Below are 126138 nucleotides of genomic sequence, written 5' to 3' on the forward strand. Positions count from 1 at the left end.
TCCCTGGCTGCTTCTCACCCAGGCACTGACGGGTAACCTGCTGGCAGGGAGCGTCTATGCAGACGTGAGGTTTGACCCAGGAGAGCCCAGCCCAGGAAGGAGAGGCTCCTGGCAGTGGGGTCCCACCCTGCCTGCTCCCCTCCCGGGGAGAGGAAAGGTTTCCCCCAGGCTGCGGTACTAGTAATAGCCCGGGACACGGTTTTCCTTCAACCCACCAACTCCTGCGGGTTCTGCCAGAGCAGCCGTCCACCACCCCTCCCACAGGGCGTGGACTTCCCGTAGAGCCTGTGCACCCGACGGCTTTCAGAAGACCTGGGCATTTGTCCCTAAGCAGATTCGGAAGACTACTTACTATTAGAGTTATTCTGAAAAAGGCAGCTAATTGGGGCGCCAGGGAGCTAGAGTCTTGTATTTGGAGGCCCTGCCACCCGTGTTAGGCTGGGATATGGTTTGGGGAATAGAGGCACGAAGTCTGGGGTTGCTTTTCATTCCACACCCATTAAAATTAAACAGGACATTTATCAAGTATGAGGGGGGCAGGTAAAGGGACCAAATCTGAGGATGGGGGGGACCCACCAGATGACCTACCACCAGTCCACCTCTGCTCACAGATGTCCTAGGTCTGACCAAAGGCACTTCATGCTGGAATGCAAGCGACGGACGGCTGTGAGGAAAAGCAGAGCTGCGGTCCCAGCCAGGACTCGCGGGCAGTTTCCAGGTCATCCTCGGAGCCCCGGGGCACTTTAAGGAAGGGAGGGTCCCCCGGGTGGTGGCGCTGTTCTGTGCCTGGTCCATACACCAGGAATCTCATAAGATGGTTTGAAAAAGATGTATTGGGGAAAAAAAAAAAACAAAAAAAAGGAGTGGAAACCCATTATACAAGTGCTTCGTCTATTACTACTCCTTTTAATAACCTGTTTACTGTTTAAGTTTTAAAAACTAACCTGTTCCGTGCCAGGAAACTTTAAGGACTTAGCTTTGGCGTCTTCCTCTGGCCCCACTCTGCGAAGCTGGCCTCAGTGCAGGCAAGGACCCAACAGGTGTTGACGAGCATGTCCACGTCTCACGTCTCAGGAGTCGCGGGTGGTTTATGGGGACCGTGAAGCCCCCGAGCCCGGGCCTGCCCGGGGCCTCTGCTCCCACCTCCCGCTCCTTCTGTCCTCGGGGAGGGAAGCGACCACGCGCAGGCTGCAAGTGAGTGACAGAGGTGCAGCGCCAACCCCAGGACCACCGATGAGGAGTGGCTGTTCTTTGAACTGGTCAGAAGCAGGAGGGAGGCGCTGGCGGTGGCGGACATGGTCCCCAAGCCACACTTGTGACCAGCGCCGGGAACAGGGGCCACTCTTCCCGCGGGAGGTGTCCGGATGACCCCGTCCGGCCTCACCGGCGTCCGAAGAGAAGCCCCGGGAGGTGCTGAGGCTCCCGGACAGTCGCTGGAGGAAGTCACGGGACTGAGCGCCAACGCTCGAGGAGAAAAAGATGACCAAGGGCTTGAGACGGTAAGAGCTTAAAAACGTCAGTGCCAGAAGGGCAGCCCTCCGGGCGTCAGGAAGACACCGGGAACACCCGTCTGCACAATCATTATAGCTTTTATTTACATATAGAAATTAGTAAAACTTAAAACAAAACCAAATGCGACTTGTACAGAAATCCTTTAATTTTCTTTATTTTCACACATTAAAAAATGAAACACACTATACAAATGGTTTTTCATAGCAGATTACACGTGGGTCTGTTCAGACCTGCTCTCCAGGCGCTGCCGGCCTCCGAGGGGCCGCCCGGCCGGCCGCTGTCGCTCACGTGGCCCATGGGTTGATTCGGATGCAGAAGCATGCAGCCCTCGGGTGGGAGGTCCCCTCCCCTCTGGTCTTAAATTAGGTTAAATGGCGTTGGTGTCCGTATTTACAGACGTGAAGTGTGGCGGTCCTGAGCAGTTCTCACCCCCGCGCCCGCGATGGGAGCCTGGGCCTCGGGCCGAGCAGGAGGTCCGGGTGGCGCCGCCGCCGCCTGGTCCCCATCCTTCTCACGGGGACGAGGGACTGCGCCGCGGCCAGACCCTTCCAGGAGGGTTAAGCCAAGTAACTGTAGGTGTCCTTTTCACCATCCACTCGCTCCAAATATTCTTTCTCGATCAGAATGTCAATGCATTTCTGGGCGTTATTTTTAGAAAAGAGGTAGTGAAAGGGAAAGAAAAACACATTTACGGTCGGCCCCGAGGCGGATTCTCCCCCTTCCATCCCTTGGCCGCGGAGTCTTACTTCCCAGCAGCTGAGACAGCGGCTCCCTGCGTGCAGCCCCTCCAGCCCCACCGAGGGCCGTGAGCACGAGCAGGGGGGCGGGCTCCCCGCCCCCGCCCCGCTGTACCTGCCGCCCCCCGGTCTCGGAAAGCGAAGGAGCTGCCTAGCTTCTGTGTGAACTGACCCAACCGGACACGAGTCGGGGGCCAGCGTCCAGAGGCCGCGGGCCACCCAGGGGACCCGGCGCAGCAAGCCACGTCCACGGGGACGAGCCTCCCGCACGGGCTCGGCAGACGCAGGAGAGCGGGACTCTCAGGCCGTTTTAGGCAGAGTTCGAGGAGGCAAAGTGCTTCACGGTGTCAGACACGTGACTGTGGTGACACGAGAGCGTGGCTACCGGCCAGGAGGGAGGGGACGCGGGGCAGCTGTGTACTTTGTGCAGATCAGCAGGCTGAATGCTGAGTGTTTTGCACTTCTTTGTAAGTTTCAATAAAAAATTTTACAACTCATCCTATTTTCTTTTGCAGAAACCTATTATACGTGACTAAGCCAAGTTCCTTCTTTGTGAACAGGAATCAACTGAGTTTTGGTTACCTCTTCTGTCTTCTAAAATAATAATCTGAACACTTCCGCTATGTAATTCTAGTACCTTAATTACTGGAACCCGAGGCTTGAACCTTGAGGACAGCTGAGTCAGTACTTCTCCAAGTAACTGCTGGTGTTTTAGAACCTTCCTCATTTTCATAATTCTCACAATAGCCGCCTATATGACCAAGGAAAGAAAAACAAATGTGTTTAACAGACAACAACTTACCGGTAATAATTAAGGAGAACTAGCAACAAGGCTGCCAAAGCTCTCCCTCTGCAGGGACCATGATTTCCTAACGTGGGGCAAACACAGCGCAGGTCACAGTGGGCAGGGGGCCAAGTCTATCTACTTAAGTTTTGATGCTGACACAACAAACTAATGTTAAAGTGGTTTGGTCTCACGAGCAGCAGTTTTAGTAATTTAACCCAAGTAGAAAACACTTTTAAAATGAGAAAGAATTCCGTCTTCAAAGCCACAGAAGCCGCCTGACCCTCGATTACACGGCTCTCCTCCTGCCCGTCTTAGTAAATAACTCACCACGTGTATTAGCTCTCATCTACCCCGTGGATTATTTCCTCTACTCCATCCAGAACCAGCCTGGCCCCCACTCCCCAGTCACAGGTGACACAGCCCAGAGGAAGCGCCACCCCCGCTGCGGGCGGCCACCTCCAGCAAGGGGACAGGCCCCCAGGGTCACCTGGATCAGTAGTTTGCGATCTTCCTCGATGTTTTTGTGTGTGGTTTCTTGTTCTTGCTTCTGTTCCGTTTTCATCGGCACATTGATATTAACCCTTAATTTCTTACTGTCAAGAAAATTGAGGAAATCAATCACTATTGTTTCAAAGGACACACAGGAGAGGCTTCTTTCTGTCTGCAATCTTTAAGAAGGGCTCGGCCCCCAGACGGAGGGTGGGGAGTGTGACCGACCACCTCCCGCCTACCCCGCGGCAGCTTCCACGGCGGCTCTGTGAAAGGTGCCCTAGTTCTCTGCGGACCGGCTTCCTACTCTGCCAGCGACAGGACAGCTGTATCACAGGAAATGCAGCACCTTAACCTGCTCTCCCAACTCTGTCAAGTGACATAAAATAAAGACACTGGGACACAGAGGTCCAGGCTTCCTAGGGGAGCCTTTTAAGGAGACTTATTTACCAAATGAAGACACACCCAGAAACTGAAACAGAGTTAAATGGAGACCCGCCCAGGATGGTCAGGGGGACTCAAAGGCCCCCATCGAGGCCTGCTGAGGGCCTGCCGGGCCCAACACTGCGCTCACAGCCCCCACTTGTGCTGACACCAGTGGTGAGTGTGCTGTGGGGTCAGGGGATAGGCTGACAGCCTAGACCATCTACTTATTAGATTTTCCTTACTTTTTATAACCAAGATATAACTTTATTAAGGTATCTGGCTTCAATTCCACCTCATCAACGTTTGCATTTTCGTCTTCCAAGACCTATAAGAAAACAACTGTTACTTCATAACCTCAGGAAAAGACTTTCTTCTAGCTTAACATAAAAAAGTACATAAACATACCAATAACTTCGACTTCAATAAAATCTGTAGGACTTGTGCCAAAATGTCCTGCAATTAAAAAGAAAAAGAGAAAATGCATTTTTCTTTGTAATAAGAACTACAGCCAATCCCATAGTCCATTTTTCCTTGGAAAAATAAGTTGCCCGAGTGGAAGGACATGCCCAGAGAAAAAAGAGCGGTGGCGCCTCTTAGAGGGTCCCCAAAACCTACTCCTCAAAGTGAAATCAACCCCTTCCTGGTCTTGATCACCCAGTATTAAAACTGACAATTCTACTATAAACATTAGGAATCGTGCGTCACTAATTTCTTTGACTACATCTTCTTAGAAGCCTGAGAGTACCTCCTGGACACTGATCACTGCAGAAGGATGAAGAGCGCCTTCTCTTCGTGAACAGGACGGGGACGGCGCCCGCGGCCCTGCTGCCGCCCCGCCTTTGGTGGTGAACCCTGAGCCCGCCATGTGGCCTCTGGGCCACGTCCCCCGCAGAGGCCGGGTGGCCAGTCATTTCTCAGCGTGCCTTTAACTCCGCAGCTTCCCGAGTCCGTGGAATCGCAGTCACAGGGATGCTCACCTGAGCGGCCCCCCTCCCCTGGAGGGACAGAAAGGGCCCGCCCCCCCGCTTAAGAGAAACCCATCCTGGTCAAGGTGAACTGGAGAGGCCTCTAGTGTGGTAACTGGCCCGGAGCCCAGAGCTGGACGAGGACACTGCTGGCCACACCGGGCACAGATGGAGAGGCTGCCTTCATGAGCCAAACGCACTCCCCCGGGGGGGGGGGAGGGGAGCAGCCGCCCCCACGGGGAGTCAGCTCAACACTAAAAACTGGCTGAGGCGCTGGCGGGGAGGCCACTCAGCTCTGAAAACTGGGTGTCCGCGTGCAGAGCCCGCACCACGGTCTTGTGGCAACCCCAGCCTCCACCCTAACTGAAGTCTCCTCCTTCTGGTGAGGAGGGAGGAGTGAAAGAACACTCTTACGTGCAGAGAAGCAAATTCGTTTTGTTATCAGAACCTGAAAATGTATTTTGGACTAACCTGAAGCACGACTCAAAACTCAATGACTTTCCTAATTCACATTCTATGAGGCCAGTATCACCCTGACACCAAAACCAGACAAAACCATCAAAAGAAAATGGCAGACCTATGAATAAAGATGGAACAATCCTCAAGAAAACTCCAGAAAACCAAACCCAGCAGCATACAAAAAGTATTCTATACCATGACCAAGTGATACTTATGCCAAGAATGAAAGGGTGATTCAACATTTAAAAAAAAAAAAAAAAATCAACATCTAACAAGGACTTCCCTAGTAGTGTGGTGGTTGGGAATCCGCCTGTCAACGCAGGGGACATGGGTTTGATCCCTGGCCTGGGAAGATCCCACATGCCGCGGAGCAACTAAGCCCATGCGCCACAACTACTGAGCCTGCGCTCGAGAGCCAGCGAGCCACAACTACTGAAGCCTGTGTGCCTAGACCCCGCTCTCTGCAACTAGAGAAAGCTGGTGTGCAGCAGTGAAGACCCAACGCAGCCAAAAATAATTAATTAAAATAAACAAAACAAACAAAACCACAACAGTGACCACGACAATGTGGTACTGGCATAAGAAAAGATACACAGATCAGTGGAAAACAACTGAGGATCCAGAAAGAAACCCACATCTCTATGGCCAACTGACTTTCCCCAAGGTTGCCAGTACCAATCAATAGGCAAAAAACATGTACAAAAATATCCAGTCACTATGTTGTACACCTGAAGCTAATGTATTCATTTATACTTCAATTACACCAATAAAAAGTCAACTATACTTCAATAAGAAGGAAAAAACAGGGAAAGAATAACCTTTGACCTTGGATTAGGCAATGGTTCCTAAGATATGATACCAAAAGCACAATCAACAGAAGAAAAATAAAGTGGACTTCATCAAAATTAAAAGCATGTGTGTGATAAAGAAAATGAAAACCCACAGAATGAGAGAAAATATTTGTGAATAACGTACCTGCATAGGGTCCACTATACAGAATACATGAGAATTCTTACAACGCAACAAAAAAGACAACCCAATTAAAAGCGGGCATAAACATCATTAGTCGTTAGGGAACCGCAAATAACCACAGTGAGGCACCGCCTCCCGCCCACGAGGATGGGTGTAATACAAGAAGTGGCTACAACAAATGCTGGCGAGGACCTGGAGAACGTGGACCCTCACACTGCTGGGGTGAGGCCACTGTGGAACAGTCCTACAGCCCCTTCAGGAGATATAAAATATGTTATCATGACTCAGTAAGTCCACATCTAGGTGTATACCCAAGAATACAGACTTGTACACACATGTTCACAGTAGTGTCATTCACAATAACCAACAGGTGGCAACAACCCAAATGCCCAACAGCCGATGAATGGACAGACACGAGGCGGTCCATCCACACACTGGAACACACGTCGGCCATAAAAGAGGATGAAATACAGACACCTGCTCCCTCATGGATAAACCCTGGAAACATTATGCCAGTGAAAGAAGGCAGACTTGAGAAGCCATGTGTCATATGATTGCATTTATATGCAATGCCAGATAATGGCAGAGTAGGCAAATCCAGAGAGACAGAAAGTAGATTAATGGCTGCGGGGCTGGTGAGAGGACAGGTAAAGCGTAGGTACTGCTAATGGGTATCAGGTTTCTTCTTAAGATGATGGACACGTTTTGGAATTGGATAGTGGTGGTGGTTGTACAAACCTGTGAAAAACGACTTAACTGTATACTTTAAAATGGTGAATCTTATGTTATGTGAAATATATCTCAATAAAAAATGATTAATAGGAAGAATAACATTAAGTGAAAATTTAAGTTTAGCAAGAAAAAGCTCAGCTGGAAAGAGGGTCAAGAACAAGCTAAGTGAATGAGAGAAGAGCATGTTGTGTGTCCGTGTGTGTGTGTGTGTGTGTGTGTGTGTGTGTGTGTGTGTGTGTGTGTGTGTGTGTGTAGGTATATGTTACATTGAGTTTAAAAATTAATATTAAAAAAAAATCACGTATTGAGGCCTGGAATAAAAGCATATCCATATTTATAAGACAAATATCTATTTCAAATCACAGACCCCACTGCCCCTTCCCCACACCCTCCCACAGCAAAGAGGCTGGAGGCAGGAATACCATTTTGATCTGGGTGCTGTCTGTCAGCTGCTGCACGGCGTACGCGTCCTCCGTGTTGTACTGGAGCAGGATGGCCATCTGGAAGGTTGAGGCCTTCGGGTCCCCATGTGCAGAAAAGAGAAGCAAAATCTAAATGCATGGACAACTCCCCAGACCAGAGCCTTAGGGTGAAGAACTTACTTATGAAACCAATTTTCCAAACAGATGTGAAAAACAAAGCAGATTTTTTTTTTAAGAACTTTTATTGAGATACAGTTAACAGACAATAAAGAGCATATATTTAGAGTGTACAATTTGGTATCCCAATCACCCAATTCATTCCCCCCCAACCCTCCCTGCTTTCCCCACTTGGTGTTCATATGTTTGTTCTCTACATCTCTGTCTCTATTTCCAAAGCAGAGCTTTTTAAAAGGGAATACAAAGGGTCATAATTCCGCCACAACGCCACATTTTCCTCAAAGACGTCATTCCCTCATTCCCCACCTTTTCAAACATGAAAGTAATTTTCAACTTTCTCCCAAACGTTCTATGTAAATACAGGTGACCCTTGAACGACCTGGAGGTGGGGATGGGTCAGGGGAGCCGACCCTCTGAGCCGCTGAACATCCGAGTGTAGCTCCCAGTCGGCCCCGAGGACACGTGCTTCCTCCACACCCGAGGTTTCAGATCCGCGGATCCAGCCAACTGTGGATCCGGACTGTGTGGTGTTTACTACTGAAAAACACCCGCCTGAGAGTGGCCTGTGCAGTTCAAGCTCGTGTTTTTGGAGGGTCAACTGCACACACCATATGTGTGGCCACACTCGTGTGTAAATAAACACATAGACACTCATCCAGTGTAGACAGAAGCGCTGAGCAGCAACCTTTAAATTTGCTTTTGCACAAATACCAGGAAAACTGTCTCTGGTGCATCACTGGCAAGGCAACCTGCACGATGAGCCGTATGACACTTGGGTTTTGTATCCTAAGTGCCTCGCTATGTAAAGTTTAAATGGTTTAAAGCAAACCACAATTGCATGAAGGTACTTTTAGTAAACGGTGTGCCAGGCAGCACATACTGGTCTTAATTCCTCGAGGTGTGCAGGGAACGGACGCCCCCTGAGGGAGGGCGCTCCTCTCCCGGGGGAGTCCCGGGCACCTTCCCACACTCCCCCTGGGAAGCCCTTCTCCCTTCCCCTCTTCCATAACCCACGGCAGCAACTAAAGGACCGTGAGCAGCACTGCTTTCCAGGCAGAACGTTGGTCAATGAGAGGAGAAACAGTAGTGACAGGGTGTGCCTGAGCGAGCACCTCCGGCAGACTTCAAGATGCCAACCAGAAAAATGACCGGGGGGGGGGGGCAGGGGACGAGGGCTGGACTCTTAACAGCTCTGAGGTCTCTCCTGAGATGGGCAGGGGCCTCTCACCTCTCTGACGGCAGTGACCAAAATCAAGACAAATCTCAAAGAAACGTTCCATAGCTTGGTGGTGGCCCCACGGGTGTCTACATTTGCCATAATTCAAACTGTATACTTAGATGGGTATCTTTTTATGTAAATTACCTCAATAAAGTTAATAGAGTGTCCACTGATCAAAAAAGGGGCACTGAAATTTTAGGTACTGACATATGAACTCAACAGATTCCTCTATGTATACTTGGGAATAAAGAAAACAGAATTTCAACCATACAGTTGATCCCTGACACGGGTTTGAACTTGTGCGGGTCCACTTATACCGGGATTCTGTCTTTCAAGAGTAAATAGGATCGTGCTACAGATCCGAGGTTGGTCAAATCCAAAGACGTGGGAGGATCGTGGAGGCGGAGGGCCTGTGTATCGGGGCGCCGCCTCTCCTTTAGTGCAGTTTTCAGCTGCACTGAGGGCCGGTTCCCCTAAGCCCCACGCTGCTCAGGGGTCCCCTGCATAGAAATCCACACTGTCGCTAATACAGACCTCTGGACCTGGTGTAATGGAGTATCAGACACTTTATTTTATCAGAGTAGACTTATTGAAAGTTTAAATTGATGACTAGGTTGAGTCTGCAGAATGCAGTCAGAAGTTTCTTAACACTTAAAAGGAGCCAGAGGAAGCCTCTTAAGTCAGCCTGATCCTCCGTTTCCGGCTACAAATGGAAACCGAACTCACAGCTGTTACTGCGCGGCACTCGGTAAGCGCTGAGGGTGGCTCTTGTCAAAGGAAAAGAGCCATTATCATAACTAAACACGTGAAATGCCAGCTTTTTAAGCTACTATCTGAACACTTAGTGTGTGTCAGGCAGGGGCTGTGCCAAACACGTATTAAATACATGATTTCACTTCTTTTCCACACCACACACGAAGTCGAAGCACTGACACTCCCCCTTGAAAGGAAGAGAAAAGTGAGGCTCACTGTCATTAAGTAACTTCTCCCTCAGCCACAGAGAATCAGAGCTCAGCTCCTCTGACTCCTGAAGTCCAAGCTGTTTAACCATGATATTATTCTGCCAGAAGCTTAACTCCAGATTCTGTTGTGTGAATCACTGAATTTCTGTAACTTGTCTTATACTTTAAAAAAATCCAAAATAAAAAGGTGATCTTACCTGCAAAGTGTATCTGTTTTTGAAGCAGTTTGTTACTAATTCTCCTTTTGACAGCTGATACAACCATGTCAATTTTCTGCCACTGTGACGGCTGGCGTAAAACGCCGTGAAGCGCTGGTAACTCCGTTCCAGCTGGATACAAAGAGGGGAGAGCATTTGTGGAATATATATCTCACCGTATTCTACAGTCAGCATCTCTAAACAAAAAACACTGGTCCAAGTTTATAGGCCAAAATGCTTACATAAAAGTATGATATAAATATCAAGTGTTTACTCTTTTGCAAAAAGCACATTAATTTAAGCATTTCAAGGCACAATCAACAAGTGTCTAGTTCAAGACGAGTAGGTATCATCACGATGTCCATCACAGAACTGTTAGGTTCTACTTCCTGAGAGGAAATCCACATGTACGTAAACAAACCGTGGCACCCGCCTCTGGATCGCCCACCCCGCCCAGCGCGCTCTCGGCTGCCTGGGCACCGCCTGCTTTATTGCCACACCGCCCAGCAGGAAGGCCTTCTGCGGACACCACCTGGGTCGTGGTGGAGACTGCCCCTTTCCACGTCTGCTCAGCACTAAGGGAACAGAAGACAAAGCCATCCTTACCTCCGACGGCAAGGCAAACGTACAAGACTGCTGAAAGGGCCAGGATCCAGAACTCAGAACCTGAATACTGAAATCCACTGGGGGCGTGGGGAAAAATTCAGAGATACATTCAATTAGCCTTATAAACTGAAAAATGCCACCGTTTCAGATAAACATGAACTACTTTTTATTAAAAGCAAACACATTAAATGAAAAATCCTGCTTCAAGATAAAACTAGGGATTGAACACATTTCATTTCAATTAAATTGTTTTATTCAATGAAAACTTAGTAAAGGGAAGAAGAGCCAGAAGTTCTCCCCTCCAAAGAGTGAGCTTTTCATTTCGCCTCTAACTCAGAATTATAACGTCGTGTGCCTGTCTGGCTTTACCGGCCTCCAGGCTGGACGGGATGAGGGCCCCAAACTCAAGACCACGAGAACCCCAAAGTCAACTGACTTCATTATGATTCGTGTAGCACTGACGCCTCCGTGTACAGCACACAGACTACATGTATCTAACACACAATAATCTATACACTATAACAGTAACGCCGTCACCGCAGATGGCATCACCACAAGTCCCCTGGCGCAACTGTCAAGTTTAACAATGGAACAGTGGTTTCAGTTCGGGGAAGTACAATCCTCATTTTTCACTTAAAAAGATAAAATCACCACGTGACGATGCCAGCATCTGTGGCAGCCGCCCCTCAGAGCAGGAGCCCAGCTGGCCGCCTGCGAACGAGCCCGGGCACCAGCCCATCCTGACCCCCAACGGCAGCTGGAAGTCACGTCTGACGGTTACTATAAAGCCAGTTCAGTTTCTTACAACTAAAAAAACTGCTAGAAGGGAATCAAACTAAAGTTAAAAAACATTAATTGAAACTTTAACTGTGCGTGGAGGCCGGAGCTGGCACATGCCCCGTGGTGGGGCGGCCACGTCAGCAAGTACAAGAGGTCAGGGCTCCGGACCTGGACGCCAGCCGCCCCGCTGGCTCGGCCCCTCAGGGAAAGGCCAACACGCTTCCACGGCTGTCACCTCCTGTCATCACACAAGTCATGAGGTGGGCAGCGCGTGTGGGAAGGACTTCCTGTTTGCCTGTCCCTGACTTTCTGATAAAGCAGCCACCATCTCTCTCACTCGCTACAAAGAGCGCCGCCTCCTCCAAGAACCCCGCCTGTGAAGGAAGCTGGGAAACACGGGGATACTCACAGTCCAGCGGCTCTGAATTCGTCAGGTGCTTTTTGAACTGCTCGTTCAAGTCTTTGCTTACACCAATGTCTTGAAACATCCGCTGAAGTTTAGAGGTATACTCGAAACCACAAGCTTGCTGAAACGAACCCAGATAACTGCCTTATTAATTTCTGTAGAGATATGCATGTATACAGGGAATCTGACGGGGATCACAGTGCATGACAGATGCTTAACTGAAGCTAGAAACAGTTAACTGTATCTCAGGGTATAAATATGCACTGATTAAAATCCATATACTATCAAAAATTACACAGCTATAAATGGAAGAGTGAGGTCTTTATACACACAGTAATTATCACACAGGCACAAAGAGCAAGGATTTCTGACTCGGTGGGGGAACACAAAGGTGACGTAATCTGCCTATGGCTCCCACCCACTACCACAGGCTGAACTGTGCCCCCCCAGCCCGATCCTACGTTGATGGTATTTGGAGGTGGGGGTCACAGGGAGACAATTAAGTTTAGAAAAGGTCACGAGGGTGGGCCTTGATGCTGGGATTAGTGCAGTCGTAAGAGGAGACAGAGTTTGCCCCCCACCCCGCTCCCTGTGGTGTGAGGACATGGCCAGTGGCCACAGGCACGTTGGGAAGAGAGCCCTCAGCAGAAACTGAACTGGCTGCGACCTTGCTCTTGGACCTCCCGGCAGCCTCCAGAACTCTGAGAATAAATTTCTCTTGTTTAAGCCACTCAGTCTACGGTATTTGTTACGGAGCCTGGGCTGAATAAGATACCCATGTAACTATGATGGCGGGTCAAAGTGAAATACGCTGTAAAACATCTAACAGCACTTGACAGGCCAGCAAGCACGGACACAAATGCAGACTAAGTGCAGAGGGGCCTGAATAAAGAAAGAAATACGCAACAGCAAACTAACACGGATGCTTTCTGTCCTCCCAGATGCGGGCTTACTAACTGTTAACCAAGCCCACAGGAACACAACACACCCAACCCGCTCAAGACCAACAAAACGTGAGCAGGGGCCAGGCCATGCCACGTGGAGCCATTCTTGGTGGTGGGGGCAGAGCTGAGGCCACAGGTGCAGGAATGGGAGAGGATAGTCAGCAGAGCTGGGCTCCGCTGGCACAGCAGGGCCCCGGGGTGGGGCTCAGGAGAGCACGTCAGCCCCGACGAGGGGAGGCCTGGACCCATCCTGACGGCTGCGCTGGGCTCTCGGCAGTGGAGCAGCAGAGCTCATACTGCATGGACTCCGTGTTACCAGTGACGGATGGCTCTGCCCAACAGATAACCTGCAGAGACCAAGAACTTTAAGGGAACTTCCAGGAAAAGAGCACGCGTACCTTCAGCTTAGAGATCATGCTGGCCTCGGCGTCGTCGCTCGCGCTGTTCTGGTGGACGAGCCTCTTGGCCAGCATCTTTGCGTAGAACTTCTGAAACACGTCTTTGTCCTCTATGTACTTGAAGACCACCATCTAGAGAGCCAGCACAAAGGCACACTTAACGCACCCACAATCTGTCACCAAACACAGGCCAGAGACGAGCATGTGTGCTTTGTCTTGTCCGGCCCCGTGTGCCAACGTTTATAGTGACAAAAACACTGTCCCGTAATCGTTAAAGCAAATCTGTTCATCAACCCCTTAAATCACATTAAGTTAGTCTAGACTTGGTACTAATGAGGAAAATACAAATGCTAAAATTAATGCTTCAACATAGGGAGTAAAATCAGAGATTCAAAATAAAACAAATGATTCTACGACTTTCCACATTCCAGATGCCTCATACAAATAATGTTAAAGCCACCTGTCGGAGGAAAGGTTATATAACGTAATGACCTAACTCTCCCGCTCCTTACCACTTGGTTGAGCGTGTCTTCTAGTTCTGCTTCTTCTGGGTTCTTGGAACTGAAAAATTAAAAAAGGCATAGTGTTTTAAAACAAATCAGCAAACATGTACTAAACAAGCACCACATAGGCAGACTACCATAGCAAGATGTGACTCCGAACAGTCACGTGGCCAGCTCTTTCCAGATTACCATGTGGAAGAGGGAGCGCTGGCTCGTCTTACCTGCGGCCATTTGGCAACCTTACACTTTACTTCATAATCTATTCTTTCATATAATCGCTTAGAATATCCACAATGAAACTGAACGGAAGATACTTGTTAGAAGTTTCTCAAAACATTCTGAACCGAGTTTTCCTTCAAGATAATCCACTTAAATGTAAGGTAATGAACTTCACTTTTCTGGCTGCTTTCCACAGCATGGCTTAACTTAAACCTTAAAAAATAAAAGGCCTTTCAATGGCCTAATAACTGAAGATAGTGAAAGGGTTGTGAAAACTACATCTAAAGTGTTGCCTTTGTCATGACATCTGTGAAACAGATGGCTGTCCTTTAACAGTGGACTCAATTCTATCAGCAAATATTAACTGAAAGGTGATTTCAGGGTAAACACAAATGTAAAGCTTTTACTCCAAGAGTCCTCTATAAACAAGACCCCTACAAAGTCACACAAAATGATCCAACCACCCAACAGGCTCCTATTTAAGAACAGTTGGCTCTGAAGGTCCATTCTCCTCCCTGTTCTTCTCACTGAGAGGTCAGAGCTGCATCTCTCTCCTGAAAGAGGTTAACTTAGGGCCCACTGGAAACTAGTGCACTTTGGGACCATCTGCCATTCTGTCTGCTTCAGCAGGCTTAACTAAAGGACAATCTACCAAGAGACCTGATGAGACCATGTCTGAACAGACAATGGCTGAAAAAGAAGCTACGTGTTCCACCAAAGTGGAGCTCCACGAGAGTACCTACATACTTAAAATACTGGAACCTTTCATTTTATACAGCCTAAAAAATGAAATCAGGTCAGAAAAGGCAATCCAGTTTAAAGTTCATTTTCACTCCTGAAATGTACCTATTAGTGGATCTGACTAGAACTGCTAAATTATATTGATACATTAGACAAGCACTGTGATAAGTAGGAAAAAAAATCAAATACTCAATTTGCACTGGGCCTTGGGCAAATGGCTTTCTGGCAAAGTTAAAAAAGATAGCTATTGACCTTATCGAATGTTTTCCCAAGTCAGTCAAGAAGACCACGTAGCTGTTCATATAGTTCTGGGTTCATAATGTCAGCTACGTCATATTTACTGCTGTTGAGCAATGAAAGCCATCCTATGTTCTGGACAATTATTCTTTAGTTTGCTAACATTTTACTTAAGATTCCCACAATTCTATTCTAAGTGAGACTCGTCTGTAGTCTCTTTCTTGGTAGTGTAGGTGTTCTCAGTCTCTTTTGTAATGGGATTATACGAACCTTAGAGAGCTGCTCTAAATTCAATTTATTAAATATCAACCAATATAACTGGGGGCATGGAAACTGCAACATCTGTTGATGTGATACTTGGAATAGTAAAATGAGTCTCGAGCATTTCTAAACTGAAAGAAGCTATTCCAGTGAAAGAGACACTGAGGAAAACCAAAACACACACACACACAAAATTAAGTGAGAACTTCAAAAAACACAGCAGAGACGAGAACCGTATTAGATTATGTTGCCTCTAGTGCTTAATACACATACATCGATTAGGAAAAATACCAGTCAAGAAATAAGATGGTTAAGATATAGAGACTATGAAACAGAAATCAAACAAACTCATTAAACGAAGACAAATGCTAGAAGTACACAGAATATTGGGAATACTGTCCTATGTGCAGAGTCTTCTGTTTTAAAAAGCAGCCACTGGCAACTACTGCAGATTTTCAACTGGAAAAAAAACTAAGCAAGGCCAGTAGAAAAGAGCAAGTAGGGAGTGAAGACAAACGGTGACTCTGCGGTAACCTCCACCCTTGCCACCACCAGCTGGACCTGCCCAGTGGAGTCTATTCAGCTAAAAGGGTCACGCTCACATTGCCTGCAATTACAGACATGAGTAATGTTAAGAAAAACATGCACTGGGCACGGCACATATAACATGAAGTGCCTTTTAGGAAGACAAAGGGGGTGTACTAGGTTTACAGTATTTTCTCAAAAAGGTACAAAACTTACAACTTAACATACGTAAAATGTAATATAAATTTTAACTCCTCATCCAGAGGCTGAGATTTCAAATGGGTTTACTAAGAAAAGACACAAAGGCACTAGTACCTCTTCTTCAACAAGGAGTCACAGTATCGAGCCAGCAACTCGGGGGATTTACTGGACGACTGAGCCATTTTGGTAACCGCGTTGTTGTTTATGAAGCGACCGCAAGCCTGCGGATCACAGAAAACACAGTCAGAGGCCAGTGCACCATCCAACGTGCCCAGGAGTGCCCCGGCCAGCACACCCACCTTGTCCAGCGCGGCCACGAAGCCCGCGTCGTTGTTGAACGCCGACATCACCAGGGCGTTGTATTTTTTATGAACATCCAACACTGTCTGTACATACATTTTGGGGTCCTTGGGTAGAGGGAAAAACAGACACACAAGTTGGTTCCTGGGGACTAAACTGCATACTAACACGCTACTAGAAAACATTCCAGAAGGTCTGGATACTTCTTCAAAGATGTTAACAAGATCAAGAAAGTTTTCATTCCATCAGCAAACACATATGACATAATGTTTATAAATAAAATATATTCTCTGTACTTTGAAATGAAATACTGATTTCATGCTATATGAAAAATCGTGATTTTTCAAATTATTTGAAAACTCAAAGGGATAACAGGAAACAAACTTGCAAAGTTATAGCTTTGCCAATTTTTGTTGTTAAAAATTCAAATTCTCGCTTTTGTTTTGGCTGGGGAAACCCGTCCATCAGTTACTGAGAACTTAGTTGGGCAGGCAATGCAAGAATAACATAGGTTTTAGGTCCTAGGAAGCGTGGACAAGGGGCAGGGGTGGGTTGGACACGACAGTGAGAGTCTGACTAGTACATCTCAGAAAACCAGAAGACCCACGTGGACAAACAGAGAGAACTGAGACGGGAAAGGCTGGGGCCTGGAGACAGGCAGGGCAGCCCACTGGGAGTCTCTAGACAAATGATGGAAATGAAATGTGAAAGTCCGCTGCAGGAGAGGCTTCTGGAGTGATGCACAAGGAAGACAGGAAGGACCAAGGAAGGACCAAGGCAGTCCCGGAGAACAAGAGGGCAGAGAGGCCAGGGCAGAGAGGCCAGTGCAGAGAGCTCGCTGCACGCCAGGCAGTGCTGGGCCTGCAGGGGACCGTCCCAATCCCGCTGTGGGGCTGCTGCGGTTCACGTTCCAGGCAAACATCCGCCAAGGGCCTAAGCGCAGTAGAGTCAGGCCTGGACCTGGGCAGCCTGACTCCTGAGAGTGTGTGAAAAGGAAAGGGCCCAGGTGAGCGGTTAGAAGACAGGCTGGGCCGGGGGCGGGGCGGGCGGCAGGCTTAAAGGGTTTGCCAACATCTCCAAACTCCTGACACGTGTTTCTCCTCGAGATTCAGGAATGAGAAACCAGAACCCCCCCAATTCTGATTATCCTGCATTTCTGTGACACTTCATTTGTTTTTAAATAATAATAACCATTAAGAGTCAATCATTTTCTGTGACAGGGTTATCACAGAGGTTTTCTGTTAAAGATACAATAAACATGCCAGGCCTATTATTATTATGAACAAATATACTGTGACAAAACTATCATTTCAATGACATGTTAAGTGGCCTCTACCTGATAGACCTGTGATAAAACATTAAAAGGGAACTTAACACAAAATAATTGCCAAATAAAAATCACTTAAAATATTGACAGCTGATGCCACATATATTTAATGTTTAAAAATTATCTATCTTGAAATTTAGAACACACACACACACAGTATTAACTGTCGCATCAGATAATCCCACTCTTAACTTCAGGACAACTATTCCATGGGCAGAATTTCTTGCATTCTGTATTAATGGCCTTATTCACAAGACTGTACCCAAAAGCGTCTCTCAGTTGGCACACATCTTACTTCATATAAGCTCATCTCTCTTTTTTTAAACAATGAAAATATTGTCCACTTGACTTAATTTTGCTTTTGCCGTTGAAATTGACATTGCTTTTGCCAATTCGGGTTTTAGATTGCTTTCTGATTTCATGTCAAATTATTTCACATCATTCACATTATTTTCCTCTCTGCATTTGTTCTTTTAGAGTATTTACAAAGAACTTTAATGTCTAGTGAGTATCCAAACACCTGAAACCGCCAGTAAACATAATCACAGAGTATTCAAATAAGGTAACGTTCAAGGTTAACAGCATTACAAAGAATCACATATCAAAATTGTCAATTTAAGGACTTAATTTGCTTCCAAAACTTGCTATTTCTTGGAACACCACTCACAGGACTGATATAAAGTATATCACATATATAAACAGATTAGTATTTTATTTGCAAGGATGACTCGCCCTTATTAGCAGCAGAGAGGGACACACACACACCTTTGTAACTGGGCATCGCCCACAAGACTGACAGATGAGACGGTGCTGCTCCTGTCGCATCCTGCTTCCCAGGGATGACCTGAAATATGGGCTCCCGGCATCAGTAACCCCGGCTCTTGCCCTGCACCTTCATCAATGGATTTCACTGAACCAGGAAACTATCTTGACCATTATGTTTGCAGCAGAATTACAATGCTTTTCCCTATTTTCTTGGTTTTGACCAATTTTTCTCAGATTCAGGATTTGGAAAAACATAAATGTCCCTAAAAATGCCAGGAAGGAATTCCCCATGGAAAGACAGATCTTCCCTAAAGGAACAGAAGTCTTCAGACTCTAATCCCAGATTCTATCTGCTACTGGAGAAGACCCAGCCAGGAGTCTGGCTGGTGGGAAGCGAGGGTGTGAACGGAACCCACCAAGGGAAGAGTGTGCTAAGGCGCTGAGCCCTGGAGACTTGAATTTAACATCTGAGGATCAGAGAGAAGCCACCTCGGAACCTGGCAAGGGCAGACGGAGACAGGAACACACAGGAGCAACATGGAGGAGAGAATTTAAGGAAGGAGCAGTCAGCAATGCCAAATAGAGAAAAGATGTTCAAAAGGTGACTTAGCAACCAGGAGGTAAATGATGCCCTCTTTAGAGGGCTCTAGATTGCAGGGTTAGACAAGCAACAGAGGTAAGGAGAAAGGAAAGATCAGCTGGATGAGATGCATGTTCTTTCAAGAACACGAAGACGTGAATTTTTGATGTTAAAAAAAAAAATGGAGTAGTTAGTAATTGGTGCAAATTACTCAATAGTACATGAGAGCTCCCTGCCTGTAAGAAACACAACACCTCTCAGGCTGGTCCCAGGAGGAACCTCATCCAACCCCCACGTGACTGGCATCTTTATGCCAATGGCTGTCACGTTCCTCTCCAGACCAGACGTCCCCACTCGGCTCACGCAACCTGCTGCGGACGCCTCGTGGGATTCCCAAACACTGTGCCTCAGAGCCGGCCTAATCTCCTCCTTGGCCCTGCTGCTCTCTGGACCCCTCTTTCCATTTCTTTCAACGTTTTATTGTAGACAAGATTCAAATATATTAAAAATTACAAAGAGCAGGAAAACTTACCCCATGTATTTCACTGTCCAGCTTCGGTAATTTCCTAATGCAACTCCTGCCCGTTACAGACTGTAACTCGTTCCTTCTCTGTGCCCCCACCCTCACCAACCAGCCCGGTCATTTCCATCTGAACCACTCTAACAAACCTAACTGGTACACTTAGCGAGACTCTTCTTCCTCGTAATCCACTTTCCACATGGTAGTGATTTTGTAAAAAACGAAATTCTGATCTCGTCAGTTTCAGGTTTTACTATAACCCTTCACCGGGTTTCCTCTTGTCCTCAGGATTACGGTGTGTCATCAACCTGGCAGGACGAGTCTTTGCTCTGTCTGGGACCCCCCCCTGCCCAGGCAGCTCCGACTCTCCTACTGGTCTCCAGTGTCCTCTCGGGGACCTCCCTGCCACACGACGCTCCTCATCCCTGTGAGCTGCTGCCGAGGGCCACCTCCCTCGCGGGGCTCACCAGGCTGTGCCTGCCTCCCTCCAGGACTTCACCAACGCGTTCGGAAATGGCTAAATCAGGAACAAGGACAATCATAAGTGAATGACTACCTTCTATCCCATACGTTTTCACTAACAGCATAATCCTAAAAGCCCATCTCACAGAGAGAAAATATACTTTAGGAGCCTGACGTAACTTCCATCTCATCCTAAGTTAAAACAGGAACCCGGGTGAGGCACGCCTGGTGGAGTGAGGCCAGCACCCGCCTGACGGGGAGCCAGTGCACATCACACAGGACTTCTCGGGAACACCCGTGACCCTCGGGAATGCTGTAACTCTGCCTAAAGAGGACACGGGGGCCACAGCCCCGCCCCCACCACCCCCCACCTGCCGTCCTCGCGGGGGACAGGCAGAAGCCGCACAGGCCACACGGGGCCCTGCCCCGCCAGGCCGACATCCCCACGCCGAGCTTGTTTCTCTTCAAGAAGGAAGGGGAAAGAAATGCGTCTCAACGAACAAGGACGCACCACGGGGTCACTGGGGGCCGTGGAACTCTTCTTCCCCGAAGCATCAGCGCTTCCTCCCTGCAGTCACACCACCTCCACGCAAAACACAGAGATGCAAGAGGTACAGGAAAAGGACGATCACTACCTGCCAACCACACGCTGCTGATGACGGGTGGGGACGTGAGCCCCAGCTGCGCTCCCCGCCGCTCGGCACGCTTCTCAGGCGCCCCTCCACTGCTGGCCTGTGTGCACCCAGGGTATGAAAGTAATTTCCATATTAACTAATGAGCAAAACCCCCGCAAACCCAAACTGAAAAACAACCCCCTCCCCAGCCCAACACGGGAGGCCTCAAATACTGTTCAGTATAGTCTCACATTTTCTTACCCCATCATCTAAACTCTGGTTTAGAGAAGCAGAAGTTACTAGTGTTTCTGACTGAGAATGGTTTAAAGTTTAAAATATCAAGGCAAACCAACCTAGCCATCTCACCAGTGCTCTCCATCCCCCCCCATTTTAACCTCCGTCCACCTGCTACTTTCTGTGAAGATGGCTCAGAGCCCCAGCCCGTGATGGACGCATCTTTAATCTAATCACGGCCTCTGGATGCTGATAAGCTTGCAAATCCCTGACCTGAGTGATGTGACCATGCGGATCCCCGTGTTTGACCCAGGCCCTCGCCTCTGCTCACCCCTACGTCGCCCTGAATCCCCGGTGCGGCTGGAGTTGGCCTCAGCCCTTTGGTGTTGGTTATCCTGTAAATGCTGAGGCTCTAATTGACTAGATTTAGGTGCTGGGTGATCAGAGGTGAAAATATTAAATCTTGAAATGAGAACTAAGTAGGCTTGCCAAGAACTGTGTCTTCTCTAAGAGAAAGAAGGATATTTCAGAAAGTAAAAACTGCATTAGTTCAGAAACAGGAGCGGCGGATACAGAAGGCAAGTGGGTGTGGCGGGTGGCGAGAGAAGTTCATGGGTCGCTTCTGACTGGCCTTGAACCAGACAGGGGCCACTTCAGGACTTACAGGCACACAGCAAAGGCTAAGCCAAAACTGAGTTTAATGTGGGGTGTAAAGTCAGATTTGGGTAGGAAGAGGCTTCCATGATGGGCCTGCTAGTGAAGGGATTAAAGTTCTCCCTACAGTTGAAGGAGAGAGAAGGGTGTTTCCTAGATACACAAAGGACACAGGTGAGTCTTCTCAGAGCCTGGTCATCAGCCTGAAAACGGGCACCTGTGCATCTTTTCCTTCAGAGAAAATGGCTGTCCTCTTCCTTTCACGGCAAGACAGAAAACACACTCAGAAACTTAGCCGTATGCTTTCTGAGCCCATCTGCATCGCCACCACGTATCAGTTCTTGGTGTAATTAAAATGACCAGTTTGACTTACTGTGTAAAATTGCTTCCTTTCACTCTAAAACAGCTCCCCAGTCCCTCCTCCTTCTCCTTTCCCACACTGACTACATCAAAAATAATACATTTCTTTCATTTTGTTTTTGTTTCTAAAGTTTTATTATAGAAAAATTCCAACATATTCAGAATAAGAAACAGTAAAACTGGACACCATAATCCACCACCCAGCTTTAAGGGACAGCCTATAGCTGTAATAGTCCAGGAGTTTCTTATCCCACCCTCTCCATACTCTTCAAAGATTTGAGGGAAATGTATTCCATCTCCCTTGACCAAACAAAGGCAGCTCCCACTCCAAATGTAAGGTTCTCAAGCTAAGTTCAGCTCTGCGTGGGTAACTTTCTTCTATTACCATCCACAGAAAGGTTGAGTCAGGACTAAGTTATTTAAGCATTTTACTCCAGAAGAGAAAGGGAATCCTGGTTCTATAAACTAAACTCAAATCTGTCTGCCAGGAGCACCCAGCACTGTGTCACTCTTCATTCTGGTCTAAGTTCAAACACAATTGAGTTCTCATAATTACATCTAAGTCAACCTCTCAATCCAAACCACAGAACTTTCTGTAATTCTGATATGGCCCCTGAAGCACCCCTTAGTCTTATACTGAAAAATATGCCTGTCAGAGCTCCTCGATTTTATTTCTACCTTTAAAATTCTCTGATTTAAGTGCTCCCTCCCACAAGTGCTATCCCCGCTGATCCTGGAGCCAGCGGCCCCGGCGTGCTCCTGAAATGCCTCTCCATCTCAGTACACCACTGTTTTCAAAGCTGCAAATAAATAAACATTCATAACTTTATGCCCCAGTCCTGCTTTGCAGCCCAACCTCCCACTGTCGGACCAGCAGCCCTGCTGGACATCAAAGTACCTACAAGCCCACTCTTGTTGGATTATATTTCAGTCCCAGTTAGACTGTGGACACTAAATCAAGATACGGTTTCAAAGAAGACTTTGTTCTTATCTGTGGCCATTTCTGCCCTGAAGACAGAGTAATGAGAGTCCCTATACCTGATTTATGAGGCCTTCTTTGTAGGGAAGAACAATAGCACCCAGATTGCTGCGGAATTGTGTGTTCATTAAAAATTCAACATGGAACCAACTGCACCGTCAAGCGTTCACTAGCAAGTACTTACAAGTCTGCACTGACTCTTTTCCTGAACTTTTGCTATAAAATTTTGGTGTCAGGTAAATTATAAAGCCATCCAATGACTTGATACAGTATTTACTCTGTATTTCCATGGATGACTTTCCACATAGCTGGTGTCCTCTTTAGGATGGGCCGGTAGGAAAGGTAATGGTCAGTTCTGAATGCTGATAAAGTCAATTCCCCTGAGCTACGGGCTTGTTCCTTAAGATCACTATGAATCATGGAACTGACTGTACTTCACAGTACTACTAACTGTCTTTTCCAGCAAGCTCTCTGCACCGACAGAAAATATCAGAGGCAAATTTGTGACCCACCTCTAACAAGAGACAGACTTCACTGCCTGCACTCTGAGCGCTACCTTACACTTAGCTTCCATTTGTGTTTCCAACCCTTATTTTGCTACTCTCTGTTTCATTTATTTATCCTATTGTCTTTCATGTATTGTGTGAGTCGCCCTGAATCCTGCTGGCAACAGTGAGGAGTATAATTAAGACATACGTAGACCGAGACCCTATTCTGTACGAGACAAAGTGCGGAGCTGAGGCCACGAAGATGGATAAAGCCACCCCTGTAGAAGACACTTACACATATCTAAGATATAAGGAGTGTGAACATCATGTAAATAGTCCAACATACTGTTATTTCAAAGGGGTGACTGAGAAAGCCTTCGTGGAAGGAATGGCATTTGAGGGTATTGAAGGATAAAGGTGTTTAATACACAGGGAAAAAGGAGGACTATGTCTAAGCAGAGAGAAGAACCAAGAGGGTACAGCAAGGCACACGTATGGAATTGCGAGTGTTTACGTTTCGATGATGGACATGCGGGGGATGAAGAGGAAGGAGGATGACCCTGGAAAGGGGCTGGGGGCTGGCAGCAGGCGGCCCTTCCTCTCTGCCACCGTGGTCACGGTCAGCATCACTGACAAAAACCACCTGCTGTGCAAGGCGCCCGTCTTAAACTATAAAGAGTATCAAACCATAGTAAGGTGTCAGCTTTACTCTCAAGGGATTCACAATCAATGGATTGGTAAGAAACACAGAAGCCAGACACAAATATAAAGTGGCATTGAGGAGGTTTTTCTAAATGACCGAATGGTTTAGGATGAGGGTACAACCACTTGGGCGGAAATAGTGAGTGGGGAGTTCTTTTTAGAAAGGGGGGGCTTGAGCTGGCCTTCAAAAGTAGGACAAAGCGAGAAGAAAGCAGGAAGGACTGTGTTACAGGTGGAGACGGCAGCACGTGTGTGAACAAGGCTTGTATCTGGAGGGGAACGAGGACAGAACAGTTTCACTGGAAGATGAGGTTCATGAAAATGGGGGCAAATTAGAAGAGGATTTTGGTTTAACATAATATTGAAGATTTAATCTTTTAGGGGAGAGGTTTTTTTTTGTTTTTGTTTTGTTTTGTTTTGCTTTATTTAAAGCAACAGATGAAGAACGTGGAGTAAAACTGTTAATACATTACGGAGTATTTTTGGAAGATGAAACTGCTAAGCACGATGAGGGAAGAACAGGAATGAGAGAGACGTAAGACCACTCAGAAATGAAGGGACACGGCCCAGATTACGAGGGTAGCTTTGGGATGAGACAGGAAAAGCCTGGGGAGTCGAGGAAGGCGGCGCGTCCACACTCCACTGACTCAGCAGAGAGGATGGGAAGGAGACGAAGCGCTGCTGAGGGGCTGACCGACGGCTGCCTGCTGATCTGAGGGGACCCCATGGCCGTGCCCAGACCCAGTGGGGAATGACTCCATCTTAGAGGACTACTGGGCCAGGGCTGAGGGGGAGGCCAGGGTGGCACCTACTCCACAGCTGCCACCGCTAAGCAACGGAGGAAGGAAGGGGTGAGTTTAAAACAGACCCACAATCTAGTCACCAGAGCAGGCAGATGAGGTCATGGAGATCTGAGAAGACAAAGGAATTCCTGACATCAGAGCTGTCGCAGGAAGGCTGTAGGATGAACAAAAATGGTTTCAATTTTCTCTGCAACATCTGGGCTGGCCCTCTGAGTTATAACGCCAGCCAGCATCACGTGGCTGGTCACTTCGGTAGATGAGACACCTGAGAAGACAGCACAGGGCCGGCCACAGCGCGGGCTTCAATCTTTTTAAATGAACACCTGAAGGTGTGGGCTCTGCTTTCAAGATGCTCACTGTCAAGACCTAAATGGATGGGCCCATCCTCCTCCTACATTTTAATACGGATTATTTTTCTATGGTTACTGTATTGCCAACGACTGAGCACACTTGTAGTGCTCTGGCCCATCTACGTAAGCACACAGGATCTCCCAACTTTCAACTCCCAGCAGCTTGAAGGCAACGTGAAATGCACTAATTCACCCTCCTGTTGCCCCATCACTCCTTTCAGTTCAGAGGCCACACGTGGGGTAACCTGCCTAAGAAACAAACTTGCCTATTGAAAACTTATCTGGTCCCTCATTCAGCTCTAAGCCAGTTCCAAACCCATCCTCGAAGATTTCTTTCCGTCCAAGGTTTCCAAAGTCCTGCTGGTGCCCCGGCGCCCGCAGCGTGGCTGGGCGTGAATGTCCTCCATCAGCAGCTTCTCCGAAAGCCAGAGAGAGCTCTTCCCCACACTGGACTCTCGCGTCATGGTGGGTGGGATGGACCCCCACGGATCTGTCTCGGCTGAAGCCCCCACACCCTGACAGCAGCCCTGATCGGGAGCCGCGTTCCTGAGTGTCCTCCGGCCTGGCTGCGGGGCAGGTACAAGAAGCAGCGCTCCTGAAAACAGCACACGTGTTCAGGCTTTCAGCCACACTTCACGGGGGAGGACTGCCAGTTCCTCTTTGGGTGAACAGAGGGGGACCCCACGAGGGGAAGTCCCCAGGCACCCATTACCCAGAAACAGCCATTATTCTCAACCCCGTTTTAAATATTTAAAAAAATGCCTTCAGAAAGCTCAAGTAGATTTTCAGGTTTCTAACACAAAAATATTATTTGTGTTACACACTACAAACTTGAAACCTGTAATAATTTCAGCCTAGGCCAGACTTATTAGCAGTAAAACCTGTTTTCTGGCCAAACTGCTGGGATAAATGGAATCACAGCCTTGATAACAAACTTTTCAGCCCTTAAAAAATCATTGAAGCATTGCCTTCTGCGGCACTTAATAGATGAGTTATAAATAATTCTCACAGTGTATGATTCAACTCAATTAGGTAAAAATTTTCAAACTTTAACAACTGTGTTTTTGAAGTAAATTAAACCCCATTTAAAACTAGGTATAAAAATCGTAATTCTTTTTTACTAACTCAAACAAGCTCTTTTCTCTGCCACTTTTTGCCCCCCCCCCCCCCAGCGTTAGTGGGTTTTGGGAAACCATCATGGTTTAGGTTATAATACATCTTTTATGTTTACTACACATGTGATAAAAATGAATACCTACTTATAATTATTTATGTTTTAGCAGCTGTATTTATTCTGACAACAAGTAGTTAAGCAGCTGCTGTGAATCAGGGTAAGACTGGCTACACGTACTCTTTCTGGAGATTCTTCAAGTCTCCTGGGCTTTCACATCATCGGTGAGTAAAAGTAGCAGGTCTGACCCAGACCAGGGAAGGTTGTAAAGAAACCCATGAGTCAGTCAGCACTGAGAACTTACAAGGCAACCGAAACTTCAGAGGTGAGACAATAAAATGGAAATCCAGTGAGAACTCCTTTTGCAAAAATCAGGCAAAGTATTTGTTTCCTTAAAGAAATTCTTCCTCACAAGAACAACAATTTAAAAAGCCAGTTTTGGGGGCCTTCCCTGGTGGTGCAGTGGTTAAAAATCCACCTGCCAATGCAAGGGGACACGGGTTCGAGCCCTGGTCCGGAAAGTTCCCACATGCCTCGGAGCAACTAAGCCCGTGCGCCATCACTACTGAGCTGGCACTCGAGCCTCGAGCCACAACTACTGAGCCCACGTGCCACAACTACTGAAGCCCGCGCAGCTAGAGCCCGTGCTCTGCAACAAGAGAAGCCCCTGTAATGAGAAGCCCGTGCACCACACTCACTCACCACAACTAGAGAAAGCCCACATGCAGCAACAAAGACCCAACTCAGCCAAAATAAATAAAATAAAAATAACTAAAAATTTTTTAAAAATCTTAAAAACAAAACAAAAGAACAGTTTGGGGACTTCCCTGGTGGTCCAGTGGTAGAGAATCTGCCTTCCAACGCAAGAGACGCGGGTTCGATCCCTAGCAGGGAACTAAGATCCCACATGCCACGGGGCAACTAAGCTTGAGCACCACAACTACTGAGCTCATGCACCTCAACTAGAGAGCCTGAGTGCCGCAAACTAAAGAGCCCACACTCCCCGGAGCCTGTGCGCCACAACTAGAGAGAGAAAACCTGCACACCCCAACGAGAGAGCCCACAACGAAGAGCCCACATGCTGCAACAAAAGATCTCACATGCCGCAAATATGACACAATGCAACCAAAAATAAATATTAATAAATCAATATTTTTTTAATTAATAAAAAAGTTTCATGAGTTCGATATAAAAAGTTCTTATGGAAATAATAATTCTAATTAATAACATTTTTTAAATGGCTGATTGAAAGTTAAGGCAGATGCAATATAAATTTACCAAATTATATATAATTATTCTTCATAGGGGAAAAAAATCTTGTTTTAGTGTTTAAATACATGTTAATCAGTGGCTTGCATCTAAGTAATTAAAATATTTTTTAAAAGCTTATTATCCAGTAAAATGTAACTGCTGGTAAGTAGAGTTTATTTGTGCTGTCTACTGCTGATGGATAAAGTCTTTACTAATAGAGAAATGATTTTACTTGGAAGCTGAACTTGTGCTTTAACTGCCATGAAAAAGTAAACTTCAGATTCAAGACTCATTGACCAAGTCGATCAGGTAGCTGACTGTATCCAAAAGAAAGAGAAAACGGTACTTGAGAATTACAATGTGATTATTTCCCCATCTAGAACCATAGTTTGGTTTCGAAAAGACTGACATTAGAAGTAATACCTCATCATTCCTATGAAAACAAAAAGGCAAGTTATCATGTTTACTTTTAATCTAACTATATTCACCTGGAACATGAGTCCCTAAGGCCAACCTCATATCTAACATTTAACGGTTTACATGCAAAAGCAAAACCTGCTTCATTTATTTGCTACTCTAATCCGCATCTGATGAATAAGACTCGCCACTTAACTCATTTGAAGGAAAGTCATTTAACTTGGCTCCGCTGCCCATATAGGTAAACTGAGTTTTGAATTAACAACTGTGAAAATACCTTACATTATGGAAACGATAACTTCATCAAGTCGGCCCCTTCTGAATCTCATGTATGTGTGCATGCGTGTGCGTCAGACCCTTTAACAAGGAACATTTAGTTTGGACATAAGAAAAGTCATCATGTAAAGATAATTTTTAAATGAGTTTTTAAAATTAAACAAAACTGTATACCCAGTAAAAACTGCAATCATCACTGCTGAGCACTATGTACCGATTTTAGAAGCACATTCTGAGTATTCTTTATTCACAAAATCTCTATAAGGTGGTCACTATTGTTATTCTTTCTTTTTTCCTTCCTTCCCAGCTGCCACAGACAGGAAAGGCAAGTGAGTAGCGCGGTCAGGCGCCTAGTACACAGCGGAGCTGGGATCTGAGCCCAGAAGGACCGTCCCCAGGTCTGCACAGTGGCTCCACTGCAGCACATTTCCCAGTGGTGGGGCTTCACCTGAAGATTTCTCTGAGGCCTGGAGACCTCTTCCACACCACCCACTACTAAGCCTGTTCCCTTCCACCTTGCAAGAGCAAAATTTATTATTTTATAAACCTAAAGAAAGGTGTGTTCACATTCTTCCCTCTAATGATTCACTGATGTGGCAACAAGTGAGGTAGCAAGCCCCATAATTAAAAGTGGAAAAGAGATCCCCCAAAGATAACACGAAAATAAAGACTTGAAATAATCAACACCAAACACAATACAATTAGAGAGAGAAGTTTTCTGATTCAGACATAAGAACCAACTGTGTTCTCGAAGCTTTTCTTCTCCATTAACTGTCCCAGACACTAACAAAATTAAAGTTCGCAATAGGGACAAAACTGAAGACAACTTACCTGTCTCCTGGAAACACGTGATACTTCCTATGTAAAATTATTAACTGAATTACACATAACCTAGCAGAAATATTCTCGTACCTCCCAGAGTCGGGGTGGCAGCGGGGTTGGGGGGTGGGTGGTAAATAAGAAATGCCATACATTTCAGGGCCCTTCCAGGGCAAAAAGCCCTGTGATCTTCAACGGGAGGGCAGCACGCAGACCAAAGATCCTGACAGGGGCAGCCTGTGGGCTGTGGGTGCCAGAGCTGAGTCTCTAGGAGGCTTTAGCCTGTTCTTTCTATAGAATAATCTTCTCTCTTCTACTGCAAGGAATGTAATTTTGAGAAAAAAATAAAAGGAAAAAAAAAATCAAGAAATGACATCCTTAATGCCTAAAAAGTGCCAGAGAAGAGTTTATGGAGATATTTATGAAATAAAGATGCTTGTGAACCTTCTACTTTAAAAAGCCAAAACAAGGCTCTCTATGAGAGTCTAGCGAAAATCTTACCCCTTGGATTTGTAAGTGGAGACGCAACACATGCCTGCAGTCCATGCGTGGGAATGTTTAGGCCCGACTGATTTTCAGTTAAATAGTACTTACATTTAAAGCAGCTTCTCCACACTTCTCAATCGCTGCGAGACCCTGATTATGAATGTGTGTCTCCAGGAGTTTTTTCAATTCTCCCAGGCCATCCTGGATTCTAGATACAAGATTATACATGCGACCCAAATCTGAAAGAAGAAGGCGCCACCTTTATGCACGGAAACAAACTTTGCATATCCATTCCACTGAGTCTGTGCTTTCAGAGGGAAAAGGTACACTGAAATAAAACCATCGTGTTTTTAGACCTTAATAATCAAATGCATTTAGTTAACCAAATACTTTGTATTTAGCCTATGTATATTTAGCCAAAAGTAACAATGATGTCATGCTACTATAAAAGCATATTCTCTCTCTTGCTAGGAGAAACCAGTAATAGAGAAAGATGATCAGGAACTACACCTGATGCTACCTAAAACTCAAGAGAGATACTGTTTATGGCTGACCCATAGGAGGTATTCAAACATTATTTAAAAGAATGAATAAATTTAAAGAGTTTTTATGAATATCCATCTCAACACACAAACAAATTACAAAAGGGCACCCACGTTCTTTACTTAATATTCGTATGGCACATGGTTGATTTATGAGCACCAAAGAAGAAAAACCCTGAATCCAAACACCAATCTTTTACTGAGCTCCTAACACGTCCCAGTAAATAGGAGAGGGGTAAAGGGCAAAATTCTAGACTTCTCATCTCGAAGAATTTTCAGAAGAAACATAACAGAAAAAAAAAAAAAAAACCAAACCACTGGTAGCATCATATAATGCTAAAGCGTATAGAACACGTTAGACTCCAAATCAAACTGAAAAGATGCTCTTCCCCTAAAGTCACACCCAAAACACGCTACAGAGGTCTGAAATCAACACATGACAAGATACATGTACACACAAACACACACAACACACACACACAATCTCACGCGTTAGTCTCTTAAAGAATGACTGGGGTGGGTAACGCTGACTCTAAGTCTAGAACTTCACACAATTTTAAACCCACGGGTCAAAATAAACATCCATGTGTTTGACATCTCAGTGGCTCACCTTCATTTTTGTCAGCATCCAATAAATTCTGAAACTCTGTGTGGAAAATCTCCAAGTGCTTCTCGATGAGCACCTGCTCGCACTTCCTGGCCAGCTCGTCCTGGGTGCTCTCGTGAAGGTAGACCTGCACTCTCCGCTGCTCCTCCAGCAGACGAGCCTCCGCCTGCGGGGAGGACTTCACGTCAATGGTTTGGATTTGTTTTTTAAAAACTGCTCACAAAAATAACGCCAAATTAAACTCACAAACCTGCCCTGATAAAATACAACGAAGGAAAAAAGGGAAGGGGTTCTGATCTTAGGGTGAATGCCAACTGCGTGTAACCGGTCACTGACGTGTCCCACGTTCTCTGTAACCCACATGCTTGTTTCCAAGTCCTCTTCAAATGACTTTAACGAGGTTATCATGATTAACAGTCCCAATGTCTCTACATCAATTTTCTCCCCATAGATAAGTGGTGTTTCACACCTTTTGGGGGTAACACCCCCATCGACACTGAAAACCCTATGGATTCTCTGCTGCACACGAACACTGAGGGAAGAACCTACTTGAGGTCAAGAGTCACATAAAAACACTCCCTGAAATGACCACATGGAAAGAATCAGTAGTAATTAGACTTTGAAAAAATTTAAATATCACGGGCTTCTCTTGCCAATCAATTGAATATGCGACTCTGAAATCTACCGGATTATGTATGCATCCCAATTTCTTCCATTTCCCTTCAAGAACAGAGGAAAACAAGGATGCAATTTAAAAGAGTAGAAAAATTAATAAAAGTCATTATGTTTTACAACATATTACCAGAAATGTGTGCTGTAAAGTATCACCTAGGAACCACTAAATTATCAAAGCAAGAAAGAAATTTCAATGATTCCCCATTATTCAGATAATCTAAATAAAGAGAAAAACTATACTTTGTATTGTAAAAATGCCAATACTTTCCAAAATGATTTTTAAATTTGGATTAATTTTGGAGAATTCTAGAAAAATTTAAGTGGAAGAATAAACACCCAAGAGCCAAGAAAACATAAAATGAAAAAATGACCAGGCAGGCCTTGTGCTATCAAGAATTACTAATAGGACAATAGTTTAAACTGCAAAAATTTGAACCTTATTGCACTTCCTAAATAGAGTTAAATGTGAAAAACAAAATAAAGTTGGAAAATACCTGCAGTATATACCAAAAGGTCAATATCCTTAATACATAATAATCTCTGAAAAATCAATAAGTATGTGCAAATAAAAACATGGGAAAGGAACAATTTGCAAATGAAGAAGCACTTAAAGTTTTTGAGAAGATAAAATTAGTTATATTATAGCATATTTGGTTAATGGAATACTGCTAACCAGTAAATATAAAGTACATTAATATAATAAATTAGTGGGGGAAAAAGTTGTTAAAAAAAACCCTATAGCATTACTCCTATTTGGCATTTACTTGCATACTTAAGTAACAGTGCCCCAAGTTTGCAGATTTATCTTACTTGTATTTCCCCAAAAGTCTACAACTGTGGTTTTTTTCTCTGATTACAAAGTTATTTTAAAAAGCAATAAAAGATCTTTATGTGCTTTAACTCTAAAGTTTTAAGCACCTGCTGCTTCATATCTAGTATTTCATCAAGCCTGATACCTCAAGAACTAAAGCTGGTAAAATATAGGACATGCAAACCAAAAAGCACCGCTTTTTCTGGAGGTTGTGCCTGTTTCCTGGAAGAACATAATACCCTGGCAGCAAAAATTCATCTCTTAAAAACTCTGCTCTCCCCCAAACGAAAGACAAAGCTTTGGTATCACTGCTGATTCATTCTGGGGGACGCTGGCTTCCCATCCCCTGTACATTCTACAAACTCTTCCTGCGGGGGCCGAGAGAGAAGAGCAAACTGGTCCCTAAGTGATCACAAAAGCATTAAAAGCCAGAGGGGCTCAGTAGCTGTTTACATGTGTACCCACTTATCTGCAGGGATACGTTCCAAGATCCCCAGTGGATACCTGAAACCGTGGACAGTGCTGACCCCTGTATGTCCTATGTTTTCTCCTATACCTATGGTAAAGTTTAATTTACAAGTTAGGTACAATAAGAGATTAGCAACAACAATAATAAAAGAGAACAATTATAACAATATAATATAATACAGGTTATATTTAATGCCTTTGACATCTTAACTGGGCACCTGTCACATGCTGTAACCGTAACATTCACTTGAGGTGCGACAGCAAAACTAGCACACATGTTCCTTCTTCACAATTTCACAGAGAGACTATGCTCACCACAGATCTTAACAACTTTTTCCTTATTAGGTCGAGAACGTTCTTCTCACTTAAGGCTTCTCTTTGGCGTGTCTGCACCGCCAGCTTCATTGCTCTTGTGCTTTGGGGCCACTTTTTTTTTTCTTTTAAGTTTTGCACACCCTCTTTATTTATGTATGTATTTTGTGAAAACACATTATAAGATCTACCCTGTTAGCAACATTTGTTTTTAAATTTTTGGCCGCACCAGGCAGCATGGGCTGCTAGCTGCCCGACCTGGGATGGAGGCTCACACCCCCTGCAGTAGAAGGTGGGGTCTTAACCACGAGAAGTCCCTGAGGCCACCTGCAGGTAAAATAAGGGCTACTTGATCTCAAGCACTGCAGATGACAGCCGACCTGATCACCCTGATGAAGAGACTAACGGAGGGGATGCTCTGGACAAAGGGATGATTCAAGGGCAAGATTCCATCATGCTGCTCAGAACAACATATTTCATTACATACAACTTAAAACTTATGGGCTGTTTATTTCTGGAGCTTTCCATTTAATACTTCTGGACTGAGGCTGACTGTGCGTAACTGAAACCGTGAATAAGGGGGGACTGCTATCCACAGGCCTATATGCCTTTCACTGTGCTCTGCAGACCCTGCTTTCCTTTTTTTTTTAAAACAGAAACAAGGTTTGTGGCAACCCAGTATCTGAGCAGGTCCATCAGCACCGTGTTTCCAACAGCAGCTGGTTCCCTCTGTGCCTCTGGGCCACATTTTGGTTATTTTCAAAACATTTAAACTTTTTCATTATTATTATTTTTCATTATTATTATTTGTTATGCTGATCTATAACCAGTGATCTTTGATGTTGCTGTTGTAATTGTTCTGGCATCATTTAGGCAATAAAGTTTTTTTTTAATTAAGGTATGTACATTGGTTTTTTAGACACAATGCTATTCTCCACATTTCACAGACTACAGTATAGCGCTATGCCCTGGGAAACCAAAAGATCCAAGTAGCTTGCTTCCTTGCAGTGATCTGAACCTGAGCCTGCAGTGTCTCTGAGGTTGGTGACAAGCCCAAGGTCCTGGGTGTTATGTCATAAGGTTTTAGGAAGGATAGTCATTTACATTCTTTGTTGATTTGAAGGTGAATAAGCTCTTGATCACCACTGTACTTGGCAGATAACTATCAGAAACACCCAGATCAAATTCAGAATGACTAAATTAAATTAAGCAATGAAAGACTGTCCCTATTAATTCTATTAGGATCAGTATGCAGGAAAAACAAAATGAAAAAACAGACCAAAAAAAGTAAGCAGATTAATGAAATAAAGTATATTTTATTTTAAAAGTTTTGTAAAACTATGTTAGAAACCTAGAATAGTCACACTTTTTTCTTCGTAGCTCGGATTAGTCTCAATCACATGAGACAGTAAGATAAGCTAAAACACTAACGTGGCTCAGGGGTGTTCACTCATCGAAGCCCTCAGCAGAAGGGAAGCCAAAGATTCTCAACTGTTTCCACTAAAAGATTCCTAACAACACAGAAAAGTGAACACAGACCCCCAGGGAATTTGCACATCTAGCCCAAACTGGCTGCTAAAAGCAAAGTATTTCTTAAAAGTTCATGCTTTATCTCAATATTGTTCATAAGTTTTGTATTCTACTTCCTGATGGAATGTTCTAATATAAACATAATTTCTTCTTAAGGTACTGAATAAAATGTGCCACATTTTATCCCGTGGTTTTGCATATTCTCAGGCATATAGTGGAGGTTCTAAACAATGCATGAGTATAATACCAAATGCTTACATCATGCTAGCTCTTTGCCAAGCATCAAATAATAATAAAATAATAATAAAAAAATAAATTATCCCCATTTTACAGATGAGGAAACTGAGGAACAGAAAGGTTAAGGTCAACCCCCTAGTAAATGGTGGAGTGGGGGTTTTAAATTAGACCCAAAAGCCCAGTTTGCGATGCAAGGCTACAGCTATAGGTAAGAGTAGAATTGCTCACACGGCTAAGTTCCAATTTTATGCCCCTAGAGTCTCTGCATTATGGACTTTCAGAATGGGATCGATGTCATGTTTGGTAAGATCCAGCCAGATTTGGGCCAAACCCTCGAGGAAGAAATCCCCTCTAAGAAAGCCAGGATGCAGGGAGTACATTCTCCCTTGGAGGCAGGGCTCACACTGGTTGAAAACATCCAGGCCATCGGAAATCTTCGCTCCTCAAGTTGCCTTTGGTTCCAGGTCTGACCTTAAAAGCAGAGTTCCCTGCTTTGGGAGTGCTGATGTTGCCCTGACCTACGAAGTGGATCCCCTGGCACCAAAGCACTACTACCCTCCCTGGTGTGGAGAGCAGGCACCTGCACTTCACTGAGCGTTCTGTAAAGGGGAAAGGCCTGCACCACGCTGGGGGGTGTGTACCCCGGTAATAGGCTCCACTTGTGAAAACACACCATATACAGTAAAGCTCAATACAAGATGTGTTTCTGAAAACTACACGGCCAAAATAAAAAAATGAAATAACAGGCAATGCTTCGATTTACAACAGATTTGTCAGGCAGCTGTTAAAGGCTCTCATTAAGCTGGTTAGATTCCAGATTGGCACACAAAAGCTAATTCAACCCATAAATACACACAAGGAACTATCACTATTCCAAGCATAACACTTTTGAAGAGTTCCACTCTTGCTGGGTTTTGAGGCATCAGAAATTTGTTTGTCACGGACTTTCAACTCCAAACTTGTAGGCCCACTTACAGTCACTACCTCGTCTGGGAAAATGCGTTCGGAACATCACAAACAAACTGGGGAGGACTTCCTCTACATGGTTAGAAAGGTGAGCTGCTTGCCGCTCTTCCTGACTTACTAACTTCCAATCTCAGCACGTGGAGAAAGTGACTCTGCAGTGGATTTGCTCTCCAAGTGAACAGGGAGCAAAGGGAAAAGCAGGTGTTGGACACAGTCGGCCCCAGACTCCCTGCAAATGTCCTTGCCCGTCCTGGCCAGGGGTCAGCCTGTGGGCAAAATCTTGCCTGTAAGTAAACTTTTCTTGGAACACAGCCACGCTCACTGTTTAGATGTTGCCATGGCCGCTCCTGCGCTTCAACGGCAGAGCTGAACAGTTGCAAGAGAGACCACATGTGCACAAGGTCTAAAATATTTACCATCTCTTCATAGAAAGGTTGCTGACTCCTGACTTAGGTCACTCCTCAGAGCATGAGTCTGGGATACCTGTATTCCCGAGAAGGAGGACAAAGAATAACTCCACCAGCGCTTCACTGCAATGTCACTTAATGTAGGAAAAGATTTACGATACAGAGACCCATCTGGGATCTTCTAAGATTTTGATCCTGTTTTTTTCAGAAGGACTTCTCCTCTAATGCAAACTTGCAGATGGTGTTATACAGATTTTTAGGGCATATTTCAAAAGCAAAAAAGCAAAAGCTTAAAGTTTGCAAATATTTGTTTCTTAAAGACTTATTTTCTCATTGATGTGAGACCGTGGCTCCCATTAGATACAAGTATACATTCTATTCTAGGAGAGTCAGTTCAAAACAAAAAGTCATACAGCCATTACGGGTACATCCTCTGTTGAGTAAGGAGAACACTGAGCCATGATCAGCAAATTACTTTGTAAAAGCTCCGCGGTGAATTGGGAGAAACCACTGCACCTGCTACAGACACTACAGGATAATGTGCCCAAGAAATGACTGAAGAAAGTTGCATATATTAAAAAGAATAATTCATTTGAGCAGCAAGAACTTTTAACTTAAGCCTACTTTAAGGACTATGTTTAAGCTTACCTTTTTCATATATTCAGTAACCGGGTTCTGCTGCAAGAATTCGGTACTCTCTCTGGTATAAAATCTCTCTGTGTCAGCCAAAAACTGAGATTCAAAGGACTCTTTGTACACTGTTAGCGTAGGGCCCTTCGCAAAGGCATCATCTTCATTCAGCCCCAGCTCCACTGGAAGTAAACAGGAACTATGTTTCAACTGTCCTATTTCTGGTTATATTTTAAGGAATATACTTAGGTGTAGCATTCAGTTTAAGTTATGCTTAAAAGGTAAGAATAAAATAGCAGGGCACAGGCAAATCTGTTCTTCACTGGTAGTAAAGTACACTTTCAAGAAAAGAAAAAAGAAAAAAAATGCAAGACACACAAAAGCAAGTACTTCTGCCTGATGGCCAGGCGTGCTTCAAGTCGTCATGAAGTTCACTAAGAGAATGTATTTCTAAAAGCTTAAAAGAAATAAGAATTGAAACTCTGAACTCTTAAACTTTCAAAGAAATACAATGCTACCCAAGCTTTTAAAAGACTATTACTTTTTTGATTTCTCAATCTCAGTTGTTGAAGCTGAAATAGATTTCTGGTTATCATTCAGCTCTGTTAATGACACACTAGCATATACATGCAGTAACTCAGTATGAGACCAGAAAAGAAAATAATTCAAATGTCATATGTCTAGCGCATAAAAATTCCCTTAAGGCACAAAGATCAAACAATTTTTCTAATGGGTAAAATCAAATAGAATCACACTGACATAAAGAGAAGTATGAGTACCTGTGTAAATGCTAACAGTATTCTTGATAATACTAAACTATTTGAAAACAAATTTATCAGAGCATTGTTACAATTGCCATTTGACATAAAAACTTTGAATAAATTTAAAAGGAAATTGTTTACCATAAGATTGTACAACTCCACTTATCAGTCTTGTATTGATGGTTTCACCGTTTCTTTCCTTTTCGATCAGTTTTAAAACAGCATTTGTTACCTTTAGACAGGATATAGGATAAAGACATTATATTACAGACTACAGTATGTATGGGGTTGGCCAAAGAGTTTGTTCAGGTTTTTGGCCAACCCAATATTATGTTACCACATAAGCTCTTAAACATTAGAATCCATTAAATGTAAGATGAGAGGTACTCTTAGGACATTGCAAAGGAGTGAGGAAGATGACAGTTAAGAAACGAAATCTGGAAGGGGTTTTAAAAGGAAAACATGCACACACTCACACAAGTAGGTACCTGTTTATTCAATGGCCTGAAAAGACAATCTCTCCAAGTCACCAATGCAAGCTGGATGAAAAGAAAAAGGAACAGTATTACATGGCTATACGTCTACTAAGTTTTTTTCAAAGATGAAGTCACAGGAAACAGCCTGAATCCTAGATTACATGTATCAGTATTTCTAGATTATAAACTTGGTAAAAATCATCATAATGAAATCAGAGAGCCATTCTCTTAACTTCAAAAGGTATGAAAGTATAGAGGTTTATCAGCTCACATTTTAATAGGTGAGATAAAATCTGGATTTTAGGAGAACAGGCACATCAACCTAAAGGGCAACAGTGGATTCAATGTATAAAATTATTCTCTGACTCACACATTTTATTTTTATTTATTTTTAAATAAATTTATTATTTATTTATTGGCTGTGTTGGGTCTTTGTTGCTGCACACGGGCTTTCTCCAGTTGCGAGGACTGAGGGCTTCTCTTGTTGCGGAACACAGGCTCTAGGTGCACAGGCTTCAGTAGTTGTGGTGCACGGGCTTAGCTGCTCCGTGCCATGTGGGATCTCCCTGGCCCAGGGATCGAACCCATGTCCCCTGCATTGGCCGGCGGATTCTTAACCGCTGCACCACCAGGGAAGCCCCACACTGTACATTTTAAATGAATGCAGTTTATTATACATAAATTATTTTAATTTCCCATTTTACTAGTATGTGTATGTGATGCATTTTTTAGTTTTGGAACTTCTCAACAGAGGTTATGTCAGAAAGCTACTATAAATGCTTCCCAAAGAGAAATGTTATAATTCATATATGGTTTTTAAAGGTATTATTCAGTTAAGTTCAAACTCAAATTTATAACAATTTAACACTCAAATTCAAACTGCTGAGAAACTAATTTAAATGTAAATGCTATCGGTCTTATTTTTCCCCAAATTTAACTATAGATAAAACTGGGTTTACGTAAGATATAGAGTTCTGAAAAGATTATATGTAAATTTATTTTACAAAATGAAAAAATTTCTACCAAAAAACACGGGCAACATGAAAGCAATATTTCAGAGCAAAATATTTTTAATAAAGCATGAACAACATATATGCAAGTCTACTATTAGAATAAAAAGATTATTTCAGAATTAGGAACTATGCTATCAAAAGAGATGCTGGGAAGAAAGAGTCTTATTTTTCAGGAAAAATGCACCCCAGAGGGCACGGTTTTGAAGGTAACTTCTCTCTGTGCAAATTCTCTGTTGCTTCCCTGTTCCGATACCTCAGACCTGCCCAGTGCAGGGGGGAGGCAGGGAAAATGCAGCGTGTAGCCATAAACTTCTAGTAAAGATACTACACCTTTAAAAATAACTGTTTCCAAACATTTTTCTAAGTTAAGACAGCATTAGACAGACCTAATTTGACTCTGGATAATTTGTCACTCTGAAGGAAGAAAAGCAAGGTAATGAAAGCAGGACTGAAGGTAAACCACAGAAAGTTCAGAGGGACAGATTTAGGGAAAAAGTCTGGCTGAACCACTTTAATGTGTTAATAATGACATTAATTTATGTCCTCTGGTTGACTTGAAAGGAAACCCACAACCTTCTATAACTGAAGAGAAAGAAAAAATTCTTAGGAAAAAAGTAAAACTTTATATAGTTCATGACAAAGCACCCCCATCTTCTGGAGATTCTGGAAAATGCAATGAGAACCACTGTGTAAGAACCGTTCCATGTGTCAGCTGATATCTGAACTTTAAATGAATTCAGGCTCACTGGAAGAGCATGTAGAAGAAATACTGTTTCTAGACAGGGGTGTTAACTGGCCTTTGCTAAGAGTTATGGCTGCATATTGTACTTCCAAACTAACTACAGCATTTAAGGATGTAGAAGCTATGAATTTTGAAAGTTAAAAAAAAAAAAAAAAAAAAGCAGCCAAACCCTGAAAATAGTACAGAAAAAGTTTAGAGACTATAATAATTTTTAGGAGCCCGTGATGTTATTATAGGGCTTATATATGGTGTTTCAGGTCAAGTAGCCAAGAGGAAATGAAAGAAAATCATGCTGATTGCTACACTGACAATTTTCAGCCTCAAGAAAGCATTTGTGAGCAGAAAAGAAAACATGAACTACGAAAGGCTCAAATCAAAACACTACACCTAGAAAGTTTTGTTAAAACTATATAACAAAGTACCATTATGAAGCAGTAACAGTTTGGTATAGAAATTGAGCTATACAAACGATAGAAACTTGCCATGTGTGTATGGTACATTATTTTTCTCTTAATGAAATTTGCCAAAAGCAAAGCCACAAAGCATTGCTATTATAGCAACTTTCTCGGATATGGAGATAATCTCATTATGCAGAACTTGACGTTTTAACACCACTGGTTCAAAAAAGATACTCAAAAAAGATACTGTCTGAATATCAGAGAACAGACTGTTCTGTTGTTCTGAGTCCTCCCTTAACTGGTTCTCAAACCTGCCAGTGCATCAGAATCACCTGGAGGGCTTCCTGAAAACACACTGCTGGGCACCATGTCCAGAGCTTCTAGTTGAGTAAGTCTAGGCTGAGGCCCAATCACACGCATTTCTAACAAGTTCCCGGGTATTAACGATGCTGCGAGTCTGGGGATCACACTCTAAAAACCAAAGAGCCTGGAAAAAGCTTCCTTGACTGAAGAAACATACTAATGAAGGTGAGTTAACAATTCAAATTTTGCCTCTTCAAAATTTATTTTCATGCAGTCTTAAAAAAAAAAACCCTCGGACTTCCTAGGTGGTGCAGTGGTAAAGAATCCGCCTGCCAATGCAGGCGACATGGGTTCGAGCCCTTCCCTGGGACGATTCCACATGCCACGGAGCAACTAAGCCCATGCGCCACAACTGTTGAGCCTGTGCTCTAGAGCCCGTGAGCCACAACTACTGAGCCCATGTGCCACAACTATTGAAGCTCATGCGCCTAGGGCCTGTGCTCCACAACAAGAGAAGCCACTACAATGAAGAGCCTGAGCACCACAATGAAGAGTAGCCCCCACTCGCAGCAACGAGAGAAAGCCCGTGTGCACCAATGAAGACCCAACGCAGCCAATAAATAAATTTATTAAAAAAAAAAAATGCAGGGCTTCCTAGGTGGCGCAGTGGTTGGGAGTCTGCCTGCCAATGTGGAGGACATGAGTTCGATCCCTGCTCCAGGAAGATCCCACATGCCGCGGAGCAGCTAAGCCTGTGTGCCCAAAAAAAAAAAAAAAAAAAGCCCTCAATTTTGAATTCTGTAAGTGTCATTACTTATAGTATTTTGTAAACTGAGTGGGTTAGAATGGAATTTCACATCACAGTCCCCTCCCTGAAGCAGTTTCCCAGACCCCAAAAGACCATGGAGGGCTGCTCACTGAGGCTTGAGTCCCAAGTAAGGGACCCACTTTGGCTGTCGCTACCGCGATACAGGACTTGCTGTGCTAAAACGGGGACAGCTCCGGGCTCAGCCTGATGGTTGATTAAATAATTGAAGAAAAAACCTTTAATAAGTAAATGCTGAAGAATGCAGGCTGCATTTCAGAACTCCAATTACTCATCCTTCTCCTTTCTCACCACAAAACATCTAAGGGCCATTTATTGATAAACTAACACAAAGGAAGTTAGCTCACTCGTCTGAAAACTCCTTACTATTTGCCTAGACCCTCTATCGGAAAGGAAGATGCATCCCTAAGAAAAAACACATTTGAAAGGTTGTGTGAAAAAGTCTTACAGAGTAGATTTCATAGATCCCTTTCCGTCCTTCGTCACATTCGCGGCGAACCCAGTGTCTGTTGAGGTAGGCACAGATCCCGTTGAGCACTTTGCTTGAGAACCGGTAGTCCTCCCACTGCTGCGTGTAGAACTTGAGCACACTCTCGTCCATCAGGTCTTCTCCGTCCTGAAACCAGGGAACCAGAGCTCTAAGAGGACGCCCTCGCCACAGGACACGGTAGGGGTGAAAGTTAGCAGAAACAAAGTCAGGACACTGATGTGTGTGCTTCAGACAGGTTCCCTGAATTATTCTGTGTACAAAACAGGCTCATTTACTACAAATTCTCACAAGAATGCAGCTCATGAGTTTAAGACTAAAGAGAACTTTAATGAAAATTCTTTCATCTCAAACTGGAACTTTTTTCATGGTATTAAATATGCATATACATTCATTAAAAGACTGAAGTTGTAGGATATGACGGTAATTCCTTTGTACTAACAAATAAGGAATTTGCCTCAACATACCCCTATTTTTGGTATTTCCTCTGTTAAAAAATTAAAATGTCCAATTAACAAGTTAGACCATGGGGCCAACACTATTCCATTTTTTAATGCATCTTCTTCCTTCATTAAATTTACTTAAAAATTATAAAAATCTATATAGTCTTTTTGTGGTAATCTGTTGCATTTTCATAGAAATAAAATCTACGGTATAAGGGTACAGTATTTCTTCAACAAGACTCCCGAAGAAAATGTTCATTTACCAAAATTATTTTTACTGAAATTTCTACAACTCAATCCACAAATTTTTATTTGAAGGAAACTAACTTGAAATTTTTTCTTAGGTATTAATGACATCTACAAAGTCTTACCTTTTAAAAATGGGGCAGTAAATTGCAGCATCATTAAAACCTGCTGTAGCAGAAGAGCATTCCAGCGGGGGCTGGGAGCGGGCAGCCCCTCTGTGAACGCCCCTGAGCTGCTCGGCCTCGGGCCGTTCAACTGGCAAAATAAAAAGCTTGACAGAGTGGAAGTTCCATAAATACATGGTGCACAACTGACCCAACAAGCCACGTGGAGCTACAACCAAATTTGTGTTCATTTTAATTTAAATAACAAGAAATGAACCCTAACATGTAAAGCTAAGCTATTCTGGATTATAGCAGATGACCTTTTTTAAAATGCAAAAATAACGTCATCGATGGCTTGGCTGTCAATACCTTTCACAACACAACACACTGTTCCTCACTTCAATACTAAAGAATAATTAATTCCAGTGTTCACTTTACAAAGTGTTGTGAATAAAAGCATGGAGGACACAGTGGCTTCAGTAAGACTGTTTAGGAACATGAAAATGATACTCAGTCAACGATTTGTTTTCAGTCAATTATGGTCTGTTAAAATGATGTTGAGTTTCCAATTACCTTGTAAAATATATTAAGAAAAACAAATCTGGAGCATGCTGAAGTTTTTCTGCCTGTTATCTGTATAAATCAAAAATCTTTAAAATATATACACAGAGAGTGCAGACTTCCCAGGGTCGAGAGTACAGATGTCTTCGCTCACTCTGCATACTGTGTGTAGCACCAGATGAAGGAGCCACTTGCCCGTCCTGTGGCTGGATGGAAGGCACCACACTGCCCTTGCTACAGAGGATGGAGAGTGAGGAAGAAAAAGGCAGAAGATGAAGGGGAAAAACTGCACTGCTGCCCAAGCAAAAGGCTCAGAGCAGGAGGAACAGATGTTCGTGGTGAAACCCATCCCATGCAAGGGCACGATTTCATTATAGTTCTGAAATATAAGGCCATGTATAAGAGGCAAGAACACATTGGAAAAATGTGATCACCAAAGGCTGGGTAACCTGGGTTGTTTATATATTTTGATACAGAATAGCACATTGGGTTCGAAATACAACATAGGTAATTTGAATTCGTAATTTCTAACCCCCAAATACCAAATGGTTAGTAATTTAAGGAAAGTAGTACTATGGTGAAAGGCTATCAAAAACTTCTAACTTAACAAATTAAAGGACACAGTATGGCTTATGGAAGTTTCATCTTCGTAGCAGGTATACAACTAAGCAAGAGCAAAACATCTTCAGCACATGCCAATGCCAAAAACAGTGAACAAGTGACAGTGAAAGGTTTAACTCAGAATCATTATTTCACATTTTTTTTTACATTCTATTATAATTGCTCAGTATATGTGTAAAACATCTTACCTTAAGAAGATTTGTCAAGTAATTCTTCAAAAATTCTTTAAGCCGTTTGTACAATTCCAAGCCAACGAACTGAGCTCCCCCCGGCGTCTGCCCTTTTTTTGATTTAGAAGGTGGGACACCAGCCCCTCGAGCTTGGTTTGACTGGTGAACACTCGTGCAGTAGTTATAAACGTGACTTGGAGAAAAGTCAAGGAAATCAACATGCATCGTCAATGTCAATAGTAATTAATACGAATATTTTCTTATATTTCAGTATCAATGTTTCCCATATATCGTCAAAACCTGCTAAAATTAGAGTGGAAAAAAGACTCCATTCACACAGCAATAAAGGAAGAGTCAGCCATCCAAGGAGGATGGAATACTCTGGAGGAAGGTTGCCAAGAAAACTCTGGGCCTTCAAGATCATCTAATGCCATTACCTTGTGGAAAACTGTCACGAGAGTGTATTAGAAGGTAAGAAAAGAACTGGCAAGTGGTACAAAGAAAAGGTTGCAAATGAAAAGGAAAAAAGCACTTATGTACTTCAGGAAACACAAAAAGCTATACTGTAGTCTATCATAATGCTTAGCTATGAATATTTCCAGAAGCATAAATTATAAATATAAAAATAACCAAAACTTTATTTTAAAATTATTTGTAAGTGGATTTAACCAAAGCTACCCTCTGAGAATGAAAAATGAAAAGCAGAATACATGGCAGCGAAAGAGACCGAGTCCTCTGTTGCATCTGGAAGTCATGGTTGCCTAAAGCTGACTAATCACAAAAGAGCAGGACCCAGGCACCATGGAGAGAGATGGAGATGTGTTCTCTATTTTGTTATAAACTTTAACACTATTTCAGTTTATCTGCATGTGCTTTACTTGGATAAAATTAATAGAAAGACACCAATACTGATTCAGACAGAAAGAAAAATCATGAAACAGAACATTCTGGTGTATTTAAGAACTTGCTGTATAAAGATTATTTTAAGCCCGTGGATAAAGTTTAGTGAATACATGGCATTATGGCAAGAGGTGATTCCAAAAAAATTCCATATTCCAGAATATATTACAGATTAAGAATTAAAATATACAAATTGAAACCACAAAACAAAGAAAATACATACGAATACTTGCAAAGACATATAATCACTTCATCTGAAATATTGAAACTATTTTAGTAAGAAATATCTTAAACCAAGTTACTATCTTTAATAAATTTAGGTAATTTCAAACAATGTGAAAAAAATTAATCTCTAAAGAAACATATGGATTCCAACAGAAAATCCAAAAGCTAAAAGAAATATGCATTAGTAGCCAAAAACCTAAGAAACCCCTCAATATTAGTGGTAATCACAGAACTATGCCACAAAACACTGAGTCATTTTATTAAATATTTCAAATATAGAGAGAATCACAGATTATAATACACAACGAACTCTCGCAAACTCATGACCTAGTTTGGACAAATCTTATCATATCCCCATGCTTGTCACATTCCATCCAAATCCCCCTCAACTTTTTAGGAAATGAAATGGTACAAAGCACACCTACATACTGCGAACTTCCTCCCTAATCCCACTCCTCCTCCCCCTTTGACGAGGGGCAAATGTCACTGTGATTTGGTGTCTAGCATTCCTATGAATGTTTTATGTTTTGCTGTGTAACTATAAACGAAATTACTTTGCATGTTTTCAAATTTTAGATTATACAAACTGTAACATACTGTACATTTGCTTCTGCCAACATCTGTGATAGTTACAGTATATGTAATGGTATAGATTTATAATAATTTTTGCATTCTCTTGTTGCTAGACCCTGCTAATGATCTTTTGGCAGGTTCCAAATTTTGGCATGAATTTACTGTATTCTCTTTTAAATCTGATTTGCACACTGACATTTCTAACCCACCTCAAGTAAAACTGTATATAACACGAAGAGGGAAAGTGATTTTACATTCCTCTGCATAGATAACCAGTGGTTCACAAACCACATGTTAAATGATCTATCCTTTCCTGACTATATTGTATTGTAGTATTGCACTATATTTCCTGACTAGCACTGGATTGCTACTTCTAGAAAACTGCCCATTTCAATGACGTTTTCAAGTATAGTGCCCAGTTCAGTCTTCTTTTAAAAAAAATGCCTGCTTATTTATTTTACTGTCCCCCCCCTTTTAAAATATTTTTAACTTTGCCAGAGGCTTGTCTATTAGTCTTTTTAAGGAACCAGTCTGAGATTTAACCATTTTCATCACTGTATCTATATTTCTATTCTTCTAAATTTACTTCTTTCTTTACATTTGCTCTCTTTCTATAAATCCTTGTTTGGTTGATTAACTTTGTAATTTCTCCTCTTTGTCCTTTTTTTTAAAATAAATTTATTTATTTATGTATTTTTTATTGGCTGTGTTGGGTCTCTGTTGCTGCACACAGGCTTTTTCTAGTTGCGGAGAGCGGGGGCTACTCTTTGTTGCAGTGCGCAGGCTCCTCATTGTTGTGGCTTCTCTTATTGCAGAGCACAGGCTCTAGGCATGTGAACTTCAGTAGCTGCAGCACATGGGTTCAATAATTGTGGCTCATGGGCTCTAGAGCACAGGCTCAATAGCTGCGGCGCACAGGCCTAGTTACTCCGCGGCATGTGGTATCTTCCTGGGGCAGGGATTGAACCAGTGTCCCCTGCATTGGCAGACAGTTTCTTAACCACTGCGCCACCAAGGAAGTCCCTCTTTGTTCTTTTTAATATAAGCATTAAAAACTACAGATTTTCTGCTCTATACCACTGCAGCTACATTGCCTAAGTCTGATATGTATTTTCCTTATTCACTTATATTTTCTTTTTTCCATTGCTGGTTTTCTTGATTAAGAGTTTAGAATTTTTTAGATTTCCAAAGTTGACGAAGTGAGAGAGTAGCATAGACATATATATACTACCAACTGTAAAATAGATAGCCACTGGGAAGGTGCTGTATAACAAAGGGAGTTCAACTCGAGGATGGATGATGCCTTAGAGGACTGGGACTGGGAGGGTGGGGGGGAGTTGAGGGAGGGAGGGAATACGGGTATATGTATATAAAAACAGATGATTGAACTTGGTGTACCCCCCCAAATAAATAAATAAATAAACAAACAAACAAAAATAAAATCAGTGGGACAGGGAGGGTGGGAGGGAGTCGTGGGAGGGAGGGGATATGGAGATATATGTATAAATACAGCTGATTCACTTTGGTGTACCTCAAAAACTGGTACAAGAGTGTAAAGCAATTATATTCCAATAAAGAGCTAAAAAAAAAAAAACCCAGAAACCAAAAAACCCTTTCTTTTTAAAACTAATCAGAGAATGTTATCTTTTGGATAGTTTCTTTAAAGTATGAGACTTGTAGCTGAATATGTGGTGATTTTCTTTACATATGCTTGAAAAAAGTGTCCACTCTGTTGGAAAAAACGGTTTGTTAGGGTAAGCTGGTCAGTTCTGTTTTCCAAACCTTCTTTATTGTCAGTGATTTGTCTGTTTATTAATTACTGAGAAATTTTTATTAAAATCTCCCTATCCAATTATGGATTTGTCAATTAGTCTTATAATTCTTTAAGAAATCTGTCATATTTTCAGGACCTATTAATAAATGTACAAATATAGAATTATATTCATGGTGACTTGTTCTTTTTACCATTAGGAAGTAACTGTTTCTTCTTAACAATAGGGCCTTAGAAATCTAGTGTATCTGATGCTAATATGGTTTTTCCTATATTTTAGAATACGTACCTGTATTCCACCTCTTTACTTTCAACTTCTATATCTCTCTGTTTTGGTTTGTCTGTTGCAAATCACCACAGTAAAATTCACTTAAAAAAAAAATGAGTCAGACAGACAGTCTCTGATGGGCAAGTTTGGTTTTAAGATTATACTGATTTATACTGCTATCTCGATTAATTTCTACCATCTTATTTCGCATGTTCTACTTTAATTCTTTTTCTCTGTGCTTCTTGTTTTCTCCACCCCTCTTATACTGGATCAATAGTTTCTTTATTCCACTGTAGTTCTTTTATTATGTTGGAGTTATACATCTTATTCATATTCTTGTAATAGTTACCTTAAAATTTGACATGCATATTTTGCTTTCACCAATTCTGGTAAATTCCTGGGTTATTTCCTCTTCAAACATTTCTGGTCCCCTTACTATTTTCTCCTAGCTTCTCCACTACATTTCATGTCACCTCCATATCACAATTTATATCTTCAGTTACTTCTATCACTTTATCTTTTTTCCAACTTTCTAATTTTTCTTGATCTACCTACCATATCAGGTTAAGGGATTCTTTCTGCTATGTCAAATTTGCTGTTTCACAGTTGCAGAATTTCCCTATTTCTTTAAAAAGACGCCTTATTTTCCATCGTGTTTGGTTCCTTTATATTCTTGACTCTTTTATATCGCTAATTGTTTTTAATACACTTAGAAGTACTCTCTACAGACCGTCCTGTTTGAAGTTCTTGAGGATCTAGTTCTGCTGCTTGTTCTACATACTGACTTGTTCATGTGAACTGAGACTCCTTGCTTTGTAACTTTGGGTTTCTTTAACTTGTTTTCAGTGGGGCTTTCACATTAATGTCCCAGCGTGGGGAAATTCCCCAACAAGCTGGTCATACAAACTCAAATCCCAAAGGCACCAGGGGTGACAAACTCTTAAGCAAGACCCCCCTCCACTCCCCTCACATCCAGAACTTGGCTCAAACTACTTTCCTAGTGTCCTCCCTGGGAGAGTGGGTTGATTATTTTGTTTTCCAGTTCACCCTTTCACTAACGATTTCCACAGAAACATCAGCTACTTGCCCTGGCGCAAGGCTCTGTCTCCTGTTCCTGTGTGTCCACTGCTTCCAGCCCACCCACTGCTCACCCACATCCTCAGGGAGCACAGTCTCACCTTTTACCTAGCACCCAGTTCTAGGTGTTTGGTTCTAGGGAATTTTTTAGGTTACCTAGTTCAGCCTGATATCTATTTCTTGGTAATATATTAATCTCTAGTTATTAAATTAATAAAGGTCTTCAAAAAAGCAGTCAAACCCACTGGCAGCCAAAGTGCAGGAACAAGGGAGCATCTATCCATTGGGGGCCAGAGCACACACTGTCACACCTTCTTCTGGAATAACATTTGGAAATATTCAAAAGCCTTCAAGTGCATTCTTTTTGATACAGTAATTATACTCAAGCATTTATCACTGGGAAATTATCAAGGAAGTGTACAAATACTTTCATTTAGCTAGCAAACTATCACAGCATTGCTGAAGATGGTAAAAAACGTGTAACAACCTATCTGTCAAACATAAAGAATTAGTTAAATACATCGTTGGCTCCACCTGAGGACACAATACTCAGCTTTTAACACTGTCATAGAATACAGAGTGGGTATAAAAACTGCAAGATATTTACCAAATTTCACCTAAGCCAAGACTCCAGTCATAACATACATCATTACTTTAACACGAAGAAAATGCTGCCAATTAAAATCTGACAGAGTGCATTCTTAGATGGAATTTTTATACTTACGGACTAAAAGATGGGTGGTTTAGACTTAAAGATTTATCACAACATTCTTGTAAGCAAATAAAATTAAATAAATTGGTGGAGTCATTCTTAAAAGGCTCAATGGCCTGCCTCTGAATCTCTGTGACTCTCGTGAAGGAGCGCTCTGTGTTCCACCTGACACCGTCCTCTGGACACAGAGCGCGACAGCACCGCTGCGAGCTGGCCACGGCCCCCAGCGGGGCTTCCTTCGCATCTGCTCCCACCCATTTGGTAAGCTTTGATCCTGATCTTGCTTGATAGTAAAAGGTTTTTTTTTTTCTTTTGGGGGCAGGTTCTTCAAATATTCCTTAATGGTTTGCAGACTGAGAACAAGGGGTGGGGTGCAGTTAAGTCGGCCCAGGTGCAGGTAATGCAGGGCACCCGGCCAGCCCCTGAGCCACAACGCCCACAGCGGTGCCCTTGGCCCTGTAATCAGTGAGCGGGGTCCACTCACGGATACACACGCAGAGATGTTAAAAAAAGACAACAATATAGAGCAACTCAGAAATGAGGATTTTAGCATGGTTCCTTTGGACACGTAGATAAAGTCTATGCATCTGTCTAGACATCAACAGTTGTTACTTTGGGAGACCAGGGCTAAGGTTTTGAAAAACTTTTAGCCACAGAATTCTTCCTTCTTCACAAAGTATTCTCTGTGCCCAGAACATGCTCTCACCCCACCATTACTTCCTTTCAGCCTCACCTCCTCAAAGAGGACCTTGAAACAATGTAAGGAACCCTGGGCCTCACAGAACAGACTCAAAGGCAAAATTTTAACAGGGGCGGGGAGAGGGGTGGGGTGGGGTGGTGGTGTTGGAGTTAAAGAGGGAAAAAAAGCTCTTAAAAGCTCTTTTAAAATTTCTACCCAGGGTTTACTGTTCGTTCCCAAATTAGCATCACCCTCACCATTATCCAACCAGGCATGGAACGTATGAGACAGAGCTGACTAGAAAGAGCAGTGGTTAGAACCATTCTGTTTCATCAAACTTAGGCTTCCTCTATCAACTTATATCTAAATTAGATAAAATAATGAAGAACTTATAATAAAAAGCAAGCGTGCTATGATCCACCCCTCCCTACCCACCGCAGCAACCACTTTTAGCTCTTTCTTGACTTAGTTCTTTTCTTCCAGGCAGATATGCACATCCTCAAGTCATATGCCTGTACAGTTCTCTGACTAATTAATCTTTGCATAAGTTACTGAATTCCTGCTAACAGAAAACCTCTCTCATGCCCCCCCTCCCCCACCTCACTACAGGAATTGCTGCTGAAACTTTGGTTCGGCTGCTAGTAACAAACTATCTAGTCACGTTCTGTCGGATAATAAGTATAAACTTGAAAAAGTGTAAAAAGAACTGTCTGAAGGCACCACAGAGTGACCAAAAGGTGGCTTATACAGCAGAGGATCCTAGTCTTGGAAGAAGGGAACGGCACAGCCCAAGCCTGCAGATGTAAGAAGAAACAGGAACACGACACCCACTCGAGAGGAGAGATAAGCGACAGAGACCAGCCTGGAGGTGACCTGAGTGTCCGAGTTAGGAGACCAGGATGTGAAAGCAGCTATTCTAGCTATACGTGAGGACACAAAGGAGAACAGGCTCATAGCAAACGAAAAGTAACTGCAGTAAAAAAACAAACTATGGGGAAAAAACAAAAAAACAAACCAAAAAAAACCCAATAAGAACTCCATAACTGAAATACCTCGAGAATAACTTATCCAGAATAAGTTATTTAAAAATATGAAATACATATTATCTCGAATAATATGTAAGTGGATGGGCTTGAGAGCAGAGTGGAAATAAGTCATTTAGACAGAGCAACAAAAATGATCAATTCTGAAGAGAAAAGAAAAAAGAAAAAAAAACTGCTGAAAACTAAAGGGGAGGAAAATATATTAAAAGCAGACTTCTAACATACAGCAAAAGAATATCACCACTAACTTCTGAACAAAAACTACAAAGGCATGATGACAGCTGAATATCATTTTAAGTGCTGAAAGAGAAAAAAGAAACCTATCAATCTGAAATTCTTTATTCAATGAAAGTATTCTTCAAAAAGGAAGGCAAAATAAAGGTAATTTCAGATAAAATAAAACAGATTTCACACAGTATAGACTTAAATTCTAGCTAGAGAGGAACTGCTACTAGGTTGAATCTTGGATCTTCAGAAAAGAATGAGCATTTGAAATAGTAAATATTTGGACAAATATAAAAGTCAATTTTTCTTAATTCTTTAAAATACAAAGAATGATTTAAAACTAAAATTTATAATACTGCCTTGTGGGTCCTTAAAACTATTTAGACGTAACATAAAGGATGAGCACGGGATAGTAAACAGAACACTGAGTTACAAGTTTTTGTTTTCTGTGATGTCATTCAGTATCAGCTCTAAACAGCATGTTAAAAAGGAAAAAAAATAGGATACATATTGTACTCCTTAGAGCAATCACTTGCCCGCACATGAGCGCCAAGGCACACACAGCAGAGGAATGGCAGATTTCAGGCTACTAACAAGACGGTACTGACAGGGAGTTCGGGAGAGATGTGCATCACCATCTCCCACAAGCCAACAGGATCCTGCTCCAGTCTACACCCAACAAACTCACAATCTTCTCAACAGTACATTGTTTGCTCACCCAACAGGCCATTTTCCGGGCCATAATGGCCCTCAATACTTTTTAAAGGACTGAACTCATATAGAGATTGTTCTCTGGCTAAAATGCAATCAGAAATCTGCAGCAATGAACTACCCTGGAAAACCTCTAATATTTCTAACTGAACAACACATTTCTATAAAATCCAAGGGTCAAAGAAGAAGTAACAAGACATAAATTGCTTTGAACTAAATGATAATGAAAATACAACAAATCAAAATTTGTGGAACGAGGCTAAAAATCCTTACGAAGAAATCCATACCTTCAAATACTTACACTAGGATAGGTGAGGATGACAGCATTAAGATGACAATACTTCCCACAATGATCTACAGATTCAACACAATCCCTGCCAGAATCCCAGCTGGCTTCTTTATAGGAAGTGACCAGCTGATTCTAAAATTCACATGGAATTGCAAGGGACCCAAAACAACCTTGAAAAAGAACAAAGTTGAAGCCCTGAGACTTCATGATTTCAAAACTTACTACAAAATTACAGTAATCAAGACAGTGAGGTACTGGTCTAGGAGACACAGAAATCAATGGAACAGAATTGAGAATCTAGATGTAAACCCATGTCTCTGTGGACAACTGATTTTTGACAAGGGTGCCAAGACTACTCAATGGGGGAAAAATGGTCTTTCAACAAATGGTGCTGGGACAACTAGATAGTGACATGTGAATAAATGAAGTTGGACCTTTACCTCAACACTGTATATAAAAAGTAACTGAAAATGGTCAGGACCTAAACCTAAGAGCCAAAACTATAAAACTCTTATGAAAACATAAGAATAAATCTTTAAGACTTTACACTTGGCAAGAGACTCTTACACGACACCAAAGGCATGAGCAACCAAAGAAAAAACGAACTGGATTTCATCAAAATTTAAAAGTTTTTTGCGTCAAAGAACAGTCAAGAAAATGAAAAGACGATCTACAGACAGGGAGAAAACACTTTCATCAATCATTTATCTGATAAACTATTTGAATATATAAAAAACTCTTATAACTCAATAATAAAAAGAAACCCAATTTAAAAATGGGCAAAGGCTCTTAGACATTTCTCTAAAGAAGGTATAAAAATCACCAATAGACACATCATTAGTCACCAGGGAAAGGCAAATCAAAACCATAATAACACCACTTCATATCCATTAGGATGGCTAGAATCCAAGAAGTCAGATGATAACAAGGGCTGGTCAGGACATGGAGAAACTGGAACCCTCACACACTGCTGGTGGGAAAGTAAGTACATCCATTCTGGAAAACAGTCTGGCAGTTTTGCAAATGGTTAAACATAGAGCTACCATCTGACAGAAATTCCGCTCCTAGGTATCTAACCGAGAGAAATGAAAACATATGCACACAGAAACTTGTGCACAAATGTTTATAGCAACACTATCCATGACAGCCAAAAAGTGGAAATAACACAAATGTCCATTAATTGATATACAGATAAACAAAATGTAGTATATCTATACAGTGGAATATTATTTGGCCATAAACACAAATGAAGTAGTTACATACGCCACCACGTGGATAAGGCTTGAAACCATGGAAGAGTGGAAGATGCCAGTCACAAAATTAGTCTACTCAGTTTACTGTAACAGAATACCACAGACTGGGTAGCTTAAACAACAGAGGTTAATTTTCTCACAGTTCTGGAGGCTAGAAATCCAAGATCAACGTGCCAGGTTGGTTTCTGGTGAGGCCTCTCTTCCTGGCTTGCAGATGGCTGCCTTCTCCCTGTGTCCTTGGAGAGAGCGCTCTCTGGTATTTTTTCCTTTTCTTATAAGGACACCAATCCTACAGGATCAGAGCCCTACCCAGGACTTCATTTAATCTTAATTATTTCTCTAAAGGTCTCATCTAAATACTGTAAAATTGGGGCCAGGGCTTCAACATGTGAATTTGGGGGGGGCATACACTTCAGTCCACATATTTCATGATTACATTACACAAAAAGTTCAGAACAGACAAATCTATAGACTAAAAGTAGGTCAGAAGGGAGGTGGGGGATTAAGGGAGTAATAGCTAAAGGGTATAAGGTTTCTTTCTGAGATGATGAAAATGTTCTAAAATGTGATGATTGAACATATCTGTGAATATACTAAAAACCACTGAAATGTACACTTTAAATGGATGAACTGTATGGCACATGAATTGTATCTAAATAAAACTGCTATTAAAAAAATTCCAGGACTTCCTAGTGGCGCAGTGGGTAAGAATCCGCCTGCCAATGCAGGGGACACGGGTTCGATCCCTGCCCCAGGAAGATACCACATGCCACGGAGCAACTAAGCCCGTGCGCCACAACTATTGAGCCTGCGCTCTAGAGCCCGTGAGCCACAACTATTGAGCCCATGTGCTGCAACTACTGAAGCCCATGAGCCTGGAGCCCGTGCTCTGCAACAAGAGAGGCCACCTCAATGAGAAGCCCGTGCACCACAAGGAAGAGTAGCCCCCACTCGCTGCAACTAGAGAAAGCCTGTGTGCAGCAACGAAGACCCAACACAGCCAATAAAATAAATAAATAAATAAAATTAAAAAAAAAAAATTCCAATGCAATACTAATTGTAATCCAGCAATTTTTAGGGTAGAAATTTATAAGCTGACAATACACTTTATAGAGAAGTGCAAAGGACCTACAATAGTCAAAAAATCTTGGGGTGGGAGAACAAAGTTGGAAGACTTAAACTACCTGACTTCAAGAGTTTTCATAATGCCATAGTAATTAATAAATTATAAAAAATGAAAGCACCAACCAATAATCCCACATGAATATAGATGCAAACATACTGCACAAAATAGAAACAAATCAAATTAGTACTATGTCATTCCTTTAGGATGGATACATATCAATGCAACAGAATTCTAGAAATAGAATTATATTGTCACTTAGTTTCAACAAAGTCACCAAAGCAACCTGCTAAAGGAAACAAATGATGCTGGAATAACTGGAAAGCCACATGAGAGAAACATTAACCTCAAGCCCTACCTCACACCACACACACAAGTTAACTCAAGATGGATCACAGACCTAAACGTAAAAGCCCAAACTATAAAGCGTCAAGAGGAAAATATAGTATCTCTGTGATCTAGGCAAAGGTTTCTTATAGGTCACAGAAGATAACTGTAAAAAAAATAAGACAAATCAGTTAGGTTTCCTCAAAATAAAAAAATATCTGCTCACTCAAAGACACCATTAAGAAAAGGAATAGCAAGCCTCAGGCTGGGAGAAAATAGTAGCAAGACATATCTGATAAAATGCTGGCATCCTAAATGTATAAAGAACTCCTACAACTCAATAACAAAAGGATATTAATCCAAAAGTTAAAAAGAAAAAAGCAAAAGACTCAGATACTTTACAAAAGAGGACATACAAATGGTCAACTAGCATATGAAAAGGACTCAACATCATTAATCACTAGGAAAATGAAAATTAAAACCATGAGATACCACAACACTCCCACTAGAATGGCTAAAATTAAAGAGAATGACATTCTGAGCAGGTGTTGGCAAAATTGTGGGACAACTAGAACTCACCAACATTGCTCACACGAATTCAAAATGATACAGCCACTTTAGAAAAATAGTTGGTTAGTTCCTTATAAAGCTAGACATACTATAACCATACAGTCCTGCAATCCCACTGCTATGTGTTTACCCAAGAGACACACAAGCATGATGCTCACAAAAAGATCTTCACTTAGGTGTTCACAGCAGTTTTACTCACTACAGTCGAAAACTGGAAACTGCCCGGCACCTAGCATCAGAAGAAGGAATCAGGAAACCATGGATGTGAATATCCACTGTATGAGAACTGCATTCATACAATGGAATATTACTCAGCAAAAAAGGAGGAAAACTACTGCTACTTATGATAACATGGATAAATCTCAAAAATATCCTGAGTGAAAGCAGCCGCACACGAAGGGGTGCACACTTTACACTCTCCTGCAGATGAACTTCTAGGACAGGCCAAACTAATCTAGAGTGGTTGCCCTGGGGGAGGCCAGGATTAACTGGGAAGCATTACGGACCTTTCTGTGGGGATGGTGACGCCCTACCTTAGTAGGGCTTTGGGTTACTTAGCAAATGTGCTAGTCAAAACTTACCTACCGAAAACTATAAACAAATATCAAACTCCAATGATGTACATGCCTAAGCATTTAGGGAGAAGTGAATTGATGTCTACAGCTTACTCTGAAATGTACGAAATAAAATGGATGGGAGGATACAGGGATTCAGGGTAGATAGATAAGTGATTAAGCAAGTTCAGTTAAATGGGTCTTCACGCTAAAAATCTTTTGACTTCTTTATATGTTTGAAATTTTTTACAATAAAAGGTTGAAAACTCCAAGACAGAACATAACATACAACAACCTTCAAAACAAAACATAAAAAACACTTAAGCCTCTGATGTCATTAGCTAAAGACAATTAGAAATGTTTTATTACCTAAAATCAAAAGCAAGGAATACAAAACCAGTCATTCATGAAACTACTGAACAAATGCCTCTGTACCACTTTGGTCCTTCTATTAAGACATACTGTAACGGTGTTCTCAGCTAATTATATTGTGATAGGCTAATCGCTAAGACAGGTGGTCAGACTCCAACTATTTCAATATCTGAGGCTGCTAAATTCTGTTCACTTTCCTTAACTGTGCCTCTTCATAAGGACAGGCTTAAGGCTTTTGGGTTTCATCAACACACTCACGGTCTTAAATCTGGCAACAACTGCAACAGCTCCCCGGTCTTCTAGCTCCAGCTGAGACTGACGGCTGTCTAGCCCTGCCCGGCAACACTAATCCAGGAACTTCATCCTGCTCTCAAATTCAATCCACAGATCGTTGGATATCTGTTAATTCTCTGTGCACGGAAACGTCATGGTTTTGTTCGTGGGGTCGATCTTTTCTTCCTTTGTTATCTTGGACACTAGAGTTTTAGCACCTTCAGTTCTGGGAAGATACTTTACACTAACAAAAATAATATAAATTCAAAACAATCTTCTTCCCGTTTTCCTCTAGAATTCCTAACAGATATTAGGCCTCCTGGGTGACTTCTGTCTCCAAAGCTACTTGTCCTTTTATTTTACTTTTTACTGTCCTTCTAGGTCTTCAATTACTTTTCTTTTTAAAACCTCCGTTACCATTTCAAATATGAGTTCTGTTCTCATAGCATCCTGTTCCTTACTGTCATAGCGAGAAGCTTCTCCTATCAGACAATGTTACTTTTCAAAACATTTTCTTCTTTTCCCTGTGTTATCAGTTTCCTCCTGTTCCCTTTTATTCTCTGTGTACTCTGTTCTTTCATACAACCATTAATCCTTAGTACTCTTAATGATAAGGTACTAAAAACCTAACTGGGACCACCGCCAGGCCGAGTGAGGCTGGTGGGCCACAGTTCTGGATGGCTCACCTTAAATGTCAATAAATGCATTTATTTTTCAGGGCCGTTCAGTCTTTTCAGAGCACTGTTCTGTCTCTAGCATCACCACCAGTATTCTGATATGGAATTAGGGACCAATCACTCTAAATGCTAACTTTCTATCATAGCCACTGTTGTTAGTTCCCATTCACGTCCACCTCTGCTAGGCCTCTGCCACGGTCCCAGTCAATGTGTTCTAAATAGAAGCAACAAGTCTTCTGCTTGGGATGCAAGTGTTCTAGACCTGAGTAGAGTGAAATGACAGGCTTTTAATTTCACAGATTTCTGAATCCATCGCTCATCTCCCAAGCACTGCCCAGTCTCACACCTCCACCTTCTGCCAAACCCGAGCCTTCAGGTCCTGAGCTCCTCCGGTCCTGCAGGGCCAGTGGGCACATCCTCCTCTGGGGATGTACCCTCTAAAGTGAGGCTTCCTACACCCTGGTGATCAGTACTGTGACTCTATCTGCTTTTCATTTTCCAAAAAAAAAATTATTAAATTCTCATCTATGGTGTCTGTTTTCTTCCATTGTCTTGACTTAAAACTTATTTTATTGTCATTTTAGTGATGTCACAAATGGGAATGTCAAAACATAAATTTCACCTTTAACCAGAAGCCCAGAAATTTGCTCCTTTTTTTTTCCTATTTCTATCACCACTACCACTAGTTCAGAACTTATGCAACATCACACTTGGATTACTAAAACCAAGTTGGTCTTTCCGTGCCTCTGATCTCTTTCCTGTTTTAATCCCATTTGGTTTCCAGATTCATCCTTCTCAAGTCATTAATTATCAAGTCATATATCCATCTCTATGGACCTACAACACTTAAAAACAGCCAAGCTCATTTATGTGGTTTTCAAGTTTTCACCATAATCTGGAGTCATCCTCTGTCAAAGCCAGTTAAACTAACTTATGTAGCCATTCTTACAGCACCTACTCTAGCTGGCCAGTATCATGTTCTCTCAAAGTGCTAACTTTCACTTTCGACATTCATCTTTCTCCCTCCAGCAAAACTCTACAAGACTTTCATCCCTTTGTTTCTCCTTATCTGTGCTCATCCTTTGAGGCCCACTTAACCTCTACTAGTTCTTGAAACTTTCCAACCTCGGTAGCATCAAATCTTTCTCCCTCCTCTGAGCATCTCCTCTGCAATATTAGCTGTCTGCAATGCCCATCATCATACACTTCCTAATTAATGAAACGAGACCATCAAGTATTCCACACCTCTCCCTTTCTCTCTCACACACACCTCCACTTCATTAGGGATTAGAGATAGCTTATAAGAAGAACTGAAACGTAATAGAAAAATAAAAACTACAAACCCAAATAATATCTACGGAACATAAAGATAAGATAGCATACAAAATTATAGTATCTAAGTCAGAATCCTAAAATTTACTTAAACAAATAATGATGTATTATTAGAAATAAACATATTTCACATCTGGAAGGCTATCTGCCAAAATTAATTTCCGTTTCAGAGTATTTATCTTCAGCATTTCTGTAACAGAACCAACTGTTAAGGCAACTCCTACTCCTGACAAAGTACAAATATTATCAAAGGAATCAAGGAAAAATGAATTTTTCTATTGTCTCTAACAAAGACGCTTGTTTCCAGAGCACACAAGAACAATTACAAGAGGTTAGATACAAGCTAAGAATGACATCATGGCAGGACCATTTCTCACACTCACAGGGAGGTTTCACAGCAATTCCTCTGCAAGCACTGATGACCAGGGAACCCTCACAGGTACATATTTACTTACACTTGGGAAATGGTGTTAAAGGTCATTTCTAAGTTACATACAAACACTCATTTTCTGTATGATGTATATGTGTGTAGACTGCCTGGGGACTGAGAGACATGAACGACACAGGATTCTAAAAAACAAAAATTACATATTAAAAATCCCCCAAATGAATCTACTCTTGAGTTCATGCAGTTTTTCCTACAAATAAGTTTTACTCCACCAAATGGGTAGTGTCTGACTGTGGAAGACTTCGGCCAGAAGCCCGGCTAGTCCTCAGATAGGATGCTGGCCGGGGGACCCACGCTGGCTGTTTTCTGGAAGAGGAAACAGACACAAAGTCCACTAGGAAGCTACCAACAGGTGGATGCTTCTGAGGGAGTCGTGAACACCTTTCACAAAAGAAGGGCACCAGCTGTGCTATGAGGCCAGGCTGAGTCAGCAGAAAGGCGAGACCCACAGCCTCCCACCCTACGGAGCACTGATGACACATGATCTTCACTTTGTGTTGTTTTATCCTGGTTTTAAATCAACTGACTATGTGGGGAAATATCAGAAAAGGAAAAAGCAGATTGTTAATGTGCATCAGAAACTGCTGGAAAGAAGTCGTCTGTGCAAGGGACTCGGCCCTCCTCACTCCTCATAGGTACCACCCGCGTCACCTGGACAGAGAGGACCATCCAGGTGCCCTGCGGGGGGCTCTGGAAGGGGCGCGACCCTCAACTACTGGGGGTGGCTCTTTCCACTGCGGGAAACCACTGGCCTGAGGCTTCCGGTTGAAGTGGGGGCTCCTCCCGCAGCCCCCCGCCTGCCCCCTGAGCCCACACATACCACCCCTCCTTCCAACACGGCAGTTGCGTGTTAACACGTCACTGACTCTAAGTGCCGAGGGTACAAACTCAATAAATATGACTCAGATTTAAAAGAAAAATGGTCACGTCTAAAATCATCTTTAAAGCAAAAATAAAATAGAATATGAAGAAAAGTTAAATACAGGAATTAAGAAGAAATAAGGGGAAAAACCCTCAAGAGGTAAAAGTAAACTAAAAACCTAAAAGGCAATTAACTAGAAGCTTCCTTCAGTAGTCAATGGGTTGGCTGTTTTACACTAAGGCAGCAAGAGCCTGACAAGCCCATATATCTGACTTTTAAAACTTGAGCTTGTTTTCAAAAGGCTCCCTGGAAGAGTTCCTTTGGCAACACAGCCAGAGGCGGACAGTAAGTGGGACCCTAGGCAGACCCCTGGGTCCCCACCTGCAGGTGGCCGGGAGGGCACGGCGGCCTGGCAGCACTCGGCAGTCAAGAGCCGAGCCTAGTTCCGCCTCTGAAGCAGGCCCAGACTCTTCCGTATCCTAGAACTGCTTCATCGTTCACCAAAACACACTTTTTGCATGATTGGCTGGGACAAGTCACCGAGAAGGGGGTCAGGTGACACGCCCGCCCCACCTCAGCCATCGCAGGCACTGTGTGTGATAACACACTGTCCCCAGCTGTGATGCCAAGGGAGCCTGTAAATGCTTTAGGATAAGGCACATGCCCCCACTGTCTGTTACCACACAGCACCAGGCCGTATTCATAAACTAAACACATCTGGGGAAATCAATGTGTGACTTTTAGTTACTACCAAACTCAAGCCATTAAAAGAAAAGTCAATTAAAGAAGCAACACTAAACAGAACAGAACCATTTTCTACTACCACTTCTATCCAACTGAATATACAGTGGAAATTTAAGCAACTGCTTATATTAAAATCATTTGGAAAGGCTCTGCACCTGAAGTTGTATTAAAAATACTTCCTATCTTCGTGTCAACAAATGTTCCACCCGTACCCACTGGCAGGAGCACCAGGCCTCCCAGCATCCTGCACTGTCGTCTGTAAAGTTATTAAAGAATCAAGTTCTCTCTAGGCTGTGGCAGTACAGCTCTGAAAAGGAATACCCCAGACGAAGCAAATAAGTTCACATTTATTTCAAAGGCAAAGACTGCATGAAATAGCCTGTGATTAGCTATAAAATTTGTTTTGGCAACAAAGTGCTCTGAGTATACACACCATGAATCAAATTTAGAAGAAAAAAGCTGAACATACCATACTTATACTAATAAAAAACCCCAAAATTGCTTCTAGAGACAACCATGCAATATAATTATAATTGCTATGGGTTCTCTCTCGAAGATAGATACAATTTCTCAATCCCAAAACTATTTTAAAAGTACCATGTCAGTAACAAGAGGTAGAGAGAATTTTGCAAGTCGGTATAATAACTAGGACTTCTATTTGCATAAGGAAAACCAGCAAAAACTAATCAACTGTATTTTAAAATGCATGTTCTATACTGAAGGTCTAGAAAGCACAGATCAGTTTTTACGAAATTATCTATAAGCCCAAATACCTACAGACAGCCGCTTTTAATACTATGTAAAGCTTTTCAAAAGTAGACAGGATGCCCTGGGGGTTCACAGCACACAAACCACTTCCTACCTTGCTCCCCCCATTATTACGAACATATATTACATATCAATGAATAGTCTTCAGTGAGTTTTTAATGGCTGTTTATGGCTATTTTATACCAAGTCCTTAATGTTGAAGACTGAGGTTGTTTTCTATTGTTTCCTATTATTAAAATATTCTGAATAGCCTTGCACATACAATTTGAACACAACTATTCCCTTAGGATAGTTAAAAGTTAAAAAATCACTGGGCCAAAGTACATTTTTATGTCTTTATATTTCTAAATTTCTGCAGAAAGATCACAGCAAACTAACACTCCCACCTGCCTGCAGGGACTCCAGCTCCCTTCACTCTGGCCAACACTGGCTACGATCACTTCTTTAAAGCTGTTTTCAACCTGACAGGTTTAAAATTTTATTAATTCTTCATTTCTTTAATAATTAAGAGATTGAAAATTTTCCTGTATGCTCACTGACCATTTGCATTTCTTCTTTCTGTGAACCAGTTATATCCTTCAAAGCCTTGTTCTAAAAATGCGGATAAATACATGAGAACGGTAGCATACATGTGCAAAAAATACTTCTATACATTTAGGTTTATTTGCTGAAAGCCATGCTCATTAGGTGAGCAAAATCAGATTAACCTAAGACTCCTGAATAAAAAGTACAAGGTGAAAAATGTCCAAAGGCCTTCACTGGCTGTGTGGTTATTTCAAAATGAACATGGATCATCATTAATCTATTGTAAAAACAGCTTGTGACTTTGTTTGATCTGCTTTTCTGTGAGGCTGAGTTTCTATAAAGGGAAGAGAACTCTGCAGCAGGTGCCGCCTGGAACACTGGCCCTGTATCCACAGCTCCCACGGAGGAGCCAGGGTGGAGCCCGGCGACCTGAGCATAGTGACAGCAGCAGTGACTTGACAGCCCGGCTGGCAGGCGCGGAGCTGCAGCAGGAGTAGCGCGCCCTGGTGAGTCCTCCCTGCAAGGCCAGGCTGCCGGGTCCCAGCAGATCCACCCGGAGGAAAAGTGCCCCGGCCCCAGTGATGGTGAGCTGTGTGCAGAGTTTCAGGGCAGAGATGCACTGTGAATTCTGAATGCACTTGTGTTACAACGCACTGACAGGTGGGCAGCCAAGGCTAGGAAGTAGGAATGTGGTCCTCAGCGTACCGACTGGGGAAAAGAACTTTGAAAAAACAGGCTAAGAAAAAAGAGTAAACTAATTCAGCTCACAGCGCTATGAGGAGTAACACACACTTTTAAGTTTCTGAGAACTTATGCAGAGAGAAAAAAAGAGAAAGACATCAACATGGAAGTTTAAACTGACTCCAAGGGAAGCTAAAATTATGACTGGAGGTGAATAAAGACTTCAGAACAAAAGAATTTTGACGTGGAAGTGAGAAGCAGGTGGACCTGGGGCCCAGCAAAACCAGCAAATGTAACCAGACGGCCTGACGTCTAACCTCTCTCTGACTGGCCACTCTCAGTCATGCCTCAGGGGTCCCCGCATCCCTTCACCAGCGTCTGCCCAAGAGTCAAGACCCACGCCTGCTCTCTGGGCCGGCAATGGTGTCAAGAAACTGAATAGGAAGCTTCATTACCTGTTTCAAGTTCAAAAGAAAGGAAACCTACTATTATTTACCAACCTGCAGAGAACGTACTCCCATATTTTACTGCGAAAGAAAGACAGAGAGAAAGAGGGAAAGAGGGAAAGAGAGAAAGGGAGAAAGAGAGAGAGAGAGAAAGAAAGAGAGAAAGAAAGAAAGAAAGAAAGAAAGAAAGAAAGAAAGAAAGAAAGAAAGAAAGAAAGAAAGAAAGAAAGAAAGAAAGAAAGAAAGAAAGGAGAGAGAGAGAGAGAAAGAAAGAAAAGAAAGAAAGAAAGAAAAAGAAAGAAAGGGAAAGAAAGAAAAAAGCTGCTGCGTTAACTCTACATACCGAAGACAACACAGAAAATCAGAACTGAATAGAAGTGCTGAACAGACAGAGTGGGGAGCAAGGGCTTCGGATTAAAGTTTAGACGAAAAAGCAAGCCTTTGTGAAATGGCTGGAAACAAAGCTGATTGAACTAGATCTTTCTGACTGTAGATGCTCTGAGACTTTTTTTTTTCTTTCCCCAAGTTCCTTCCCTTCTCTTTCCTTTGCCACTTTGAGTTGAAAAATCAAGAAAAATGTTTATGCTGTATAAAAACCCACCCTCTTGTTATAGCACCAATAAATGCCATTGGTTCCTAAAAGCTCAAAGAATATTTGTTTCACATTCAGAAGTAGGTTACTTTTCTCTAGAAAACATGTCACATGCTTCTCCAGGATAAATGAAGGGTAAAAATCTAGCTATTAGCTGTTGGTTACAATTATGGAGAAAGGATCCCTCCTTTTTCTCTCAGCCAGTTTCCCTCTCCTCCCTTTCTGACCTACTTTCCCTCACCAGCTAGTGATTCGGCCTGTCTGGCTTTGAAGGGTGACACTACAGCAGGGAGAACCCAGTCTGATCCTTCTTTCCGGGACCAAAAGTATCTCCCAGCCTGAAACACAGCCTCACAATCCAAAGTGTTAGATCATCTGTCACTGGAAACCAGCCTGCGGGAGATTATCTTAAAGGGCGATGCAGTGAAGCAGTTACATGGGAGACAGAACATACAACTTTTAAAAACACTGTTATGTAAACTGAGGCTGGGATACAACTGTCGTACGGTAACATACCGTTTCCAAATGCACTGTATCTTAAATGACTGAAATGGAAGTGCAGATGTGTTCTAGAAAAATGTGCCACACGACTTAAGCTCTTCTTCTTGGGAAGATAACACTTAAAAATGTAGGTGAAGGAGGGGAGTAAAATTTTATGTTTTTCAGTAATTTAATAAATACAAGTAGACACCTGTTTCATCTGTATCCTAAAAGTTAATAATTAACAGTTGATCAAACCCTCTTTGGAACTTCATAAGGAAAATACAGAAAATACTTTGAGAACTGTGACTCATTCACATACAAAATCTGAAGGCCGTATAGTGGATAAAGGCAGTTTCTAGATTCAGGCTACTAAGAATTTTTTAGACAGGCATCATCATTGCCCTATGGTTGCTATAACAACTAGGCAAGTTACTTGAGCTACTGGAGACCAGGTTTCTGACAGCAAGAGAGGAGGGTTACTACCACCAACCCTCATGGCTGATATAAGCCTTAAATAAGATGTAGATGGTTCTTAGCACAAGGTCTGACACACAGGACTCAAATGGTAGCTATGATTTCATAAATAATATCTAAAGAATTAAAGTCAGATACTTTAGACTCAGTTCAGATTCTCCACTCTTAATAAATATATAAAGTTATTATCTTCTCAGACAAAACTGGAAGAATAATACTCAATTTAAGAGTAGGATTCCTAAAAAAAAATTAAAATTGAAGGTATCAAAACGACAAATTATAATTCTTTGTAGAATAAAAGAATTTAGTAATTACAGCAAAGTCTCTACTTTCTCAGAGTTCTAACAGCAAAACATTTGATTGGGCAAAGGACCAACCTGAGTTGGTTAAAAATGACAATTAATAAATCCCCCAGAGACAAACCAGCCACTAAATTTCCATGGTCTGTACACTAGTGCTCCCCTGTTGTTTGCACACCAGGAATCCAACTAAGTGCCTTGTCGTCTCACAGATGGAATCACCATCTTTAAATCTATTACTCAAAAGAATTTAAACAACAACCCATCATACCTAGAAAGCCACCACCCTCTTGAGTGATCAATATCCTCTCATTTGCAAAGATTCTACTGTCCTTAAAAGTGTTCTACCACATGGCCCAGCAACTCCACTCCTGCATATACATCTAAGAGAATTAAAAACACATGTCCACACAAAAACTCACATATGATATCCATAATAGCACTGTTCATAACAGCCCCAAAGTAGAAACAACCCAGATATCCATCAGTGATGGATAAACAAAACAATGGAATATGCATTCAATTCAGCCGCAGAAAGGAATGACGTACTGACACATGCTACACGGATGAAGCCTGAAAACATGATGCTAAGTGGAAGAGGCCAATCACAAAAGGCCAGACGCTGTGTGATTCCATTTATGTGAAATGTCCAGAATAGGCAAATTCATAGAGACAGAAAGTATGGTTAGCAGTTGCCAGGAACTGGGGGAGGACAGAATGGGAAGTAACTACTAACAGGTACAGAGTTTCTTGGGGTGAGGGGTGAGGAAAATGCTGTAAATTTAGACAGCGGTTATGGTCACACAACATGGGAGTATATACTAAAGCCACTGCACTGTACACTAAAAGGGGTGAATTTTACGGGTATGTGAATTATATTTCAATAAAGCTGTTTTTTTTTTAAGTATTCTACAGTGTAAGTATATACACTTTTACAATATTTGTACATACCTACAATAAGTTTTAAATTTAGAGACACAGTTTCATATCTATTTAAATTAATGTTAATTTTTTAAGATTATAAAACATTAGCATAGCTGAGGGCATCGTGGAATATTGCATAACCAAGTTTGACAATCACTGATACATATTAAAGATTTACTTAAATCTCCATTAAACTAGCAACTTTAAACTCCTAGAACCGGCAATCTGCCCTTTGGTGAGTTAGCTTAAATTGCAACTTCTTACATTTGAACGGAATCAAGAAACTCTACAAGTTAAATAGTATGTCTTGGAGTACAGTCGTCCCTCGGTCCCCGTTGGGGACAGGTTCTGGGAGCGTCCCCCCTCCCCCGCCAATACCAAAATCCGTGGATGCTCAAGTCCCTTATGTAAAATAGCCAGTACAGCTGGAGTTCTGCACCTGTGGATCAGGAGGGCCGACTGTACACAGCAGACAACATAACCTTCGCAGCACCCATCGAGGACCACATAGCTAGTGAGTGAAACACGTGAACACCGTATCTGTAGAACAAGGCCATAACAGTACCACTTCTACTATATGTGGCGACACTTCACAGGGGAGTCAGCAAACCTGTCCCATAAAGGACCAGACAGTAAATATTTTCGGCTTTGTGGATCAGACCGTTTCTGACGCCCCCACAGTGTGAACGCCGCCCCGGACCAACTCTCCCTGGCTTTGATCAGTGCTGTCCAACAGAACTTCCTGAAACCATGGAAGTAGTCTATTACCTATTGAGCCCCTGAAACACCACTACAGGCAACTAATGATTTCAAATGTAAACAGCCACACCCAGCTGGGGGCTACTGCCCGGAACAGCACTGCTTTAGGCTACCAAGTAGCCAACTTCACCTCTGTTCACAACACAGGAAGGTAAATGAGTTAACTTTTAAAGCTAAAAACGAACCTTATGATTATACTGCAGGATGAACTGGAAGAGAACACGTGATGTAAAATTTCTAACAACTCACAGATCAGACCACTAAATAATCAAAATCCTAAGCGAACTGATCTCAGCTCAAGCAGGAGGATACGTGTAGAGTTCCATGTATCTGGATTTCGCCATACTTTGTCTGGTATACACTTGTTGGATTCCAGCTCTGAGGTCGTCCCAGATCTGGTCAAGGCCAATCTGCTTCAGTCCATGGGGATTCTGACTCCTGTTGGATGACATCGTGAGTGATATTCTGAAGTCGTCCAGTGCAGCAATCCTTATTCAAGGTACAGCTAATTCTCCATTAGATGAAAATATACAGTATCATTCCAAATTTATTCACAGCAGCTCAGAAAGGATGTCCTTTAAATGTAGAGAATGAAATCTCATTGCAGGCAAACCTGAAGAAAAAATAAAGGGAATTAATTAATCCTTTTTCAACATCCTGCATGGGCGTGGGGGTGTAACAGGATGCCTGCCACATGATAGAAATAGTCTGCAGGCCTCAGCAGGTACCACTCTAATCCAGAGATTAGTTCTCTTTCTACGTGGAAACACTCATATTCTATGGTCTGTGCAATATGCTTACTTAGACATTTAGCTCAAAAATCATTATGACTATTAGTGCTCATGAGAAAAGCTGGGTAAAACTTACACAGCACAACCAACATGCTGCTCTGCAGGCCTTCTAAAGGTATCAGAACAAACTATATTACTTGACCTACGTAACAGTTAGAAAGACAAACTCAAAGGAAAAAAGGCAAAGGAAATTTCCAGAAAGAAAAGCACAAAAAGCTAATACAAAAAGCCAGACATTCAATCTCACTAGTTACCTGTGAATTTAAAAAAGTTTTCATTTAGCATCTGGCAAAATGCAAATGCTGGTGAGGCTGAAGGTGAGAAGAAATGGTCACTCCCTTTCTAGGGGTTGGGAGGGGCATGTTGGGTGTCTTGAGGGATCTTAGTTCCCCAACCAGGCACCGAAACTGGGCCCAGCAGTGAAAGCACCGAATTTTAACCATTGGACTGCCAGGGAATTCCCGGTCACTCCCTTTTTAGAAGGGAATTGGGCAAGAATTACCAAAATTTAAAATGTACCCTGAATTTAGGGAGACCTGGGTTTGAAGCGCAGCTCCACACCTACAAATATATGGTCTTGAGCAAGTTACATAAACTTCTAACTGCTCTAAGCCTCAATTTCCTAGCCTGCAAAATGGGGGCAAATCTATTTAACATACAGTAAACGCTCAACAAGCGGTAACGGCTATTATTTCTAAGTGAATGAAGCCACTGCAAAATACAGTTTATAATGCCTGAGGACTGTGCATCCTCAGATAAAGAATTTCAGCTTTCCAATATTCTATTAAGTCAGTACTTCCCAACACACAATATCACAGACATGCTTTAAGGATTGTCTATGTACATCACATCAAAATGTGCAGGTTTTTAAACAAGTATTTCCAGTGCAAAAGTAAGAAACGGCTCCAGAAAATACATGTTGTTGGGAGGTAACTGGTATCTGGAACAGTAAGCACAGGTTGTCGAAGCCTGCAAGGGACTCAGTGTGGGAAGACATTCTGGAACCTTTTTGAAACATTGAAAATGTTGAAGTATGTGGGCCGAGCGATGGGATTCAGAATGTCCTGCTTGAGCAGTGGAGGAGCTGAGGGTGCGGGGCATGGAGACTAATATCACCCTGTTTGGTCCTGGAGGATGACTGGTTAGCCAAAGACGGGTAAGATTCCTCAAGGGAGGAACAACCTAAGACAGGCACAGTCACAGAGGGGCCAACACGGGTGGGGCACAGACCCTTAATCCTTCTGAGAGAGGTCTCCTTCCCCCAGGGCTGCTTTGCTCTCCACACCCAGCTCAAATCAGGACCCAGGAGGCAAACAAAGATCATTGCCCCCAGTCATGTGAGGCCTTTGATTGTTTATGGGATTAACCTGGGAGTGTCAGACCCTTAGACTATGCCGAAAACTCAATAAAAGCAACGGGGGATTAATCAACGAGGCTCTTGATCCGAGAGGTCTTGAGCCCCCCGGTCCCACTTTTCTCTTCAGTCTGTGTCTGTGTTTTCTTCAAGCTTGCGGCACCCGTCACTCGCCTCGCCTCGAGTCGCCGAGCTGGTCTCGGCAACTCAGTGCATCCTGCTTCCTCAACGGTGTGACAGAGCTCTCCGGGGGGCTAAAGCATGTTTAAGGACAATGTAGGCCACATATGTGGATTAAGTCTGAAATTCGGAAGCCTAAATCATCTCTAACATTCATAAGCTAAGCTATGGGACTCAACAGTGTATGAGACCACACCACCATTCCTAATCCTGAAAATATTTTATGTCATACATTCAAATAGGTATGTCCAAATGTGAAATATAAAAATGTCTAACATAAGAACAAATCTCCAAGTTTTAAGAAACGAACAACTCAGCAACCACTCTGCACATGCTTTCCTAATATAATTTCAATCTGCCTTTCCTCTGCCTCAGGTGGTACACACCATCACCCCACTTGACAGGAATCAGGGTGTTTTGGATTGGCAGTACCACCCGACAGCATCACTATTTAAACCTACACTCCTTCCCCCGTCACTTTTTTACTTTTTCCCTACAGGGAAATTATCACTTAATTTTCCCAGACTCACAGTTCAATTAATTCTATCTTAGGTAGCCTTCTCATACCCATCTAGACACGCTATTTACTCCCTTTTCTAATTTCTACCAGCAACTGAAAAAAAAAGTTCCATTTTTCCCATTTTTATCTTTACCTCACCTTATATTTCAACTGGGTACCATAAAAGTAAATTCAATTATGACAGATTAAAAAAAAAAGATGACAGGTAAGCATAGGATGGGGACGTATCAAACTTTTGTTCTTCAAAATTCCATCGGCCAGTGACTCACAACATTTAATCTCCAGCCCAGATTTCTTCTCTGAACTCCAGGCCTGTCTCTGTATCCAAGGGCCAAGTTCACAACTTTTCCTGATCTGATCTCAAACCTGATCTCAGACCCAGCAGATCCACAACTGGACTCAGGATCTTCCTCCAAATTCCATCCTCCACCAATGCTCCCCATCTTAGTGAGTGGCAACTCCATGTACCCACAAACCAGAAACCTGGGAATAATTCTAGGGCCTCATCCCTCATCTTTCACATTCAACTGCTATGGATTTTAACTTTCAAGGTCATTTCAAATCCACTCATCTCTATTTCCTCTTTCAACAACTGTCATCACCCTCTCTTACCTGGATCATTGTTTTCATAGTCTAAACTGGACTCCCATATCTCCCAAAACTTCTGTCACTCCCCGTCTCTTCTTCACATAGCAGTTGAGGCTAAAACTGTCACTGTGACTAGGCTGTCATCCTGAGAGGGACGGCAGCCCGGGCAGCCCGAAGCAGAGAAACCCTTACCATGGCAGAATCACCTCACTCCTCATTTGCCTCTTACAGAACTCCCCCCTCATCCCCCTGGGGACAGCCACACAGACTCTGGCCCCCTTTCTCGGACGTGCCAGTCCCCTCCCTTTCCACTCCTGAGCGTCTGTGCGTTTGCTGCTGCTTCTGCCCGGAAAGCTCCCCTTCAAGTTCTTTTCCAGCCACAGAAGACACACTAAGGAACTCCCAGGCGAGGTTCAGGTTCGCCCATTCCCAGGCCTTTCCCTTCTCAACTCTGAGTCGACACTCCACGTGTCTTTCCTGGGACCCTCCCTGCACCGGCGAGAAGACCCCCAGGAACAGAGACCGCCTCCTTCACTCACCACAATACCCCTGAGCCCAGTGCGGAGCAGCCAGAGAGCTCCAGCAATGTTTTGCATGAATAAACGAAAGAGGAAATTAAGGAATCGATGAGTTAACATGTTTTTAAAGGACTTAGAAATAAGGAAATACCAGTATCATCGAGCAACTAAACTCGCCCCAAATCCCCCTGTAGAATCTCCACAAATTCTATCTTGTTCCCTTTCAACTTTTTCCTTCAAACACCAGATTTCAGGCTAAAATTTATTTCTTGCTGTTTCATTTAGTCATGTTTTATATTATCCTGGTCACTGCAAATGTATACATATTTTAACACTGTGTTTAAGCAGACTGATGAGTTATAGAAATGTAGTGTCCATTAATACTTATCTAACAAATATTTAGTAGGAAATGACCCTGTGCCTGGCACTGTCCTCTGCCCTGGTTAGGTACTGCTAACAGTAAATCAAAGCAGACGTGGTCCACTTCCATACCACGACTGCCACGGAATAAACCATCTAAGAGGCCTGCGTACACATCTTTGGTTTACAACCCACTTGCAAACTGGAAACTTTATGTACCAGGCATTTGTGCCAAAAGTGTTTGCTCACAAGAGCCAATTACACTCACAGACGATTAGAGGTTAACCTCAAAAGATGGTTCTGGCCCTTCCTTTTACAGATGAAGAAACAGTCTCAAAGAAGCAATCAGAGCTGATCAAGGTCACAGCGCTAGAAAGTGACCAGACCCAGGCCAGAGCTCTGGATTCTCAAGCCAGGACTCCCCAACACTCTAGTCTGAACTTTACGGTCTTTCTTCTTTTTTTTAAACTTTCTTGTTCATTTTTAAGGTGTTAAACAGGGAAACCACTAACAGAGCCATAAGGAAAAAAAAAAACACATTCACCAACTACCTATTAATCTTATAAACCTGAGCAGCTCTAATGAATGGATAAAGAAGATGTGGCATATATATACAATGGAATATTACTCAGCTATAAAAAGGGATGAGATGGAGCTATATGTAATGAGATGGATAGACCTAGAGTCTGTCATACAGAGTGAAGTTAGTCAGAAAGAGAAAGACAAATAGTGTATGCTAACTCACATAGACGGAATCTAAAAATGGTACTGATGAACTCAGTGACAAGAACAAGGATGCGGATACAGAGAATGGACTGGAGAACTCGAGGTATGGGAGGGGGCGGGGGGTGAAGGGGAAACTGAGACGAAGCGAGAGAGTAGCACAGACATATATATACTACCAACTGTAAAATAGATAGTCAGTGGGAAGTTGCTGTATAACAAAGGGAGTCCAACTCAAGGATGGAAGATGCCTTAGAGGACTGGGGCGGGGAGGGCTGGGGGGACTCGAGGTGGGGGGAGTCAAGGAAGGGAGGGAATACGGGGATATGTGTATAAAAACAAATGATTGAACTTGGTGTACCCCCCAAAAAATAAAATAAAAAAATATATATATACAATATATACATAAAAAAAAAAGAGCTGATAGTTTGAAAGAGCAAATCAGTCCTAATTGTATCAATACTAAATCTATTCAAATATTTTGAAATTTAAAACAGCTGAGCTATTAAAAAAAAAAAAAGCCTGACTTTTTAAAAACTAAAAACACTGCAAATATCAGAGCGGTATAAAGTTGAGATAGCACTTATCATCCAACCCAGCCCCCACCCAACCCCAGGGGCAAGGCTAAGACACACCAAATCAAACGTCAGTAATTCCCCCACAATACCTCACTGTCCTTGTTCCACATCAGCACCCAGATGTGTTCTTTCTTCCTCGTATTGCACATCTGATTCCAGTTATGAGCCTACTCTATCAAGAGTCACTGGTATTCTGAGATCAAACACAACCTTCTCATGTTAAAATGTCAAGTCTACTTTATTACATGTTTCCTGTCTAGTTCTACACATGGAAATCGGCCACACTGAATCTCAGCTTATGTGGAGACTATGCTGCAAAGGCAGCAAAGTACTCCACTCCTGCTTTCAGGTGCTTTATTGTTTTCCCTTTTAATGTACTCATTCCCTTTTTCTAGTTGTCCCCACTGAGTATCCAAAATTCTTATATAGTTGATCCAAGGTTCACAAGAATTCACACCTCCTTATTGACCTAATTGAGAAGTTTAAAGAGGGTAACCTTACCTTATATTTTTAATATCCCCCAGAAAGCCTCACATGTATATAGTTAACATGTATCACTCATACGACAACAAAGAAATCTAAAACTAAATCTAAAAGAAAACATTATAAGTAAGTACATCAGAAAAAGGTCCTAGGGACTTCCTAGGTGGCGCAGTGGTTAAGAATCCACCTGCCAACGCAGGGGACACGTATTTGAGCCCTGGTCCAGGAAGATCCCACATGCCGCAGAGCAACTAAGCCCACGGGCCACAACTACTGAGCCTGTGCTCTAGAGCCCGTGAGCCACAACTATTGAGCCTGTGTGCCGCAACTACTAAAGCACATGCACCTAGAGCCTGTGCTCTGCAACAAGAGAAGTTGCTACAATCAGGAGCCCATGCATCACGATGAATAGCAGCCCCCACTCGCTGCAACTAGAGAAAGGCCGTGTGCAACAACGAAGACCCAACACAGCCAATAAATAAATAAATAAATTTACAGAAAAAAGAAAAAGGTCCTAAAAATCTGGAAATCTGGTCACATGCTGACAGCAGCTGAGCTGCTGGTCTCAGGCTGGGCTCCCTGGAGCAGATGCTGGGACAGAGCTTGGGTGGAAGATGCTTCTTAGGGATGATACCCGTGAGGGGCAGAGGAGGAAGCAGGGCTGGGCAGAGAAGGAGGGAAACTGTGAGGTGGCCCCCACCTGACAGGCAGCGGGGATCCAGTGCTGCCTGGACGTGGCATACAGGGCTGCAGAGCCAGCCTTTCTGCTCCTGCCGGCTCAGTCCCTGCACGTGGGCAGAGCAGGGTGGCTCTGCAGCTGGAATCCCTGGAGAAGCCTACAGCTGGAGGCCACCTGCTGATCACAGGTGGAGTCACATCTTTCCCTGAAGGGGCATCTGGGTGGGGCCCAAATGGACACAAGATGCTCTGGTGATGGAGTTTTCCACCTTGGGGTGTGTGGGGGGTTTGTGTGTTTGGATTTCATCTGCTTATGCAGCACTCAGTGTTTGACTGTAAAATGGAGTAATAAAATACAATAATATAGGTGCCCATAAAAGACTGGCTTAACTGTCAATGTTGAATGTTCAGGAATAAACCACTTTACAAACCATATACCTTCCATCTCATAACCAGGCCATCAAAAACTATCAATAATCAGACCTCAAGAAAAGCCAGAGGCTTAAATGGTTCTGCGTTAAGGAATAAAAATATTTTCCCAATAATTCATATCACATAGCCCAAAACTCAGGATGTCCAAGAAGCTGAGAGATATTAAAAACAAAGAACAACTAAACAAAATGAAACACACACTTAGGAAATCTGGTGGTTTTCAAAAGTACTGTTACAGTAGGTCCCTGGCATCACAGCGCTCACCAATTGTGGTTATGAATATCCAGGAGGAACACTGAGGTAGAATCTGCAGATTTGCTACTTCACCATTTGGAAGCACAGGCCCCAGCACGGGGAACCAAGGCACAAAATGCAACCAACCCAACCAAGGGCAGGAACCGACGGCAGAACCGAGAAGCCTGGACGACTAACAGCACTACTCACCCTCCCGCCCTCGCTTCGCCTTCCTCTCTCCCAGGAAAGTAAGATAACGGAGTGGAACCCAGAAGTCAAATAAAAAAGGCATCCAACAGATGGGAGGTTGTCTATGTAAGCCCTCACCTCATGGAAAAGAGTGTTGTTCCAAAGGGATAGGAAAGCCAACAGAATCAATATTAAACAAGTTTCAAACAATTCAAATTGTGAACTAATTAGCCTATTTCTCAAGAGTAACGGTGTGTAAGGTTCTTTTGTTGAGTACAAGCGTGAACTAACCAAACGACCTCCAAGAGACCTGAAAAATACATCCTCTTTGATATTAGTAATTCGGAGTTTCATCAGTAAGGAAAGGGCTTTCTTAAAAGAGCACTTATAACAGCCGCCTATAGACACCAATCAGAATGTCAGCTGAACAGATTGTGGAGGGAAGCGGGGGAAACGCTAGCTTCACTGAAGCTAAATATTTCGTTTGCTACAAGACTTCAGAGGCCTTAATAAGTGAACATGTCTTATCAGTTTCCGTCAGAAAAACAGTATAAAGCATCTCCTACTCAAACTGACTTGGCCAGAGCATATTTTTTCCTGAACATATCTCAGGAGTGGATTTTCAAGAAAACACTAATGTTTCAAGGACCAACATAACTTAAGAAAAAAAAAGGAAAAGAAGGGTAAATCTGCGCTGTCTGTGCAGATCCCTACAGGGTCCTAACTCTCTTGGGATCAACCACACACTGTTCTACAGCTTTCCACTTAACAATGAGATAAATCTCACTTCACTTAATGAAACACGCCTCGCTGTTTTTTGAGCGTATAATAATCTACTGTCTGTCACAAGAGCGCCCTGCCAGAGAGCTTCCAGGTGTTGCTTTCTAACAGCTGTAAGTAATACTGCAACAGGTGGCCTATGGGTTTCTCTTCTGTTGACTTGCATGTGTAGGATGAATACCCACGTGAATCTACAGGATAAACACACCATGGAACCATCTACCAGGACAGGACACCTCAGAGGGGGAAGACGGGCAGGAGGTAGTTTACGCTGGGCCCTGGTGAATCTGAGGTGCTTGAGAGCTCATCTCTGACAGGCACGACCTGAGTCTGGGAACCAGAGTTAATCAGAGAAATTACAGAAAAAGATGGGCCCAAACTGAATCTTGAAGAACATTTAGGAACCGACTAGACGGTGGGGAACCCACAGGGTTTGTATTTGCAAAGTTACAGCCCAAAACAACGAGACCTATCCTGGAGGCCAGAAAAGGCCTCGGCCGGCTGGGCCTGACCTAGTCGCTGCCCTTTACTTCTTGTGTGACCTTGGGTAAATTACTCAAGATCTCTGAGGGTCAGGGTGTAGTGTCTGTAAATGCTGGCTGTTATTTTCATCACCATGACAGGATCTGAAATGTAGCTTCTGACTTTAGAGCTACCTAAGTCCCTGGGGACCTGAGCAAGGCAGATTTCACAGTGGTTTCAAGAGCAGGAATCAAACTGTGCTGGGAGGAATGGAAGCACAGACTATCTTTAGGAATTCCAGCCCTGGAGGCTGGGCGGGGATGCGATGGCCCGAGAAAGAGCCGGGGGTGGGAGGGCAGGGGGCTGTGGCTGGAAGGGGATGCGGGGTTGGTGACTGTGGAAGGGGCGCGACTGGGTGGCCGGCCGAGAGGGGCTGCAACATCAGGGAGAGGTGGAGGCACCGGAGGCCGCGTCACCTGCGATGGGGGACAGGGCGCGGGGGCGGCGGGCTGAGCAGTCCGGCAGCACCGGGAGGGGGGACCAGAGGAGTCCTGAGCCGGTCTCCGGGCAGAAAGCACCAGAGGCCCGGCCTGCCTTCCACAGGAGCCTGCGGGATGTGGGGGAACAGCAACGGCCCCACCTCGGCTTCAGTCTCGGAGGAAAGCGGTGGAGAGAGGCTTGTGAGGAGTTTCCCACTCCCAGAAATGGGCTCCAGAAGGTCCCAGGAAGCACCAAGGTGGGGAAAGAAGGGAGGGCAGGGGTAGGAACCCAGTGGTTGGGGGCAGACAACACAGCTACAGGGGGTTAGTTCAGAGATGGGAGAGACCCTGGGGAGACACAGGGGGTTCAGGCCCCTGGTTTCAGGGAGGAGGAGGGTGGGGGCCGGCCGTGGCCCTGGGACTGGACACATCTCCCGAGCTCAGCTCCGCGCCTTCCCCTAATGTGTTGTTATTCCCCCAACAAGTCCTGAATACAGAGCAGACACGAACAGAAATTAAGACTTTAATGAGTGTAACTACACTTCTACTCTAGGGGAGGAACCCACAAATTTTAAAGTGATAAAAGGATTGCGTCCCCTGCTCAATTTCACCTCAAATACTCAAAAAAAAAAAAAAAAAAATTCAGATACCACTTTTGTCCATTAATGCAGTCCTGACAGTTGCCTCTGTTCCTATAAATTAAGACCAAACACATTTAGCAGATGCTTTTGCACAAGCCAATGCTGAACAGTGTTAAATAAATAAAGCAAAATAATTCAGATGAGAGTTGTAACAGGAACACATGAAACAGGGTTCTTCAAAGACCACAGCTGCTTCTCTTAGGTGACTGCTTTTGAAAAAATGTAAAAAGATAAAAAAGCATGGATTTACACTGTTACAGTATCTTCTAAAAAGAAAGTATTAGAGTTAATGAAAATACAATTAAAATGCACTGTTAAAAAATAAAATAAGGCTAAATTTAGCTTTTCTAATTTAGTAACATTTTAAATCTGACTAAAATGTGAATGATCCTGGGTATTACTTAATATTTTCTAACACTTGGTTAAAAGTAAGCAGAACGCGACTTTTACCTGCAAGTTTGGCATGTAAGATGTGAAATGTATGGCAAAACGATTTAGACCTAAAGGACCATTTGGCTATGCACACCAAGAAATAGATGCAGACACATGCATTTGCTGTACTGTTTATAAGAACAAAACCCCAAACCTGGAAACAACCCGCAAGTTCACCAACAGGAGAATTCACAAATAAACTGTAGGACAGTCGCGCAATAGACCACACACCAATGGAGTCAACTTAGGCTACTTATTTCAACACAGATGAATTTTACAGAGTCCAGAGGGAAAAATGTGACAGAGGAATACATATTGTATGATACCATTTTTATATATGAGTGTTAAAAACACAAAAAACACAGGAGACAAGGCTCGCACTCCCCTGACAGAACGGAGGGTGGGGAGAACGACGGCCTGGAAGGTTCAGCTCACAGCTGGGTGAGGCACTGGCACCAGGGTTTACAGGATCATGTTTAGAAACACACACACACAAACCCCCACCACCCTTGTCAGATACTCTTGTGGGCAAAATGATACGATGGCTGGGATTTATACTTTAAAATACTGCAGAAAAAAAAAGCTGAGTAACAGGTACACTGTAGTTTCTATTTTCCACACTTAAGAGCTCTGCAAACCTATACAACATATGAGGTACAAAGAGAAAGAAAAGAGGATGGGGGTGGGGCGTGAACTGTGGGACACGGATGTGTGTGGGGATGGGACTGGAACACAGCAGCACAGACGCAGGGAGCGAGCCCGCACTGGACACGTCCTGTTCCACAAGGCAGGGAAGAGAGGTGGGTTCCCTGCAGTGGTAGCTTCTCACCTGCATGCTGGAAATACTGTGATGCTTTATCATGATCTAGCTGATACATACAAAGAAATCTCAGTACCACTTAGAACTGAGACTGGAAAGCTCCCAACTTGAGAAATTCTTAAATTCTTTTGGAAAGCCTTAAATTCCACTAGAGTTTTAAATGAACGCAACACCTGAGAGGTAGATCCTGCCAACTTGGGTTTGACGTGCACAGCTGGGATCAGGTAACGAAAGCTTCGGGCTGTGAACTCTGCAGACAGTTCTGGTCAGGATTTTACTAGCCCTCTACACTCTCACTTTGGTAATTCAGGAGTCACAATGGCCAGCAGCAGCAGGACGGGGTGGCACTCACTTCCTCTCCTGGCCCACGGCCGCATGACCGTCTGTGCACCTGCCACTCCAAGCTGCTCCTTAATCCAGCTCTCCCTCCTTCTCTCCCTTCCTGGGCCTTCCAGGGGCCGCAAGTTCAGGTGAATAAAATGCAACACCTCCCTCTCCACCTTTCCTCCACCTTGGTTACCAGAAGCCTCAGTTGCCCAATTCAAAATCCTGGACTGGAGGTGAAGAAAGCACCACCTCCTAACTGCAGACACATCTCCTCCACACACACAGATCGACAGCCACCCCCCCCGCCCCTGACACTTTAAATTAAGGGTCATGCTTAGCCTCTCAACTGCTCCACCTTCCAATTAACTCTCCCTCTGTATTTCCCATCTTGGTAAGAGGTCAGCTTTGATTCCTCCCTGTTCTTATCCCTAATGCAAAGTCAGTTCCATCCACTCCCTCTTCGTCTCTTGAAGTGTCCACTTCTCTTGATACCCACACAACTCCTAGAGTCCAGGAGGTGTCATCATCTCTCACCAGGGTCACTAACAAAAGTCTCTTCACTGGTCCCACCCCATCCTATCCACCCTCCACGATGGTACCCAGGTTAGTTTCTGAAACACAAGCAGCCTTTCATTCTGTTAAATGAGTAACTCTACGACCACCGTCTACACTCTACCGCACCCACGATCACCCGGGACAGTGGCCATCAAGTGGGACTGCTTGCTGCATGTCAGTTTACTTGACGTGTAAAGAAAGGGCCCAATATTTTCTGTAGGCCTTGGTGCTAGACTCTGTGCCGACAGAGAGTCTACATTTTCTTACTGAATCCTTACAATAACCATATTCTCTGCATGGTACTATTTACTTCTTACAAATGAGGACACTCAGGCTTGAAGCTGTTCAATAATTTGCTCAAAGCCACTCTGCTAATAAGAGGCAAGGATTCACACCCAAGTATCTGGATTCCAGAGCCGTGTTCTATCACCCGCCCCTCCATGTTGTTTCCTCAGGAAGGCAGAGATTTTTCTCCACTTCTTTTTTTTTTGGCACACGGGCTTAGCTGCTCCGCGGCATGTGGGTTCTTCCGGGAGCTGGGATCGAACCTGTGACCTCTGCATTGGCAGGCGGATTCTTAACCACTGTGCCACCTAGGAAGCCCTCCACTTCTTTAATAACTGGGCTTACTCTCCAATTTGAGATTACAACATGGCTCCACAGACATCACGCAAAAAGGCAAGTGAAAGGTTCACGATGCACGTGGGTAATGACGAGCCCGAAGGGCTGCAAACCCACAGGTCTCGCGAGAGCAGGCCAGTTCACTCACTGGATGTGTACTCACACTCACACACTTCATTTGAATATTCATTTATTAGTATGTGAATGTTAATTATTTAAATTTCCCACTTTTAAAATCAAAGGAATCTTAAAGAACAGGGGCTAATATCTTATAAATGTAGACCAGCAATGCATGTATTCAATAATCTATCTGTACATCACCAGGAAGGGCATTTACTACCTTAGCAAAGCCTACCTGACTTCGCTATTGAAATACAAGGCCTGCAAAATTTATACTTACTTATAAAATATAAATATATTATTCCATTTCTATATAGAACTAAGGGAACAATTACAATTAAGTTCAAACAATACAGTTGACAAAAGCATAAAAAAATTCCAATTAATATCCTAATAGATGGCTTTCTAGAGACATTAGCTGAGTTTGTTTCCACTTAGTCATTCAAAACCTTTAAATCCACAGCTAGAAAGTAAGAGAAGCAACATAAATACACATCCAGATTGGAACTGCATTCTGCTTCTCCTCAAACAACGAATTCAAAGCCAAGTTCCCAAGACCTGAATGTATCATAAGTGCTCGAATTGCCTTGTTTATGTCTTTACTCAAAGCTAGTGATTAAACATTTGGGCCATTTAAATACCAGGTTTGGTTAACATAAATTTACCACATGACCCATCAATTCCGCCACTAGGTATCTACCCAAAAAACAAGATGACATATGTCCATCCAAAGATCTGTACAAGAATGTTCTCAGCACATTATTTATAAAAGCCAGAAAGCAGAACAACCCAAATGTCCACCAACAGGTGAACGCATAAGCAAAATAGCCTATAGTCATATAAAAGAATACTTAGGCAATAAAAAAGGAAGTACTGATACACAGCACAGCATGGACAACCCTCAAACACATTACGCTAAATGAAAGCCAGAAGCAGAAGACCCTGTGTTACATGATCCCATTTATTACATGAAATGAACAGAACAGGCAAACTACAGAGGCAGGAAGCAGACTCCTGCTTGCCTGGGCCGGAGCGGGGTGCAGACAGGCACAAGGGGTCTTCTGGGTGATGAAAATGTTCTAAAACTGGATTGTGGTGATGGCTACACAACTCTAACTTTACTAAAAATCACTGAATGATACATTCAAAACAAGTGAATTTTATAGTATGTGAATTGTACCTCAAAAAACTTAAAAACAACTGTTAAAAAAAAAAGCTTTAAAGCAAGCTAGCTATAAATTGTTCCGGGTCAAATTCAGGTCATTCATAGAATGGAATGTATCTTTACCACACGACCAGGTTCTGCATGTGTAGGAGGCTTAGCATGAAAAACAGTATTATTTGGTGTTCTACTGGAAAGAAAGCTTTAGGAACAGCTATTTAATATGTTACCAACAGAGGCACTCATACTCTCCTGCAACATAAATCATTAAAAGATAGCTGAAGGTACCAGAAGAGCTGTCACAGGGCAGAGGTATTTTACTGCCACAGTAAAGATATAGACAAAACTGCAACACAAGTTCAGAGGGTCTAGAAGAAGTCACTCCAGGCTACAGTGACAAGAAGGTTCTACAAGTGTGTGTTCTCAACGCTTCTCAGGTAGGACCTGAAGGGCAGCAGAGGAGCAGGGAGGGTGTTTTGCAAAGGAAGAGGAGGTAGAAAATAAAGGTTGAGTGTCCGATTAGGGTTAGAAGCTTCAGAGGCAGGAGGGTGGGTTTGTAGTAACAAGACGCGAGCCCCCCACCCCCCGCCCCGTTTTCTGGCTGCACTGCGGGGCTTGTGGGATCTTAGTATTGAACCCGGGCCCTTGGCAGTTGAGAGTGCAGAGTCCTAACCACTGGACCGTCAGGGAATAATTTCTGCCAGGCCTTTATTCTGAGTGGGCAATAGAGGCCTGCAAGGTTCCAGAGCAGGGAAGTGACATGACTGCCGTGATTTTAGAAACGTTCGCCTGACAGCTCAGTGGAGCTGGGATGAAAGGGGACCAAAGGGCAGTGATACTACCTCAGAGGCACAGCAGTGGAAGAAGAAAGGCTGAACGCTGAAAACCACGCCAAGCAGAAATGAGGAGAAGGCAGATGGAAGGGGCGGCCTTGGTGAGGAACAACATGAGGAGGAAGAGGGCGTCTCTCAAACTTGGACTTTCAAATCTCCAAAAACTTATCTCTGGATTCCGGAATCCAACAGACACTACATTACAAAGTCAAAACGACTTAACTATTGCTGGTGGGGATGTTCACTGAGACAGGCGGTAACTGGCCAAATCCAGTAACACCACAGGTGCACTGACCCTTTGACCCAGCAATCTCACTTCTAGGAATCTATTCCCACGATAAACTGGCCAAAACGACAAGAAGTTGTAAGCTCAAGTTTATCCACCGCAAAAGGCTGAAAATCAACCTAAAATCCACCAAGAGGGAAAGGAGCACTAAATTAGAGCACATCCACACCACGGAGCACCGTGCAGCTGTAACAGGAAGGAGGACGACCTGCACTCACTGACAACACAGTGTCTTCCTAGTGGACACAGCAGCTGAAAGAAGCAAGGCTCCTTGTGTGTGTGAGGGGAAGGGCGCAAATACTCACACACAGGTACAGATCTCTTTATTTTTCTGTTCAAAAAGAAAACAGGTGGAGGATAAACCAAACACTAACACAAATGGTTATCCATGGGTGGAGGAGATGGGTGCAGGTGAGATTCAGTGCGGTCCATGGACAGAACTGGGGGCTGGGGGGGGTGAGAACACAGGTGGGGAAAAAGTACATCATGTTTCCACTCACCTCTGGCTGAAACTGAACCATTCCTCCAATTATGAATGTAGGCGGCAGATCACAACAGCTTTAGCAGGACCTCTGACTCTGCCACCAGGAAATCACAGATGTTTTCATTACTCCATGATAGTTATTGCCAGTTTCATTTCTGCTCTTCAACACTGTGGAATCACAGTAATTCGGCCATAAAGACTTTTATGCCTCAAATAGGAAATATTTAAAATATGTCTATGTGTAATTCTCAAGGGTGATGTTTGCTGTTCTTTGTTGACATCTTTCATGATTGTAAAAAGCAAAAAGTTACCATGTAAAAGTTATTAAAACATCTATCTGTGGAGCCATAGTTGGCCTACAGGGTCTCAACCATTGTGCTCTCTGTTTTAGGTAATACCTGGCAACAATATAATTGTAAATAAATAGGAATTCACAAGCACAAAGTCTCACGAAGTTCTGGGTTAAGTGATGATCATCTAGACGTTCATAAATCTGTTATAAAATTCCTTACATCACTAAATTGAACCCTCATTTAAAACATTCTCATGCTGGAAAAACCCCAGGGGTAAAAGGGTTAAAGGGAAACAACCCAAAAGAAAAAGGTGATATTATTAAGAGAAACTGATAAGTTACGTGAGGAAGCCTGAATCTAGAGGGAAGATGAGAAGCTTAATTTCAGATATGAATGTGAAGTGATTTAAAAAAATAACACCAAAGTGAAAATGTTCAATCAGGCAGTTTGAAAATATAGAACTGCAGCCCAAAGGAAGTCACACCTGTAGAAGTTAATTTAGTAATCTGCAAAAAAGTAAAGTTGTTGGCATCAACATGGATAAAATCTTCACAGCGTAAGGGGAAAACTTACAAGCGATGAGAACTAAAATCTGTACTTAAAGGACACGGGTGAGCCCCCCTCCCAGCCCCCCGGAAGAGTGCTGCAAGCCTGGGGTACACAGGTGTGAGAACCAGAGGCCAGAGAACAGAAGCTAAGGGAGGAGAGTTAGACGAAAATTCTAGTCCTCGAGAGGGTCAAAGTCTGAGGTAAACCAGGGAGAAGGTCTAGGATCAAAAAGTCACTGGCCGCAGTAAGTGCCAGGAGAAGGTGCTTTCAAGAACGCAGCTCCAACAGAGGGGGAGCCAGGCTGCAGCCACGTGGAAACGGCCCACCTAAAACGGCTGGGAGAAGGTGCTGGACTCTGTCACTGATAGAAGCCAACAGACACCTGCCTCTCCTGCTATCTGGTGTCACAGGAGGCCCAGCTCGGGTGATGGTAATGTGATGACATACTGCCCCATTCACCATTATACAACCGAAGTGAACGAGGCACGAGCTTTCCTTTTAAATCCTAAGGCCAGCGTACGAGCGTAACTATTATAGACTTTGAATACAACATGACAACTATCATGTGTCAACTTCTAAGGCAAATCACATACCCCACTCAAAAATAATATACAGTCAATGATGATTACAACAGCTGTCTTATAATAAAACTCCTGTGCAATGTCTCACAGTTGAATGTATGAAGCCTTCAATTCAAAATCTGATATAAAGTTCATGCTTCCCACTGCCCTCCAACAGGGGTCTCCCCTTGGTGATCTCATCAAGACGACTCCCAACTCGGATCACCCCCACACGGGAATGAGAAAATACTACATCCATCACTAAAGAGTAGGGACAAATCCAGAGTCCAAAACCGGGGAGCACTGCTAGTCAGATTCACTCACAAGGGGACCCTCGGTTCCTTCAGTGCCAGTTCTAATTCTGTTAACTCATTTGAAATGAAAGATCCAAACACCAACTTCTCCGAGTTGTTACAGAGATTTAAATGAGACATCATACGTAAAAAGGTCTAGTTCTATGGCTGTAGGAAATTCAGTTATCACTCACAGGAACTCCCCAACTGACAGCTCTTTCTTCCTTCCTTCCTTCTAAAAAAAAAATAATGTAGTAGGAGATGGTCCTTTAAAACCATCTAACTCACCTGATCTTAATCAGAAAATAATTAAAACCTATTAAATGCAAGGTCACTTTTGGTATGTTGACCATTATTCATGTAATATTTGCAAAACCCTCCTTAAAAATAAAAGTAGGGCAAAACTATAAAACTCCTAGAAGACAACATAGGAGAAAAACTACATGTCCTCGGCTAAGGTGTGACTTTTTTTTCTACTTTTCTTTTTAAATCTTTAGTGAATTTGTTACAATACTGCTTCTGTTTTTTTGTTTTGGTTCTTTGGCTGTGTGGATCCTAGCTCCCAGACCAGGGATCGAACCCGCACCCTCCGCATTGTAAGGTGAAGTCCCAACCACTGCACCACCAGGAAAGTCCCTAGGTGTGACTTTTTAGATACAACACTGAAGGCAGGATTCATGAAAAAATCATTAATAAGCTGCATTTCACTAAAATTAAAAACTTCTGCTCTGGGAAGGACACTGTCAAAAGAATGAGAAGACAAGCCACAGATTGGGAAAAAATACTTGCAAAAGACACATCTGCTAAACTGTTAACCAAAATACACAAAACATTCTTAGGGCTCAATAAGAAAACCACTTGATTAAAAAATGAGCTGAAGGCTTCACCAAAGATACACAGATGACAAATAAGCATATGAGAAGTTGCTCCACATCATATCATCAGGAAAACGCAAATTAAAATAATGAGACATTGCTACATGCCTATTAGAGGGGCCAAAATCCAGAACAACGGCAAAACCAAATGCTGGTGAGAAGGTAGAGCAACAGGAACTGTCATTCATTGCTGGTGGGAAAGCAACATGGTGCAGCCACTCTGGAAGACAGACTGGTGGTTTCCTACAGAACTAAATACACTCTTACCATACATTTCAGCAATTAAGTGTGCTCCTTCACAATTATCTAAAGGAGCTGAAAACTAATGTTCACATGAAAACCCACACACAGATGTTTATAGCACCTCTTTTTCTTTTTTCGGTGCACGGGCTTAGTTGCTCCGCAGCATGTAGGCTCTTCCTGGAGCAGGGATCGAACCCATGTCCTCTGTGTTGGCAGGCAGATTCTTAACCACTGCGCCACCTAGGAAGCCCAATAGCACCTCTTTTTCATAACGTCAAAGCCTGGAAGCAACCAAGATGTCCCTCAAGGGGTGAATGGATAAATAAACTGGTCCATCCAGACCATGGAATATTATTTAGCACTAAAGAGAAATGAGCCGTCAAGCCATGAAAAGACATGGCGTGAAAGAAGCCATTCTGAGAAGGCTATGTGTGTGATTCCGACCATATGACATCCTGGAAAAGGCAAAACTAAGGAGACAGTAAAAAGTTGTCAGCCGTTGCCAGGAGCTCGGCGGGATTGGGGTGGGGAGATAAATGTGCAGAGCACAGAGGATCTTCAGGGCAGTGAAACCATTCCATATGATGCTATAATGAGGGATACATGTTATCATACACTTGTCCAAACCCACAAATGTACAACACCAAGAGGGAACCCTAACCTAACTATGGATTTTGGGTGATTATGATGTGTTAATGTAGGTCTGATTGTAACACATGTTCCACTCTGGTGGGGGATGTTGATACTGGGCAGTCTGTGTATGTGTGGGGGCAGGGGGTATATAGGAAATCTCTATAACTTCCTCTTAATTTTGCTGTGAACCTACAACTGCTAAAAAAAAAAAAAAAAGGCAAAGAATCAAAACAAGAAAATGAAACTAGAGGCTCACTTTTGATCTTTTATATTTTGCTCATGAAATAACTTGCATTTTATACTCTAGAAAACATGAGTAAACAAAAGCTAGTACTGAATATTAAATACCATATTTGCTTATTTTTTAACTGAAAACTAGGCTATTCTGCTAATTATTGCTATTTGAATAATGGATATTTTAATAAGTGGATTTTACATTTATACCTGGTTACGGTGAAATGGAAAGTATATCAATAACTGAGGTTCTTCTTTGTAAACAGAATACCTGGCCCCAGGAGCTTCAGATTTAATAGAAGTAATACGTCTGATTCCTGAGCTCTGCTCTATGGCTGGAAGGCAGGGGCCTAACGCACAGCTGAATCCTCAGCAGCAAACACAGTGCCCTGCACACTGCAGGTACTCCAGAAATGCTGGGGTACGTGATGACTCCAAATATTTTGGGGACACATCTGAATCACTGATGATGCTTAAAAATGCCCCAGACCCACCCAGCCCACCAGCATACAGAACTACAAAGAAGCATGCTAGAACATGTTAATTACATGTAATTTCATTGTCCACCAGCACAGCAACAGTATTGAGAAAAGGGGGGTGGGCCCAGCATTTACATTATCTATAAAATTTAAGAGAAATTATTCAAACAGGCTATTAAAACCTGTAACATTGATGGCCTGGAAAATGAAGAACCAAGCCCAGGATCCACCATCCTGGGGTAGGATGTGAGCAAATGTATTCAAAGCTTCACGATTTGTTTTATGAATTCTCCTACTTCCTAAAAACTAGCAGAGTTTTGAAATTACTAGGCCCTCAAACTTATACTAAATGAGAGAATATAGCTGCCTTCTCCTTGAGATCAATCTGCCCTTCTAATTATATATAGAAGATGCTAATTCAACTCATTCCCCCAAACACATACAATTTTACAATTATGAGAAATTTCCAATGTCGTTAAGTATGGAATTTTCTATGAACATCTTAGGAATTAGGATACAATTTTTATTCTTGGTACTTGAACAATTAAGAGGTCTTTTTAAATCCTAAAACTCTACATATAAGCACTCAAAGCTTTAAGTATTGCTCAAGTCAGTTATAACTGAATCTTAATTCAGTTAGTGTATAGATTCTTCCTACTTTAAATACTAAGTGACTTCCAAGGAGGTGACACCAGCATCACTGGTGTGAGCAGCTTTAGGAACCTTGAAGGTGACCATAACTGCTTCATATTTACCAGGTGCTAAACAGACTGACTGGTTTGTCCATATAAACTAGCTTTAGGGCTTCCTAGGTGGGGCAGTGGTTAAGAATCCGCCTGCCAACGCAGGGGACATGGGTTCGATCCCTGGTCCAGGAAGATCCTACATGCTGCGGAGCAACTAAGCCCGTGCGCCACAACTATTGAGCCTGCGCTTTAGAGCCCGTGAGCCACAACTATTGAGCCCATGTGCTGCAACTACTGAAGCCCACATGCCTAGAGCCCATGCTTTGCAACAAGAGAAGCCACAGCAATGAGCAGCCTGCGCACCACAATGAAGAGCAGCCCCCACTCACCGCAACTAAAGAAAGCCCGCGCACAGCAAAAAAAAAGACCCAACACAGCCAATAAAATAAATAAATAAAATTTAAAAACAAACAAAAAAACAACTAGTTTTAACTCTTAAAGACCGAATTTCAGCTCTCAGTTTCAGCACAACGCTTTTACAGGCACATTTATTCAATGATCTAGTGTTATATTTGCATGTATTTCATTTCCAAGCATTTTCATTCACTTTAAAACAAGGAAAAACAGTATTACATTGGATCATGATTATCTACACCATGCATGTTTTTCAAACTGAGGGCTGCAGTCCATTAACGTGTGGGCCATGAAATCAGCGTAGTAAATGGTTAACTGGAATGTTTCAAAAAGTGAAAAAGAGAGGAGCTCATAGAACATAATAAGTATTACTCAGTGCATCTTTAATTCAGTTATGTCTGTGTATGTACTGAGTTAACCTACAAAATTCAATTCTTACTGCAGACATAATTCAAGAAGCACAGAGTGACATTACACAATGACAGGACTATTTCAAATAGTTAATATAAAAGTGCATGTGAGACTTCCCTGGTGGTACAGTGGATAAGACTCCACGCTCCCAACGCAGGGACCCAGGTTCAATCCCTGGTCAGGGATCTAGATTCCACATTCATGCTACAACTAAGAATTTGCACACAACTAAGGAGTCGGCGAGCCGCAACTAAGGAGCTCAGGAGCTGCACCTAAGACCTGGCACAACCAAATAAATGTGGATGTTTGAAGACACTTTCAAGTTTTGGTTCCACAACTCACAGGCTGTGTGAGCTTGGGCAGATTGCTTAACTTCTGTGCCTATGATGACCGCAATTATAATACAGATAGATATATACATAATGCGGACAATAACAGTACCTATCTCATAAAGTTGTCATGAGACATAGATGAGTTATGTAAATAAACTGTTTAGAAGGGTACCAGACATATAGTAAGCATTTGCTACTTTTCATATTATCACTTCAACAAAGGTTATCAGATGTCCTTGAAATTCCTAACATGGTACTTAAATAAGGCAAAAAAAAACTTCTCAGGGGGAAATGTCAAAGCCAGCATGCTTATTTAAGTCAAAATGAAGTAATGTTGCCCGAAAATTTCACAATACCCTTGGATAACATAACACTAGGGATACTTCCCAAATTCCCACCAAAGTGGACCCATCATCAGAAGACAGGGAGCCTCGTATTCTGACGACCACAGCATCCACCCCAACGCAGCTGCTAAAAGTTCAGATTTTCTTTGAAATCTCATTTGTTCTTAAAATTCATCTGGATCTCTCATTCCAACACCAAATACACTTAATAGACGGCTTTGAAACACCAGCATGAGAACTGTTTTCCACCCTAGTTCGTGGGTGGATCCACCGAGTGCGCACACCCGCGTCCCAGCCATCGCCCTGATGTCCTGCTGCCGCAGCATCCTCAGGACCCAGGCCAACACAGACAGGCAGGCACAGACAGCAAGGCGTTTTCATTCCTGAGACCACCAGCATGCTGGCGGCACAGGAAAACATCTTCAGGCCACTGAGGGTGGAATTCTAGACACGGACCTTCAACTGGGGAGGCAGAATGGTATGTCACGTGCACACGACGGGTCTCCTGCTCCTGGTGAGGATGCTGCTTCAGTAATGGATGGACTGTTCTGCGACACATGCTGTCACTTTCGTTTCAATGAAATGTTTCATCTCACAGTTCCCACAATTCTGTTCAACTCATACCCAGACCTCCCTCCTGTGTGGCCACGACTTGCCCTGTAGTTGGTGAGTGCTAGGCCCTGAAATACTATCTGCTAAGCCAGCAGATTCTGAAAGTTACCACATCACTAAGTGAACAAGATCATTCATCTAATCCAGATTCTCAAGCCTTTTCATTACTTTTCTTCTCACTAATACAAATAAATTAACCTTAAGTTCAAAAATTCTGTCCAGCAGCTCCCTCTAGCTAAATGAATTTTCAAGACACGTCCCACTTCACTACAAACTGGTTCGAAAAGAATAAACAGTCCCACCTCTACACTCAATCTGATTTGGAGCTTTCACATTTTGATTCGTTTTGAATACAATTTACCAGTTTATTCTCCTTACTGAAGGTATGAGCGATCCAGGGGTGCCTTCTTTTAGGCATCTGGATAGTGCTTCTCGCCACGCAGGGTCGTGAAGAGCCAGAGGCACCTATCGCTCCTGGGGGTCTGCACCCCGACCCCCACCATGTGCACACGTGCTGTGCTGACTTGATAAAAAGCACCCTGTGGAAAATGTCCTTATCAGCTACAACAACATCAAGTAAGTAGTCAGAGATCTACTCTTATCCGGGAAAAGGGTATAAGGAGATACACTGTACAAAAAAGTGTGTGTTTAAACCTGGGGTTGCGTCTATCAAGTATAAATCGATTAAATTCAGTCTCTCAATTATTTGAGTACATTTTCTGAGTTGATGAAAACATACCATTTGATCACCTCCAATAAGGGAGGTTTTTCCTTTTCTTGGTGGTGGTGGGGGGGGGGGGGCATTTAAAAAATCTTGCTCCCCACTCTGACTCAAAATGATCTGACCGTATCTATAACAAAGGAAAAGATCTGGAAAAACCTATAACAGCTTCACCTAAGAAAATGATTCTGAAACTAACTGAAGCTTCTAGCATTTTTCACTTGTGTTTTATTGTTTGTTTTAGTTGAACTGGTTCTAGTCAAGATGTCTCTTTTCAGTTGCAAAAACTTGTAGTGAATTTCCTTCATGATCTGCATAACTTGTTTTTATGGTCACCACAAAAGTAGTGGGTTTTTAGGTTACTGTTTAGGGGCAGAAGAGACAAAAGCAGTGCATTTCATTTCTACAATAATTAAACCCCACATTTTAAATAAGAACAAAGAACATCCTACATGTTGAGATTGGTATTGACGTCTATCAATACACTACTTGTGACTTGGGGCACTACCCTCGTCTTTCAGACAAGCTCAAGTTTGGCGGAGGAAGCTTCAGAGAAACGTCTGTCAAAATTCTTGATTCACATAATTTACTTCATTAACTGTGTATATTTTCTCAAGCACGGTTTTCAAGCTTATGCTTCAAACAGCTTATTCTGAAAACCATCAAATCATGTTCTCAGTTGAAAAAATAGTAATTTTATAAAACAACATAAAAAAAAAAAAGATTCACAAAATTCAGATTTCTCCAGTTTATCAAGAACTCACATACATAAAAAACGGGCACCTTAGAGTACTTGAGCTTCACAAATATGGTTCAGTTTTTTAAAAAATAAAATTTAGACATCAACACTTTACAAATAAATCAACTTTTGCAAAGCATAAATGCAATGAACTATTAGAAAGAAGCACATTTTAGGACAAATTTTTTTTCAGATCACACACACCGAGTATGCACTTACACTCACTTAGTCTACACCAGACTGTCAATAAAACACAAGAATCTTCCCCTGCATTGGGGGGGGTGCGGGTGAGGGGGTGGGAACCCTCTTTTTAATGTAAAACTGCAGTTAGATTCACTGCTGCCAAGGGAGTCATCTGAATGTGTTTTAAAATCATTTTCTACAACTATTAAGGGAATCCACTGTCCTAGTTAGACACACACACACTCACCTATAAATCTACCATAAAAAGCAATGTGGATTTTTTGGTTGCAAGGCATGTGGGATCTTAGCTCCCCAACCAGGGATCGAACCTGCAGCTCCTGCTTCAGAAGGCGAAACCACTGGACCAAAACATAAAACAGAAACAATACTGTAACAAATTCAATAAAGACTTAAAAAAAAAAGTCCACATCCAAAAAAAAAAATCTTAAAAAAAAAACAACTGTGGCTGTCCATTTTACACCACATCCATACTTTCAGAATGAAACAGTGTAACATGGTTTGTTGGTTATAACCTGTGAATTCTTTAATCATAGACATTTTCCATAAATCAGCCTATCAAAAGAAAATTTCTCACTTGCAATTTGTTATAGGTTAAATCTCAAAATTAACAGACCTTCCCCAAATTGGTTTGTTTTACCGAAATCGCATTAAGTTTTATAGGTAGAATGTTTGAAGAACCAGGACACGACAAAGAGCTGGCACCCACATCAGCCACCTTCAAGTGACAAGTGCCGCAGATCAGCACCGGGCACACGGCCTGACTTTCAGTGTTTTTTGAGCTTAAAGGGATGACATGGGAACGTGCAATGAAGGGCCGGCGAGGACGGAGATCAGAGCCCACGTCGGCCGATCATGGGGACGCAACACCTGCTGGGGACAGACTCTGTAGCCAGGGAGCCGTGACAAACCCTGAACACTGGCCACGGAAGCTGGTGACAGAGCCCAACACGGTAGGCACCAAGACAGGGCATTTTGAAGGAAGAACTAATAGTACTTGGTAGTCACTAAATACGGAACATGACAGTCTCAGAGAGAATGCCTGAAATAGAGAAGCTGGATGTGGCCTGGGCAGCAAATGAGATCAGTCTGGGGAGGTTGTGAGGGCGGGGAGGGCAGGTGGGCCCCGGGGAAGCCCTGCGGGCAGGGAGAAGGGCTGCTGGGGCTCAGCTGGGAGGCACCCAGCTACCCCCCAGCAAAGTGAACTAGAACAGAGAATCGGGTCCACGAGGTACCTCCTGAATGTCCATGAAAAGAAGATACAACCAGAAGAGCAAAGTATTCTCCACAGAAGCTAAGGCCAAGAGATGATTCAAGAAAAAAGGATGAGAAGCTGGTCCAGAAGCTTGGAAAACAATGCATGTTACATGCCCTCCTTAAAGCAGCCAAAACACTCTAGAAGACAGACACGGTTACGCTTTCCAAACATACCATGCGAACGGTGTGCACACTCTGGAAACCACTGAGGCAAGAATGCAGGGGAACCCATTTAAAATATCAGGAAAGAATCTAAGAGAACCTGAACGAGGAGAAGCCAGGTCTGAGTTTCAATGGACTGAAGTGCTTTGAAAACTCTGGCAGTTGAGACTAAAAATTTTGAAACATCTTTGTAGATAATGTTACAAACCAGCATTTTCTGGGTTTAGAAAGTACTTTCAACATAGGACACCTCCCAGAAGATGTGAACAATGCGCGCTTTGATCCTGCTGCTGTTCCTCAGCAGTGAGGACAGGTTAACGCTGGTCCCTGTGCTTAAAAAATCCTTAGACTTCCTGCAACAGCATTTAGGGTTTATATTTAGACAAGGAATAAAGTGAAGCAAGAGCAGACGACTGCACGTCTAAGTCTGTACCCTCGAGGGTCCCGATCTCCGTGGCACTTCCCACACTGCTCCCAGAACACGAGCCGTTCAAGACACTGGTCAACGCTCCACGGAAGAGAGAAGCAGCCAACGCCGCTGCTTACTCCAGACCACACCTCCACTGCACAGCCTGGCATCTTCCACACCTCCGATTCTAAAATCAGTATGTGCTCTACGAAACAAAACATATTCTTTAATGTGGTAGTAGGGTTTGTTTCTCTCAAAGACTATTATTAAACTAAGGGTACACCTTATAGACACACACACATCCTATAAGATACACACTCCCTGTAAAATAGATGGCTCCCTGTAAGTCCCACAACGTACATGTTAAAAGCCCCTCAATATGCAAGCTAGCACTTCCTAAACGTATTTACTCACAGATCTTCCCTTCTGCTCCAATATCTTATGTGTCACAGAACATAGATGGGCAAATATGGCTCTAAACAAATAAAAAATTATTGAAAATGCAGGGAGTGCTAAAGCTAAGCTCATTTATTATAAAAATAATAGTGACTAAACAGCTTTATAAGGTCAAGTGATTACATGCATGATAGGCTACACCATAAATGCCCCAGCTAAGCTGCAGACATTCAAAAACAAAAACAAAACACACAAGACCCTGCACAGGACAAAGGCAGGAACACACGGGACACTTGCAAAGCTACCAATAAGGAGTAAAGCCAGCAAAGCTGCTCATCAGGCCAAGCGTCTTCAGCATCCCGAAGCCCTCCCTTCTGACTTTTTGGTCCACCACCCTCTGGTTTCAGGAGTCTCTATCTGATGAATGACTAGGAAACCATTGCTGCACCGAGTGTCCAAGGCTACCTTCACCGTGGGAAGTGGAGGAAAGACTTCTGTGCAAAATGAGGCATTTATTTCAAGAAACAGAGAGCTGAGGGGGAGCAGTTTCAAAGCTGCCGAAGTGGGTTCAGCCCAGCCTCTGGCACATTCTAAGTGCTAGGGAACAGTGGTTATTACCACATGCAAGATGATCCTGTAAGACTGGTGAAGTCAGAAGAAATCACTTCTTTCTTTCCACCCTCGCCCAAACCGCAGTCCCCTAGTTCTCAAAGACAAACTTGGGGCTCGGGGAGGGGGAAGCCTCCAGCTCTCACGCCTGGGCCTCCACTTGGGACTGAAGTCTGTGGTCCATGGTTTCTCAGCCTCATCCAGGATTTCAAACCTTTCCTTCCAGTCTGACCAGAGCAGGCCTCCCTCCCTCCTGCAGGAAGGGGGCTATGGGCTCTCTGGCCTTTCTCCCACATCCAGACTTTCAGATGCTTCCCGGGCACCTTTAACTCTGTTAGTTAATAGGGGGCATGTTTCTGTGCACCTGTTTCCTCAGATGGCCAACAGTATTCCTAATTTGTGTCATTTAGAATACATTTCTAAAATCAATGATGTTGATTTAAGTAACGGTTCAATGTTCCAAGCTATAGTATGTCAAAAGAATTTTTCTAATTTTTAGCAAATTTACATTCTTAGACATAACGACGACAGGTTTAAACATCCATCTACTGTCGCTAGCAGTTGTAAAGTTAGCAAAAAAGGATAGGAAGTTCACAGCATCATTAAGAAAAGCAAACTTCCACACTCTTGACAATTAATTAGAACATAATCCAGTGCTGTAATTCAACAAAATAACAAAACATAAATGAGATTCATGAGATTAAAGCAGTTCATGGAGGGCGTGAAACCTGATGGGACCAGAAGCAGCTGAAGGATGAGCATGGGGGGCTGGGAAGATGAGCACTGCTGCAAGGAGACCCTGACGACAACGGCTGAAAGTCAGATATTCAATCCTACACGTCACCACACCTGGAGAGGGACCTGCAAGTAAAGCGAACACCAGACTCCAGCACTGAACTGAGTGGCCAGAAACATCTTGCTCAGAAGCAGGTTCACTGCTTCTATTGTCTTTTGTCTTCATAAGCTAATCCACTGAATTATAAATACATGTGTGCTGTAGAAAGTTGGAGGAAAAAATAAAAACCAAAAGAATAAACTAAAAATAACCCATAATTCCACTGCTCAGAGATAATCACTATAAACATTTTGATTTAAAAAAAAAAAGTACATACACACTAAAAAAAAAAGGAAAATTTTAGATATTACATATACTGTTTTATAGCATGTTTCTGTCTCACTCATTAGAGAATTACAGAAATGCAAAGATTTATCTAAAAATGTTGAGGTCATAACCCTTAACAGCAAAAGCTGAAAACAAACGCTCAATAAGAAGGCATTAAGTAGTGCACCTATGACAGAATATTAATCATTTTTATATTTTCTTAGACTAAATCCTTAAAAGTATATTAGCGATTTCAAAGTGCATATATATATTATTTTTTACATAGTTCTCTCAGAAAAATTATTCTTTTCCAGGCGATGAATAAATGGACTCATTTCTCCACACCCTCATCAGAAGTGGCCTGTTTTTCAATCTATGCGGAAATTTTTAAAAACAGTATCTCACTGATTTGTTTTTCTAGGAGTACTGCTAGTAAAGCTGAAATTCTTTTTCTTGTTTCTTGATCCTTTTAAAAATTACCAGTTTGCTCATTTTCCCCCCATGGGAGAGGGGAGGATATCATCTTTATCTTACTTTTATAAGCCCTCTTTTTATAGTAAGGAAGTAAATTTACTTATAAGTTACAATATTTCTTTCAGTTTGTCATTTGCTTTTTAAATCTATTTATGGCATTTTAACACAGAGAAGTTTAATTATTCTAAAGTAATCAAAAGAGGCACTTCCCTGGTGGCTCGGTGGTTAAGAATCCACCTGCCAATGCAGGGGACATGGGTTCAAGACCTGGTCCAGGAAGATCCTAGATGCCGCAGAACAACTAAGCCCGTGCGCCACAACAACTGAGCCCACGCATCACAACTACTGAAGCCCACGTGCCTTAGAGAGAAGCCACCACAATGAGAAGTCCTCACACAGCAATGAAGGGTAGACCCCCTCTCCACAAATAAAGCCTGCAGCAACCAAGACCCAATGCAGCCAAAAATAGATAAATAAATTTTAAAAAATAATAAAGTAATCAAAAGAGCCTTTTCCTTTACAGTTCCTACTTTTGGTATGATGTTGAGAGGTTTCCTCCATTCGGCGATCATTTGTATTATCTTTTGGTTCTTAGAATAGTGGGGGGGGGCGCAGTGCGGGGGGATATTTTAAAAACACACAAGTTCACCATCCTAAAATTACAACCACTTCTACTACTTTAAGTATTTTCACCAGTACATACACATTTTAAGAACACATTTCATACAATCTGTTTTCCAAAGTATTTTCTGACACAGGGCCTTTTTTAAAAATCGCAGCTTGTTAGAGTCAACAGTCTTAAATGGTTTTATGAATTTTTGCAAGGCCAGTGAGTCACATCACACCCAACTTTACAATAGTCCCAAAGTTCCAGAACTGTTCATTTCTGTCCCATCAGTGCCCAATTACTCTCCTTCAATGTCCCCCAGTTACTAAAAGACCGAGAAGAATAAGCTCATTCTTGGTAGGCAACCCAGTTCTGCATAATGAATTCTGTCCTAATTATCAGTGATAAGGTATCAATCTCGAAAGCACTGCAATTTTGCTCTCTTCTCCTCTTCTACCTTCATATAAATCAGACACTTTGGGAGCATGTGGTTAAAAGCTGGAGCCCTGGAATCACGGTCATGTTTTAACTCAGGCCTCACCCCTGACCAGGCCTGACCTTAAATACCCAAAGCCTCGGCTTCTTCCCCTTGACGCTGTCAGGGGATTGAACAACAGCACCTACACTCCGTGGGGCCTGGTCAAGATTTGAAGTGGAAGGATGTTTGTGAACAAAGTGTGACTTACTTGAGTTGTGGCAGGCAGCACCCTGGCACCGGGGGACACATGTCCATCACAAGTTCCTGGCCCTACAGGAGGACTGTCCAGTGGGAGAAAGGAATCACACGTCCAGTCCAAGGTTAAGTGCTAGGACAGTGACCCGGGTGGGACCCCAAGGGAGGCTCCCACCCCAGATGGAGCATCGGGACCTGAGAGGACCCTTTCTGAAGGAGCAGGATTCTGTCAGGGACAGGAAGGGGACACGGTACTCAAGGGCGAGGGCACGCATGAGGAAAGGGCAGCAGGGCCAACTCTGGGAACCGGCGCTGCAGTGATGGGGCAGCCGCCAGGAGCCCGCTCACTCGATGCAGGGGAAAAATTTAAATGACTACCAAGCCTAGGCTTCACAACCCTGCTTCTCAAACACGAATAAGATCACGCTTTATGGGATGGTACCTCAAATGTTGTTAATGTTAGAAGCTATGGGATTTCCATGGAATCCACAAACTTTGAGGGCCTGAAGAAAACTGAGTCAATTAAAAACCATCTCGCTTTATAAATGAGGAAATAAAGGCTCGGCAAAGTTAAGTTCAAACTAGGTCCCATGTCTTCTCTCCCAAGTAACATGTTCTAAACCTAAGAAAAAATAAATTAAGAAATCACACACCTGTCTTTTTTAGAAGCTATATAACATTCTTGTCAATAAAAAACTTAAAAGCCATCAAATAATAGTTTACAGTGTGCATTATTAAATGGACACATTATAAACAAAGAGCTTAAGATCTTTAGTAATAAACTCAAGGTTTTATTTAAATTTGATTTATTCCCCATTTCATGGTCACTTAGCAGTTTTGAAAGGCAAAGGAAAGAAAACAATTTTTTGAGAAACTACCCGATATCCCCACCTCCCCAAAAAACAAACAAAAAAAACAAGGTAAACTTCAAATTGGTCCTTGGAACTTTCCTGGTGGCGCAGTGGTTAAGAACCCACCTGCCAATGCAAGGGACACAGGTTCGAGCCCTGGTCCGGGAAGATTCCAGATGCCATGGAGCAACTAAGCCCATGTGCCACAACTACTGAGCTTGTGCTTTAGAGCCCACAAGCCACAACTACAGAGCCCGCGTGCTGCAACTACTGAAGCCCGTGTGCCTAGAGCCCATGCTCCACAATGAGAAGCCTGTGCACTGCAACAAAGAGTAGCCCCCACTCGCCACAACTAGAGAAAGCCTGTGTGCAGCAATCTAGACCCAAAGCAGCCATAAATAAACAAACAAGTAAATCCCTTCAAATTGGTCCTTAAAAATGGTACACTCTTTTCTCCAGCCATATCTGAAAGACAAGCTCAAAATTCAGCCAATGGTTCCCAAAAGACATTTTATTCCAGACTCAACTGCTGAGGGTAGAAAGCCCATGGCCTTGAACCTATAGAGGGCCAAAACAGCAAGGAATAAAACACAAACACACCCCTGTGTCTTTTGGGTCCTAATTTTCAACTTGAAGGATGGCAAGTAACAAGTCCTCAATCTAAAGCACATCCGTTTGCACTCTTCTTGCTGAAAGAAAGGCATACTATATAATACCATGCTTGCTGGGCAAATTGGGTGTGAACTTCTGATAAAAGGCCCTCAAGGACCCAAGAAAGGTCTCTCCTGTGAAAAAGGTCACTTGGGCTCTAGCACCACCACTGCGTTTGCATCATCTTTCCAACAGGGAAGAGCCTTAACTAACCAAAGGATTTCACTTCAAAGGTAAGGCTGCAACATTCGACCTGAGAGGAAAGACCTCAATCTTGTTTTTAAAAACAAACAAAAAAACAAAAAAATTTAAACATCGGTACCTTAAAACTAGTTTTGAAAGAAGAAAAAAGCAAATTAAAGTTTTACAACTTATTTTCTTGGCACTTTCCTGGACTGCCACAGCTGAAGAAAACCTGAGCATTTTTCTGTCGGGGCACTGTGTAAGTGCCCGGGGTGTTGTAACAACAGTTAGAATAGAGTTTGCATTCTCACCCAGTGTAAGTGCAGTGACTGTTTCTGTAGCCAAAATTCGAGGTGGTCAAACACTGGGTCTAAGTTAGAATTATCCCAGATTTATTCATTAAAAAAACAACGGAGGTACCCATGAAGAAGTTCTATGCAATCTCCTTTGGGGATGCAAAAATAAAGAAGGAATATCTCCTGCCGTCAAGGAATTCAGTCTGAAAATATGGGAAGTAAGGCTGCTTTAACAACCCAGACTAAGTTATCTCTAGAGGATAATATTCAGTAAGAGGCAAAGGAGTCGACTGAGGCTATAATATCTAAGGAAGCTGCAGAATCAGCCCAGGCATTCACTGGGCTGTTAGTTCCCCATGTGGTGGGCGGACGTTAGCAAAAGGGGGCGTGCCTGCAAGGACCTGAGCCAGTGACCCTAAAACACAGAAGATATTACAAATTGGAGTTATTTTGTTTTGTTTCCTTTTTGGTAAATTAAGTTTTTAAAAGATGACTCCGATAACAAAAAAAGTTAAACATTTTTAGAGAGTATTTCAGCCCCCCCCCCCTTAAGCCGAATGCACACTCTCTCGAAACCTCCAAAAATGGGCATAATAGAGTTAAAGCACACCAGTCTCCTGTCTGCGTGCTTCAGAATTTGAAATGCGATGCAACTATTTCGACTTACACGGAAAGCAACAAAGAGAACTTTCAAGTAATTTTTCCCCTAACATCCAAGAACCCTTTTAGATCCAAAAGGTCTAAAAATCTATCAAAAAAAAAATTTTTTTTTTAACAAAATGACTCGTTTTGTTTTTTAAACAGCATTCCCTGTTTTGCCACACAACCCATACACACTCCAGGATTTCAGAAAATCGGGTAGACCGAGTGGCCACAAAATGAAGTGCTAAACTTACAACTGCACATGCTTTTGCAGCGTGTTAAGATATGTTGAGGTCCTAGAAGCTCAGGGCTTAAAGTAAAAGTGGATTTAGCTCCCTTTTGTCACTCCGGTGAGTGCATTTCCAAAACTGCGTGACCACTCCGCTACTAACTTGGATTGTTTTAATGCCACTACGGCGAAGGGCAATTACACAGAGCAAATAAATACTTGAGCAAGTTATCTGCAATTCTCCATTTGCACCCTCGCCACTAACCCCAGCTGCGAACTACGATCAGCAACAGTGATCCAATCGGAAAAGAGGATCCTATTTTTGGCAGAGAGCTCGCTAAAGGGAGAAAACCCTGAACTTTGGGGGATCTGTCTCAAGGAATGTTCACCAGGCGTTTCTCGCCGGACCAGCGCTCGGCCACCAGCACACACGGGCGGAGGGAGGGGCGCGCGGGGCGACCCCCGCTCGCGGGCGGCGGGCGCCCGGGTTACCTGCGAGGTCAGGCGCGCTCCCGCCGGGCGCAGGGCCGGGGGCGCGCCGAGGCGGCGGCGCAGGCCCGGCCCGGCCCGGCCCGGCCCGGCCCGACTTGCGGGCGCTCGGCGGGCGCCTGCGGGGCTCCGTCCCGTTCGGCCGCCGCACTCGCATCCCTGCGCGCCTCCCTGGCCGGCTTCCCCAGGAGAGCGGGGCAAAGGGGGCGACTATTACCCAATAATAGCGCCCCGCACAGTCGCAACAATGCGGGCGAGGAGCCGCGGGCAGGGAACCGGAAAGCAGAGAGCCCGGCTGCGCGGCTCCCTCAGCACGCCAGCCCAGTACTTTACTTCAGAGCACAAGTCGGGGGCCAGCGACGCTCGGGGGAGACGTGATACCGGGGAGCGAGGGAGGGCACGGGTCCGGGCGCCCCGCGGGGGTCGCCGCCCGGAGAGAGCCTAGGCGCGCGCGCCCAACCGCCCGGCTCCGCTGCCCGAGCCCGGTCGCGCTGGGAAAGGGGCGGGCGCCGCCAGGCCGCCGCCTCGGGCGCGATGAATCGGGCTTTTTCCCAGTGCGTAGTCCGGGCCTGGCCGCCCCGAGCCCGCGTCCGGGGCCGCGGACCGGCCAGGCCCCAGCCCGCCGGGGTGACTCAGGGCCGGGCCGCGCGCTCCCCTCCCGCCCCCGGCGCCCTCCGCCCACGAGTCCGCCGGCCCCGCCGCCATTCCGCCCGGCCGCGGCTCGGCGGCTCAGGCCTCGCCCGGCGCCTGGGCTCGGCCGCCGCGGCCCCAGTCACTGCGACACCGCGGCTCCGGGCCGGGCCTGCGCCGCCGTCGCCGCCTCCCCTCGGCCCCGGCGCCGCCGACACTCACCCGCATTTCCCGGGTGCCTAAATGGCTCCGGCGACGTCTCCACCTGGTCGCTGGGCCCGGCCCCGGTTAAATCCCCGTCCCGCCAAGGTCTCGCCGCGTCCCTCAGCCGCCGGGGCTGCCCCGCCTGGAGCTGCGTGCGACACGGCTCCCGCCTCCTCCTCCTCCCTGCCCGCCCGCCGGCCCTCCTCCCGCCGCCGCCGCCGCCGCCTGCACCACGCAACCTCCGCCCTCTCGCCTTTCCTCCGCCGCTCCCCGCCCTCCCGGCCTCACCGGCTCCGGCTCCCGCGGGGGAGAAGCTGGTGGGGGAGGGCCGGAACGCACCGCCATCGGCGTCCGGGGCGGGGGAGCCGGGAAACCGTCGCCGCCATCTCCCCACCAGCCCGCTGCGCGGGAGGGGCCCGGAAGCCTCCCGCCCGCCGCGGCCCCGGCCCCGCGGCCCCCCGTGCCGCCGAGGGCCCGCTCGCGGGGCTGGTCTCTACCTGAAAGCCCGCGGCCCCTGGCCCTGAAGCCCCGCGCGCTCCCCGGCCGGGCGCACCGGATCCTCCTCCAGGTTTTACAGCCTCCCTCTCCTTGGGGCCGCCTCTAAGGACCCGGCTTCCCGCCACTTCGGGCCGAACGAGGAGGGGTCACCTTCTTAGGTCGGGGTACCAGCCTGGAGAGAAACTGCCCCTAGGTACCCCGGAGGCGAGGGGCTCACACACCTCCTCCGGCGCGCCCACAGACCCTGAACCCTGAACCGACACGGATCACAGCTACGCCCGGTGGATCTGCCTCGCCGGCTGGGAGAATAACCAAAAGCCCCGTCCCGACCGGCTGATAAAGTCTGAGATGGGCCAGTGGCCCTGAAAAGCAGGCGCAGACCGAGAAACGTGTCGTCCATTCTCGAGCCCCAGGACACCTGCGGGCCTCGGCGCTCGGCACCTGAAAGCCCGAGCTCCTCGGCGCCTCTCTCTCTCGCAAACCAAAATGAGCTTCTCTCTTCAAACTCTTTTTTAGGCAAATGTTGACAAAGATCCACTTTATCATTAATCTCTGTAAAGACAATGGAACTGAAGATTTTACATATATGGATGGATGAGGTGTGACTATAGGATTGTTTTCACGTGTGGTCTGGAGTAGTTCCTCGCACCCACGTGAAATTAACTCACAACTGGGTGCTTGAAATACACATTTTGGCAGCACAAATAGCCACCTGGCTTCCTATGGTGATACAGGTGAGAAAACGTGGACTTGGGAGGGCTTCCGCTTTAGTATCGTGATGGTCCATGAACGAGCGCGGAAGGGTCTCAGATTATCTGGGCAAAAGACCTGATGAATGTAACTTCCTGTTTTGCTCCAAACTAAAACTTTAAGTATCACCTTGGCGTGGAAATCCTAGGCCCAGAGCAGAGGGCTGCCCCCATAGTCCTCACTGTTTCCCGAAGAGTAGGGATTTCTCTTAGAAGAAATATCCCCCTAGTATATGTGGTTCTTCCTATTGAAAAGCGGTCTTTTGTCAACATCTGTTAAGTATCTTTAAAAGTATGGCATTTGTCTATACTTGTCACCGAGGTATGTGATCTCAGTCTGTGTGAGGATTTTTAAGTTCTTGGTTTATATCCTATACTTCTAAATATTCAGAAGAAACTTAGATGTATTTAACTTTTTTGTGGGCACGTGGTAAGATTGAAGGTAAAAATGGAAGGCTTGTCCCTATAGATGATGCTTTCCACTGTACATATATGGCTTCTCTTAGACCCTCACTTCTTCCCTGTGCTTTCCTCAGAAGACAAGCTATCTCATCTCCAACTTCCCTTAATCTGTCCTCTCCCATCTCATCTCATCATTCAATATGGTCTTCTTGTCTGTGACTTCCCATAGCTAATACCCGAGCTGAGTGGGCCAGCTTTGCCTTTTGTTTGTTTCTCCCAACCTCTCTTTTTCCTTAATGGAAGGATTTAGTCCACTTCTACCATCCTCCCCACTTCTCAATACCTTAACTCCTAGTTCTTAACTTCCTTCTAGCCTTTGCTCTCCAGTCATCTGCACTGTAATTCTTAGCTCTTAGACTACACCATCGACTTCTACATCCACTTCACAACTGGGCTGCATGTGTACCACTTCTACCCTGGGCAGGTAACCTTGCCTCCTACCTAATGAATCTAAGGCCATCTAGTCTCTTTCCACGTCAAAACATTCTTCCTCCATCTTCCTCCCCCATCTCAGCAAAATTAATGTTGTCCTCCTTTCAGATGACCCAAAGTTTGGAGGGATAATTAGCTTGATAGATGTTAGGGTCAAAATTTTTTTTAAAAATTCAAACTAGTCATACTAGAATATTAGGCCAAAACTAGTGAAACCAAAAAGAACTTTACAAGTCTAAAACAATATGATGAAGTTGAAAAAGCCCACGTTTTAGATTTAGGTAGGCTTTGGTTTATACTCAAACTCAAACCACCATCTTTTGCTTTGGTTAAGCCAACTGTTACATGGGGATTAAAATACCTACCTCATAAGGTTGTTGTGAAGGGTAGTTCCTTCATGATTCCAGCAGAGTTTCTGAGGCACAAAGTGTTAGTTCCCTTTCTTTCCTCATCTTCCAGACAGTGGAAATCCACTGACTGGTAGTTGATAACACTGACATTTTCCAAGTCATAGGGGCCTAAAAACTCAAAATACTGACCCATGGACCTTGCACCCCAGAGCTAGTCACTGTCCTAGAGCACTCCTCCATCTATTTTGCTCAGTCTGTGAGGGCATACATTATCATCACACCCACTTTCCAAAGAAAAACCTGAGACCCAGAGACACTAGGCAATTTGCTCCAAATCACTCAGCTTGACCAGTGGCATACCCTGATGCAGTGACTCCCAAGTCCGGGTAGATCCACTCCTTTACTGTGATGTTTTCCCACACCTGGATTGTCCCTTTAACCTCCTGAATGGTTTTCCTGGTTCTCATCTTTGCTCTATGCTTTCAGCCTGTGTAGTGACTGAGCGTCAGTGGTTCTTGCCAAACTGATGCCTTCATCACTGAATCTCTGTCCTTTCAAACTTTTCATTGGCTCCCCATTGTTTACAGGGTTCAGTCCAAACTCTGACATAGCGCCTAAGGTTGACCATAATCTTGTCCTAACTTACTTTTCCAAATTTATTTCCAGCCATTTCCCAAAAGGAATTCTCAACTTCATCCCATCCTGTGAAGTCTACTGTTGGCCCACAAATTCCAGCCTTGAATCATCATTTATGAATGCCTACTTCCGTTTGTTCCCGGAACAAACAGAAATGGTCCCTCCTCCTTTCCTACATCTGCAAATCGTCCTCCCTTTTTCATATCCAGCTCACACCCGCTTCCAGGAAGCCTACTTTGCACCTTCTACACAGGCTTTTGTAACCTCTCCCTGATTGCCAGCCTCTCACATATGCCTTTAAACTACGTGGTCTGTGCCTTGGTCAGGCACTATTTCCTGATGTTCACCAGGCCCCTCAGCGTTGTGCCTGAAAAGAATGTTCAAAACTAACTGTTTACAAATCAAATTTGAAAGGGTACTGTGTCACTTGCTGAGCCACATGAGCCATTGTTTCTAAGACATGAGTAAGGAACTAGCTCTCCAGTGCAAAGTTAGTTCATTTAATGAGAGAGTTCCCAAACCTGTCTTTGCTTCACCGTCACCTGGGGATTTGAATACTGATTCCAGGGCCCATTCCAGGCCTACTGAGTCAAAATTGGGTGGGAAGGGGGAGGGAGGAAATTTGAAGCTGCCAGAGTTTATATCCTGGATTTACTACTTATTATCTGAGTAAGTTTGAACAAGTTAACCTCTCTGTGCCTTCCCCTATGAAATGAAAATAATAGTATCTCATCTGAGGTTTTTATAAATTAAATCCTTAAAAACATTACCAATGATGATGGTGATGGTGGTGATGATATAATTATCCAGGGCCAATCTGGTGACCTGAGTTTGGGAACCACTGATTTAATGAACTACTCCTTCTTCTCTTAAAGATTCAAATGTTATGATCTTAAAACTTCTGGTATTAACATTATGACGTTATATAAGCCTTATTTGTTTTGAGATAGTGTACTTCAAGGAAGAGGAGCTAAGTAAACAGGTTTTTTTCAGTTAAATTTAATCCCAATCATGAAATATACTTTATGCATGATTTAAAAAACAAATGCTAGTTTCTCTTAGGAAAATAACTACCCATTTCGTATATAACTAAATAGAGTAATCCAACCAGCTTAACATTCAAAGGAAGTAATCAGGAAAGAGATGAAATAGTAAATGATTTCTTCTCCTTAGGACGAGTCGTAAATTCTTTTTGAAGAAGCAGTTTTTAATCTTCTACTCTAATTCATTAGAAAAAAATTCATAGCTCAGGTAAGTCCGTCAAAGGCCAAACAATATCTTAATGATATTAAATGTAACTAGCCATAAAAATAGGAAGTAGAAATTTACTTAACGAAAGTCACAAAGTAAATATGTCTGAATGGGGAACACAGAACGGGTAGCCCCACCTTCTCAACTCTTGACTTATAAATGGCCTATACAAACAAATACACAAAGGCCTTATTTTTTTTAAGGCCTTATTGTTATTGCCTGGAATTCCACCAAAGATTCCTAGTATCCTCTCTTAAAGACTCAAATAGCTCTGGGAGGGTAACAGCTTGAGAGTCATTCACAAATCAGCATTAACTAGTTCAATCAGGCTGCCTTCCTTCTAGCCCAGAGAGCGTAGCACCTAAAGAAAGGAAAGTCTGGGGCAGATTAAGTTTGGGAGAAACACTGAGTGCTTCAGGGCAGGCTTAAGGCCTTGGGGTCAGAGGTTCTGGTAAGCAGAGCCATAAGCAAAAGAAGGGAATGAGGAGAGGGGGTGGAAGTACATTTAAAAATCTAATGTGTTCAAGTCCAGATTTTGCATGTTGAGAAGTCCTAGGCCTCTTGCCTTGAGAACTCATAAGGCTGAAAACACTGCTGTAAGGTAGTCATGAATTAAATAAGCTTTTGAGGTCTGCCCTGGGGAACTGAACACCATCTTAATGTTCTGTTAGGTTGAGCTACATGAAAGTGCAACTCATTTTCGAATGATTCAACCTTGTCTCTATGAGAAAATTATTGAGTTCCAAGAAACTGTCTTAAAATCTCTTCTTCCAGGAAGCTTTCTATGACCTTACACACATCAACCGAGCCCCCCACCCACATGCGGATTAGGTGCCTTTCTTCTGTGATTCTTTTATACCATGTACTTATTACTAAAGAGTTTATCAATATTGCATTATAATTTTCCCTTCTCTATTTCCCACTCTCTCACAGGTTATGAGCCTCTTGAGTTCAAAGATGGTATCTTTTATTACTAGATCTATAATATGTATCACAGTACCTGGCACATAACACACTGAAAGAACAGTTAGAACCCAACTCACAGATTACTTGGGATTGTTTATACTATGAAACCCAGTGATGCCACTTTCCTCTTCAAAGACCTTTAATAATTTCCTGTTATCTACCAAAACAATGACAAATATCTCATTCCTAATATTAAAACCCCCTCTACACCTTGGCTTCAATGGATCTCTCCATACTCGTCTCCCTCTGGGTTCTTATACATATCCAGCTAGACCCCAGCTGGACTCCTGTGGACGCCTGAGTGGGCTCTGCGCATTTCCTCATCTAACTACACCTTCCGTATCAATTATTCTTCCCCAATCACTGCTCCCCTGAATACAGTCCATCTCTCTGGGCCCACCTTAAACACAATCTCTTCAGTGAAACCTTTCTTGCTCCTCTGCCTGAGGTGAATTCCACCTCTCCCCTCAGACTAGGTAAGCTTCTTGAGGACATTCTTAAACAAGTTTGTAATACTGGACTGTATTAGTCAAGAGTCCCCAGAGAACAAATAGGAGATATATCTATATGTAGATAGATAGATGGATGGATAGCTAGATATAAACATATAGATATATAGAAACTGAACTAATAGGAAATGCACACACACACACACACACACACACATGGAGAGATTGATTAATTATAAGGGATTGGCTCATGTGATTATGGGAGGCTGACAAAGTACAAAATCTACAGGGTGGGCCAGCAGGCTGGAGGCCCAGGAAAGAGCCAGTATTACAGTCCACATCTGAAGGCCTCTGCTGGCTGAATCATCTCTTGCTCAGGGCAAGTCAGTCTTGGTTCTAGTCAGGCCTTCAACTGATGGGATGAGGCCCACCCACATTATGGAGGGCAATCTGCTTGACTCCAAGTCCACTCATTTAAGTGTTAATTACATCCAAAAAGCACCCTCACAGAAACATTTAGAATAATGTTTGACAAATATCAGAGCATCATGGCCTAGGCAAGCTGACACATAAATTAATGTTTGCAAGCACTGAGCAGGACACCCTGGACATAGCAAAGGACACTGTATTTCTTTAAAAAGTATCTTACACTCACTACCTCAAGTTCCTTACCTCCTATGGACTTCTCAGCCCATTTCTACTACCTATTAAGTTCAATGGTTTCTCTCCTGCATGTGGTACTTCCACCACCTACCCTTCCATCTTGGAACCATCATCCTTTGGCTTCCAAACTCCTACACTTTCACGCCTCAGTCTAACCTATCTGGTAACATTTTCTTCACCTGGCTGTCCTCCAGCCACCACAGACCTGTAGGTTCCTGAAGGTTCTATTCTTATTGCTCTTTTCTTGCCCTATCCTCCTTTTTATGTCATCTTGTCATTTCCATGGCTTCAACTGCCAACTCTATCAAATTATTTCCTCTGACACAATCCAGGGACACATCTAGGTTTTGTGGCAGCTGATGTGTATATGATTTGGGGGGAGGGTGTTCTTTAAGAAAGTTCTAGGATGGTGAGCAAAAACGTAATTACGCATGGAAAACACACAGATGTATTCCATTAACTCCACACTCTATTGTACTCCTCACTCAGTTTCTCCTTAACCAGGTTCCCCCAAATGCCTGGAACACTCCAGTGCCACTGGCTCTGAGGGGAAAATGGGCAGGAGGAAGTTGGGGTGGAAAGACGTAATAGTTATAGCCAATCGATGCAGCTACAAGAACCCACTTTTGACATTTTTACAAACACATATGCCTACATGAACATAGAGCTGCCCCCTTCCCCCAAGGGACTTGGAAGGGCTCATTCATGGGATGAGCCCTGATACTAAAGCTTCAGGAACCTTCCAGAGTGTCCCCCACCCCCACCAACCCCTGTCTTCAGCCTCCACCTCTTCCACACTCCAGGTCTGATTTTCTACTGCTCGCAGCCCCCTCTACTTGCACATCCCCCATATTTCAAATCATTTGGCCTCAAACAAAGTCCACCATTCTTTCCTCTCCCCCATCCCATCCTCTATCTGCTCTTTGTTTTCTGTCTCTGGTATTGGCAGCACCATCCACTCACTCATTCAAATCAGACATCGCAGGTATATTTATTCGGCCCTCTTTCCCAACTCCATGTCTACTGGTTCATTAAATCCTCTCCAGTTTAGGCTGTATTAGCTTTCATTGGCACTGCTGCAATGGCCTCCTAGCTGGTCTCCCTGCCTCCAGTCTCTCTTATAATTCATCCTCCCCACAGCCATAGAGTCTCTTTCTAGAACACAGCAGTGACTTCCTCAAGAAGCAGGAAAGCATGGGCTCTGGAGCTAGATGATCTAGGTTTCAGTCTTGACCCCGCCACTTATCAGCTATTGTACCTTGCAAAAATTATTTCACTGAATCTTGGCCTCAATGTCTTCACCTGTAAAATGGGAATAGTACACACTGTGTAGGATGGTTTTAAGAAGGGCGTTACAGCATTTCATGGTGTTGCATGTCTGACACACAGAAAGCCTTTGGCATACTACTGTCATTATCAGCTAGCTCCCCTACAAAAACATTTCAGTGGTTTCACATCCCGTAAGCAGACATTCAATAATAATCTTCACAGTGCGACCTCTGTCTCCCTTCCCAGTTTCCATTCCAACCATGTCTGGACCTTGTGTTGTAGCCACACTTGGCAACCAGGGGGATCTCCCCAGGAAGCGTGGGGACTCCTGGGGAGTTCTTCGTTGGGAATGTCCTTCTTCCTTTTTCTTTCCTTGAATCTTTCTCCAGATCCTGAATCCCATGTCATCTTCTCTATGAAGTTTCCTCAGCCTCTTCTTATCCTTACTGTATTCTCATATTTTTGCATAAACATTGGCTAAAAGTCCTCTGAGAAATTCCCTCTCACCCTCAACTTTCTTTTTCGATTGCCAAAAATGGGGTTTCCATTTTTGAGCCACTATTCTCTTATGTAATGTAATACATGTAAAGTATACCTTGGATTATTCCAGGTTTTTATTGGCATAAATGGGAGAGAACATTCTAGTCATAAATGATGAAGTGTGTTTTCCAGGTCGACCACGTTTGTGCCAGGAAAAACTTTATACCCTTCAGCATGATTTTTTTCTACGATATAGTTTAAAGAAGAGCAATTTTGAGAATATGTACAGAGAATTTAAGAAATTCCATTGACCTTAGCACTTGGTTTTCTTGGTCTAAAAGGTCATTTGCTTTATGACTCAGTATTCACTTTGGGGATAAAAAAATTAACATTAAAGGAGACTGCAGGCTGGAGTTCTCAATGAACAGATAGTAATCCAAAAAGATATTATACTACCATTTTACGAGAGAAATGATTTTACTTTCCCTTCCATTAATTTTTTCTGTGGAAGGGCAAGTGAAGAGACCTTTCTCAAACTTGCATAATTTCTCAGACCATTTTTTTAAGAATGTGTGTTTAATCCAGACTTGGAATCTGGATAAGGAGCTCTTGGCTAGCTCTGCGGCAGAGTAAGTTCAGAAATCAAATGCTTTTTGTACAGTGAGAGTTACATTTTATTTTTGCTGATAACGTTCCAGAAACTAAGGTCAATGTCATCAGCCACTGTTCCATCTCAGCAGAGACAAGGCCATTGGCAGGCATTTGGCTTTTCTACAGACGCCATCAGCGTTCAAGTCTGCTTCTGTGCTTTTCAGCAGTTCATCAAGAGGTAAATACCATGATGAGAACAAGAATTTACAACCCCTCCCCCTCAATAACTTGGTAGGGGAGTAAGAGATACTAGATGGGAAATCAGCTCCTAAATATCCAAAATAAACTCTCAAACTTTCCTCCCTTTTGGGAAGCCAGTCCATCTTTCCCATTCTTTTGTCAACAATATTTTCTTTTCTCCCTTCCTCCTTCCTTCCAAAAATCCTAACCTTTTACTAAAAGAGTAGAACTAGGTAAGTATCTAACAATCTGGTTCCCTAATTGTTGCAAGATTGCTGACTTACGTGTCTTTAAATTCGACAACGCTACTTGGACCATGCAAAACAATTTATATTTGGCACATGGCAGCAAGGCCACCTGGAAGAAATGGACAATGAATAAAAGTTACTTTGAACCACAGACACTTAAGTTTTCCTGATAGAATTAGGTGAGTAGATGTAAAGAGTGGGCATAAAACTCTAATGGTCAAAATAAAATGATTTTTTAAATCCCAGGGTATCTAGAGTTTCAGAAAATAAAGCATTGACTGTGATGTGTTTCTTGAGTGAGCACTTCATAAACCATTTGCTAAATGACCTACTTTTCCACCCCCTGCAGCTAAAATGCTCCGCTGTAACTTAGAAATGGGAAATGGGGTGGCTCTTAGTTTGCACCGAGCGGGATCAGTCCCACTGTAGCTGCTGCAAGGGAAGCTTTCCAGCTCCTCCCTCAGTCTGGGAAAGACTGGGAGGAAGAAGCAAGGAAGAGACTCCCCTGGGAAAAAGACAGACTCAGGTATCCCAGCCTGTGCCTAAGACAGCAGACAGAAGAGGGAAAGCACGCAAGGAGGGGTCACCCAGCCACTCCCCGCCCCGTTCCCAGGCTCCCCTCTGGCGGGAGCAGATGGGCATCTTGCATGATGGCCCCTGGCCAAATAATCCCATTCTTCTGGATGTGCAGGGTTCCCACCTGCCAGCATTCTCTGCACCTGTTTACAGGAATTAGCATTTTCTAGCTGTAAGCTATTTGGGAACACGGCTATGTCCCCACTGCACTCAGTTCCACAATTTGCCTCCAACCCACCTTTCCAGGCTCACTTCCCACCCTGCTCCTCCCAGACAGGGGAATCTGCACTGGGCAACTCGCTGTATAAACATTCTTGCACTCTCCTTCCTTCTAGCTTCTGCTGATTCTGCCTTGGATGCTCTTCTCACTCCTGGGACCATCTGTTGCAATCCTACATGACTTTCGATTCCTAGTTTGGTTCTCACCTCGTCAGCCTTCCCAGATTTCCTTGGCTGAAATTAATCTCATTCTCCTTTGTATTCTCACAGTACTTTGTTTGGACTTCTATGATAGACACAGATTCTTGTGGTTTGTTTTTCTGCTGCACTCGATTCTAGGCTTCTTGTCTTTTCACCCTCCTATTCTTGTCTTTCATAAAGCAAAAGGTTTTCATTTTGATGATGTCCAATTTATCAAATTTCCTCCTATGCATTGTGCTTTTGGTGTCAAGTCAAAGAACTCTTTACCCAGTCCCAGATCCTGAAGATTTTCTCCTACGGTAAAATAAAGATTCTTGATTTTATTTTAAAGACAGGGGAAAGGAAGTTAAAAATAATGGAAATCTTGCAGAAGAAAAATTGTTATAGTTACATTATTTAATTAGGATTTCTTGCTGTTTAGAAAGATGAAATGGTTAAGGATACGTGCATGTGAAGGAACAGGGAAAAATTAAGTGTTTTTTAGCCAAAACATTTGATTATGGAGCAGTTATTGTAAGAAAAGCATGATGTCAAATCAGATCTCAACAAGTAATTTTTAGAGGGTTTTCCTGGTGGCACAGTGGTTAAGACTCCACCTGCTAATGCAGGAGACATGGGTTAGAGCCCTGGTCTGGGAAGATTCCACATGCCACTGAGCAACTAAACCCATGGGCCACAACTACTGAGCCTGCGCTCTACAGCCTGAGAGCCACAACTATTGAGCCCATGTGCCACAACTACTGAAGCCCAAGTGCCTAGAGCCCCTGCTCCACAAGAGAAGCCACCACAATGAGAAGCCCGCGTACTGCAACAAAGAGTAGCCCCTGCTCTTGGCAACTACAGAAAGCCTGCATGCAATAACAAAGACCCAACGCAGCCAATAAAGAAAAAAATATAAAATAAATAAACTTTTTAAAAAACCAAGTAATTTTTAGAAACAGGTGACTGAAATGTCAAAGAAAGCAAAAAAAATTGTTACAGGGGAGTTCCCTGGTGGTCCAGTGGTTAAAACTCCGTGCTTCCACTGCCCAGGGCTCAGGTTCGAGACCTGGTCAGGGAACTAAGATCCTGCAAGTCGCATGATGCAGCAAAAAAAAAAAAAAAAAAAAAAAAATTGTTACAGAAAGGATTTCTCAAGAATTTCTTTAGCCTGGGTTGAAAGTTCCTAAAAATTCTATTTTACACTTAATAGGCAGGGAGTTCAATATGCTAATGAAAAATGTAAAAAGAAGACTCCAAACTGCAACTATAATAGATATTCGGTATGTTAGGGGGCTGATCATCACATGAGGAATATTACAATTATTTTCAATAGAAGTATCTGAAAATGACACTTCGTTGAGAGATGAATTTTCTCAGTATTTTCATCCTGACTGGTATTTTCAAAGAAAATAATAAGATGCAAAGAGTTTTGCTTCTTTGTCTAATTTTCAAGTCAGCAATGATATGGATTCTACCAAAATCGGCTGCCATCCTTTAAAACACATTATTCATGTAGGTAAAAACTGTACACTATTTTATGCGCTGCACCTCATTTCTCTCCACCCAAAGAGATCACAACCTCTGAACTGCAGCCATCCTTGGAGGTAATATTCTGTATGGTGGCTTTAGTATATGTCCACAGAGGTTTTTATGCTCCTCCTTTTAAGAGGTGGAGCCAAATGCCTCTTCCCCTGGAATGTGTGCTGAACTTAGTGACTTGCTTCTAATGAACAGAATAAAGCGGAAGGGATGATGTGTGCCTTGGGAGACCTGGTGGTGAAAGATGCTGTGTTCTTCACTGTTCCCTCTCTTGGACTGCGTGCTCTGCAGGGAGTTAGATGCCATGTTGCAAGGAAATCTCCACGTGTGAGAAATTGAGGCCTTCTGCCAACAGCCGTGTGAGTTCACCATTTGGAAGGGTATCCTCCATCCCCAGTGAAACCTTCAGATGACTGCAGCCTCGGCTGACCTCCTGACTGAAACCACACAAGACACCCTGAACCAGAACCACTCAGCTAAGCCACTCCCAAATTCCTGCCCCACAGAAAATATGACGCATTTTTTATTATGGTGTGAGGTTAGGGTCAAGGTTTCTTTTTATTCCACATGCGTTTCCAACTTTGTGAGCACCATTTAGTGAAGAATTATGCTTTCCTCATTGAATTACCTTGGGGCCTTTGTCAAAAATCAGTTGATCAGTGGGATTTATCCCAGGAATGCAAGAGTATTTCAACATAAGAACATGAATCAATGTAATACACCACATTAATAGAATGAAGGAAAAAACACACGATCATCTCAGGTACATCATCACATCATACACACAAGATGTGGAAAAAGCATCTGACAAATTCCAGTGCCCTTTCATGATTAAAAACACTCCATAAACTAGAAATAGACAGGATGAAGGCTAGATATTTAAAGCCCACAGCTAACATACTCAGTGGTGAAAGACTGAGAGCTTTTCTCCCAAGATGAGGAACAAGACAAAGAGTGCCCAGTCTCACCACTTCCATTCAACACAGTACTGGATATTTCAGCCAGAGAAGTCAGGCAAGAAAGAGAAAGAAAATGCCTCCAAATTGGAAATAAAGAAGTAAAGCTCTCTCCCTTCAAAGACAGCGTGATATGTAGAAACCCTAAGGAATCCACAAAAAGAGTTTTAGAGTTAATAAATGAATTTGACAAATTTTAAGGATATAAAATCAACAGGCAAAAACCAGTTGTATTTCTATACACTAGCAGTGAACAATCCAAAAAGGGAATTCAGAAAACATTTCCATTTACAAAACCATGTTTATTCTTCTGCCAACACAACACAATTACTTGCTGTGCCTTTATTGGAAGACTTGCAATCAGGTAGTGTAAGTCCTTCAACTTTGTTCTTTCTAAAAATCATTCTGGCTATTTTAGACCTTTTATGTTTCCTTGCAGATTTTAGAATCTGCTAATGGATTTCTATAAGAAAGCCTGCTGGGATTTTGACTGGGATATCTTCTCTATCTCTTGAATTTGTTTCTCTCCATCCCAGCCCCAATTACAACCCTAATGGAAGGCAGGATGAACAAGAGTCTATTAACTAGGGGGAGGGATAAGTTAGGAGTTTGGGATTAACATATACACACTACTATACATAAAACAGATAACCTATAAGGACCTACTGTATAGCACAGGGACTGATACTCAATATTTTATAACTTATAAGGAAAAGAATCTGAAAAAAAACAGATATATACGTCTCTATAACAATCACTTTGCTGTACACCTGAAACTAACACAACATTGTAAATCAACTATACTCCAATTTAAAAAAAAAAAAGAATCTGCTAACTGGTCCATCTGCCTTCACTTTGGCCTCTCCCCAACCTGCTAGTCACACTGCAACTGGAGTGGTATTTTCAAAACATGTATTACCATCTTCAAAGGTATCCCGTTACTCTTGGAATAAACACTAAAGTCTCACATGGCCTATAAGCAGGGATCATATTCAAAAATATGTAACAACCAATACTGCGCAGGTATTGACCATCAGAACAGATGCCAGCATCCTGGAGCAGCATTTAAAAAATCTGCCCTCCTTGCCCTATTCTGCCAGATATTGTTCTTCTGGTTGCTAGATCATGGGGAAGCCCAGAAGAGGGCTGGGCACCTGGATCGGGGAAGGAGGACACTGGGGTAGCTCATCACAGTAGCTATTTATCATCTGGTCCAGAAGTGTGTTACTGCCTTAATGAGAGCGTGGCCATATTGGAGCAGATTGGCTGACTCCAAGGCCTTCCGTGGCCTGGCATCCATCCACTTTTCTGGCTTTATCTCCTGCCCTCCCTGCTCCAGTCACACTGGTCTTCTTTGAGATCCTTCATCATACCACCCTCCCACTCCAGAGCCCCTGGACATTGTGTTTCCTCTGTGAACATCCTTCTTCCCTCCTTGACTTAGTGAACTCCTACCCATCCTGCCGATCTCGACTCTCACACGGATTCCTCAGGAAGCTGCTCTGACCTCCCTGAAGAGGTGAGACTTCCCACTGATCATCCCTCACAGCACCACGTTCTTCTCCCTTCTCGCATTCATCACACTTGAAGTTATAAACATCTCTACATGATCACTCAGTTAATCCTCTCTCATAAACTCCAAGAGGGCAGAGATTATGTCTTCTTTTGCTTACCCTCGTGTCCACGGTGCCAACCCAGTGCCTGGCGTGTACTGGGTGGCAGATAAATATTTGTCGAATAAATTAATGAAAAACCAAACTCAAAGAAAAGTAAATATCACGTGACATCACTTGCATGTGGAATCTAAAAAAAATGGTGCAAGTGAACTTATTTACAAAACAGAAACAGACTCACAGACATAGAAAACAAACTTATGGTTACCAAAGGGGAAAGGCGGGGAGGAAAAAATTGGGAATTTGGGATTAACTGATATATACTACACTATATAAAACAGATAAACAACAAGGACCTACTGCATAGCACAGGGAACTATATTCAATATCTTGTAATAACCTATAGTGAAAAAGGATATGGAAAAGAATATATATACTTGTACATATATACATAAAAAACTGAATCACTTTGCTGTACATCTGAATCATTGTAAATCAACTATACTTCAATAAAATAATAATAATAAAAAGAAAAAGAAAAACCAAACTCAGTTCCTTTTCTCTCAAACCTCGTCTTTCTGAATTTCCCATTTGGGCTAATGGCATATCTACCCAGTTACCATAGCAATGGAGTTAGTAATCATCCTAGATCTTCTTTATTCTACCGTTAAGATAGACACCAGATCCTGTTGGTTCTACCTTCTGGGCTAAGGTTCTACCTTAGCTCATTTCTTGTTTGGGCTAGAGCAGATTTCTCCATACTCATCTCATCTGCAGTTTTGCATTTATCTTGTGCATTCTTCACACTGCTCTTAGGGTGATGCTTTGAACCTGACCAAGTTGGTCCCTTGTGCAGAATACTTCAGGGTCAAGTTCAAATTCCCTCCTGATCTGGTTCCTGCTCACTTCCAAGGCCAGTTGTCTGTGGCCATTCATTATACATCTTCCATGCTCTTGTGTTCCTTTAGTGCGAATGAGCAACCCTGGATACAGGGCCCAGCCTTCACTGGCTCTATTTTTAGAACTCAGCATCATGTCTGGCTTGGAGAGGGAAATACACAAATGTTTGTGGTACTGAATGGAAATGAACAAGACTTATTTTTGTCCTGGTGTGCTATCACAACAGTGCAGTACAGTGAAGAATGTTCACTGTAGGATGACAGCAAGTCATTAAGAAATGGATTAAATGATATTTATAAACTTAACATACTACAATCTTGCAAAGCAGTGAAATGAGAATGATTATGATTTTAAAGTTTTGATTTAAAGGCATAGTTGTTCAACTGTTTTGGAAAGTCAACTACGCAAAATCACATTCTGTTAGTCTTCGGGATATCCGGGAAATTTGACTATGATTAACAATACTGTGTTTCCCTGGGGGTGGGTTGGGATGTGTGTGTGTGGGGGGGAGGGGGCGGTGTTTAGCAACATTTGTGAGTTTGCCATATACTTTCTTAAGCTCCATATTTACACTATTCTTTCTGTTCCTTCAAATTACTGTCATATCAGAAACTTGCAAACTTCTAATTACTTGTTTTTATTTGTTGCTCTGAGACATTGTGTTTGAAATTAAAACTAAACTTAGGTATAAAGTGTGCCTTGAGCAGTCCATAGGCAAGAACGTATGTGATTCAACAGGATAAGGGAAGAAATGATATCAGCAGGTACTACAACAGATGCAGCCTTTTTAAGGGATCAGATTTCCATCTGTTCAAGGCAGCTGGCCCACCAAGACTGAGAAATAAAAATCAAAAGGAGAGGGTTTCGGATTTATGGTATAAATCTGATTTAAACTAGGAAACTCCAACCAGAAGCTGAACAGCATAATTTTAAGAAGCAATTTTAGTGAGGGTTGGGAGAGTGTCTGGGGAGCAGCTGTAGTTGGAAAGCTGAATAAGACACTATAATTATAGCATTTGAGACTCTACAACTTTTTCTAATAGGTAGTATCAACAGTTAGGATGATTAAGTGATCACTGTCTCCATTTACTTACCAGAAAAATGACTTTGCCTCTGAAGGTATGTAAAATGATGTCAACTGTTTCAGTGCGAATCCCCACATTCAACCTGCAGATTCCATTTGGAATTAACATCCCACCTTAAGCTCTGCACAAAAAATGAGTGATCTCTTCTCCAGCAACCACTGTTTGATGCCACCTCATTTGAAGGGACCTTTGTGTAATTCTGTGAATTTATCAAGTTTGATCAGCTTTCACACTGTGGACAGTAAGCCCAAGAGATTGGCTAAGAGAATTGTTACTGTGAATTCTTATTTACAGTATAACCTCATATCTTGGACCTAATTTGATTTCATTTGGACAGGGCCCAATTTGTGTTTTACCATGACACCATCTTTGTAATAAACATTTGAAAACCAAGTTAGCATTTTTTATAAAATTTCAAAGTGAATAAATACTTTGTCAGGCACCCTCAAGTGTAGACTGTATCATAGTTAAGTATTACAGAAGTTCAGAGAGGTGAGAGCAATGCATTCTGGGTAAGTGAGGACTGGCTTTATAGAGGATGTTTGCCATATGGATGGAAAAGTAACTTCGGTTCTTTCCAAAAAATTACACTGCAGACTCTCATCAATTTACAAAGGACTCTCCTGAATTATTCAGTTATTATTATCAACTTTTATGGAGGATATAGGTGGGAGCATTATACTGAGAAGCTCTTTTTCCAGCTGCCCTGCCCCGACCCCATCTCTGCAACTCTTCAGGGTCGTAGGTCTGGCCCCTGGCGCAGTCCTGTACCAAACCACCAACTCTTAGGACTGAGGCTGCAGAAGGACTCAAGACCTATTGCCTCCTGATATTATGAGGGTAAACGCACATGAGATCTTTGTGTCTCCCTAATTCTCCAAGATTTTCTCTCAAAATGTGTTTCTGGCAAGAATTAAAATTTTTCTTTTGCATATTCTCAAGCTCCAATAGAGCCAATTTTCAACTTTCGCTTGAAATCTTAACTTCTTATTTGTAAGAGACAAGCATCCTCCTTGCTCACTCAGCATCCCTTCTCCCTTATTCCGGTAACAGAAAGCATCTCCTTTTGGAGCATTTGCATTGGTGTGTTAGAACTGGCTCACAAGGGTCAACTGTCAAGATTTCAGGAATTTGGCCAGTCCACTGTCTTACGTGTGACTATTTAACATAAATTCTATAACCTTATGATTAAATAAACTACACTAAAAACAAAGGTCATGCATGCTCAAAACTCATCACTTCCTAATTATTTTAAGACATTTTATTATTATTGATGGTCTTGAGGTTACTTATGTTTATTTTATCTCTGTGGTAGAAATATTATGTACTGCATGTTCCTGCATCTCTCTTCCTTAACTCTGTGTTCAGGGACCACATTGGTAGCTTGAAATCTGCGCTGGTGAGAGTGTTTCCACCATGGAAATTGGCAAACATTACAAATGAAGACCCCACCTCCCAGCCCCAGAGCTCATCATTAAACATTTTTCAGAGTCCTGCTGGGTGTTCCCCACCGTACCCATCTCTACCCATCCTGGTTCACATAATTCAAGTCGTTTGACCACATGCTCCAACCCCAGGAGTGAAAATATGCCCCAGCGAGTGACAGTAACGCCTCTGGGGTCCCTAAATTAGCAGGATGTAAGTTAGTAGCTGGTGATAGCCTCTTCGTCACCACAAACACAGAGACAGCTGGGGAAGGAAGCCAGCACAGAAGAAAGCAAAGTGGAAAGATGGAAACAGATCCTTAATGACATTTTTCAACATCGAAACCTAGCCTTGTCTGAAGCTATTATATTCTAGACTTTTCAGTTACAAGAATCCACCATTTCTCCCCTATTTTTGACCTGAATCATTCTGAACTGACTTTCTATCACTTTAAAGAGCAACTTTCCACAAAGAAAATAATTTCTAAAAACCACTCCAGGACTGTTCCTGAGCTCTCACGTACAGTAAGAGAGTAACAGAGTCATGTGTGATGTTGGGCTGATGCTTGGAGTGAACACAGACTCACTCCAAGAGATTTTCCTGGCAGAGCACTTGATACAAATCCCTGTGTTAGCAAAATCACTACATGTGTAGACCTTTCTTACTGCCCTTGATGGCTGAATCTTTCAATGGCAAATCTATGAATCTCAAAGCCCACTTCGTTGATGCCCACGCTTTGGCTGTGGCTGCCCTGACCACCACAAGAGGAGGTGGTCTGTGTTCTCCGGAAATGTTCTCCGTGCCGTGAAAACCCAGCACATAACCCTTGTCAAGCTCAGTGTCCTATTTCCTCAAACTGTTACGAGACGAGGCTAGCAGACTATTCCCAGTTTGTAGGAAGAGCCCTCTATTAGAAGTCAAGGATTTGCTTTCTAATCCAGATTTTCCCATGATTTTGGACAAAACGCCTCACTTCTCTGGGCTTCAGTTTCCTCTTCCAGAGAGTGAGGAGCTGCGGCTAAGTGACTGCCATGGTATCGTCCACGGTTCCAATTCCTATGGTTCTACTTCAAACCTTTATGTTCCTGAGTGTTCTCTAATCCTCAAATGTTTTCTCATCGAATAAAAACAAAATATGTGGATAAACAGCCACATTCTAGAAAGGCTCTTATTTTCATTTTTTAATCCAGGAAAGAGATTGGTAAGGCCAACAGGTGACAACAGGAATGAATGACAAGTGACTTTTTACTGTAAGAAGATGGAGGTGAACGAGACCCAGAGAGACATTTGCCTTGGGGAAGGGGCGATTTTGTAGAGCTCATGCTCTAGCTTCTAGCTCTTGCATCACCAGCCTGTGATCACAGGTGCTAATTAAATTAATAAAAAGGCACTTTGTTAAAACATGTGTTGCACACCTGCTGTGTCACCAGGCACAGGTTTCTTGCCTGTTGTGATGGAACGGTTTTACCACTAAACAATGAAGACGCAAAGGAAAAAAGAGCAAGAGGGAAAAGTCGAATTGGAGCCAATATGCCCTTGATTTCCCACCACAAATGCTTGTTAATTTGTGCTGACAGATTCAAAAGCACACATTTTGAATCTGACATTCTCAATTACTTAGGGTGTGACAAACTTTGTTTAATAGTTATTATAATGACAAGAAGTAACATCCTGTCCTCACCCAATTAAGGACGAGGATGATAAACTGAGAAATTATAGCTTATAAAAATAGAACTTTAGATGCCAACAATGGGCACCTCCATCTCTCTGCAATGATGCTCTTACTGTATGGTCTGCAGGTCACTTATTTGGAGACATTTTAAGAGGCTCTAGTATCATCTCTCTTGACTTGAATGCAGACCCATGTGTTTTTGTTAGAAGAAGATACATTTAAAAAATGTTTTTAATATGAAAAAGAATATGTATATATATGTGTAACTGACTCACTCTGCTGTACACCAGAAACTAACACAACACTGTAAATCTACTATACTTAAGTAAAAACTAAAATTAAAAAAAAAAAAAAAAGACTCACAGACATAGAAAACAAACTTACTATTACCAAGGAGAAAGGGCGTTGGAGAGGGATAAATTAGGAGTTTGGGATTAGCAGATACAAACTTCTATATATAAAATAGGTAAACAATAGGCCCCGACTATATAGCACAGGGAACTATATTCAATATCCTGTAACAAACCATAATGGAAAAGAGTATGGAAAAGAATATGTATATATATGTATTGGGTTCACCAAAGAGTTCATTTGGTTAGTGTATACGTTGTTCAATGAAACTCATGGTGAAAATGAAAAATGTGTCTCCTATGTTTACTCAAACCCAAATGAACCTTTTGGCCAACCCAATATAATTGAATCACTCTGCTGTACACCAGAAACTAACACAACATTGTAACTCAACTTCAATTTAAATAAATAAATAAATATTTACATTTTGCATAAAATTTAAACATTTTATGCCCCCATATATTAAAAGAATTAGATTTCTCTATGAGAGACAAAAACCCAAAGTAAGAATTTATTTCCCTCTCATCTAGAGATCTGGGCTGAATGTCTAGGTCCAGAATACTGTCCCAGGGTGTCAGGACCAGGCCCTTCCCATCATGTTGCTCTGCCGTGTGTGGCCTCTGTGTTCAAGATTTTCCCATGGTTCAAGATGAAACCGTGCCCACCTTGGGCTTACATCTTATTGCAACCCTTAGACACATGACATAACTTCAGGGAGGCAGAAAAATAAAGTCTCTATTCCAGGCAGCCAAGAACCGAGCTTAAAATTGCATGTTCTAGTATTATAGAACAAGGGCTGGCAAACTTCTTTTGCTGCAAAGGGCCAGATAGTAAACATTTCAGGCTTTCTGAGCGACGTGATCTCTGTCTCAACACTTAACTCTGCTGTTGCAGTGGGAAAGCAGCCACAGACAATTCGGATATGAATAATCATGGCTGTGTTCCAATAAAACTTTATTTACAAGAACAGGTGATTGGTTGGATTTGGCCCACAAGCTGATCCCTGTTACAGCAGACGGGTGAAACAGATGCTGGGGATAACTAGTACTTCTCCTACACTAGATAACAGAGATACTAGGGATATTAACTTTGGTATGGTCCTTCTGCATCCCCCCCCATTTTTTTTTTATAAATTTATTTATTGGCTGTGTTGGGTCTTCGTTGCTGCGTACCAGCTTTCTCTTGCAGTGAGCAGAGGCTACTCTTCGTTGCGGTGCATGGGCTTCTCATTGCAGTGGCTTCTCTTGCTGCAGAGCACGGGCTCTAGGCGCACGGGCTTCAATAGTTATGGCACGTGGGCTCAATAGTTGTGGCTCGCGGGCTCTAGAGCACAGGCTCAGTAGTTGTGGCACATGGGCTTAGTTGCTCTATGGCATGTGGGATCTTCCCGGCCCAGGGATCGAACCTGCATCCTCTGCATAGGCAAGCAGATTCTTAACCACTGCACCATCAGGGAAGGTCCCCCCACCACCACCAATTTTAATACAGTTAGTGACAAGCAAAATTGCCAATACTTAATTAAAATCAGCAAACATGATGTAGCGGAGGCCAAATTTGTTTAAGGCTCTCTTTGAAAGACTAGTTAGTGAATTCCAGTTATGCTTTTGTTTGTCATGCTGACTCTTCTTTTACTTAGGCAAAATCTCCTGTTCCTTACCTTGGTAAGAGAATGGTTTTCTCAGCCCCGTGCTTGGGAGATGCAAGATTCCATGAAATGAGCACTTTGAAGGGAATGCAGGGGAAACACTGAGAAAATAATGATGGCTTTCCCCTCTTCTTGGCAGAGTGGGACAAGCCTGTGATTTCATTTATGTCTCACTTTAAGATCTTTTTTTCCTTCCTGGTGGACAGGGGAGAAGAGATGTGAGATTATGCTAGATGTTTCTCACTTGAGCAAAATAAACCCTGTAGGAATGTGATCAAAACCGATGATGGTAATTACTTTTAGTGGTAATTTTTGCTTATTATATCATTAACTTTATCTTTTTTCCCTGAATTCAAAGATAGCACATGGTTTAATAAGTTAAATATAGATATATAAACACCAAATTGAGTCTTCCATAATACTACCCCCCACCCCTGTGTCTCCCCCAGACTTTTTGTATGCCTGTCCTAACACTCAGACAGTATACCAGGAACGCGAGGTTAGAGTCATTTCTGTTGCTTTCAGAACTCATAAAGTAAGGAAAGCTGTCCTACAAAGCACCCTCCTGGTTCCTTTTCTTCCCCTTAAGATTTCGTTAGTAGAAGAAAATTAAGCTTCAAGATTTTCCCTTTTCATAGCACCAACTACGGTTGAAGCTACTTTTAGCATCTCCCAAACTCCTAATTTCGTATTCAGTACAAAAGATAGTTAACTTTAATTAAACTAGTCAAACATTTTTACTACATGGATTAGAAAGCAGAAGGACAGTAGTCTTATATTTCCACATTTATGAATGGCAACTTAGAATAAAACAGTAAAGTTTAAAAGAATCTTAAAGATAATTTAGTCCAAATCCCTTAGTTGACTGAGGAGAACTGAGGTTCAGAGAAGGAACGTGATGTGCCCTGGATTGCATAGCTAATTAATAATAAAATTCAGTAGAAACTTAGGTCTTTTGGTTCACAGAAACATTAGAAAATTCCACCCTCCTTGCTGGTGGGCTGAAGCCTCAGTGGGAGTGTAGCCCTTCCTCAGACGGGGAGCAGGGGGGACATGCCTGCTGTCTGTTAGGCACTGGCAGGTGGGAGGATAAGATGTCTGCATCTCCATTTCTTCTTTTTTTTTTTTAAGCCACACTGTGCAGCATGCGGGATCTTAGTTCCCCCAACCAGGCATCGAACCTATGCCCCCTGCATTGGGAGAGTGGAGTCTTAACCACTGGACCACCAGGGAAGTCTCTCCATTTCTTCTTGCAACAGCAGTGAATAAGGTGGGCCTTAGCTTCTTCTGGAAAGGTCTTCTGCTCTCTGGGACCAGGACGCAGAGGTGGCTGCATGGAGGTCCGACCGGGACGAGTGCAGAGTACACAGGCACGAAGGACGACACGGCCCCTCGCTAGGGTGTCTGTGCCTGTCTGTCTAGCATTCTCAGGGGTCTCTAGGTTTTTCAGGTGGTCTCAAAGAATTATCCTTAAATCTAGAGTGAATTTAACTTACTTTGGCTCAACAGGACAGTTTTTGGGAGAAAGGAAATGTGTCAAATTTAGATCAAACAAAAAGGTTACCAACATTTCCCAAAAGGTTGGCTATAACTAAGCATTAAAAATTCAAACTGATATGTATGGTGGTATAGTTTTGTTAGGGATGTAAATACTTAGTACTTTCTAACATGTTTATTAATTTCCAGGGTTATCTTCATAAATGGGTAAAATTGTCTTAGATTCATATGAACATATGGACATGTGTTCATATTATGTGTACGATACACATATGTAATATACACATGCATTATGTATTTACACACAATATACACATATATTTACATGTACATACATACAGAATATACATATATATGTACATATATGCACTCACACATAAGGATGTATATTTTAATATGTACATGTAATTTATATGTATGGTATTTATTGCATGTATACAGTATGTAATATACATAATATGCATATATGTGTGTATATTCATATTCAACTACAGAAATGACCTTAGAACTTAATTAATAATCATGTTGGGACACCCTAAGTATTTATATATACATGCACACACAGAAACACACAAATATACATATATCTACTAGATTACATACGTATACATGCAAACCCTGTTTTTCTCCATATATGAATATATTGTGAGATCCCTGTCCCTCCTCATCTATATATATGTATATATTGTATACTTTTCTCTTTCTTATTCTTCCCTTTTATTTTCCCTTCAAGAAGAGGGAGAGAATTAAAGAACAGAATTGGGTGACAGGAAGTTGTCCAAACATTAACATGAAAAGAATACATGCTTAATCATAATGATTAGTGACACATGCCCTTTTTGACTCTGTTCTAGCCTAAGGAAAGAAATTTTAAAAGAACATTTTAAAATGGAAGAAACTCTCTTTTTCTACTTTCTAAAATCAATGAAGGCTACATCATATTGCAAGCTGTCACAGCAAAAGCATTAGGAAGGAAGGACCATTTCAAGTTAAATCTGTCATTAATTTACGAACTACTCACTTGAATCTCATATGTAATTTTAAGTAGAAAGGGCTGTCAAATGTGATTAAGGTCATTATTTCATGTTAAAGTAGCCCACAGGCTTTTCTCACGTAAGAAATCTTTCTATAAAGAGAAGAACTAAGGTTTCTTCAAGGTTAAGGGCCTCTGGAGCCTTTTCCATGAAGATATGTTACAGTAGAGAGGATGGAGTGCATAGAAGTCATCTTGGAAGATTACACAAGGTTTCTCAAGGTGAGAGGTCTCTGAACAAGAACAGATTATGCTATTTTAAGAAGATTTGCTGGGTGTCCAATTTCCAAAATGAATTGCAATGTTTTCTGCTACCTAAAAAAACTGACATCTGTGGAGAGCAAATGATAGCCTTGGCATCATTTATCTCATTCAACAAATATTTATGGAGACTGTCCTATATGCCAGACACTCTTCTAGGTTCCTGGGATCCAGCAGTGAATCAAATGAGGTCCCTGCTCCCAAAGACCTCCTACTCTAGTGTGGAGGCAATAAAAAAAAAAAAGCTATAAATGTAAAAGATAGAAGAACTCATAATCTGTAACAAGAAATATGAATATGCAATGACAAGCTCAGGTGGGGTGTTTTGGGGATGACGACAGGGTGGGAAGTTCTCAGACTTGGGAGGAGAAAGCCTGTCTTCCTAGAGCAAGTGATGTGAAGCTGAGACCTGAAAGCTGAGGAGGAGGTGGCCCAGCCAATGCGGGTGAGGGTCTGCGGTGGAGGTAAGAAAGGTGCGTTCCTGGCCAGGCCATGCAGGACCTTGGAAGTCACGTTCAGAAATTTGTAATTTAAGAGCCATGGGAAGCCACTGTGAAACTGTTAGTAGGAAAGGGATCAGATCAAATTTTGTTTCATAAGATCCTTCCGTAATAGTTGGAGGAGTGATAATATCCTAGACAGGAAAAGCATCAGGAGAAGCCAGGGAAGAGGCACGGGGCACGGCTGGCTCTGGAGCATGGAGGCAGGGCTGTGATGAGCGCCACTACCTCACAGCATCCCCATGAGGAAGGTCCATTATTACCACCCACATTTTCTAAATGAAGAAACGACAGAGAGGCTAAGTTAGTTTTATAACCAGGTGGTAGAGGTGGGGTTTGAACCTACTTCCTCTGGCTGCACGTGTAACCACTTCCTTACAGTCTTCTCTCCAGAGGTAGGCTGATTGGAGGAATATTCAGAGAGTGGATTTGAGAGCACTCAGTGATTGAATTTGGGAGTCACGGGGGAGTAGGAGGAGTTTGGGGTGATGACTGGGTGGATGGTACTGCCTTTTGCCAGGAGGAGAAGGGGATTTTGGTTGAGGGGGGAGGGGAG

General features: G+C 43.0%; 1 protein-coding gene across 7 annotated transcripts; it reads right to left on the minus strand.

Moving 5' to 3' along the window:
* Nucleotides 1-1571: 1571 nt before the first annotated feature.
* Nucleotides 1572-101266, minus strand: CUL1 (cullin 1). Of its 7 annotated transcripts, XM_057730225.1 has the most exons (23): nucleotides 100862-100995; nucleotides 92832-93012; nucleotides 67043-67343; nucleotides 43790-43964; nucleotides 41588-41755; nucleotides 37870-37920; nucleotides 37523-37613; nucleotides 36639-36802; nucleotides 30588-30750; nucleotides 29544-29674; nucleotides 16177-16284; nucleotides 15992-16098; nucleotides 13703-13751; nucleotides 13191-13322; nucleotides 11852-11969; nucleotides 10663-10739; nucleotides 10057-10188; nucleotides 7502-7594; nucleotides 4357-4404; nucleotides 4194-4276; nucleotides 3524-3629; nucleotides 2887-3000; nucleotides 1640-2150 (listed from the first exon to the last, which is right to left on the minus strand). In XM_057730225.1, exons 3-23 carry the CDS (start codon nucleotides 67180-67182, stop codon nucleotides 2070-2072), a joined length of 2331 nt encoding a protein of 776 aa, XP_057586208.1. In that variant the 5' UTR covers nucleotides 67183-67343; nucleotides 92832-93012; nucleotides 100862-100995; the 3' UTR covers nucleotides 1640-2069. The 7 variants fall into 7 exon arrangements, with proteins under 7 accessions (XP_057586210.1, XP_057586208.1, XP_057586207.1 ...); XM_057730227.1 differs by lacking the exons at nucleotides 92832-93012; nucleotides 100862-100995 and adding an exon at nucleotides 101132-101266 and having other exon boundaries at nucleotides 1572-2150; XM_057730224.1 differs by lacking the exon at nucleotides 92832-93012 and having other exon boundaries at nucleotides 100862-101010.
* Nucleotides 101267-126138: the final 24872 nt, after the last annotated feature.

Source organism: Hippopotamus amphibius, chromosome 4 (assembly GCF_030028045.1).
Source record: "Hippopotamus amphibius kiboko isolate mHipAmp2 chromosome 4, mHipAmp2.hap2, whole genome shotgun sequence".
Lineage (NCBI taxonomy): Eukaryota > Metazoa > Chordata > Mammalia > Artiodactyla > Hippopotamidae > Hippopotamus > Hippopotamus amphibius.

Excerpts from the sequence above, each read along its gene's own strand:
- CUL1 (XM_057730227.1), bottom strand. The coding sequence starts at position 67,182 with ATGTCATCCAACAGGAGTCAGAATCCCCATGGACTGAAGCAGATTGGC. Across the intron at positions 13,323-13,702 it reads AAGACACGCTCAACCAAGTG|ATGGTGGTCTTCAAGTACAT; the intron begins GTAAGGAGCGGG and ends CTGGCTCTCTAG. Across the intron at positions 10,740-11,851 it reads GAATTCAGAGCCGCTGGACT|TGGATTTCAGTATTCAGGTT; the intron begins GTGAGTATCCCC and ends CCACGCCCCCAG.